Source organism: Mercenaria mercenaria, chromosome 2 (assembly GCF_021730395.1).
Source record: "Mercenaria mercenaria strain notata chromosome 2, MADL_Memer_1, whole genome shotgun sequence".
NCBI classification, from domain to species: Eukaryota; Metazoa; Mollusca; class Bivalvia; order Venerida; family Veneridae; genus Mercenaria; species Mercenaria mercenaria.
In genome coordinates, this window is record NC_069362.1 from 83,911,969 (window position 1) to 84,017,634 (window position 105,666).

Genomic DNA, 105,666 nt, shown 5'->3' on the forward strand with positions numbered 1-105,666 from the left:
TAACAATAACATCTGTTTGTTGACCCTGTTCAGTGTTATTGTAAAGTTCTTGAGTGAAATAAATGAGCTGAGTCTCACAACTGTGACCTGATCTAAAGCCGTGCTGGAACTGGCTAAGTAGCTTATGCTTGTCAAAATAGGTTATAAGATTGGAAACAACAATGTGTTCAACGAGTTTAGAAGCAATGCAAGTTAGGGAAATTGGACGATAGTTACTAGGTTTAGACTTGAGACCTTTTTTGAATACGGGGGCTACGGTGGCTTTTTTCCAATCACTGGTATACTAGGCCAGATTCGAGAGATAACCTGTATATATGGGCAAGTACAGGAGCAATTTCATGATGGAGTTCTTTTAGGATGCGTGGGGATAATTCATCAGGTCCTGAGACTTTATGTGGGGATAGGCCATGGAGCAGTTTTTCCACACCTTCAGTGGTGACCTGAATCTTATTCATCTTGGAGACTGGGGATGGGAGGACGTTGGAACATGTATGCTTCAGACTAAGGGGCTGTGGAGGGGAAAAGACAGATTCAGATTGCTTGTTTAAGATAGTAGCCTTTTGGATGGGGTCTGTGTAGGTAAGACCATCTGATTTGCGGGGGGCGATGCCGACATTTTCTTTTTTGTTGTGCTTGATGAAGCTGTAAAACGTTTTGTTTTTACCAGGTTGTGAATCATGGTCAAATATGGTACTTTCCATATATGACCAGTATTGGGCTCTTATTTGCTTCTGGATAGAAGACTTATGGGATTTGAATCTTTGTTGGCGGGCTGGGGGTGGGGGGGATTTGTGTAGTTTCCGGTAAGTTTATCACGCCTGTGTATAAACCTGATAATTCTCGGGGTTAACCATGGCAAGTCGGCACGGGGTTTAGACATTTTGGATGGAATGTGTTTTGACTGGGATTCATTAAGGCAGTCCTTAAATGAATTCCATGCTACTCCAGGGTCTGAATGTTTTAGGGTGAGAAAGCTAGCACCAAAAGCCTTCATATCAGATTTTAGCCTATCCCATTTAGCCTTCGTGTAGAGTTTTATAGGGCGTCTAGGTTGGGTTGGGTGACCCCTATTAAGATTCAGTTCATGAAAAATTATATCATGATCCGAGGTGGCTAGACTCGGTAGGGATTTAACCAAATGGGCATGGGATGGATGGTTTGTAAAGAAGAGATCAAGGGTGTTGGATAACCTAGTTGGGATCTTAAGTATTTGTTCAAGATTATAATGGGAATATCTTTCAATAAATTCTTCATAAAATGATCTATTTTTACAAGTTTGTTTAGGGGACTCTTTTGACCAGTCAGTGTCGGGGAGGTTGAAGTCTCCAAGTAGCCATACTATGCTGTCCTTGGATATTTTACTAAGGAATAACCAGAGTTGGGACAGGGAGTCGGCGTCTAATTCTTGGGGTTTATAGTAGGCTCCGACAAAGATATCCTTAAGGCCAGTGATGGTAATTTTGGCCCAGGTTATATTGCATGAAGTCTTGAGGTCTGGTTGTTCTTGGCTGATCAGGGAGTTAGATATAGCTATTATTACTCCTCCGCCTTGACCTTCACTCCTGTCATCCCTATATACCTTATAATTAAGATTACCAAGAAATATTTCGGAGGAACTGATGTCTGGCTTAAGCCATGTTTCAGTAAGGCAAATAACATCTGGTTTAATTTGGTCAATGACTAGGTGTAATTCAGGGATTTTGTTTTTAACAGAGCGACAATTAATGTTAAGGACTGTGAGACGTTCAGATGTTTTTAGTTTAGGTTTGGGAGTAACCTTTTTCTTTTTGGGGATTGGGGTAGATGAGGCCTTTGGGGTTTCTGGGGGCTCATGGAGAAAAGAAGAGATATATTTAAGCTGAAACGTACTTTACTGTGGTCGTGATTTAGAGGGGAATAGTAAGAAGTGTCACTGAGAGTATCTAGGGATTCAGTCAGTGAACTTGAGTGGTTAAGACAGCCGCACTGTTGACAGTACCAGCTGAACTTTGAGTCTGAGAGTTTATCGTAAATATGACTGCCAATGCCTTCGCAGTCTGTGTGAAACCAAGTTTCGCAGTTGTCACACAGGGTGCCATTTTGTGACCAGGACACATTTTGGGAACATATCCCGCACGGGTACTGGGCAGGACAGGAAGCGCCTGGCGGGCCTGGGTTTGGTTCAATGTCTGGGGTCTGACATGCCAGAAGACAAAAAAGAAATAATAAGGAGGTCTTACTAGCACTGGGTTTCTCTTTGTGCTTTCTAGATGGAATTACTGTTTTAAGGACGTTGGCAACTGAGATACCAACAATACTGGATTTTGGAGGGAAATGGTCGCACAGTAAATTACTCTGATTTGCTGAGCAGGGAAAAATATAATGTGCAACTATAAAGATGAAAAGGCACAACAATGTCAGCCTTAGTTCCATCCTTGCTGGATTAGTATAATTCTTAACCAACCAGCAATTCTTTGTCCGAATTAGGTAATTATCCGAAAATTGTATAGTTGCAGTACGAGTCAAAAACATCCAATAAGCTGGGAAGATAATAGGAATTATCTACACAGCTGGTTAACTAATGAGTATCTTACCACCACCAGTTATACAAAATAAGGATACTGTTGGAAAGTTTTAAGTAAGTTATTATTTTGTGTATAGTTTACGAAAAAGATGTGAAAAAAATATAATTATATATCTGAGCGCTTTCGGCTTAAAAAATCCCTTTTTCTAGGGTAGCATAAATCAAAACAATATAGTCGTATTTCCGCCTTTATAGTTCGATATATCAATGCTAACTGAACATATTGATCAACAAAATTCCATAAGATCTGGTTAATTGGTAACAGATGCCAGGCATCTGTTTCGGTCATTGGAAGTATTTAAAGAATATTTTCATAAGTACTTCCAATCTTCTAATTTTTAAAGTTTGTAGCTGAGATTAACTTAACAGCTCGTCATAATCTGACTGGTAGTTAATGTAGATGAAACTTAAAGTTCTTTTTTGTATGTTTTCTATCTTTTTAATATTTGATTCCCCATAGAAATGCCATGTTAATGGACAGAAGTTGAAGTTTGAGAGACTAAAAAAATAATATATGTTAAGTTTTCCCAATTTAAATAAATGCCTACACAATTTTAATACGTTTAAAACATTTAGTTGACTGGACGTTTTTTTTTTTACAAATATTTGAAATATGAGTCTCATAATTTAGCATAAAATCAATTGTACATAACATCTGGCAGATTTACTTTATAACCACAGTTTAATTTATTGCAAGACAAATCAAATGTAACATTACATTTTTTAGTATTAGGTCCTATAGCTACTGCTTGAATCGTTTCTGGATTGGCTTGCATTTTATTATCTGAAAACCACTTTATCAAAGATGTACTGTCATGTTCTAAGGTAGACTTAATTGTGTCTAGATAATGATTTTTAAAGGATAAAGTATTATCATCAGCATAGTTGTATCGCTGACTTTCTTGAACAAGATGAAATATGTCATTAATGAAAATGTTAAAAAAACACAGGACTTAATATTGAGCCTTGAGGAGTAAGCCGTTAGGCAAACAATCTAAAGCTTTAGAAAGGTCCATTAAAACTAATACTGTATATGTATTTTCATCTAATGCATGTTTCCAGTCCGCATTTCGTCTAAGTAGGTTTGTCTGACAGCCGTAACCTGATCTAAATGCTGAAAGATATGTACTGAAATGTTGGTAAAAAAACTGGATTTATTGTTTATTTATTGCTCTTTCAGATATTTTAGAGTCAGCAGGGAATATGCTGACAGGGCGATATAATTTTTCTTATCTAAGGTTCTCTGTTTCTTGTGCAAAGGTGTTACTTCCGCTATTTTCAAATTTTCTGGGAAGATTGCTGTTTCAAAAGATTTATTCCCCACAGAGGTAATGTGGCTTGAGACAGTGTGCTTTGATAATTTTAGTAACTTTGGTGAGATACCATCAACACCAGTGGATTTCTTCTTCTTCTTCGTTCGCCCTGCACTATCAGACCAGTAGCCTCGATGAAACTTGTGGTTTTCCGCAGATCCTCAATACAGTTTCTGGTGGATCGTGGTATCTATCGGCCAAGTCGCAGCTCGCTCCGGGTCACGCTTGTTACATTTCTGGAGAATATGCTCCGTATTGTCTGGTCTTCCACATGGACAGGTTGGTGATGTTGCCAGTCTGTACTTTTTGTACATGTGAGCATTGAGCTTGTTGTGTCCAGAGCGAAGTCTGACCAGCATCACATGTTCAGTCCGATCAAGGAGATGAAAAGCATTTTCCTCTATCCTTGGTCTCGTTAGTGCTTTGGCGATGGTGACTTCCTCCTTGTAACTCACAGGTGTTTCCTGTGGGTGCATATAGGATTTCTCTCTTGCCAGATTGGTATAGTATGAAAACTCTTGCTCCCCAATCTTTGATGGCGCACGTGGCTGGTCCATCTGTATAGACATGAGTCTATGTTTCCGGAGGATAGTTTTCATTGATCATAGCTAGTGTGAGGCTTTTTCGAATACCTTCATCCTCTTGTTTCCCGCGGTCAAGATGAGGAACAGCAAGTCTCATAGTCACTGAAGACAGATCATTTCCTAAAGAGTTTATAATGTCTTCTCTACCTAAGGGAGTCGTTGGTGTGTTTAGCTCAGTTTCGAACTCTCGATCGAGTTTCTTTGCCTCGTGAATGAAACTGAGCACTACGCTTCAGCCGATTTTTGGTGTATCCAACTTTGCTTTCATGGGATAGTCTCGTAAAATACCTGCATGTCTCCCGTCTTGCAACGGCTGTATACCTGTTAGCTTCTCCATGAAGGAGATTGGTGTAGACCTTGTAGCACCTGTCATGATCCGCAATGCTTGGTTTTGAACCTTGTCTGGAACCTGTTGGTTAGTTTTGGCAGTACTTAGTGGACCAGGCAGTTGAACTATACTCTAAATGGGGTTTCATTGTTCCCTGATATTCTGTCTCATTTGCTCCCCACGTTGTTCTAGCATCATGGCAAGCTTCATACGGGCATTCCCTTCTGTTTGACTAATGTGGGGTCTCTAGGTTATCCGTTTGTCAAAGGTCACTCCAAGGTATGTTGCCTCGTCTGCTTCAGTCAGCTTTCTTAATGCTAAATTTATCTGTTTGTTTATCTATAAAAGAAGATTCATTTAGATGGAAGCAAAGTTCTGATCGGACATTATTATTTGATTTTATTGATGTTATACTGGGGTGGTTTTCATCAACAAGTATTTTGTTATTTCCAATATTTTCAGCAACATAAGCTAAATTGCTTTGCTTTCTAAACTGTTTCCAGTTTTTAGATGTTTTCTTTTATTATATTTGTTTGATGACATCCTGTTCTTGTAAACTGCATTTTTAATGTTTTGTTCAAAAAAGAAGCTTTTCGTAGTATTACTCTCTTCCTCTTAACAGTAGTAAGCAGGCTTGCAGTTTACAATAATAACAACGAAATCACTGTACATTTTGTTACATCGTTATATGAAGTATCTAATTTTGAAGGATTGGCTGTAAGATACTTTCTTCGTTAACATGCTTTAGACTTCTATAGGAACATAATTTGTATTTTGACTGTTTGGTCTCCTATTTGAATTGGACGCCAATAAAATTATGGCAGCCAAAGTTACATATATAAACCTAAAACTAAAATATTTTTACTGTTTGTCAGTGCATCGGTAAGAGTATGATTGGCTTTGTTTGAAAAACAAGTTGGTTCGGTAACAACGTTCACCAAGTTAAAAATATCACAATTGTTTTCAAAGTCTGACACTTTTCATTAATTGACATGTTGTAGTTAAGATCACATGTTACCTGCATACTATCACATCACAAAATGCTTTATCTAAGATATTATCAAAATGTTCCTGAGGTATCGACTTTGACATAGATGGCGGTTTATATATACCGAAATTAGCGTTTTAGAAACAAGTATTCTTATAATGGATCATAAATGATGATAATGATAACAACACCGTATTTGTACTTCTTATTTGGTCCTATAATTTCCTCGTAATGTTCTAATTTGCAGACACTCCCGACAGTATTGCCACACAAACAGTATTTCTAATTATCTCCCTTTGAAAAAGTTTATTACAATCTCTTTAGCAATGTTACTGTTAACTTCTCCAACACAATTATAACGATAATTCTGTACGGCTAAAAGAACGTTTTAACAACTTCTGATCGAGTCTGTCGTATCCTTTGCGCTAATGGAACAATAGTACTATGAAGTTTTCATGTGTGATGCATTCATAGATGATTCCGAGGTTGACGCATATGGTCTAGAAGCCATGGAGCTTGCATAGCTGTCTACGATGCCACTGGAGTTGGTCAATCAATCAATCAATCAATCAATCAATCAATCAATCAATCAATTTTATTAGCAAATGTTGTCCGAAAGTTTCGTCTGCTACTATTTCCAGCCCGGCGTGTATAAACAAAGGAGCGTGACGACCTACCATTTAGCGCCATACATGCGCTAGAAACAGTTCTATCATATTTGATCTAAATTTTACAATAAAAACTATATTAGAATCGAAATGATTTATAGCAAAATTTATAGCTGCGTCCTCCTGAGGGTAAACATTGAACCAGCATCTCCAGCAGCAAATACGTCACCATTCACATATGCAGACTGCAGTAACAGCAACAGCTTTCGTGACAATAAGTATGTATTGAACACTCATTTTCTTACTTAATATGTGACAATCTCGCTATCAATCATGTGATATAGAGATATTCTACTTTTTGGAACACACAAACCACATCTCTATATTTATGTCAGTAAGGTGAAAGAAGTGATCTATCATCTTCATTATTCTACTCATCAGCAGAATCGAGTCTAATCCTGGACCCGTAAATCACTTGACAAATCCCAATCAAATTTGGTCTTTTGCATTATTTTAAGGTCCTCCCTCAATTTTATTCCAATAAGGGCACTTGGCTCCTTTTACGGGCCACTAGAGATAAACATAGAAAAAACTTTAACAGCTTCTTCTCATGAACCACTTGATGTATATTCATCCAGCATGGTCTGTAGCGTCATTATAAGATCATCTCTCAGTTTTGTTCAAATCAGTACGAGCTTTTAGTACCATCAACCTAACGAAAAATCGATAAATTTGTCTGTATAAACAAAAAATGATGAAATCACTTAAACATAAATAGAGAAGGGCCAACGGTACCCCACAAATTGAAGATTTTTCCGGATCTTCTGAATATTTAAAAAACAACAACAACATTTTAATGTTTGGTTGGTCCTTCTTGTCTTTAAACAGGCTCTACCCAGTTCATACAGACTCTGTAGAAAGCGGGATAAAATTTGACTACTTCAAATATAACAGATAAAATGAGATATTTTCCGCAAATAATAATATAAAAACGGTACCCTTAAAAATGTAGATACCTTTTTCAATATTTTTTGTTATGTGTTATTTGTTTTAAAGTTGGTTTTCTTGGTTCTTTTTGCATTTTAAAGAGTACAATGAGCAATTCTTCAAATATTCCAACTTTTTCCGCGGTTACGCGTAAGTACTCGGAAGTCCTTTTAGGGCCCACTAGAGCTGAAATATCACATTTTTGGATTTTATTGAAAGAAGTATGTGAAGTTTACTTTATACCCCATGAGCTGAATGACCTGTAAATTCCCATAAATTCTCTTGTTATTCATTTCTTGGTTTTCTCAAACGTGCTCTCGTGTCATCAAGGAAAGTATAATCAAAGCTATCTATATAAATCACTAATTATTTCAGTAACACGCAATAAACAGAATTACTATATTAGTGATCTAATTTTGTATTGGTAAAAGAGAAGAAACATACACCTACATTATTGATGATGTTTTTCTCGGAATCTAAAGAAATGCACACGAAGCAAAAGCTTCTAATTTTTAGTAATTAATCAACTTGTTTTTTACGATTGTTTCACATCTGCATCAAAGACTTTATGCTTTTTATTGTGTGTGTTTTGACTCAACGAAATGATGCGTTATTTTTGACTTCTGACGTCAATAATTACTAACAAGTCTGGCGTTTCGTGACTAATCAAAGTGAACGAGGTCTGTATTGAAAAATACAGCATGATTTTATTGGATACTTTATTTAGATGAAATACAAGGAATTAAAATACAAAAAATACATATATGTTAACACAAGAAAATGTTCTTTTATTTGTAATGTAAAGCTAACACACTTTCGTACTGACCAACAGGTGAATGGGTTTCTCTGTCAAATGATGTAATACTGTGACCCAAAAGACATATAGCTTCCGTTAGTTCTTCTGGTCGGCTTTAATACAGGCTTTTAAAACAATATATAATGGTCATATTGAATAATAGTTGTATTAATATATATACTTTAGGCTTGGTTGATGACCGAATCCGACCCTGTATAGCCTGCTGCGAAACAATATTAGATTAATCGAATAAATTGTTGAGAAGGAAACAATAATCAAAGTGAAGGATTGTTAAATACAAGTGTAAAGTATTCAAATTATCTACAAAAATAGCCCTGTCAAACATGAAATCACTGTATGACCTCAGTTTTGTGATTGTATTCCTGTAACCGCACGCATAAAACGTAAGTTGTTGTGGAACATAATTAATTGTATGATCTGTTGTTCTGTAAGGATTTTATGTCCATTTAGATCCAAAGAAGAAGAAAACGAATTCATGATTAATGATGTGTTGTTTTTGGCTAAAATTGATCATCATGTTTTCTAATTATATTCTAATTTTACTGCTATTTTATGTTGTTTTCTTGTTTTTGACTCCACCACTTAATGCGCCTTTCTGTGATACTCGCACGCCAAGCCACAAGGTCACGAAGCAGTTAGCAGGAGGACAGTGAACCAGTTAGTGTGATTCGTTCAAGGACGCACCTTAGTAAAGAACTGCAGTTCTCGCGAGATGTGTGAGATAAGACTACATAAAAGGAGATAAACGGTATAATCCTTATTTAGTGAAGAAAATGAAGACTTAAAACTTCACCCCTTACACATTTTTTTTTATTTCTCGTCCATCGGGATCATGGTTTTGTTTTATTCATTTTTATTTGTTTACGCTGCGCTGCGTAGTTATGACTGTTTCCAGTCTAACTAATCAATCGTAGGCCCAGCGAGATCGGGATCATGGATTCCATTCAGTTTAACTTATATCAGAGTTCCGTGTAAGCCGGTGGTAGGAGACATGAAGACGACACTATCCAGCCACATCTGCTATTATTTTGCGTACTTATTTTCAATTCTTTAAAAGGCTCTTTCTTAAGATTTAAATTGATTTTAATACAGTTGTCTTACCGTGCCACGCAGCGTTTGTAAGAAGTAGACACGGTGTTGTTTCTTTGATTAAGGAATCCATTAAATTTCCCTCTCTTACCTCTATTCATGAACAGACTCATTCAAACCAGTTTGCTATTTTTTTTGCTTGGTTGCATTCTATTTTCTCCAATATATTTTTTTCTAATTTTGCTACCGTTATCCGGTACCTAATTAGTCAATTAATGTGCGTTGACAATCACTATGTCTATTTTGTTTTCTTTCAATGTATCTTACGTGACTTCATCGGCGGCTTGAATTATAACCCTTAGACGTTCGACTGTTGTTGCGCGATGCGGACGTTACGTACTACTTCGTTTGGAAATTGAGTGAACTGTAATAAAAAAAAAAACTAGTCATTAGGTAAAATCCAGATCTTATATGCTATATTTTCTACATGTTTAGATCTACATGAAATCTGGTTAGAAGTTTGACTTTATGAATTCTATAGCATTGTAAAAATGTGATCATCAGATATTAAAATTTAATTATAAGGACAAATTATAGAAAATATCATTGACACTTTAAAAATCATTTTAACAGGCTGTTCTGAAAACATTTTCGTTAGTCTTGAACTTTTTATCCTTGGCTGGATATTGGAATAACTTATCACAAACATTTACCATACAAGAATAACTGACATTATCTTGCATGCATTCAGCTCAATTATGATGTATTTTGGGTTTGAGTAAACAAGTTATGATATAAAACAGAATCAGAATTGATTGAAATCACCTTGATTTTTGTCGACTAAGTAATGTTTGAATGTGAAGAACGGTATTCCGTCTTAGTGACTAGAGAAATCATTGCCCTCTTTAAATATCAGAGGGATATACTTAGATAATTTAGAGAAGTCCGTGTTAAAGTTTTACGCAGACATCACCCTGTATAGATATATCATAGCCGTTGCTTTGTTTTTAGCATCATTTACATACTGTCTCATTCGCAGGTCATATCCTTAGGACACCTGACCACAGTATAAACGGAATTTGCAACAAGACGAATCACAGCCACTTGGGTTCTGCGTACCCCCTCCTCCGCCACTGCCAACTGTAAGTCAATATATTTCAGTATTTTAACACAAACTGATCATATGTGGTTATCATAGAACAGCACGTTTTAAATGAATGTACTTTTAACTATCAATGCTCTAAGTACTAGAAGATGGGAAAGAGAGAAATTGACAATTGAAAACAAAAATCGACTCAGCTCTACAATTAGCACCTACCTATCCATCCCTGGTATCAATCGACGAGTCTGTAACCATTCCGTCAAATGATAACTGACATTAGAATCGATAACTTTCATAAACCGATCAACTTTCCTTCTATGGAACAACTCCGCGCGAAAAGAGCCCCGGTCTATTTATACCATAGGCCGGCGGAGCCGTGTACCAAAATGGATACGCTTTCAACTCCATTGAACCGGATAATTACTACACCTCTTTTTTCATTCTAAGTATTTCTTAGTTCCAGCAGATAAGGCGGCCAACAATGTTATCATCATTTGACGTCTACTTTATATTAATGTTTTACAAAACAAACTAAATAACAGTAAAGTTTATACATAGAGTGCTTCTGATGAATAAAATTTTGTCACTGATCACATCACTTCAAACCATGTATTGGACTCCTAATTCCCGAATAACACTTTACCACATGATTTAATAAAAGACAAACTAACTGCCCTAATTCAAAAGACTTTAGCAGAGACAATGCTACATTTCCCGCTTGCAATTTCGATAAAGCCTTTTTAACTAGCTGCATTATTAAACATTATACAATGTGGACCTGTGACGAAGTTTGTAAAGCCCTTTCCCTTTCCTGTATATACAATATATAAGAGTATTTTTGTGTTTAAAATTACATGCCTTCTGTTGCCTTTGCGTATGTTAGGGTTTCACTTGGCGGGATTTACACTGTCTTGTGACTATGGAACATGGTGGGGGTAAGAGTGAGGTTAGGTGCACCATGAATCGGTTTAAGCTCCCCAGTGGTGGTTTTGCCACTGACAGTTCGGTGCCCCACTCACAGTGTATAGACTCTCTGTACGCCCAAACGGAAGTCGCCAATAACTAGGCGTTCACTTTCGTTTTTCAAATTTTTGGAAGCTGTCGGTAGAGAGTATTTTTATGTTTTTCTTTGGCTCTTTGAAATAAATATTCTTGTTGTATATATTTTTCAATGTATGATAAATGTCTCTGCAACAAACTGCCGTTAAATAGACATTAACACATGAAATTAAAACGTATTTTCACCCAAAACCCAGCAGGTCAAAGCAAAAGACGATACATTCAGGCTAAAAATGCCCATTATTTAGGAACTGCGAGTGAAATACATGTCAGAACCGCTTCCGAATGTTAAATTATAAAACCATGCAAGTGAGTTTATACCTACAAATATGAATTTACAATCCTGAATAGTTTAAATATTGTTTAATTCAACATGCATCTGAATTATGCACTGACCGCCTAGTCGCAAAACTTTCTATAAAACTGTCCCACTTTTCGCCAAGACACTGTACGCCTATTCAATAAATGACGACGTGTTTCGGCTTGTAGGCTCTATACACTGTACTTATTGAATTTATAAATATAAGTTTTGTTTTGTATTTTACTTGCGACAGTGAAACAGTATTTATTGGTCTGTTTCACCAACGATGTCCTTGTGTTGGACAAGAAATATAATCTGTGTACCTGTTTCCGTTAACATACGAGAAAAATATATATTTATTCCGCTCAGCTTGACAGGACACTGTTTTATTTTCCTTTGTATTTTCAGCTCGACTATTCGGGGAATAGCGGTGCTATTCTACTCGCCCCGGTTTCGGTTGAAGTTAAGTTTTTCGGCAACCTTTTTTCTGTCACATCTTTTTCTTGTTTTACTTTTGCTTATACCTTACTGTAACTTCACATAAACATTGTGCAAACAAAGCCTTTTTATGCAGGGACTTCCCATTATACCCAAGGTGAATGTCACTCTGTGTTGTTCTTGAATTTTATTTTTTTTTAGTTTAAGCTCCGCCAACAGACAAACGCGCTGTCTATATGAAAACTTTGTACCACCAAAGTGTCCAAAACGAGTCCGCTCATATATCTTCCAAGACGGTGGTTAGTTATACGTGTAGAACAACTGATGTAAACGTTAGGAGCCAGGTCATTTTCATTTTGATTTGTAGCGATTACTGCAATAATTATTAATGCAAAAAAAAAAAACAAAAAAAACTGGATATTAGCTTCAATCTGCTTGATTTTGACTGATATCAATTGTGACTTGGAGCCGGATGTTAAAATAAACAGAAATTACCAATAACCGCGCCGACGGCAGCTGTTTCTTCTGTGAATGATGATAAAGTTCCCGAGGTAAAGTTCGAACAAGTCTCTGAGATGCCGGAAATGGATCAAACACTGATTTGTGCCACGTAACGATTATATGAATGATGCGTTAGTGATTTATGTGTAAAGAATCTAGTCATTATTACAAAAATAATTTCAAACACTATGCAGGTTAGAGTTTATTAGTACGCATTTACCAAATTGAATTAGTCGCGCGGCAGTGCCGCGCTAGACTAAATTGATTTGATAATTACTTACTAATAAACACTAACCTTTACTAAAAGTGGATTCGAAACTGCAGTAATAACATATAAAATGGTCCGTGGCTGTTACGAAAACGAAAGATATTATAACTATTACTTTTTAACTGTTGGTTATCATAACACAAAGTCAAATTATTGAAATAAATGAATGAAAAGAAGTTCTGAATAGGCGTACAGTTTTTCGACTAAGCGTTCAGTCCGGATTTTAGAAATTGCGATTAGTGGGCCAGTAATGTATCGACTAGCGGGACAGTGTAATCGGCATATATGTCCAGAAAAACACATTTTCCTACAAACGCATTCGTTACCATAGAGCCATGCTAGTATTTATCGATGCGTAAGATATTTATCTACGCAGAAGCAAAGGTTTTAATTCTTTGCAAAAGCTCAAGATATATGCATTTCAAAGAATTGATAGTTTTATTACAAACAACAAATACCCACACGTAATTTGACTTGAAATGAAGTATATTAAGAGTTTTAATAGGCGTGTTTGGTATCTACGTAAACAGTAGCTCTTAAACAATACGTTGATTAAAAGTACACTTACTTTATACGATATTAACGAAATAAACAATGAAAATCCAAGCCATCCGCGACAGCAAAACTTTGTGTTTTGATTTCTGAACGCCTAGTTTTTGGCGACTTCCGGTTGGGCGTACAGAGAGTCTATACACTGTGCCACTGTGTCCCTTTATTTGTTCGTTTTGTCCTTGTGTATTTGCTTTGTGTGAGTGTGTGTGTTGGTTGTGTGCGCGTCCACGTGCTGGGTTTACGTTTGGGAAGGCTCCCTTTTTAGAACGTGGCTTTCCCTGTTGGATATTCATCCTTGTTTTTTGTTTGTTTATGTAACAATTAATGAGGATCTTGTTAGAAGGGTTAGAATCGGCGATAAACAATAGTTGACAAGACGGCAAATCAATAAAACTATTTGTTAAATATTATTATCTTCTATTCAATTAATCTATTTACCAATTGTATCACATATATAGCCTTAAAATCTCTGAAAGATAGAATGCTACTTAAAACTTTTTTGTGATGACAGGTGTTAAATGGGTCAACCGTGTTGTTGTACTTATAAAAAAGACTGACCCGGTTTATAGGTTGGTCAGGGCTACGATATGTATTGTATTTTGCCATCGAATTATTTCCATAAAATGCTTCTTCCCCTTTCGTTTGGATCCGCCCATGTTTACAAACACGTTTGTTTATTTTATGGACTGTATAATTATGCGTTGTCGCTTGTGTTATAAGTCAGAAAATGTAATTTTGCTACTCTTTTTTTGAAATCCTATTTTATCCACTCCCTGCTAGCCTACACCATTTCACCATGGCAACTTGCTTTAGTTTGTGCGTCCCTTCGCCTCCTCCAACCTCGAATTCTTGGTACGCCCGTGGAACACTTATTATTGAAAAGGTTACTTACATGATAATGACAAGTGAATCATGTGTGAAGAAATCCACATACTATTGTTCTACAACGTTATCTATGAATTTCTACTAATAAAAAGACAAAGAATAAAACCAGCTGATAAACGCACATATTCTGCAGTTAAGCAACTGAAATAGTAGTTATGCCCGAGACAATTTATAATCATGGCAATGCAAACACTAGGCTCACTCTCATCAACTGTTTTAGTCAATGTTTTAGTGTAAATTACTATTTTCACCGATATTTTCTGCCTAATTGTTATTTTGAAAAATAGTAACTTAAATGTAGGTATATGTATATTTCTAGACACACGAAAATGCATCTCCACTTTCATTTTCATGAATGATCTAAGCATTCCAATAGTATTTATTTGACATTGATTTTAGAGAAAGTTCTTGACACTCGGTCATTTCTGACCAGTACTCACAGCCTCGATAAAGGATTATGCTATTACCAGTTTTCATACACGCGGCCTCAGGACCAGCTTGCTGACGCTTTTCCAATGAACCATTTATCTCCCATAAATTTAATTTGCATATGCGAACATATTTATCGCGATGTATGTACATTTTTAGTTATGATTAGCGTGCTCAGTATGCGCATTTAATAGATTTATGATTTTAACAATTTAATGCGCATATCATTTATACTTTGCATGCGTATCTGCACGGCCTAGGTTAAATAAAGAATAAATGTATTATTATTTTGTTTTCGATTCATTTTGTTGCTGTTGTTATTATTATTAGTATTATTATTATTAGTAGTAGTATTTTTACATTGTATTATTAAAACTATCACCACCACCATCATCGTCATCATCATCCTCATCATTGCATCATTGATGATGATGATAATGATGATGTTGCCATTGTTATAACAATAATAGTCACTATTGTTTCCGTTGTTCATTGAATGCAACTGAAGAAAAATGCGAAATACATCAAAAGGTAATATACGTGCACTAAAATGCGTCACTTTGAGAAATTGTGCGGACAGTATAACTAAGTCTGATGCTACTGCCTTTCAGTTATAGTTGATGCATTTAAATCTATTAAAAACATATACTTTTTTCTATTTTATCGTTCGTGTGCGGATTTCTTGGGAACTCGACGCTTTTTTTGCGTCTATAAATCGCACGCTTCTTTCCATAGTAAATTAAAAATAATGCTCTATGGAACGCCTTTACTGCCTCTCGATGCCCCAAAAATAAGGATAAAACTTTACATTTGTGCAAACGTTTTTTGTATTGTGTATAGCAGAAACGTCGTTTATTCACGTACAGTCGTCTTTATAAATACATTGTGTGCTCTATAAAATGTTTTATTGTTAATGCATTCAAGTATATCATTAGCACATGGCGATATTTCACGGGCAAGAGAAGTTATATTGTACTCAAGCATACTGACGTTTATGTTCTCGTTCCATCTTGTGTACATTTCGTTATATCATAATAACTGAATATGATATCATGTTGATATAAAATTAACATATGACGTAGTAAATAGTTGCGGTATCATCTGATTATTTATTTGTCAAAACTGTCATTTGCCCTCACACTAATGATCCGGATGGGAATAAGAGGAGTAAATGTCAATGTTTCGGAAATATATTATTCTGTCAAAGTTACATAATAGGCTTGAAACGGTTCCTATAACCTTAAAACTATAAAAACATTCTTTCATTATAAAATATATACATTTTGCTAAGTTGAATGAAACAACGGATGTAAATGTATGTTTATGTGCTTTTAACTCTGTAATTTGCATTGGTAGCAAGTATGTATACATTACATTGTATTTTAAAATAATCAAATATTTCAATTAACGATTCCCGTTTTATTTTACAGTAAATTAACAAAAGGCGCGGTATAAAAATAAAAAAAATAATCAGGGCCTTCGAGTGCTTTGTCGCTTAACTTATTAAATATGTAAGCACTGTGGCAGTTAATGGACTACATGTATACTGGAAGGGGAGACAGCGAAAGGAGATTGCTAAAAATAAGACAAGGCGTTAGTCATTCCCATGAAGCCAAACATACAAAAAATAATTTTCAACGGCAAGTATTTTTGCCAGAGTTGTGACAGATATATGCCTTAAATATTATTGATGTAGCTCAAACTGCGTTGCTATGCTTTCGCTACACATAACGACATTGCCAGTAGTCCCGACCATGTTGAATTAAAAACAACAACAGGCAAGTTATTTATTATTAAACTAGCATAAAACTGATACCAATATCAAAGTAATAAGACGGCATAGAATCCAATACTTACAGGTTGACAGTAAGGAACAAGAAATCTAGTATGAATAGTAACAGAGTATTGAAGATGTTTGTAGCTTTTAATCTTTGAAAATGATGAAATGAAAACAAGAATGTAAACACTGGTTTTAGTTTTTTCTTCAATCTAAATATCATATCAAGTTTGAACACAATAAATAGATCCCGAGTTTGCAGAGGGTCAAAGGACACTGTGATTCATTGGAAATTATGATCACATGTCGTTGGAAATATTTTGATCTGCGTTTGCTGTTTAACTCCATTTCAAAATAAATCGTCTTAAAATAACGACAACATTTTAAATATTTTCTTACACGTATCTGTCACAAAATAACTTTCGACAAAAAGTCAGTGAAACATTTTCTATATACCACGACCACTGAAATACAATGTGCTTTTATCTAAGAAATTGTCAAAATACATAAAAATGTACACGCTTTACAGTATCTTATTGAAAACTTTGAATAATCATGCAGTCCTTTTTCGGGCAGTGCTGTTCCACTTTTGTGTATAACAAGTCTGTCTCACTATGATTTGGTGATGTTCATATAAATAATCGTTGCATAAATCTTTAACACAGTAAGCGAAAAGTGAACACAGCGCAAAATGTTGCTTAAGTTACCACCTTTTTGTGAACAAACCACAAGGTTTCAGTGTGACGTAAGCTAAAAAAAGACACAAAAATATGTCTTGAAATAACGCTTGCTGTAATAATATTATGAAATAAAAGTAAATTATATTCTATTCTATTTGATGAAAAGACTTTATGTCATTCCAAGCTGCACCCCAGTTCTTCCTCAAGTGTTCATACTTTGCCAGTAGAAACATGGACGATTGCACATTTTTAGAAAGATGTTCAGACTCAAGTAAATTATATCCATGTCCGCTTTCCATATTCCGTTGAAAAACACCGGCTTTTAAAGCAGCAAAGCCAGTAATATAAACATCATCTATCCAATAGAATTTCACTTCTCTGGAAGCATGATAAAGTTTCTTAGTGACGTCATATGACATGACGTAAGCAAATCCTTCGCAATATGGCGGATATTTTGAATATGGGTATTCACTTTCTGGCACGAACCATTTGTCATCCTTTGTCCTACGTGGTCCTTGGTTATGGTATATTGAACAATACAGAAAGTCTTCTACATTTCCATCCGGGGACTTTTGTAAAAGGAAACGAACCAAATGATAAATATCAATAAGGGTGTCATCGTCAACCTTGACAACGAACTTAGTATGGTTACAATATTTTTGAACCCAGTGCAATCCCATTACACATTTATACGTCAGATTGCGATACGAGTCTATAAAATTTCCTTGAATAATATCAAGATTTGTTTTACTTTCCAAAACGATTTTATCTTGTAAGTTTTGATCTTCCACTTTTGCAAGAATAAACAACGGCACAATATTAGCACCTGAGTAAAACCTTACTGATCCCCAAGTATCTCTTATCAATTTCCGTTCCTTATATTTTCTAGGATCACTATTTATTAGAACCAAAACTAAAACATTTTTGTTGCACGCATGTTTGTTATTTAGAATAAAGCCATAGTTGTGAAGATTTACAAAAGAGTCTTGTATGTCATTATCATTTGTATCCTTGAAATATTTAAGGTAGCTATCCTTTCCGTACTGGACAGGCGGCTGTAACTTCTTCTCAGATTGTGGTTGTCCTACACTAGTTTTTGCATCTTGTAATTGTTCAATTTGCATAAAGTTTTCTTGTATTTGCTTTTGTTGAAATGGTGCAAATTTTGCTGATATCCGATTCACTGTTGCTAAGCTTTCGTCTTTTGCAAGTTTCTTCAGTGTTTTTAATTTGGCTTGATCAACGTCTTCAATGCTTGATCTTATGTAGAAAATGGTTCGGTTGGTAATCAGGACGATGATGACAACAATAATTAGGACAACGAGCTTAGGTCTATAGGGCATCGTCCGTATCCGCATGTTTCCTGAACAGAGAAACAAAATACATCACATGTCTGTTAACTCGATGCCTGTTTGTAACATCCAGTATATTTACATCTAGAAATTAGAAAATGATTTAAGTAAAGACCATCTCTTTATATTTCAAAAATGTGTTTTAAATAACAATTGATTGAAAATTTACATTGAATTATGGTGACTGCATTGTGAAAAAGTACACTAACTTATATCTACCAACCAGTTCCTAAGACCATCCTAACACCAACCCTGAAAATAGTTCCAGACTTTTCATGAAAAAATATTTCAACGTGCAGATATGCAGTGCTACCAGTTATGCCTTGACAACCATTTAATTGTAAATTCGGTGACTATAACAACATAAACTGAAGTCTACGGTTTAATTAATATATCCGAGAGTATGAATACAAATATTCAAATTGATGGTCACGAGAACAAAACAAGACCTCGTGTCGCTTGAACTCTATCAGTATAATATTTAGCTAGTGACTGCTCCTTATCATCGTATCAAACCATAGTATTGACCTAGAGGTCACGTAGCTAATAACACAGAAAAAGTGGAAACCCACAGGTCGCCCAACATGACAAATATGAAAATGGTGCAGACTTGGCTTGACTAAGCCAGTTCGTGGACGTAAGTGGAAATGCAAGCTACCGTATTATTGATGGGTCCTAGACGAACTTGACAGAAAATGGGCCGTATATATGAACTTGCAACGGTAATATTAATAATTGCCTGTCTGAAATGGCAATCTTTAGCAAGTCATTAAATAGAGATTTGATCAACATTTAACAGATTTAACTAAATTTAAACATCAGTATTTAGTGGAAAACTGGCTACTCCAATTATTGTCGATAAACAAGTCCCTGTTTCGTTCAAATAATTGATATATGTTTGATACCTGTACTTACATAACTATGGTGGCATATTTCTGCTACAAGGTAGCTTTGTAGCTTTCACGATAATATTTTAAACTTTCCAGGAAATGTGTGCAGTTTTTTTAACGCATTTCAGCGATAAATATTTTTTTCTAGATATTTTACTTTTTTCTTGAAAATATTTTAGCGAAATATTTCGCGTTGATACTTCAAACTGCCACGAAATACTTGGTAGCTATCCCGATGATATTCTAAACTTTCCATCAAAGTTCTTCATTATTCTGAAAACATTCTCGCAAAAAGTATTCTATATAGATATGTTTTTATTTCCAGGAAATTAAAGGTCATAGAGGTAAACTTTTCAGAAATGTTCGAAAGATACTTTCTTAAAGTATCGAGATATATCTATCTAGGTAATACATGACAGCTGTGTACGCTTCCGTAAAACGTATCGAGATAATAAAAGTAAGTTATCGCAATAATATTTCCTGGAAAATTTCAGCTATTGAGATAATCTTTTCAGAAAACTTTGCATTATTAAGATATTTTTTTTTAAGTATCACGATAGCTACCTAATTATCTCGTTGCAGAAATATGCCGCCATAAATAACTGATATCAAACGATTGTTACTACATGTAAAATAAACTCATAATCGCTTACTGCAACACTATAATCGATCAAAGTTATTTAACATGAAATGAATTAGAAAAAAAAGCAACCCATTGCCTATTAACGGTTTGACTTTTCGTACCAAATATTCCCAAAATGTAGAAAAAATGCATACATATTTAAATTCCTTCACAGTGATGTTAGACCTTGAATTTAATTTTAACACTTTCTAACTTTTTTTTAAATATGAAAATTTCAGTATCTTTCAGCCTTAACCCTAGTAATTGACATTCCTACCACCATTACTTTTTTTTTCATAAATAGAAATATTGAAATCAATACATTGTTTTTAAAAATGAATATATCTGAAACGGTTTTGTTTCGTCAGTTACCTATTTTTTGATTATTTTTTTTCTCTCGGTCAAAAAGAAGTTGTAAATTTGTCTGATCGGATGTCAGGCAGTCTGTTTAGCACGTTCGCTAAGCCTTTTTTTATATACAGTGGACTTTAGGTGTAACAGATAGGGTGGAAATGTGTGCATCGCCGCTTGGTTTACTTAAATACTTACTGACATATAATGGCTGCAAGACTGACATTCTGAGGTACATTTGTGGTGCATGCTAGTTGTGTTCTCTTTCATAATAATCTCATGAAAACGAAAGCTGTTAGGCCAGGCTTTAGGCAATCTGACTAAAGTACTTGATCTTCTAAACGAAGATCTGAGGGTCATCTTTCTGCATATTTGGATTTCCGATACTGCTATTTTTATTTTCGCAAATCTATTTTTATTTGAACCAATCAGACGACTCGTTTCAATAAGCATTTGGCTGAACTATCACAAAAGCGTCGATGTCAAAGGGTGAGAAAAATATGCAGTCAGTCCGGGGCTCGAACCCGGGACCCCTCGCTTACAGGGCGAGTGCTCTACCGACTGAGTTTACCGGCTGCCTGACACCTAACGTGACCAAGTCCGAACCGTGAAATATGATTCCTCTCAAAAACACGACGGCGCAGTCATGATGTGATCGTCATAAGAATTGTAAATATGAAAACACCCAGGCTAAATATAGATTTTTTAAACTTCTACTTTCACTTTCAAAATGTTGGAAGCAAGGCTCTGATTGGCTAGCGGATGGTAGTCAGAACGAGGCTATCAATAGCACGTCTTCAGATCCAAAGCGTAGCGTTAATTGGAGATGTACATTAGTCAGATAAGGTTTTAGGGACTTTATCATCAGTGTGTACATAATCAATTGCAGGCAGTGTTTAAGGCCATTTGAAAAACATCTCAAAGGCTGAATGATTTGAAAAAAAGAGTACATTTTATTCTTCTTCTTAATAGTAAAACCCTATTGTGTAAGTTCTGTTGTAGTTTTCATCATAAATAATCAAATAAAGACCACAACGACCCAATAAGTGAGTATGTAAGCAATGACAGGTAATGAAAAGAATTAATTTTGAAAGAAATTTCAAAAGCCAAACGGAAGTTGATTAGCAGCAATTGCAGCCACAATCAGTGCTTTGAGTGCTTTGATTTGGTGTATATCATAATTCCACAACATGTTTTCTTTGTCAAAAGTTTTTTTTTTTCGATTTCTGAATCATTCTAAAAATAAAAATGTAGTAATAGGCATATTATATGTATATCTCAGGTAGTTAAATATGCTTGATGACATATTTTTCATTATATTTCAGAATTTTAGGCTGAGAAAATCTTCTTTTGACTTTTCGGATCCTCCTAAACTTATTTCTGAATAATTCTAAAAATAAAAATATAGTAATAGGCATATTATGTGTATATCTCAGGTAGTTAAAATATGCTTGATGACATATTTTTCATTATATTTCAGACATTTTAGGCTGAGAAAAACTTCTTTTGACTTTTCGGATCCTTCTAAACTTATTTTTGAATCATTCTAAAAATAAAAATGTAGTAATAGGCATTTTATATTATATCTCAGATAGTTAAAATATGCTTGATGACATATTTTTCATTATATTTCAGAATTTTAGGCTGAGAAAAACTTCTTTTGACTTTTCGGATCCTCCTAAACTTTACAAAGTTATGCTGTTAGGCGTAAAAAAATTGTTTGTTTCCGGTATCCCGACCTGTCCTAAATTTTTGGCCCGATCCTATATGTTTTTATGGCCTTGGAAAATATTTCTTTCAACTTTTTAACAAAAAGTTGCAAAACTGCACTTTTATGCTTTAAACATGGTCGGTGATGTTAGAAATCAATTTACTGATGCTCTTAAGGCATAACCCCCTTATTTTGTATTCATTTTTGACACAAAAAATAGTTTCCGAAAAGTCTCACTTAATAATAATAAAAAAAAAATCCAAAAAAAAAAAATCCGACCTACCAACCCTTATTTTTTAAGCAAAGTTTTTTTAGGCCTTAACACCAAAATCAAGATGAAAATTTCAATATTGTCTTAACATTAATATTTTGCATATTATATAGCATACTGCAACGTTTGACACGCTATTATAGAAATGTTAAACATTTCTTTTGACATAATGTTAAGGAGGTAGGTTACCTTTATATTTGTATGTGCGAATGTCCAACCGGAAGCTAGCGTGACGATTTACGACGACGTTTACGACAAACTAAATGTATTTGTATATTCATTCTTCTGAAAACAAATCATAGACCTGTCTTCGATCTGACGCTTTTTGGTATAATAATGCAGAAATAATGAATAAATTGCCGCAGAAACGCTTCAAAACAATGTTGCCTTAAAATGACGTCATTGACGTCATGACGTTACGTGTCAGTTACCGCGCAAAATTAATAGCTTTTATCTTGAAAGTACGTAATTCTGTGCATTTTCTTTATTCAAACTATTTTCAAATAACCATTATTTGCTGAAATATTTTTTATGAGTCTTTTGCTCTGAATAATAATCAATATTTTGCTTCTTTTATGTAGTTATATTGAAATGTTATGCGGAATGTAAGAAAATGGATGATGGTAACCAATGTTATTTGGAATATAGTTGGGTGAGAGGTTACTTGTTACGGCCATTTTCAAATAAAAAATCTAGCAGTTTGATTTGTAATACCTATTTTACAGGTTCCGTTGATAATTTGTTACTTATATACTAAAACTAAGATCTAAAATTGTTCAAATTTCAGTAGAAAATTGTGGTTTCTTGAATTGAATTGATGTTACCATGGAAACGAAGCCCGTGACCTATGTATCTAAATGTAAAATTCAAAAGCGTTGACACTAGTCTATTTAAGAAACACAGCTTCGGCTTTTTATTTTCATTTCAACAATATCCATGAGAATAATAGTAGCATGCTGAACGATTTTTCCATGAAAAATGCCAGACGAGGGGTACTGCTGTAAGTATTCTAAGCTTAGAAATTTGTTTGAATAAATGCAGATAACACGAAAATATAACTTACGTTAGAAATAATATGTTTTAAAGCTACATCAACTAGAAAGATAATCTTATTCAATATTATTTTATAAGAAATTATGACAAAAAGCAAGATATAAGCCATTTTAAACATCTCTGTTGCCATGGTTACTTTAAACTTTAAGAAAAATAGGGTACCATGTATAGTGCTTGGTATTTTGCTAATAATATTACCCAAATATTTTATGTTGGTCATTAACAGGATGGCACTGAAGCCGTCGAAAACTCCTATTTTTATACATAGTTGTTTAAAACTGAGAGAAAATGCGTTACCATGGAAACACGAGCCCCGCGACATATACATTTTAAGCTTATATTAGAAAGCTAACGTGCATACTAATAAAATTATAGATTATGCTGACTTCTACGGATATCAATGAAACTAAAATACACTGAAAAGTGTTAAATATCCGTACTTTTCTTCTTCTTTCAATATGAAATACCTTTGGAGGGTCATGTTCTTCAAACCTGGATAAAAATTGAACTTGAAGGGACAGAGACAAACGAAACTGAGATTTTAGCAGTTAAAACTTCATATTACACGAAATACAAAAAGATGCTGCGGTTCAACTAATTTGAATTTACCCTTGTAACAAGGTAACCTACCTCCTTAACTCATTGTTGTGCGCCTACCCTGGAAGATTACCAATGTTGCAGTATAAAAAGAATGTTATAAGGAAGTGAGCCCGTAATGACACTCGGCAACTTCCGTATGATTACACACTATATAATTCGACATTCTTCGGACGTAAATGTATGGTTTTCCGTAGAAATTGTAGAATGCCGAAATTGTATACGGAGAATACATAATTTGACAGTGATAATGAGTTAATTAATTACCTTAACAAGAGTAAGCATTATAACTGATTAAACAAAATACTCAGGCAGTTCTTTTATTTGATTTATATTGACAGATCTTTAAATTGTTTTGTAATTAAATTAATTAAATTATGTATTTTGTTAATTAAAGATGTATTTTTATGAATTAAAACCTAACTTTTAAAATATATGGTAGAAAATGTACAGATATTTTATTGTAAACTTACTTACCATCTGTTTAATTCCGTAGATTTATTCCTACTATTACAACATCAGATCACGAACTTTACTGTCTATCTCATGTATGTTTACTACACAATATAGTATGACACACTTCAGCAGTGATTTCCATCTTATAGTGTCAGAGGTTCTTATCTGTGCAAACCTTATCAACATATAGATAAAGTTTCCGCTTTCTACCTGTGAATGGAAGAAACCATCTTTGTCTATAAATATTCCTGGATCTCACAATCTCTAGTCTAATACATTAAATATGCACGATGTTCATTAAACCGTATGTGGTGATGGATGAATATTTTACGACTCGACGTATATGTATTAATTAAATATATTACATAAGGTGTACACAATTTAGGTCGTCTTTCCTAGAAGATTATTATTTATACTGTGCACTAATACCTCGCGAGCATCATAATAGACATTTTTGAATTAAGACAAAAGGGACTGCGAACACCTAGGACGATGAAAATTTAATGGGGACCATCTCAACATAAATTAATTATATTATATGCGGTCGGAAAACCATGCCCATAATAGTATTAAGGTCTGCCTTATCATGCCAAAACACTGCGGTGAGGGATATAAAATTTGCTTTGTCTGTCAGTCCGTCTGTCGGCCAGAAAAAAAATTGTGTTGCCAAAAGCGGCCGACCCACCGTCGTTACACTTTACTGAAATGTTCCTCAACATTAGAAGGTGTGCATCCGAGACAAAACGGTCATTGTTAGCTCTGCTGTTACTAATCACATTAAAATGGCCATATCACCCTTGGTCGCTCACATGATATTGATTGTTTAGCCCTGAATATATGTCAAGACAAACTGTAACATGGAAACTGACATTTGTAATTAAAAAGAAATTAGATTGACATGGAACAATTTAACATGTGATTTCTAAATACCATAACCATAGTGACCTACATTTTATGCAAAAGTCATCCCGCAGCCCGTCACGCAAATTTATTCAGGACGAAGGTGTAGAATGTGACCAGAAGCTTGATATTAATGTTAAAGTGTTAACAAGTATTTTCTAGGAGTTTACAATGTGACCTACCTTTCAATCCCGGTTGACCTAATTAAGTATCAGACGTTGCTCTCATATAGATAAATATTCTGACAAGGTTTAATAAATTATTGCTGACGTTTTAATGTGACATCAGGTTACCCAGTTTCAACCAGTTTTAACCTTGATAAAGTTTTTATACGCAAAAATATTCTGAAAGGTATTTAGGAAAAGAAACAGATTGAAAAAATGTTACCCTAGGTAACCTGTTTTAGAACTTGATCTAATTTTCCGAGAAAGCATTGAAACATATTTGTTTATAAAAAAAAACAAAGAAAAATATCAAACAGGGAATGCCACGCACCAAAAACGTAGCCTCCTCAAAACGAAACCCCCAGCACGCAGACGCGTGCACCACACACACATACACACACCCAAAGCCAACACATAAGGACAAAACGAACAACACACACACACACACGAAGCCAACAGATAAGACGAAACGAACAAACAAAGGAACACAGTGGGGCGCCGCCTTGGAACGGTCAGTGGCAAAAACACCACTGGGGAGCTTAAACCGGTTTATGGTGCACCTAACCTCACTCTTACCCCCACCATGTTCCAAAGACATGGGACAGTGTAAATAAAAGTAATCCCCTCCAGGTGAATCTCTTACACACGTAATGGAAACAAAAAGGCATGGCATGTAAAACACAAAAATGCTCGTGTATAAATATGTAAAAAAACAAACCTTAAGAACCAAAAACGTATGTACTCAATGCCTTTTCAGAAGACAGAGCAACAAGAGAAACACCCTTAAGGGCCCAAAGACAAATATGAAAACATTTCAGTCCTGGTAGGATTATAAAACTGCTTATCATAGAGTCCTCCCCCTCTTCCGTCAGACGCAATCAAAGAGGGAAGCGCAGTGTCCAACTGTAAACGGGTTGAACACTAAACATGCGGTATGTCTCAAAACAGTTGGGTCGTAACCTCTTTTAATAAAACGTTTGATAATCTTTCCAAATACATTTTGAAAATTACCGTGACCCAAGATCTTACGAAGTGTGTAAACCACATCCCCATAAAAAACGGGTTTAGAAATACCTTCTCACAGAAGTGTCTTTAAATTACTATTGAATTTTAAAACTAAATCAGAATTACGATAATAAAATTTAGCAAAATATTTACGCAATTTGTAATAACGGTAGACTTGCTGAAGAAGTTTACCTGTAATATATTGATTACGTTCATTGAAATGCTTGACATGACTAGACGCTCTGGCAAACCGAATTAATTGAGAAATATATACCCCATAAGATGTAGCCTGAGGTACATCCCCATCCAAATGGGGAAAATTTACAATACTAAAATCAAAATCATCCCTCTTGTCATAAATTTTGGTATGTATAAAATTGTCATAAATAGAGTGATGTAAATCTATAACTTGACCTAATCTTTGACCCCAGATAATGCACTAGGTTTTATAACAGACAAACACTAACTATTTTTCATATAAGTTAATAAGTAGAGTATGGTCTCTAGATGGTAAACAATTTTTTCTTTTTTCTATAATTTGATATTGTGACCTGTTTTTTATTCAAGGTAAACCAATGTTTAGACTTATCTAGACTTCATGAAAACAAATACTGCATGCATATCAAATACAAAACATTGCCTCTATGGTGTTAAGAAGTTTTTTCCAACAATTTAGCCTAGTTACCTAGTTATTGACTCCAGATAACCGACTTTTAAACTGGATTTTATAAAAATCTCCCATGGTGGCATAATTAGCCTGATCTTATCACCGTAAATAAGTACAAATGTTTTAACGAACCGCATATAATATAAAAAATATATGTTGAGAGAGCCCCTTGAAACATCCATCGTCCTAGATGTTGAACACTTCACTTCGTCTTAATTCGCAAATTTCTACGTTCTGTTAAACAGTGCAGGGGCATCTACAGCAAGTGGTTACATGTCTTTTACGAAAAAACAGGTTGAGATATTACTTACAAGTTAACGTCAATATTATTATCCTGCAAACTTTATTTTCATTTTGTCACTAATATATAACTTATTAAACCAATGTATATGTGTTCTATATCCTTGAATACTCAATGAAACATTGAAGTCGTAATAATTAACCACTTCAATGAACGGTTGTAACCAGAGTGTCATGCTCAATGCTTTGTTGTACTTCAACTAAAATTCAAAACACTTTAAAAGTTGTTTAAGTATTAAGTAATAAAGGTGGTCAATAACATTTGAGGAATATTTTTTGGCATTTTTTTAAGGTTTCATAATTTATATTCTGTTAGAGATTTATCTTAGGAACAAAAAGACCCATTACATAAAGGTAGATGCCTACTCGAAATGTATAATTTCATTACTTTTCATGAGTTTTTTGTAATCACTTCCCTTTAAAATAAAAATATTCTAAAGGTGGACTATATTAGATTTTAATATAATTTCAAGTTTTACATTTGCATTTGATTAATATTGGGATACCTCAACTACAAGAAACAAAAGGCAAGTTTTAGAACAGCAAGTAGCCTTTGAATTCATGATCCATTTTTAATCTATCTTGGTTGCGCCACCGATATAAGCTTTGTTTGTTTTGTTTGTTTTGGGTTTAACGCCGTTTTTCAACAGTATTTCAGTTATGTAACGGCGGGCAGTTAACCTAACCAGTGTTCCTGGATTCTGTACCAGTACAAACCTGTTCTCCGCAAGTAACTGCCAACTTCCCCACATGAATTATCAGAGGTGGAGGACGAATGATTTCAGACGCAATGTCTTTTATCAAATCGTCACGGAGAACATACGCCCCGCCCGAGGATCGAACTCGCGACCCCGCGATCCGTAGACCAACGCTCTCCCTACTGAGCTAAGCGGGCGGGCGCCGATATAAGCAAATGAAGGTAAAATAATTTTATAAATTTGCATGTCTAATAAATTATGTCAAAACATACACTTGTTAATGCAAATCTTTGACGAATTTAATGCAATAGTGCTTTTATACATATTATTTCTTAAGCAAAATAGGTTTAGTAAATTTATACTTATGCTAAAAATGCTATAATGGTTGCGCAACCAGATAGGAAAATCAAATTTTAAGGAAACAGTGAAATTCTAACATGTATTAAGAACTCAGTGAACACAAATAAGTGTAAATGATTAGCTATTGGAGTTTTGAACAAATCCTTTAGTTGACTAAAATCTGATTAACCACCTTTAAAGAAAAGGCAATACTACGAAAGATCCGTGGTGACATTTCAACTTCATTATTTTAAGCCTTCTGCTTCATGATTTCACGATTTCCACTTCATGAATTCACGAATTCACGATTTCACGATTTCACGATAAAACTTCACGATTTCGCGATTTCACGATTTCCACTTCACGAATTCACGATTTCACAATTTCCACTTCAAGAATTCACGATTTCCACTTCATGAATTCACGATTTCACGAATTCACGATTTCCACTTCACGAATTCACGATTTCACAATTTCCACTTCATGAATTCACGATTTCACCATTAGACTTCAGGAATTCACTATTTCTTGATTTCACGAGTTCACGAATTCACGATTTCACCATTAAATTTCACGATTTCACGAATTCATGATTTCCACTTCAAGAATTCACGATTTCTCGATTTCACGATTTCATAATTATAGTACAATTTCAACTTTTCGCGATTTTATTAGTCACATGACTAATGCATGACGTAGAAAACCGCGGGTGATGTTCGCTACCTGTAAGATGGCGTGTTATATAATTGTACAACCAGGTTTAGGTACTGAAAGTGAAAACTGGCCGAAAATGCCTCAACTGATGAGGAAATAGACTTACAAACAATACTTTTAGAATGCATGATTGCTTAAAATGTGAAATTGTTCCAGTCCCTTTTTTCAGTTTTAGTAAGCTCCTCATCTTTGTGCTATTGAATGAAATTAAATGAAAAGCGATGCATCTTATTCACATGTAAGCTATTGCCACCTGCTGTGTAAATGGTATGCAAACTGAGTTGATCAAGAGTACGGCCTTACCACGAGGGCCGTTTTAAACGTAAAAAGCGTCTTATACGTTACAGGCGTGGAAAGGATACACATACAAAATATAAATTCAATCCATGCAAGCATTCTCTTTTAAATGAACAGAAACCAATGTGTCTATGGACGGAAAGACGGATTCCAAAATAACGGACTGACGGACGGATAACTGCAAGGCTTAATGCTCCGTCGCCATAAATGGTGTGGGCATAATAAACATACTTATATATTTTGGAACTGTCTAAAACAGTAAAGCTACTTGGGCATCTTATATTGTTCATACATGTTTTAGTGTTGAAAGTACCCAATACTGTGTTGGTACAGGCACCAATATCCCTCCCCAACCTCCACACAGACGTATGCAGGAGTATAGACTCATCCTCTGTAACCCAGACCATTCATTACGTTTACACTTCATTGAATGGAGTGGATTGGCCAAATAGAACAAGTGAAGTCAAGAAATCATGAAATCGTGAAGTTTAATGGTGAAATCGTGAAATCGTGAATTCAAGAAGTGGAAATCGTGAAGTCAAGAAATCGTGAAATCAAAAAATCATGAAATCGTGAATTCGTGAAATCGTGAAGTTTTTTCGTGAAATCGTGAATTCGTGAATTTGTGAAGTGGAAATCGTGAAATCAGGAAGCAGAAATCGTGAAATCGTGAATTCATGAAGTGGAAATCGTGAAGTTTTTTTCACGAAATCGTGAATTCGTGAAGTGGAAATCGTGAAATCAGGAAGCAGAAATCGTGAATTCGTGAATTCATGAAGTGGAAATCGTGAAATCATGAAACAGAAATCGTGAAATAATGAAGTTGAAATGTCACCACGGGTCTTTCGTAGATTTGACAGATTATTGCATCCGCCGGGATATTGTTATTTTTCTATAAAATGCAATGTCCTTCCTTTCTTGATACTGTTAACATTACTTTAACAGAGAAAGGATTATAAATATGTAAAATGCAATATGTATGTTATTTTTCTGACCAGATATAATACCGTACTAACTTTGATGGGTTACATTTACTAGAAAAGTTCAAACAATGGTCTTGAAATGTCACCACGGGTCTTTCGTACAAATCTGAGAGTGGGTATCTCAAGATTTAGATAAGCATCTGCTAGGTGAATTCCCTCTCAAGTTTTAGTTGTTTCGTGGCTGGAGTGGAGTCCTGTGCTCAGAAAAAAAGTAAACAGGACCAAAAAATAGAGGAATACTGTGAATTTATGATAATTTTAATCAGCGTCAGATACGAATTATTTTCGAATGTAAACCAGGTGTAAAATTTTGCAGACAGTTTACTAATTTGAATATAATCTTTTTTCTTATTCTTTATCAGAAACATGACACATTTTGTAGAGCCATCAGTTGTTGTTTTTTTTGCACGTGATGGTACATAGGTTCAAATCATGACTGATTTTTTTTTAAATTTCTAATCTCCTTTTTAACTACGTCTCTGTCAAAGGCTTCCAGCATGATTGTAGCATATCGCTGTTCTTACTTTTCATCGGCCAATAATCCCTTGATGAAGAGCTGTTTCAGAAACCTTGGTGTATAGTATCAACAGGTTTGTTAATTTCTAAACTAATATAAAATTATAAAAAATATGTAAAATAAAAACGGAGACATTACAAAAGGAAAGGCAAAATGTCATATTTGAGGTGACAGACACTGCGTGTTGCCATAATGCTACGGAGGCTTTTCTTAAGTTGTAATCAAGTTGATCGTAAAACCATGTGACGTGACTGTCCCGTTATCGAAATAAAACCACAGAACACAGTATTAATAATTCAGCACGACTCGCTGTCAGTGATTAATGCATGTACACATGTTTAATGCATGCTTCACATGCAAGCTATTCTATATACACATGAAATCTTAAGAAAAGTTAACTCTAGGGACACTGGGGATGGGAAATGTAGCAAACATGCAGTCAGAGAAACAACATTTTGTCCTGTCACATTGCCCTTTTAGACTAATAAGCAATTTTTGGCAAAAAGCGTTGTCTTTTATATTTTGAATTTTCTCTCTTGTTACCAATATGTCATCCTTTTTTAGTTGCAAAGTTGTTTTACATAATTATAAAATGTTTGCCAGTTAAGAAAGAGAAGATAAATTGATAGATATTCAGAAGACATATTATAATTTTTACATTTGCTATCAACTTTCACGTTTCACGAATTTCAAAATTATTGCCTGGATCAATAAGAAATACTTAGTCCGAAGTGGGAAATATTTACTAATAATTCCTGAAATACCTGTGTTATTTTAATGTGCTCTCTTTCATTATTTTATATTTCTTTACACTCCTCTCAGTGGATCTTACTGCGCAAGGAACAATACGACAAAATTAAATTTCGAAGATAAAGTCAAGTAGGAGTTAAACAGGACAGAGTTACTGTTCATACGCTCAACATCTCTTATTATAACATTAGATTATTTAACATTTCACTAAATTTCATCCGGTCGTTTCAAAGTGTGAATACAAATGTTCCGGATAAAGTTATGGTGCTTGTGTTCTGGAATTTATGTGACTGCCATGCATTTTACAATACCCCCGTCTCAACACTTGATTATTGTTTCCGTCCGTCCGTAACATTTTTTGTCCGAAGCGAAAGTATAAATCTGTTGAAGTGATTTTCTTAAAAAAACAACAATTACAGAAGCCATTGAAAGAAATTAAAGTGAACAAGAATCAAATATTTATCCTGCTTTCCTAATTATTGCTCCCTCTTTCTTCCTTTTTTATTTTTGTTTTTGATACTTTTGTCTAGGGTATGACTCGAAAAATGTTAAATGGATTTTGTAAAATTTTCACACAATGATAGTGGCAATCAGGAAAAAGTGCCGTATTTAAGTCATATAGTTCTACATTGCTTATTTTTTGATCATCTCCTTTTTTATGAATTACTCATAACACTTTTGTCTGGAAGATAACTCACGATAACAGAGGAAAAATACGTTATATCCTCATATATCTCAAAATGCTTTGGAGCATTTACAACAGTTTAATGACCGATTAAATCGGTATAAAGACTGTTACACCATAAATAATAATAACTGCAATTAAACAAACAAAAATATGAAAGAACATTCTTCAACATTTGTTTTAAAGTTATATCTGTGTATTCAATATTGTTGAACTGATGAGGAAAAATATCTGAAATTTGTTTTATAATGAAATCAAATGATTTATGTTCTTTATTAAAAAGGGTTTTCACAAGCGTAAAGGAAAACCAAAAGGAGACAGAATGTGTATTGTAAACTTCCTTCGTACTGAACTGGACATTGTTCATTCAGACCATGTGTATCATGTCTGTTTACTGTACAACGTCAAGGAATATAGTATGATATATTTCAGCAGTAACGTACATCTTTATGTATGAGGCTTTTCTCACCAGCATCTAGATAATGTTCCCGCCTCCCACCATTGCCTTAAAGATACCATTAATGTCAGTCCTTATTCCTGGATCTTACAAACGCTAGTCTAAGAAATTAAATATGTATGATGTTAACTAAGCGTATGTGGAATGCTAAGTTAAACGACATGTACCTTTGCCATTGACGGTACATATTAATTAAAAGCATTACTTTAGGAAGAAGTTGGGTCATTAGACCAGTGTTGTGTTGTCTGAATGTGAGAGTGGTGTGACCTATAATAGATATTTTGATGAAGAAATTCCATACTCAGAGCAAACTTTTACCTAGTATATTTTCGGCAGTGTCTAACTGCCTTCTTCAGCACTGACTGACCAGTGTTACGGGGGGAGCTCGGTTGAGCGATGGTCTCCGCTGTATTTTCTCTATAGCCTCTTTGACTTTGCGTTTGATAAATCCACTTTCACTTGTCAGTCAGTGCTGAAGAACGCAGTGAGACACTGCCGAAAATTACACTAGGTAAAAGTTTGCTCTGAGTATGGAATTTCTTCATCAAAATGTTAAATCCAGAGCATGGGATCATCAGTTGTATAATAGATATCTCCCAAACAAACATTATGTATTGCACGTATATAATGTGCAGTCCTTATTCCGTTACACACTGCAGTCATTATACTTCACTTACAAATGAGAAAATAGGTTCAAACATATTACTTACCAGTTTCCACTTAAATTTGATTGATTAATGTTTTAAAACGCTACATTAATGAAAATTATATCATTCAATATCCCCAAGAGCCTTTTTAGAACTGCATAATTGAACACCGAGACCGAATTTCGTGGTCAGCAACATATCCCAGACGTTATGTGTATTATTCCTACATCAACTATATAATTTACGTTGACAGAAAAGGAAAGACACCTCCTTTTGTAGAAAAAGTAGCCATAGCCTGGCTGTAATAATCTATCGAATTGAATGATGTATCATCTCTGACAGTGATTATCTCAAGTTTCAAATAAACACCTCCCGTAACAGTATTGCTTCAAATCCGTGATAGAACTTTGTTCGAAAGTGGCTGTAAAATTGTCTTTTAAAGTCAGTGTCAGAATTTTTATCCCAGCCATTTTTGACACATTATGAATAGTGTATTTACAGCAATGTACTAAGAAAACTGTCGTGATAGATTAATTCATGTGCTTAAAAAAACGTAATAATTAATTATAGCTCAGAACATTGATTATTCAACATGATTTGATGTCAGCGATTAATGCACATATGTGCGCGTTTAATGCATACGTGACATGCAAGCTATTCTAAATACATTTACATTATTTAAATTTATCTTTGATTTATGGAAATAACTGTAAGCACTCGACACTTGGAATGAGAAACGTCGCAATAATACAGCATAAAAAGAGCTTTATGCCCCATCGTCTTCTTCCTTTTAGAAAAGGAGATAAATAAATAATTACGGGATGGACTGGCAGCTCAAATTGAAAGCTGCGTGGTTATAAATTACGACAAGAACAATGGCAAGCATGTCTTTAGTATGATCTCGCAAATCTGAAATGTGATAAAGAGAAGAGTCCGATGGAAAATGACCTAATGTTCAACAAACATATTACTATCATCAATAACTTTTCTAACTCTACACCTATTTTTTTATCTCTGCCAGATTTTGAAAGATTTGAATGAAAATCATTAGATGATTACTTAATACAACGGTTACCAGATTACAATCGGAGTAAACCCATTTAGCCGTCCCGGTTATAATAAGTGTAACCCTTAAATTAAAAATCACATAATCAGTAAAACACACATGAAAGCAGCACACGTTGAACGTATTCAAATTATTATTATAGTTCAAACATATTTTTATCCAATGAAAAGCAAAGGTTTTTCAAAAAAGTAACCAGCTTATTTTCATATTATTGTAGGATTTATGTACCACATGTTTTATGTATTCTATATCAATGCTAAAAGCTATGATTTATTTCATTTAAAGTTAAATCATAATGATGTTTGTATTTCTTAAGAATGACAGTTACCTTTTTTTTATCCTGCAATGTCAGTTATTATCTTGCACGTTTTCTCCCATGTTTATGCATGTATCTTTTTGTTATTTCATATTTCCAAGGAGTACATTGCACTTTAAGTAAATTGTCACCATTTATTAACTTTACTCCATCCATTTATCTGTATTTTGTGTGAATGTTAACTTCCTAAAACTTTTCCTGAAATTTATGGAGGCTGCCATGTTGTTTACTGCAGTGTGTAGAAATACCTCCGTTTTCATATTCTAATGCAGCATATTTGTATCATTTTGTGTAATGTTCATTGATAGGATGTTAGAAACATATTTTAATCATTAACTGTCACTGAAACTTTACATTATTGTTCATTTTTGTGAAAGAAGTGCGTACTATTTGTAAGGTCATTCGCGGTGTAAATTTGGAACTTTCAATCACCGGAATTCTCCATTTTATTGCATCAATTACATTTTATCTACCCAAATGTTACTCATCATTAGATTTAATACCATAAAAGATATATTGTCTTTGTGTATTATTGCTCACATTTTATTGTATGTCGTATTATTCGTAATTTTACTTGGAGACATCTCTCCTAAATTCCTAAACGGGTCAAAGCTTATAAATAGAGCGATCTGCCTCACTTTGAAAGAACAGTTGCGAAGGCGCCATTATTCAAATCATTATTGGTCAAAACAACTAACGTACAATTCCTAAATCCAAATTTTAGTAAGTATTTAGGAATCTTTCCTAAATATCGGTTATCCAATCTTAGGTTCATTGAATTAGTATTATATAAATACAAGTATAGGTATACTTGTATACGAAATAGTTTTTAGTACGAACTTTAGGAAATAAAATCCTAAACTTAGGATTTTATCTTAGTTTTTAGGAATACGGTTTAATATATTTACTTAGGCAACTGTCCCCATGTGAGAGCCGGCGCACTTCATGAATATGATTATTTTTAGGATTTAGGATTACTATTAAGTATTTGTATGTTATATATATATCAGTTATAATGCATTATTGCATTTAATACAGAGTGTTAAAACTGATATCGTTGTCGTCTTCTATATTGAAGTAATACTACTGCTGGTGTATTGAAACTCCAGTAGTCCTGTATATTGTAGTGTATTTCATCAAGGCATCCTGACCCCCCCCCCCCCCCCCCCCCCCCCGGCTGAAGTACGCTACATTATTTCACACCTGAAAAAATGGCCCACTTTATCATGAAGTGGTACAAAATTAAGGAGTATTCATTGTTCCTTCTACTATGGATGGAGGCGGAGCAACTGTCAAAACAGGGACTGCATACTGGTCTAAAAATAAACTATACATAAATGTCGACAGTAGTTATTACTTTGTCTTGTTTTATCTTTAATTAAGTTCTTGAATGTTATAAGTGCTTAAATAGAACTGTTAGATTATTATGAGTTAAACCTACATATTATATTTTCATTGAATAAGAATGTAATATTGTGATCTACAAACTACTCGATAAGTGAGTCATCTGCTATGTATTTATATTACATCCGCATGATTTTGCGTGCAAACAATGTTGGCCACACCTCCCAGGGAAATTCAAATTAAAAATTTCTCTTGACATGCTTTAACTCTTTTCTCAAAGTCACCTTTGCAAAATAAAACAGAATCAGATTTTTGAATAAGATGTTGTAAAAGTCACAATGTACAAATGTGCAAATTTAAAAAATATCTTTGTACTGATTTAAGATAATTTCTAAAAGGGTTCCCTAAGTTTACTTGAGACGGAGATGTTGTTGACTGATGAAAAGGGGCATTTTAACTATAAGTCGGTTATAGATTACTTATTGACATTCTAATGCATTAAGTTTTGCCTTCAATACGTTGCGCTCCGTTTCGGCAAACTTAATTGCATTAGAATGTCAATAAATGATCTATAACCTATACATACTGATTTTTCAACTCCAGTTAAGGCCTAAAAAATGTTTGTTAACGGTATCCCGACCTACCCTAAATTGTTGGCCCTACCCTAAATGTTTTATGACCTTGGAGAATTTATTTCATTTTTTGTGTTACTGCACTTTTTATGCTTTACACATGGTCAGTGATGTTAGAAATCAACTTACTGATGCTGTAAAGGCACAACCCCTTAATTTGTATTCATTTTTTGACACAATTATAATTTGCGATAAGTCCCACATAATAAAAAAATATATAAAAAAAAAATTACCGACCTACCTACCCTAATTTTTTAGCATGTTACTGGAAACAAACAATCTTTTTTAGGCCTAATTGAAATGGAGCGTATCGTGCAAGCTTCGTATCAGGTGTGTGACGTTACCAGTTTCACCGCATTATTGGGTGATGTGGCGTCGATAATTTTCGAATTTATTCAGAGTAAAGTATGTATTATTTTATAAGTAAAAATGAATATGCAACAAAAAGACGATTAACTTTGCATGCAGAAATATGCACTCTTTTTGTCGCGTCACTGACAGTACTATGACGCGCAAAATATCCTCTGCATAACTCGTGCATATTTCTCGATTTAAATCTGAAGATCTACTAATGCACAGTTGCAAAACAGCAACCGATGTCAGGATGAGAGTATAGTCTATCCTTTGAACCGTATAATGTTGTCCGCAACAGTTTTATCCCGCAGATGGCACTACTTGCAGCACAAGGTTGCACTCATTTTTAACGGTCACGACTCAATGTTATCATGGTTATATTTTTAACACAACTAATCATTTAACAATCAATCCAATTTTCATTACAATCTATCAAAATGTGGCAGAGATATTTGAAAAAATCAGGTCAGGAACTAGGAAAATTGTTGAGTGTATTATTACCAATAATGTTCTTTGACTTCTATATTTAACAAATACCGATTTTGTCAGAAAGTAAAAGGCTGTTGTCAGGCCTATTATGGCATATGCAAATTTTATCTGGCAAAGGCATTGAAAATGATGAAGTTTTCAACATGTAGTAGTAAACAACAAATGGGTGGAGAGACGGAGGGCGTATAGAAAGTCGAACAAAAAAAATACTGTAAGACCTTTTCATTTCGCGACAGGAGATAACTTACATCTATTTAATATAACAACAATAAACAGACAGTGGGGGAGCTTTCTTCCTTGGTATTATAGTAAGAGGAATGAAACTCATGTCATACTCATGGCATGTTGGTTTGGAGGAGGACATGTATGAAGTTTAAATCAGTTGTAATGTGTCTGTATTGAAAAACCGTGAACATGGTTCTGTTATGTTTAGTCCTAAAAGTAGAAATGTAATCAAACTTTAAGTGAAATATATAACATTACCAATGAATTGTGAAGAAAAAGACCTGTGTGAAGTTTTATTCAGTTCCAGTATGACGTATGAGATATTATCGTACAATTGTAAATATATTGGTCAAATGTGATAAGGATACCGCTGTCAAAACTGTGAAGTTACTTCAGTTTCACGGAATTTAAGCTTGTAGGACCTGTGTTCAATAAGAAAAACTGCCGTTAAATGGACTGATATAATAATTTCACTAATGTACCAAATCTTAAATAGTTACCTTGCATTATATTTGTCTTGCTGTTATTTATTTAAGTAGGGGTGTACATCCTGGCTCACTTTGAACAGCGACATCTCAACAACATCAACTTTGTTTTCGGTAATTTTCTAATTAATTATTTCTTTTCATCAATAAAACATACTGAACAAATTCTCTCATTAAAAACAGTGTATCGTTGAAGAATATCAATATCTTTCAACGAAAATAATACGTTAAACTGAAGCATATATATTTTAGACTCTTTTGCCATTTATTTCTCTAGAAATCATTAAACAGTCTAGCCTATTTATAGGTGTCTTATGTCTTCTTATTAAAGTTATATCTTTCAAGATAGGGCAACTAAATTCATTTCCGTCGGCGTGTTCCCAAGTTCTTGCATCTAGATGGTTTTGCTACATTATTTTAATGTCAGATCATGAATGATAGCTCTAGACAATAGTTGTTATTTAGTTGTTTATTTCATTTCAATTTTAAGGAGAAGTCACTTAAATAGTTATGATACCATATATTGACGGCATTGAGGTGATTTTGTATGGTCATTCTATTTGCAGTTATTGGTGATTTAAATTCAAGACATCAAAACGTCGACTGGACCGCTAGCGCGTTAAATATCCCCTAAATCGTGTAATGTCGGTATAATAGATTGGATTTCGTATCACAAGAAAGTCTATTCAATGTCACTATGTACGTACTTTCTAGTGATATGAAATCTAATTTACGTATTTGTTTACACTCGTACGGTGATTTATGTTTATTCTTTCAGGACAATTAAATTTATATATTACAGTTGTATTTGCCCTTTAATATATGGCAGCGGTTAATTTTCATTTCAAAGCGCAATTACTAAAATCTGAAAAGTAGATCCCTCGGAAGCACCGAAAACAAGGCAAACAGTGAAAATTGCAGACTCGGTTTGATTGAGTCGGTTCATGAGCAGTAATGGAAAATGCAACACTGCCCACGCCCCCTAGCACCGGCTTAAGCAGTATTCAATCTTCAAATCTAAATGAGTTGAAATCAATGATCCCGAAGGACCAGAAAATATAACAACACTGAGATGAAGTCGGGGCGACTTTTTACGGCCGCCACACAGCACTTAACACTCGCTGTTGTGAAGTAAATAAAACTAAGACTTACCTGTTCAAAATATTCATGTTAATCTTTGTGAGGATTTGTAAAGGATGCTTTCAAAAACAAATAAATGGGTTTTCAATAAATAAGTATACTTAGGACAAATATGGTTTATAACAAGTCATAATGTGTTATTGTTTAATAAATAATGTTTTTAAGGTCTGCTAGATAAGGAATGGTAAGCAATGCAAAGATTTTCGTGATACTTACCTACTTTTAGTCTTTAGGAAATGCGACAAGATTAGTACATGTATCTCTCATTTTTATAGATGGGACGTTGTTAATGTTATTTTTCAACAGAGAAGATCATATTAAAACAATCAGGCAGTGTCAGGAACCTCGGTGCTTTCCTGGATTCGAAAAATGCGATTTGGTGACAGGAGCTTTCAGACAGCAGCTGCGAGATTATGGAATGCCCTCCCATCTGACATAAGTGAGTGCAAGACCTTGCAAAGTTAAAGACGCATTATTTCATACAATTCTTTGGGAACTAATCTCACTGATTACGTGATTAATAATGTAGGTACTTTGCCGACCAATCAATTACTTTAATTAAGAACTCTAGTGTGACAGAATAATGTTAGCGGTGTTTTTTTTCTGTGGGATGTATAATGGATGTTTTCCGGACCATTTAGGTGGGGATTAACCCAATCATCCGGGACGGTTTAATATGCTGTGATGCATTTCGCAGACATCATACCGATTAATTCTGTCTGTTCAAAATGTATGATATCTTCTGTTCTATTCTGCTCTAACCTGTGTCTTTAATAGGTCCGTTAGTGTTTTACGATATTGTATTTTTGTTTCAGGTTTTGATCTGTCTACCTTCAATTTAAAATGCTTGGTATCTTATTACCGTAATATAATTTTAAGTTCTTCTATAATAGTTCAATTACCATTTTTTATTGAACATGTTATAAATGTTTTTATGTAAAGCACTTTTGAACGTATTTTTATATGAAAAGAGTGCTATATAAATGTGGTATATAATGATAATAATAATATAATATATATTGATGTAATGGTGCCGTATTTAAAGGTGCTAATTTACCTCCGATACAAGTAACGATAAAAAAGATCAAAAGATGTCTGAAATATGCAAACGCTAAACATTGTAATCATCTTAAAAGACAATGTGTTTTAAAGATTTTAATATCATTAAAAATGAATAACAGGGACCCCTGTCACCAAATGACCTTGACTCACTTGTCCCTCGCCAATCTGGGTTTGGACTTCGCTTGAGGCGTAGAAATCTTCATGGCAGAAAGCCATCAAATTGCCTTACGGAAGGTCGGTGGTTCTACCCAGTGTCCGCCCATGCCTGAAATAATGCCAAGAGGGGCACCTGGGGACTTCCTTCGGCACAAAATAAAACTGGATATGTCGCCAAATTACCTAGATTGTGTGAGTCTAAGCTAAACAAAATGTAACCAGTGAATACCTACTGTTTATCATATATTTTCAAACATTTTTATTTATCAAACAGCTTTTTTAAGCAAACGTTTCTGTAATAATAAAAAAACACGTACATACACACAATTTGGTGTAACATATCCCTGTAACCATGAACCCAATGTCCATCCTTCATTTCATAAATTTCTACATACTACTTGTTATGAAGATCTTGAATAATTTTCCATGCAATGTCCCAGTTCTTTCTCAAACTTCTATATTTTGCCAACAGGAACATTGAATTGTCTATGTCTTTTCTCAAATGTTCGGACTGCATTAGATTGTATCCGTGATCTTCTGTCATGTCCGTGTGATTTACTTCCGCTTTAGCTGCAAGCATTCCAGTGACATAGACATTATCAACCCAGAAATGTAATACAGATTTTGTTGCACCAAGAAGCTTTGACAAGACGTCATTGGATATAATGAAAGAAAAGTCTTCGCAATGTGGTGGATATTTTTCAAAGGGATATTCGTTCATTGTGACGAATGATTTGTCTCCTGGTGTTCTTACTGGACCATTGTCAAAGAATGTTGAGCAATATAAAAAGTTGTCAGTTTTGATTCGCTGTTGTTTCTGAAGAAAGTCAATCAGGTGGAATGGATCTACCATCGTATCGTCGTTGGTGCTAAGTATGAAGTGTGCGTTATCACAAAATGTCTTTGCCCATGACAAGCCCATGATACTTTTATACGTTTGATTTTTTATGTGTTCAGTGAAACTTCCCTGTATGATGTCCCCGAATTCGGTATTCTCCCTCTTGAGCTCTTTCTCCAAGTTAGAGTTCATACTTGTAATCTGAGGTTTGCCCATAATAAATATTGTAACAATATTTGCACCATTGTGACTTTTCACAGACGACCACGTGTTTCTAATAGCTTTTCGTTCCAGATACCTTTCAGGTTTGCTTTTTACTAATGCTAGAACAAAAACATCTTTTTTACAAATATTTTCATTGTTAATAACGTATGAATATCTCTGGTGGTTAATCAGTGGATTTTGCAGGTCAGAAAGACTTCCTTGCCAAAATGTTTCTATAAATTCTTTGTCGTTATAGTCCTCGGCTTCATATTTAACTTCATTCGATTCTTCAATGTAAACAAGCGATACTGCCATTGTCTTTGTTGCTAACAGAAGGAATATAAGGTTGCTGTACATCTTGTCTTCTAGCCTGTAAAGCAGAATTTAACAAATGTATTTTCTTAAAACTAAACATACTAAACAATGAAAAAAACTTACAATACAATATCATTTACGCGCAGTTTTCATTTATCCATGTACAAACAGAATGGCAACTGGATTTATGATATGCCTACAATGTTTTTGAAATAGTTACAGAAAATAAGCAAATTCCATACCTGCTGAAAAAAATGTCGCTTCTAAAATGAGATTTATATTCTGCCTAATTTCAAGCGTTACAAAGTATTTTCCGAAGTTGTGTGAATAGTGCTTAGTGTTCGTGAAACTAATGATTGCTGGGCTATGACCGAGAGCGGTTTTATACCCCCGGCAAGTAAACTCCTTAAATAATTGATATGTTTATACACTTTAGCAGTGATGAAAACCACAAACAGAGTATTTTTCACAATCCGATGACGTAAACAAAGCTCTTATCCGGGTGTATTCATTAAAAAGTAAATACTGAATTACAGACTTTCGAAAACCTATTGAAAATAGACACGCAATCTGATACTTTAATCGGTCGGTTATAGCTAGTATTAAATCTTATTACTGTTTCCTCCTCGAAAATAAAGTGCCGAACGTACCAAAAGAAGAAAGAAAGAAAACCTGGAGCAAAAATGTTATTTTCATGTAGACTATTTTCAATAAAAGAGATCATTGAACTAACTTGGGTGTCTCCAGCATTAAATACAAGTATGATGCCATATAAAAGTAACAACATTGCTTAAATATTCCAAAAAATCGCGCCATTTGTTTATAACAAACTACAACCATGTAAATACGCTTTTAGCACCGGGCGTACCCGAAATATTATCGATAAGTACCAATAACCAAATCGGAGAATTTTCTTTGTTATACTCAATAAAAAAAAAACATTTTTTTTTTCGAATTTTCGGGCACCTGGCATTTATCAAGACTGGAATTTAGTTCTTTTCACTATTATGTTACATCCATTTTAATGTATACTGTTACAATATATATGAGTATCATCGAACGATGTTGCATTTGTTCCCGAACTAACACTCGTGCATTATACATATTTATTATATACCTATATAAATTCTGTAAAAAATCGGCTTGTATTTCACAATTACATATGAACACAGACAAAAATTCCGGATTGTACCTTTTAAATTCCGTATTGTACCTTCCGTATTGTATGCTGCCGGACTATTTTCATTAATATGCATGATCCGACACATTTCTATAAATAGCGTACATAAAAACTTCACTAAGTTCCATTTAATATCGATAAACATTGAAGATTTCGTTCAAGAACAAAACAAGAATCAAAATGGTAAAGGTATATAATAAAAGGGTCATTATAACAGTAGCTAGATCTGGGACTTTGTATTCGGCTCTCGTGGATTTTTCAAGGTCGGATCACACTCGGCGCTTGCGCGCCTCGTGAGATCCGATCTGGTAAAATCCACTCGAGCCGAATACTGCATCCCAGATCAAGCTACTGTTATAATAACCCTATTTTATTATATACGAGGAGCGTTCAGTAAATAATGATACTCCATGTATAGTTCCGTAACCGATAGTTATTTTCAAATGCGGTTTTCAGGACTTATAAAGCAATTTATTGGAAACAAAATGCCATAAGAATGATAAAAATCGGTAGATTCAAAGTAAAAATATAATCATTTGAGTGAGGTGTACACAGGTATACTGGGCCATTTTATGTCCAAAATATTAAAATTGTAATATGCAATTCCTTTATTTTACTATTCAACAACTAGAACGGTAGTTCAATTTTCAGTTTAAACAGTTAAATCAAATCATCATCTTTACATAAACATTTGAAAACTAAAATAAAAAAGAAGGATAACAGTATTAAATGAAGTGTGTATATTTTTACTCGAAAAATGAAATGTTGAGTACAATATGCCTCTGCAATTTTGTCAGATGTGCTGTTCATCGTTGAAAGAATTCTTGTATTTTAAGTTGATACTAATTTCTTAATTCTCGATTGCGAAACAAGTTCTTACAACTTAGATTAATTGCTCTCGAGACTCATTCCAGATGGAATCAACCTCGAGTTTAGATGTTTTAGTTGTGTTGTAAAATGAAAAACGCAATAAGTGGTTAAAACAAACTCAGACTCATCACAAATTGCTGTACCTCGTAGAAAAACAAGAGCTGTCTGATGACAGCGCGCTCGACTATTCGAAGAATTGATTGAAGAATGGGGTCAAAATATTTCCACGGATATTCAGACAAAAGGAATAAATATATTAGACAAACAATGTTCCTGTATTACTTTGATTTCGATAAGTCTTGCACTAAATGGCAATATATGAGCCAATTTCAAAGTCCAAAAAGGGCCATAATTCAGTCAAAATAGTTATGTACTCTTGCCTACAGATGGAAATCATAATGATAAACAAGTGTTCAAAGTTTAAAAGCCATATGTCAAATAGTTTTGACAAAACATGGACTTGTATGAAAACAGAACCAATTTCAAAATCCAAAAAGGACCATAATTCAGCCAAAATAGATGACAGAGTTATGTTCTCTTTCCTACAGATAGAGACTATTATACTAAACAAGTGATAAAAGTTTCAAGGCCATATGTCAAACACTTTACAAAACATATGAACTGGTACGAAAAACTTAACAAAGATTTCTAAGTCAAAATGGGCCATAATTCAGCCAAAATCCTTGATGGAGTTATGTACTCTTGCCTATAACTGGACATGGTGATGGTAAACAGGTGTTGAAAGTTTCAAAGCTTTATCTCAAAAGACTTTGTCAAAATATGAACTGGTACGAAATATTAACCCAGATTTCTAAGTCAAAAAGGGCCATAATTCAGCAAAAATCCTTGATGGAGTTATGTGCTCTTGCCTATAACTGGACATGGTGATGGTAAACAAGTACTGAAAGTTTCAAAGCTTTATCTCAAAAGACTTTGTCAAAATATGAACTGGTACGAAAAACTTAACCATGATTTCTAAGACAAAAGGGGCCATAATTCAGCCAAAATCCTTGATGGAGTTATGTACTCTTGCCTATAACTGGACATGGTGATGGTAAACAGGTGTTGAAAGTTTCAAAGCTTTATCTCAAAAGACTGTCAAAATATGAACTGGTACGAAATATTAACCCAGATTTCTAAGTCAAAAAGGGCCATAATTCAGCAAAAATCCTTGATGGAGTTATGTGCTCTTGCCTAGAACTGGACATGGTGATGGTAAACAAATATTGAAAGTTTCAAAGCTTTATCTCAAAAGACTTTGTCAAAATATGAACTGGTACGAAAAACTTAACCATGATTTCTAAGTCAAAAGGAGCCATAATTCAGCCAAAATCCTTGACTGAGTTATGTGCTCTTGCCTATAACTGGCCATGATGATGGTAAACAAGTGTTGAAAGTTTCAAAGCTTTATCTCAAAAGACTTTGTCAAAATGTGGACTGGTACGAAAAACTTAACCCAAGGTGTGACGTCGACGCCGACGCCGACGCCGTGGTGAGTAGGATAGCTCTACTTATTCTTCGAATAGTCGAGCTAATGACAGAATTTTGTGATTTTTCAAGTTATTCTATTATTCTGAGACACTGGATGCACAGGACAAACCTAAGTTATATTTATTTTTGCTATGGTCCAGTATACCTGAGTACACCTCACTCAAATGATTATATTTTTACTTTGAATCTACCGAATTTCATCATTCATATGGCATTTTGTTTCCAATACATTGCTCTATAATGTGCTGAAAACCGCATTCAAAAATAACCACCTGTTACGGTACTACACACGGAGTATCATTATTTATTGAACGTCTCATCGTACCTATTTAAATTCTGTCAAAAATACAGCTTGCATTTCACAATGTAATACGAACAGGCTGAAAAAAATCCTTATTGTACCTTCCAAAAATCCCGTATTGTACTTCCGATTTGTATGTTGTCGGACTACTTTCATTGAATATGCATGAGCTGACACAGTTATATAAACAGCGCAAACAAAAACATCACTCAAACAGCAACAAACATTTAAGATTTCGTTCGATAACAAATAAACAAACAAAAAGGTGGAGGTATATAATAAATGGGTCATTACAACAGTAGCTCGATCTGGGATTTTGTATTCGGCTCTAGTGGATTTTGCAAGGACGTATCACACTCGGCGCGTGCGCGCCTCGTGATATCAGATCTGGCAAAATCCACTCGAGCCGACTACAGCATCCTAGATCGAGTTACTGTTGTAAAAACCCTATTATATAAGTCATTATACATGTAATATATGAAAACCTTATCATTTGTGTCAATAATTTGAGACATCAAAATATTAAAACACCCCAAAAATTTATCCAATTAAAGTTCCTCAGATGATAAGTTATTTCACATTTCGTATGAAAACTACATATAACAATTCCCCGACTGATAATGATGCGCAATAAAAAGACTTTTTTTTCAAGTTTAGTAGATGCAGCAAAATAATGAAGATGCATCTATTTGAACACAAGCATGGACTATAATTACTTAAATTCATTAGAACAAGACATTATATTTTATGTTTTTAATTTTGAACAATGTTATAATCGGTAGTTTTTGCTAAATGTATATATGTCGTCTTCAATCCTTTTGACAAACACTTGTTATAAACAGCCGCTCGTATTGTATGTCGAAATTGAAAATGTCCATTAATTAGAAACTACCATTTATGTAAAGACATAAACTATGCTTTTTAATTCACAAACCTCATGATAATATTTTGGACAACAAACACGTTTTTTGATGACGCGGGACTGTATCTGAATAAATAAATGAACTTATTCAAGAATAAATGTAAAACACAATGCCATGGAATGCATTAATTATTTGACACTTAACGGATAAGGAAGTTATCCTAGACGTACAAATATAAACACACACACACATTAAGTTTGCTTTGTTTTCAAAACATTTTTTTTTGAAATTGCCAAAAACTGAGGTTAGTATTTAGTGTCATTTGGAAGCGCGTTTTACTTCTCTCCTTATTCTGCACGCCCGCTTTTACACGTAACCCTATCTTAGCACGTGTACAGATGCTAAAAAACTAAGACGCCACTTTTCACAGAATGGTATTACATAATTACATTTCATGAGTACATATATTTGAGTTCTGAAATTAATTCTTTCACACCTACGGTTACACTCTGCATCTTCTGTACACCTGCCTATAAACAACAGTACTTCTTTAAGACATTCCATTAAAGCTACATTCTGCAAAGTCATCTTATATTCTACGTACTAATTTAAATTCTCCATCTATTTTTCGTAATAATCTAAGTATTTGTCTATCACTAAACTTCTACTGTACTGAAGAAATACAAACAAATTTGCCGCAGAAATGTAGACGGTACCGTTATATTAACAAGTGCAATTCTAAGAGGTACGGTTGTTGCAATCATATATCGGACATGTCTAAAACGCGTAGTATTCAATTTCCGACCTAGATGTTCAAACAAACGTTATTAACCGGCCTACGAACAGGTTTTAATATAATTGGTTTTACATGAAACATGATATTTCTAGCCTACTATGACAATTTGCATATTTAACTTCTTGTTTCGTTTTCATTTTGACTTATGGCGAACCTTACAATGGATATATAACAGGAATTTGTAAATATCTACTTTATACTATATTTTTGATGAAATGTATTTATTACAACAATTTGTAAATATATAAAGTTTCCGTGTAAGATCGATACAATTTGCACCGAGTGAACAAGCAGCAGATGCAATATTTTTACCATTATTATAGTCACAAATGAGAGATTGAGTTTTAACATATAAAAATTTATGTATTTATTCGTTTCTCTCTAGGGTTATGATTAGGTTTGGACTTTCTACTATGCATCATTTCAGCTTAATGTTAGAAAAAATAATATGAGTTAAACTGATCAGCAAGAATCTTTGGTAAAAGAAAAATAAGTATTTTTGGTTAAATCAATTTTTAAATGGATAACGTGCCTTCCATATAGTATCGAAAGGGAAGAAAATATGTAGTATGGTCATTTATGGATGAGAATGATGCTAATACATTAACGAATATAGAACATTTTTGAACGGTACAGTTTACAATTAAGCAAACATTAAACTAACTTGCTCAAGTTAATCTACACTGTAGGGGAAAGATAAGTAAACGGAGTGTTTCAAAGATACATTTTATTTCACTGAAAACTATGAAAATGAGCAGAGAGTGAATAGTACGTGGAAATAGAAGTTAAAACACTAAGTTGATTCTACGTTGGATCGGTAAGTGAACTGGGGATTTTAATGCGTTTAGTACATGTATTTTACGCAGTCCCTTGGTGTACTCTTACACGCATGATAAATTTTGAAAAGAATACATTAAACTGATATAGATTTAACTCAACTGAAAGGTTTGGGAAACCTGATATTAGCCTTTATGTACGTTTAAAGATCCTTTATAAATTAAATTTAGGAAAGTTATTGGACTATTATATTGTTATAACAATAATAACATATTCACAGGTATTTAATGTGTTCAAGGAGCCAATCTAAAATTATCATTGTTTACCACCCGCGATCCATACCATTCAGGGTTATGTAGGACATTAAGAATTTTTATACTATAGCATATAATATCAAACGAATCTTGCATCCTGCACATATTTAATTTTTCCAGCTATTAACCAAAAACAAAACTAATACACCCATCTAAACTGCAGTGTAATCAGTTTGATTTGAAAGTGACAGTTTAAATTAGAATTACAACCACACAAATTAAACGCTCATCTGTAAATGCTTGAAATTAGGCAATCAATACGCAAAAAAAGAGCTATAGTTCTTGAAGTTCTTACTCACCTACTGACAATAGGTGAGAAATGTTTAGATTGTGTAGTATTCCGTGAAAGTGGTTACAAATATAACAATGCCAACATTCCAATTTAAAAGCGCCATAATTCTTTTTCAAAGTGCAGTTCTGAGCCTGTCTACTCATTTTATAATAATAATAACAAATGTTCAATGTTTCAAAGCTTTAAAGCTCTTGAAGTATTCAAGAAAAGTGGACTCATCTATACCAATATTCTATTGATGCAAACAAGATTTATAATACTTTGCATATATATATATATATATATATATTATTTAGGAAAATTGGACCTAAATATAACTTTAGAAATCCCAATTTTCTAAGTATAAAAGGCTATAATTCTGTCAAAATAGAAGTGAGAGTTCTTGGTCTGCTCATAAAATTTAACCAACGCCGACATCGGCGATCAAGTGATGTCAATGCGTCGTAGTTTTTTTTTTTTTTTTTTTAATATACGAAATAAAGATATATTGCTTTCATATTTGTAATAAATTACTTTTAGTAAGGTCAACTTTTGTGAGTAGGGAAAACAAAGACTATTACACCTTAGGCCTGAAAAGGTAGCGAAAATAGCGAAAACAAGAACTCGCGAAATATCCCGATTTACAGTACAAGACCTAAGGTATGTGTCGAACAGATTTTCCAGTGAGGTCAAGGAAATGATGAACAAAACTAAGCATAACAGTGTCACAGGTATACACAGATACAGAGCCTTGATTTAATTTGTAGATTACTATTATCTGAAACGAGTGGAAAGCATCAAAATGTAGAAACCTCTTGTTTGTTTTTCAGATTAATAAAAAATTTGCATTAGGCGACTTCGAAAAATGGGCAGAAAAAAGAAGTCGAAGAGGAAGATTAAGGAATTGACAGGTAAAATCACCAAATCATTTTACCAGGTAATAAAATTATGATTTCTGACCTAATGACTATACTTATCTACAAAGGGCAATAGTTTGCTATATATCTTTAACCGAGTAAGCACGTTATGCAGTAGTTTCAAGATTAGAACATAAATGAGAGAAAATGTAAAATTCGATGTCCTTTCCCTGTATTTTCAATTGTCCCATTTTACCCGCAAGACGTCATATATCTTTTCGCAAAAAAAAATATACTGTTTTATGTTTAGATTTATTTTTGCATTTTAATCAGCGTATATTTTCTTCTTTTTGTAAGACCTGGTATACATTTTTGTCTTGATATTCTTCCACGTTCAAGTGCATTAGTGGGACCATATGGTAATTTCTCTGTTAATTTTTCAATTCCTATCTCTGTTTCCGTAGGTCGGGAAAGAGAACAAAAGAACAGAAATGAATGTGAGGACAGCAGTAATGACACATCATTTCCATCAAGGAATAGATCGGATGCTAGAATGGAACCAGTGGAACAGTGTGCCAGTTACATATCCGAGAGTAAATGCAGGGAAAAAAGAGATTGCATGTTTACACTAGGACCACAAGGTGACGAAGAAGCAACAATCCAGTCAGTCGTTAGTTCACCTTCATCAGACAGACTTTCAACAAGTATACTTATTACATATTGTTGTCATGTAAGACTGATATAAAAGAATCAAAGGATTTGAAATTTAATTTTATATAGAAAGTTTTGATGTCAAATATCTCATTGTTTACTTTTTATAGCGTGACCTATGTTAGGAAAACCCAGTTGTACAATAACATTGTCAAAAATAGATTTTCAAGATTAATAACTAAATAAGCGAAATTCATTAGTAATATTTTATAATTGTTTCAGTGGTGTCTATATTATATACACGTTAAACATCATATTTATTAAAGCTTCTTAACTAGAGGGCGTGGACGGTAGCATGCATTCCCACTACCGTCCATGGACAGGCTCAATCAAACCGAGTCTGCAACATGTTCCTTTATATCGTGCTGAGCGACCTGTAGAGTTTCCATTTTTTCTATTTTATTCGGGATGTCAAAAAATGTTGTTGTTCTTTTTTGCATTTGTATAAGAAAAAATATTATTCAATATGTGTCAGATATAAATCAATTACATCAAAATTAAAACTCAAATCTACATACACATATGTATTATTTTTAGGTACAAGTTCTTCAAGTATCTTTATTAACCAGAACATTAAATGTAAAAACATTATGGTTGGCAGTCAAAACAGTATGACAGATATGAGCAGGCCTACAGATGATGATAGTTCTGATGAAGAAGGTAAATAGGAACAACTTAAACATAAAACTTATATATAGATATTACGGGCTGCGTATGGTTGCGAACTAATAAGATTCGAACGCACGAGACCATGGATGGAGAGGCCGACACACTATCCTCTTCATAATTTTTTACTTGTGTCAGACCAGTAGTTACTTAGGGTGACGACGTATTTCTCAAATATCATAAATCTTGAAATATTTTGATTTATCTCATGTTGTTCTATTTCAATATAAGAGTGAAATATACAGGCAAACCTGTCTGTAAAGACCATCATCGGGCAACGAAAAAGGTCTTTCATCTCAGGTAAATATACACTACGTATAGTGGTATTTAAAGGCAGTTTCTCGGAGGTGGTCTTTTTGCACAAGTTTACATATCTGATAATTTGGATCTGGTGTTCACTCCGTGAAAGATATTTTGATTTTACACTGAAACAAGTATATATCATCTATAGTATAAGCTTTATAGTATTTATGTCTGAATAGAAAATCCTGTTTAATATCATACAAATCTTGAAAATGAAGTTATAAAAAATAAAATAATTTTATTAATCACCATAGTCACGAGCGATTTATTTTCATTTTATCATATATTTCTTATTCAGAGACTTACTCCCCTTCTGGAGCACGACATTCTACAGGACCTTGCTCTGAAAGTAAAGTGATAACGTATGCACACGCATGTACAGGCCAGCATATAAGTGCAGACACAGTCAACATTAATATCAATCCTCCTGAGTCAGAAAAAGAAACATCTACACAAAAGCAATCTGGTTTGTTTTTAGAATCCGTTCAGAATTTTAATCGAGGACACTATATACTAGTTTTAAACAGATTACAAACCTCAATGATTCAAAACTTAGATGCATTATTATTAGTTCAATGGTCAGTTGTGTTTGATTTAGATCCTGAGAGTAGGTCATCAGGGATGCTATCGTTTGCTGAACATTCTGTTTCAAGACAACGATCGTTGCACGTGATAAGTTGGCAAGATAAGGATAAATGCAATTTCAACGAGAACAGTCTTTATTGGATAGGAATGAAAGGTTACTCTGAAAGGCCCGGGACGAGGACAGATGCAGATTTCCGAAAATGGAAGAAACAGGTAAAAGGAAGTTTCACACAGATCCTAGAACAACTGCGGAAATTTGGAGAAAGCTGTACAGAATTTACGGTCGTCTCACTATGGCCAAAACATTACACAGAAGCACAGCATATGCAGTATATCTTAGAGGAAGTTGGTGAGACGTTAGCACCGAAGATTGTTTTAGTTGACGAAAGCTTATCAAAGAAGGTTGAAGCAGATACCGTTTTGAAGAGCACCCTTCTTTATCACGAAGACGACATAACACGAGTTGAAATGTGTCTTCAGGATGTGTGTCGAGCAATAAGAATAGTATGCAAGCCAGTAGTAACAGAAAGTTCATCAAAATTCCAACTTCCCACAAGTGACTTAACAAGTGATACTGATATCACAGATGAAAATGCCCGGTGGCTAAGAGAAGATCTTGACGTTTTATATATCAACAACAAAACAGGAGTAGAATATACTCAAGATGCCCTTGAGACACAAGAAGATACTTTTTTCAAGGGAGGAACACTTCCATGGCCATGGTGGTACCATGTTGGACCTGGTCATGTAGATGTAGAGCGAGATATTACGAAGAATATGATAGATTTTATAGTACAACAGCATGTCGACACATATCGACCAGGATGTGTAACACTATTACATAATCCTGGGTCAGGGGGAACAACTCTGTCGCAAAGAATCGTATGGAGCTTAAGAGAAAAAGTTCCATGCGCACAGGTCAAGCACAGACATGGTTTAACTATCACAGACTTAAAAGAAAAGGTAAAGTTTTTGAGCGATAAAACTCGTCTACCGATTCTTCTACTTGTCATCGGCGAAGACGAACAAATGGTCGACTCCATTCAACGGGTTTTGAGAGACAAGTGCACAGTTATAATTTTCTATGTGAAGCGCAGTCGGGAAAGAATAGAAAAAGATGAAATAGACAGAGAGAAAAGCAGATGCAAGCTGAAATCTTCCGTGTCTTTAAAAGAAGCAAGGCAACTAGGTCTTTTGTACAAAAAGCAATGCACGACAGAAAGCAAAAAGGAAAAGATCAAGGAACTTGTACATCGAGTTGAAAACGGTGAAAAACACACTATGTTCGAATTTGGACTTACGGTGCACAGTTATAAGTACACTGGGATAGAGCCGTACGTCAGAGATTACTTGCTTCTTAGTGAAACGTTACAACCATGGCAGAAAGCTTTAGCTTACTTGTCATTGGTTTACTACTATGGTCAAGCATCTGTCCCATGCAAGTTCCTTGCAGGATTTCTGGGACCAGAGGATGCGGATAAAATCCTTAAGTTTGAAGAATTTCCATATGAAATGCAGGAATTCATGGTGAAAGATGTACAAGAAAGGAAAACCAACATGGTGCGAATTACACATTATTATGTAGCGAAAGAGATACTTGATCAGGTGCTAACTTTCTCTGCAAAGATACAGCGAAGTCCATTTCCACAAATATGCCTAGAAAGCAAAAGACGTCTCGGCAACTTCGCAGTTAATTTCATAAAAGAAGCTGGTGACCTTGTCAAAGAAGAACAGTCTCCAACCATTGTACACATAATGACAAGGACATTTATACTGAGAGACAACAAAGCAGCCGGAGAAAATGAAACACAGACTTCCCACTCGCGCCGTCCAAAGTTTTCTCCTATTTTAGATGATGTTTGCAATCGTCCTCCATACACTGAGCGATTTGATATCTTGAAACAGCTCACAAAGTCGTTTTCAAGCGCTGCACAGTTTAGAGCACATCTTGGCAGACTTTATACAATATGTCGTCCTGAAGAAACGGATAATGCTGAAGAGTGTTTTAAAGGAGCGTTAGATACGATATTTAAAGAATACGAATCCTCGGATGACTTACCACATTACATCAAACTTGATTTGATGCATATATATCACATGTATGGAAACATGATGCTTACTCGAGTAGGCGCTTATACAGGGAAATACCTTGGAGATCGCCCCAAAAAAAAAACACCAGCTGAGGATTTCGAGTCAGCTGCCTACAAATTACTACCAAGTGTAAAACAGGCTTGTTCGCTGTTTGAAAAATGTCGTGACGTTACCCCTATTGGACTCGAGGAAAGCTTTGGGTATATTGGCGAAATCCAAGTCAGACTAATGTTCTGCAGTTTTATACACTATAAGAGTACAGACGGTGTTCATAGATATTCTCATAACAGGCAAACAGAAGTGGCCAATTTTATTAAAGATTGTTACATTACACTGGACGAGCTTTTCCTCCTTTGCTTTAGCAATACTGAGCCAGACAAAATGGACGACGATAGCATTTTTAACTGCCAAAAATGGTATAACGCCCTTTTCAAGAAAATACCAGGAAAGATAGTTCACAAAAGGGAGGAAAGTGTTGCCTCTCGGCGATTGCAAATTGCAAAAATCAAAATGAAGTATTGTACACAAAATGCTTATGGAATTCTTGAACAAGTAACGGATGCAAGTGACATAGATACAATTGTAAATGAATATGAGAAAAACTTCACAGATTATGAAAATGATGCTCCACAGCACAATGTCTCCATTCGAATCATTGATTTAGATCACAGAGAATGGTTATTTGCAATAAGACATCCACGTTTCCGAGAGATGTACAGCATAGAGAGAGTGCTTCAGCGTGTTGAGATTTGGCACGACAAAGTAAAAAGTCCGCATTCAAGATTTTATCTATTTGTGTTGAAGAGTCTACTTGGCTTTGGAAGTTCCAAAACTCCAGGTGATCCTGCAATACTTACGGCAGCCCAGCAGTTGAAAGAAGATGTTCTTCGACAGTCTAAATATGTCACAAAGCCTAGGTATCCAAGAGAATGGCTTGGGATAGACATAGAAAGCATCCGTAGGCTTGCACCAGGGAGAAGGTTCTTTGGAAAAATTGAAGGCAGAGAAGTACATATCCATGGCATCGAACTAGGAAAGCTTGAGACACAGAAAGGAACCATATGTGCTCCTAATAATAAACCTGCAGTTGGTTTCATAGATCTTGACTTAGGTTCAGACAATCGGGTAGAAGTCAAAGTTTTCTTCGTCCCAGCAAGATCTGCAGGAAATCTCAAAGGTACAGCGTACAATAACAAAAGGGTTGAATTTGTTTTAGGGTTCAGTCTTTCGCATGGATACGAAGCATTCAATGTAAAATTACTTGGATATGAAGCTTGTCCTAAATGTATACAAACTGTTGAAAAAAGAAGTTGTGACACAAGTGTTAGATGTCCTAGATGCAAAATTGAATTTAAATGCAAAAGTTCTCCAGCTAGTTTATCTGCTGCTCATAGAAACGGGGAACGCAGTGGTTTAAGATAGAGTCTTACATAAGTTAGGTACTGACAGATATTCAAAGAGATAAAAGTTCATCAGGCCGATTGAATTATGGAATAAAATCTGTAATAAGATCTTTTGAAAGCATAGAATGCAGCCAGACATATTAGCAGAGTTGGTATTATTAAGTCTCTTCATGAGAGTTAACGGATAGGGCAACACCCCTCACGCCCCCTAGGCCCGGCTTAAGCGGAATTCTAGTAAATATATATTGAATGTACTCCATGATCCTAAACGGTCAGAAAAGATAACACCGAAGTTGGACAGAAAATAATCATTTATACGTTTTAAAAGTAGTCCTGGTACTCCCGATATTTGTTTTTCTTTAATATGAGCTATTGTATGGCAAACGCTGTCCATTAGTTCAGTTGTGAGACAGCACCATGCGTCGAAAACGTCGTGTATGAAAACATAAGCAATCTCACTTGAGACCAGCCACTTCACTTAGAATAAACAACCTCACTTGAGACAAGCAGTCTCACTTGATCGTGAAAGAGTTTAGCATAGTTTCGATGAAACTTGCATTCACATTGAATGTTTGAAATTCACAAGTACTTAAACGTACTTTACATTGAAGAAGTGAGTTATTGATGTCGAAAATTGATAACATATTTATAGCGCATTAATGTAGCGTGACGTACCGCGCTTACGTCTCTTCCGACGTAACGTTGTTTTGTAGTTACACATAATGTTTGAGTAAAGGTCGAACCTGGAAACCACAACGCAGTTTGTTTCTTCACTGTACATTCCCACAATGTTAGTGCCGTGAGAAATTCTACAATCGTTACGATGAATCTACAAAAGTTTCCTTCCCTGCTCGAAATCATGGAGGAGAAGGCAAATATCATCAAGAATCTCAACGAGAAGGTTGTAAATCATCCAGATGTTGACAATTTGGAAGTAAAACTGGTAGATAGTAATTAATATTCCATTGACTCACGTTTGAAACTCTAGTGACACTGATAGCGGCAGCGTGATCCGTGATTCGCAGGACGTTAACGGTAGTGCTAGAACTGTATCAGGTGAGAACGTTTCTTACTCTAGTAGATGTATTCATAGAGTACCGTCTGATAATTCGTCATTTCATAGACTAACTAAACTGAGGTTACCGACGTCTGTTTGATTGAAATGTCGCACATTGGCAGTCATTTAGGGACTCGTATGAGGCTGCTGTACATTTGAACCAAACACTGTCTGATGTCCAAAAGTTTAACTACTTACGCTCCTTACTGCAAGACACTGCATCTACCGCCATAACAGGTTTTCCACTGACTAACGCAAATTATCAGAAGGCTATAGATTTGTTACAAGAAAGATTCGCACAATCTCGCAAGATAATAGATACTTACATGCAGTCGCTTCTAGATTTGCCGATTCCAGACAACAGTGTGGCGAGTCTACGTAGATTTCACGACAAAATGTAGAACTATATCCGGGGAATAGCATCTTTAGGTGAGTGTCAAAACTTCTATGGTGATTTACTGGTATTATAATCGGGAAAAAACTTGCAGCCGAATAACGACGGAATTTAGCGCGAGAACACGGAAACGCACGATGGCAACTGCAAGATTTGAGAGCTGCTATCGCAGAAATTAACATTTGAAGCGGGTCAGACAGACGACATTAGAAAACCACACGTGCCGACGGCTTCCTTATTCACCGGAACCGGAAAGAATAAATACACAACAAAGAAACATACGTGCACGACTAACAGTAATAACAGCGAATCAAAGAAACTGTGTCTATTCTGTGGAGATGAACATACGTCGCTTAATTGTAAAAAGGTGAAAACCCTTGAAGAAAGACTTATCATCGTAAAAGTTTATGGATGCAAATGACATAGATACAAATGTTACAAAAAATGCTACAACTGCCTGGGAAACCACCAAGTTTCTGATTGCCGTTCCAGGAACTGCCAGCGAAAGCACCATTCAAGTATTTGTGACCAGCCATCGACTGTGCCGGGTTTGAATCCAAGTGAATCGCCGTTCGTGATTTCTACTTCCGGTCTAACGGGAACGACGGGAACCGCTATTCTTCATTCTACTACACATCAAAGGTCGAACGTTCTGCTCAAGACTGCAGTCGCTCGAGTAAATTCGCAAGATTATACTAGAACCGCTACAAATATATTATTAGATGAAGGCGCGCAGATGTCTTTTATTACAGACGATCTTGCTGAGAAACTGAAATTAAAACACACCGGTTTGGACACTATATCTTTAGCATCCTTTTGTGGTAAATCAGAACAGTGTCGTTACATACCCACGAGCATAGTGTTTCTACACGTCGAACAGGGAGAGACCATACCGCTAGACGTACTTATTGTACCGACCATTGCTGTGCCATTACCAAACTGAATAGATACGCCATAACAACAAACATCGAGAAGGCTTTTTTTAATATTGGTCTTGACGAGAAGGATCGAGATGCGACGCGATTTCTATGACCCAACACAGACAGCGACTTTACAACGTACGGATACCGTGCAGTCCTTTTCGCAGTAACAAGCTCCGTGTGCAAGCAACCAACGATTCAGTCTTAGATTTAGACCGATGTCCTAAGGTACTCGGTATGACATGGGATACAGACAGTGACGTTTTACTGTATCCGGCGAAGAACATCTTAACAACCCAGATTATTACCAAGACAGCTATATTGCAGCAGCATACGTCTCGACTCTACGATCCCTTAGGTCTACTCAGTCCAGCTACTGTCAGAGCAAAGCTACTTCTCTAAGAATTATGGCAACAAAATTATCATTAAAAAATGGACATGCCCATACCTGACGACATCAAGAAAAATGGCGTAGTTTAATTACAGACATGAATTCCGTGACAACCACTACGTTCCCTAGATACTACTTTTAGAGTACACCGCATACATCAAATCATACATGTATTCACATATTCTGCGACGCTTGATTTCGTATGGTGCTACGGCATACATCTGCAGAGACAACCAGTCTACACTGATGATGGCTAAGACCCGTGTTGCTCCGTTGAAAAAGTTAACGTTACCGAGGTTAGAGCTGATGGCAGCAGTGATTGGTTCCCGACTCTGTTAGCACCTGCAGCAGAACACCAGCATTCCGCAAATACACCTATGGTCATACAGCCCGATTGTGCTGTACTAGCTCCAGACGTCCAAGACACTCAAGCGATTTAGTAGGAATCGTGTGACTGAATTCCACGAGCTGACCGAAAACCGGAAATAGAGGTATTGCACGACAAAGGACAATTCCGCAGATTTACTCACCAGAGGAATATCGACGATTCACTTCAAGAACAGTAATCTATGGTCCCACGGACCTAAATGGCTCACCACACCTGACAATTGGCCAGTTTGGCAAGAAAGAGATACTTACGCTATCATTGCAACGATTACAGACCCAGTACCTACTAACCAATCAGAAGATACAGCTTTACCAGTGAACAACAGCAGTTTCGTCAACATGTCAAGATTAAGTTCGTTAGCGAAGTTACAGCTTATGTACTGCGCTTCATAGACAACTGTGAAGGTCATCGGGAGGCGGGAGGTCCACTGAAACAGTAACTACAGATGGACTTCACAGAGCTGAGAAGGTGTGCATACGAAGCTGCCAGATGTCCAGTTATCAAGCAGAAGTGAAAGATATACAGACCAAGAGAAACAAACTCCCACTATGTGGACAACTTATACTATTTAGCGACAATGGACTTCTGAAGTGCCGTGGACGTATCCACAATGAACCACTAGACGAAATGGCCCGTACCTGCTACCAGCTAAGCATCCATTCAATAGCTTGGTTGTCAACGACGCACACTCTAGGTCACTACATGCCGGCGTTAGTTCAACTATCACATTCTTAAGACAGAGGTACTGGATTCCGTCTATCCGTAAAAGTGTGAAAGCCATACTACGTAAATGTACCTGTTGTAAGAAGATTGTTGGTAAACCCTACTCAGCTCCACTACGAAAGGGCAGAGTTTCTGACGTCAAGCCGTTTACTTACACAGGAGAAGATTTCATTGGGGCATTATTGGTTCGAGATAACAACATAAACGTTGTTAAGGCCTAATTATGCTTGTTTACATGCACTACCACGAGAGCCGTTCATCTAGAACTAGCTCCAGATCTATCAGCAGAGTCATTCCCACAAGCATTCCGACGTTTTTGAGGCAGAAAGTCTGTTCCTCACGTCATGATGTCAGACAACGCCAACACCTTCATATCAGCATCCAGACAGGTACAAAATTTGTTCCCGTCCATCACAGTTAGAGAAGAACTCAACGACAGAGGAATCGAGTGGAAGATGATACCGAATCGCGCCCCTTGGTTCGATGGAATGTGGGAACGTCTTTTAGGTATGACGAAAACCACGATAACGTTCCTGTGTCACCTACCAAACGTTACAAACTGTTATTACGGAAATCGAGGCGTTGATTAACGACAGGCCGTTGACGTATGTAACTTCTGGTACATTAGATGAACCGGAAATACTTACACCGTCACACTTACTTTACGGCAGACGAATCACAAAACTACCGTTTGAAGAATATGTTCCTACAAACCCTATAGCGAGTGACCGCCCGTCAGTTTTCAAACGGGCTACGATAAAAACGATGATAATCAACCACTTCCGGGATAGATGACGTCACAAATACTTAACCGCTTTAAGAAAACGTCATCAGACGACAGGCAGAAATGACCAGACGATATATGTTGGAGACGATGTGTTGCTCAATGACGATGTTCCCCGTTTGCTATGGAAAATTGCCGTGGTTGAAGAACTAGTCCCGAGAAAAGATGGACATACTCGAAGTGCTAAAATTCAAACACAAAATGGACTTACAAATCGCGCAGTTGTAAAATTGTATCCTCTAGAAGTGCATTAATTTTCATGAAGTGACTGTGAAAATTCAAAGGAAAATTGATAATTGAATCAGAGACAGTGTTTCATGTAAGATGTGATTTACGTAGGATATTCGTTAAGTAATAATGATTTCTTCAAGGCAAATATGTTATTAACATATTTCATTCTATTCAGATTACTATTCGCGGCCCCGAGTATGTCGGGAATCGATAACACATTTATAGCGCCTTTATGTATCGTGACGTACCGCGCTTACGTTGACGTCACATTTGAGTAAAGAGCGAATCTGGAAACCACAACGCAGTTTTCATCTTCACTTTACATCCCCACAATTGGTTATCCGACAGTTTGTTAAGATTTCCGGCAACACTTTAACTATATGATGCATTAATTTGTCCACTTCCACATGTCTTAAATGTAAACCTTTAATTTTACCTGGAAATAACATTTGTATTTTAGCAAGAAATATTGCAAGATGCAATACCCAAGTTATGTTTATACATAAAACTTAATTTAACTGCTTCATGTTGATATATTATTGTGTCCTTTACATGCAAAGATATTAATGATTTTTACTGGATTCTCTTGTCCGTTTAAAATTGTAAATGTCTAACCGAACATGAATTGTATATTTTATGCATTTTATTGTTAATTTTTGTATTTATTGAAAACTTTATATAAATTATAAATTGCTACTTTCATTTTGTATTGATTCATTAAACTGCCCACTAAGTTTTCTGTTTGGGAACAGTTTATATTTTGAACAAATTATAAAGGAATTCATACCTTATAAAACTTGTCTCCCAGAAAAACTACCATTCTATTAATCATATGACAGGAATCCTCAAATATAGAGAAAACATTACACGGGGAATCGACATTTATTATTTGATGGTATTATTCAAATATGGGAAAATGATTACATGGGCAATTACCATTAATTATGTGATAGGAATATTCAAATATGGGAAAATATTGCAAGGAAAATTACTATTAATCATGCGATAGAAATCCTCAAATATAGAGAAAACATTACAAGGGGAATCGATATTTATTATGTGATCGTATTATTCATATATGGGAAAATCACTACAAGGGAAATTACCATTAATTTTGTCATAGAAATATTCAAATATGGGAATTTTTTACATGGGAAATTACCATTAATCATGTCATAGGAATATTCAAATATGACAAATCAAGTAACATTACTGTGCTGTAGGGAAATAGAAAGTGTCAAGAAAACATTTTGATAATATGAATCGTCCAGAAGATAATAATTTGCCTTGAGGAATGTTCATAAATGTAATGAAATACCAGCTGACTAGATAACGGAAAGAATATAGATATATCTTATTTAGTTTACGAAAGTATCGTAAACAAGATTATCAAGAAATTTATACTGACATGGAATACAATGGCACATTCATAGAAGGTCGGAATTCAAATTTTCAAAAAGCAAATATTTAATGACATTGAATTGTGTGTTATTGTATCACCGTTAGACGCATCCGTAGCGACATCTTAAAGCAACACTTTTATGCGAGACAAATGGCGTCTGCGATGTTATGTATCCCAACCGTCCCATTCAAAAGCTTCAAAGCGTAAAATATAGCGCATAAATTATACATTTTCAACACATCAAATATACATGTAAAGAAAATTGTCTTTTAACATCCGTCAGTACAGATGGCTTAAGATTTTGACATTTCTCTTGTTCATGTTTATGATGAAAATTTATCAAATAAACGACATTTTACAATTTCACCCAGATATTACGCAAATGTGAAGCAACATCATATACTACGGAAGCACTGAAGGGACTTTTTACTTACCAGCCATAGCTTATAGAGTATATTTTGTTTATTAGACTCGAGCCTGTACATATAGTGTATGGTCATATAGTGGGACAGGGTCAGGTAAAACTTTTCGATGCTGAGGTTGAATTTCTATCTGATTTTCAGTTCCAACCGGTAAAAGACAACTTATGCGTTTTTATTGGTATTACTGAATACTACAGAAAATGTCAAATTTTTTCTTTAATTTTTGACCCCTTAACAAGTTTATAAACTAAAAATTCAAAACATATCTGGAGTCATATATGTCAAAAATGATTTGAAAAATTTAAGGCACTAATCTAGATTGAATAAGTTCTTTTGGCACCCATATTGAAGAAAAACACATATAAGTTAGCACTAGATGTTAATGATATTGGTGCTTGTGGGGGCATTGTTACAATGAGATAACTTTGGAATTGATCATCCTGTCTGGTAATTCTCAAACAAGTTTAATAATTATCAAGACAAATTACTGTATTATTAAAAACAAATGTCTTCTTCTAATTTTGGCAATTCAGCACTTTGAAGTATATCTAAGTGCGGCCATATACCCTGTCGTTGTCTGCAGTGACTACAATCCCCTCACTTTCATTAAAATGGGAAAAAATATCAGCGATTGTTGAGTAGAGTCTTTTACTCTAAGAGTACATCTTTGATAATCAACATATCAGGGGCAAAGATAATGATATATCAAGTATAATGAATATATATATATATATAAAGATAATGTTGTATCAAGGATTTCAACCAAGTGCTCTGCATTTTATAAAACTAAATACAAGTACTATTTTGTATTATGTGTTATAATTGTATTCCTAGGTTTAACATGCCACATTTTCAGTTTAAATATAAAAGCCACTGCCATGAAGCTGTCACAGCATAGCAAAACCCGCTCACTATCCTAGTTCAGTGTCACTTAATGTGCTAAGTAACGTATGTTTTGTAATAAGTTTCTTTTCAATTTTGTACGCTGTAGAAAATGACTGATAGGATGCTTTGCAATACTAACGCATGTGTCATACATAAGCCATGAAGACTACTACATGAGATTTGTAACTGAAAATGTGGCATGTTAAACCTAGGTAAGGTATGTTTAATTCATAAACATCCTCTGATTATTTATTCCTGCCGAATGCTGAAAAATATCCAGGCATCGCAATAGTAATTAATCTTCGTTCAAGTATCAAAATACCGGTATTATAATTGTTTCCAGCAGAAATCATCGACAAATGCAAATGCTAACCTGTGCTACCTTTACAATGATATTTAGAGAAGCATCATTGTTTTACAATAGTTTATTGACATCAGATTATACAGTGTAGCATCACGAACTAGTCCAGCAAATATTATAACGGTCTTTCGTATTGTTCAGTAAACATTGTTTATTTTAAAAGCATACAAATATTGCGACAGTTACATTTGTATATATTTGTACTACATAACGCATACAACGTCAATCTGTACATATGAACTTACTTAAGCATCGACAATTAGAGGACTCTATTGAGTCACCAAATCATTCTGAGTAGGAGTTATTCGTTTCTCGATTTATTGCAAAAGAGCGTGTAGTTGATGCGCTTTTTTTTCTAAGCACGTTCTCTTTAACCCCAACTGTCTGTAAAATAATATAGTATGTCATGTAAACAAAGCAATTATGAATCGCAACAGAATTGTTTCGCGAAATCTATTTATTTAAATAATTTTATGAGTTATTAAATTTGCCGAAAATATAGCCCTGGTAGGTGGGGTATTCTAACCCCTAACTTAAGGTAGAAAACGTCAAAATTTAAAATAAACTGTTACTGAAACCCTTTAATTGATTTAGAATAATTACTTAGTAAAAAAGTAATTATTTTAATGTCAACATTTTAGTTTTCATTTGTAAACGATAGCAGTTTCAAAGGAAAGAATTCCGCACTGCGTGTATAATTTTTGTTAAGCGACATCCGGCCTTTAACGGTCCCAAAATAAATTTATTCATGGCTGAATAAGATGAACTTTTGATAGATGTCTGGGTTACGACATTGTAATACAGAAACTGGCCAACCTACCAACATTACTTCTTTTAAGTACAGCTTTTTATTTTGTACTGTTATATGTTCTGACATAAGCTGAAGGAAAAAATCCTTTATGATTTGTTCGAGAGTTCCTTCCTTCCCACCAGTTTGAATCTTCGTAATATGTAACAGTGATCACATCTCCCTTTTTTACTAGCAGTTCATCACATTCTCGAGGCTGAAAGTCGTACAATGCTACTACCCCTTTCTGAAAACAAAGAAACAAACACAAAAAGTGTTGTCATTGTTTTCAATAGTCAGCAAGGCAAGTGTCAAATAGAAACAATGCTACATCAATGTGGTGTTTTCTTTCGATATCAAGGCTAGTATCCATTAAAAATAAAATGCTGTTTTCTTGTGATATCAAGCCTAGTATCCATTCAGAATAAAACCCGACATTAATGCCTTATCTTTTTACGATAACAAGGCTAGTGAAAGTAGGTCACTAGGTCAAGATCAAGGTCAACTTATGTCAAGGTTCATCTTGCCACTCAAAACTATACATGTGGTCCATGTGGTCCAAATTTGAATGATGTAAGTTATGGACATTGATTCTAAGTTTTTCCCTATATAAGTCTATATGAACCATTTGACCTCTGAGGCAGGGCCATATTTGACCCGAGAGGGATAACTTGAACAAACTTGGTAGAGAACCACTAAATAATGCTACATTACAAAATACCAAAGCCATAGACTTTGCGGTTTGGACAAGAAGATTTTCAAAGTTTTTCCCTATATAAGAACATGTAAACCATGTGACCCCCAGGGCGGAGCCATATTTGACCCTAGGGGAATAATTTGAATAATCTTAGTAGAGGATCACTAGATGATGTCATATACACAATATCAAAGCCCTAGGCCCTGTGGTTTTAGACAAGAGGTTTTTCAAAGTTTTTTCCTATATAAGTCTATATATACCATGTGACCCTAGGGGTGGGGCCATATTTGACCCCAGGGAAATAATCTGAACAATCTTTGTCGAGGACCGCTAGATTTTGCTACATACCAAATATCAAAGCCCTAGGCCCTATGGTTTTGGACAAGAAGATCAGAAACCATTTAACTGTTCCTGGCCAATGTGACCTTGACCTAATGACCTCAAAATCAATAGGGGTCATCTGCTGGTCATGGCCAACCTAACTATTAATTTTCCTGACACTAGGCCCAAGCGTTCTTGAGTTATTACCTGGAAACCATTTTACTGTTCCTGGTCACTGTTACCTTGACCTTTGACATACTGACCTCAAAATCAATAGGGGTCACCTGCTGGTCATGACCAACCTCCCTATCAACTTTCGTGACCCTAGGCCTAAGCGTTCTTGAGTTATCATCCGGAATCTGTTTTACTGTTCAGGGTCACTGTGACCTTGACCTTTAACATACTGACCTCAAAATCAATAGGGGTCATCTGCTGGTCATTAGCTGGTCATTACCAACCTCCCTATCAACTTTCATGATCCTAGGCCCAAGTGTTCTTGAGTTATCATCCGTAAACCGTTTTACTATTCAGGGTCACTGTGACATTGACCTTTGACATACAGACCTCAAAATCAATAGGGGTCATCTACTGACGATGACCAACCTTCCTATCAAATTTCATGATCCTAGGCCCAAGCGTTCTTGAGTTAACATCCGGAAACGGATAGGTCTACATTTCGACCGACCGACATCTGCAAAACAATATACCCCTCCTTTTTCAAAGGGGGGGGCATAATTAAAGAAACATAATTACCTGATAGTTTGGTAGTTGTAAGAGGTCTTGTAGTTGCTGCTGAAAGTAAAATTAAAATATGAAGTATTTGTTAAACTTAGTAAAATCATGTGTATGCTCTTACAGTAAATGCTGCAATCATTTATACAGTAATCTCACAATAATCACCTAAATGAAACCAATTTACGACAGAAACGATTAAATTGTAAATCTGGGTCACCAGATTCTATTGCTGGGTTGATTTCCTTACCTGCTTTGCCTGATTTTAGTTTATTTCTTACAAAATCCCGCTGTGAATTTTATTTCTTTTGCCATCCAATGGAAAAATGTACCTCAGAAACAATGTAAGTTCCGAAATAAGAAAACGCGGACAAGGAATTTGTTTACAAACCTCAAAAAGAAAATTCAAGGCTTTGCAATATCATACATCCCCATGTAAATGAGAATTGTCTTGAATGAATAGTATTGCAGATGTCTCAGTTAGAAAGATGATTCACAAGCACCCTACATATTCAGTTTTTTCATATATTTGTGTAAAATCCAGATAAAATGACCATTCTGTAGTTTTATTTGAGGTTTGAGAGATCAATTTATAGACTCGTCCACCGATTAGGCAAATCCGCATGATTTGCTTTGCTTTGTATAAATAAGAACCACTTCCAGTTATAACTATATAGAATAATGTAATGTTTGTGTGGTAGCCTGTCACACAGGTGGCTAGTGTTCAATACTCCGACGACCCTTTTGGTCATTGAAACTTTTTCGGTGTCTTTATATTCATTTCATAATTCTAATGCTATTTTGTAAATATATAATTTCTATCTATTTTGTCGTGTTCAAGTTAATTTCCTTTTAATGTAAACTTCCATACATAATGGTCATTAGCTTTATATTTTGTAAGTTTCGCAGCTGTGTCAGTAGATTCTTGGAGTAATAATCCGCGGTACAGTATTTCTAGCCAAGGATTTGATACAAATATAACTGATTTTAGTTGCACGTGTATCAAACACAAAGTTGTGGTCTGTATTATATTTTAACAGACTTCCATATTTTTCACTTAATCTGTATCTCATTCACATAATGCTATGTTAATATGAAAAGTTTAGAATTAAATACTAAACAAAAGACTCCTTTAGATTTAATGCACATATAAAGCAAGATCTGCTGTGAAACATTGTGCAAGTAAATCGACTTAACGGCCTACTTCAGTACATCATACATACTATACGGAATATTGGCTTCATACGGTTGTCGCAGGGTCATCTGTATGTACATATCCTATATGAATTACTATCATGTATTTTCTTTCCTATATATCATTCCTATAATTCCATTTCATATTCACTATACATCCACATAAACATCATTCAAGTTCTGATATCATGAACTAACATGCAGTTTAACCACAGTGATGGGCCTCATTATGAATGTATTGACATCGCTGCCAATATCAGTCACGTACAACCAGAATATATTTTGAACTGAATACCCGAAATCGTTGTCACTTGTAACTTTATTACATCGGTGTTTGCGCGTGTCTTTCAGGTAAACTATTTACATGTTATGCTGAAATATGACCATTCCTCATATTCGCATTCATTATTTGATTCATATCGTTGTAATTATTCAATTGTTATGAAATGAATGCGCACAACCTATTTCCAATTGGTTTTTGTCCGTTTCGTATTTAATTTTGCGTATCTTGTTTTGTATGTTGGCGGTGTTTCTTTTCTTATTCCCCCGTCCCCTTGCTTTTACGCCCTCTTCTCCTTTATCTATGAATGAGGTTACATACCATCAGTTTTGCCACCGGGCGTACCTTACCGGAGATCGGCTGTGTTTTTTCACACTTGTCTGTGTGTTTTGCCTTGTCTGAGTATGAGCGTGTTTGTTTATCTCTCTCTCTCTCTCTCTCTCTCTCTCTCTCTCTCTCTCTCTCTCTGTGTGTGTGTGTGTGTGTGTGTGTGTGCGTGTGCGTGTGCGTATGCGTGTGTGTATGCGCGCGCGTGTTTGTGTGTGTGTTGGTTTCGTACGCGTCCATGTTTACGCTTGTGTGGTTTGCGCTCTAGGGAGACTGTATTTCTTTAGCGTGGCTTTCCCTGTTAAAGATTCGTCCTTCCCTTTTTATTTCCACAAACACGCCACCCCTCTGGATATACCTTGGCAATTTTGCATTTTTTTAAATTTAATTTTTACATATACAAAGCAATACACACATTTCAATATTCTACATATTTTTCACTGTTGTACAAGACGAAGATTCCAATCTTATTATTTAACAGAAAAGTATTAAAATCGGCATTGCTTATATAGAGTAAAAAAGAAAAATAGTACAAGAATTAGAAAAGGAGAGTAGAAGAGTGGTGGCGTTTAGGTGAATTTCTAATTTGAGCGTTGTTAATGTGTTTCGAAACGAGTATTTATATGTATATATTCCCTGTTAAATATTTATACCGCTCCATTTAGAATTATGCGTAGCTAGTTTATTCTTAGTTTGTGCTATGATTTCGTTGTTTTATTTCTGATAGGAAATTTGCAATATATGGTTTGTGCTTGTTCAGTCTGCATTTATGTAAGAAATGTTTGACCATTATTAGTATGAAATTTGCAATATCTTTTGTTTTCGCTTAACATACTAGACCAAAGGCTATTATTCTGTAGTCAAGTTGTATGTTTATCTTGTTGTCATGTAAGAAACGTGTGACGTCTGACCAGAGTGCTTGACTTACTGGGTATCCCAGAGTTTCAGTGCGCATAATACACAGGTCACAAAGACTTGAATTCTAAATTTTGCATTTATGAAGGAAGTCATTTGTAGGAAGGATGCGTTTTATAGACTTGTATTTGAACGCTCTTAGTTTGGTGTCAATGGTACTCCGTAAGGGGTTCATGCAGATAAAAGGCCATTCTAAGCTTTCATTTACTTTCAGATTTGTTAATTATTTTTGTATTGCGTTTCAAATGTGTCAAGTAGAAAAAATTATTTGGTTTACGTAACTTTATGACCTGTTGAATGAAAGAACTTTTTGTTTGTTCAAGTCTTTTCTTTTGTAATTCTGCCTTCCATTGTCTGGGGATGCTAGAAATAAAAGAGAGATGTTTTAAGTAATCAGTTGTGGGGATACCATACAATCTTTTTACGCCATCCAATGTATGCATTGCCTTATTGTCTACATCATATAGATCTTTCATGTATTTTATGCCTTTAGAATGCCATGTTTTGAAATAGACTGTTTCGTGATTTATTTCTATATGTGAAGTATTCCAGATAATTTGATTGTTTATCCCTGTTACGTCGGTTTCAAAGTTTATTTCTGTCCAACTATATGTAGTTGCAATATCTTTTAAAAGTCTGTTTTGTATCTTTTTATCAAATCATCTTTTGCACAGTTTTCTGCAAATAAAAGAATTTCACCATAAGCCTTAATTTCTTTTAGATAAATGTGTTTCCATATTGCAGCATCATCTTTAAATATTCGTTTTAACCAGCTACATTTGATTGATGCAATGTATGACCTTTAAGCCTCCGTCTTTATAATCTTGTGTAATAACGTTTCTTGCAATTTTCTCAGGTTTTCCATCCCATAGAAATTCATACAATGATTTTTTATTAAGCTTATTGGATGATCATGTGGATTTTCAAGTACGGTAAGTGGAAATATTATTTTGGGGAGTGCGAATATTTTGCTAACCGTTACTTTGCCAATTAACGTTAATTTGTGTTGTTTGTTTTTTTTCCATTTGTTTAATGTCGCAATCATTTCATTAATTTTCGTGTTATATTCGATTCGTGTTTGCAAGTCGTTAGTGAATGTTATACCTAATTGTCAGACGTCCACTTAAATCGTTTCATTTTACAGAATAATTTCTCGTCATTTCGTAGTGATCCAACCCGTTGTAATGTATTTGTGTGTTGTTGTTGTTTTGCATTTAACGTAAAGCATGAAGAATCTCCAAAATAATCTATGACGTTTAAAAGATTATCTAGTGTTTTCTCAGTTCCGATGGTAAAGAAAGTTGCATCATCTGCAAAGACTGATTCTTTAAATGCAGTTCCATTAATTATTATGCCTGTTATATTCTTATGCTTTTTAATGCTATGGAAAGTATCTCGATAGTGATTATAAATAGGTAAGAAAATAAGGGGCACCCTTGACGAACTCCACGTTCTATTTTTTAAAACATCCGTTGTTGGTTATTCAGCTTTGCATATCATTGTAAAATAATTTAATCCACTGCAATAGCGAAGGTCCGAAGTTGAAGAATGTTAGTGAATCAAAGACAAATTTATGACTTATACTATCGAACGCTTTTTCGAAGTCAACAAAGACCAGGTTTACTATTTGCGTTCAAAAAGTTAATGATTTCACTTATAAGCCGTATATTTTCTCCTATGTATCTCCCTTTTAAGACACCTGGTTGTGAACGGTCAATTATGTCATTTAATATGGGTTTTAATCTATTAGCAATTGCTTTAGTTGCTATTTTATAATCAATATTTAGAAGAGATATAGGTCTCCAGTTGTTTAATGAACTTGTATCTTTATCTTTCTTTGGAATTAGATTTATTATCTCTTGTTTTTTGCACTTGTGTCAAGTTGCCGTTTCTATATGGTAAGGTAATTGACGCTATATAAAATTGTTTTATGTCGTTCCAGAAGTTTTTGTAAAATTCCGTTGTCAAAACCATCCGATCCGGGACTTTTATTATTTTGCATTTTTAAAAGCGCATTAGTACATTCAATTTCTGTTAATTCTCCGAACCAGTTTCTCTGAACTAGATTGATCTTTTTTGATTCGTGGTCGAAAAAAATATGCTATGTGTTAACTGACGAGGTATTCTTGTAAATGATTTCATAAAATGATTTAGTTTCGTGTAATATCTTTTTAGGATCCTTAATAGTTTCATTGTCGATAACTAATTTTGAAACGGTCTTTTGATCACTTTTTTCTTTTCTAAGTTAGAAAAATATTTTGTATGTTTTTCCATACCTTCTATGTATTGAGCTTTTGTTCGTATGTAATATCCTTGTGCCTTTTAGAATGTGATGTCTTCTAAAGATTTCTTTTTTTCTATGAGTAATGTTTCTAGAGTTACGTTACTGTCATCATCAACGTTTATCTGGTATTTTAAGTTATCGATTTCTTTAATAAGTTGTTTCTCGGTCCTTAATGTTTCTTTCTTTTTCGCTGAGCAATATTTGATTGTTTCATTTCTGATTGTCTCTTTGATAATTTCCCATAATGCATTTGCATTTGATTCCGCGTTAATCCTAACTATTTCTCTAATGGGTGTTCTTTTTTTTTTTGTTCATATTCATCATCAAACAAAATGGAGTTATTTAGCTTAAAGTAACCTGGTCCCCTACTACGTTTGTTTATGTCTATGTTTATATGTACCATTGAGTGATCCGAGCGTATACCAGTTGTTATGTTACAATTTGTTGTGTGTTTGATAAAACTGGAAGATATCAGGAAGTAGTCAAGCCGACAAAATTTTGTAAATTTCGTGTTAGAATGCCACGTGAATTGTCTCTTTTCAGGAAGTTTTAATCGTCATATGTCTACAAGTTCGTAATTATTGATTGTTGTGTTTAATTTACCTATTTTTTGTGTTTTTCGATATAACTGTTCTTCTTGTCGATTTTTACATCTAAGACAGTATTGAAGTCGCCTCCTACGACCATGGACTTATCATCATTATTTGCAATTAAAGATTCTATATTTTCAGTGAAAGTACTATCGTCTAAGTTGGGACCATATATATTTAGTAGAAGTATCTCAAATTCACATACAGATAATATCAGATATTGCAATCTGCCTTCAAAAAATCCATTGTAACTTTCTACTTTAATATCAATGTTGTTTTTCAATAATATGCATAAACCTTTACTATTAGAACTGTTTCCACTGAAGAACGCTGTATTGCCCCATTCTCGATCCCATCTTATATAATCTTGGTTCTTACAGTGTATTTCTTGTAGCATAATTTGATACTAAATTCACTAGCACGGAACCAGTTGAAAATAAGTATTCGCTTTTTCATATCAGCAATACCTTTAACACTGAATGTGCATATTTTTAATGTCATTGTTATTTTGTGAGCGGAGCGCGCGAGACTTAATCATCGGATATAAATATAAAGTGCCGAGTACAGCAGTATTTAGAGAATTCTCATAAACACCAAAGATTGAAGAACAGAAGTCACATGTTCTATGGTGAAATGACATTTCTGATTCGGCGCATGTGTTCTGCGGAAGAATAGGATTAAAAATATAGGTAAACAAAGATGTATTCAAACAAAAATATTCGACAAATTTATCATAACCTACCGAAGGCTGCAGTTTATGCCAGATGGAGATATATCACTGTTTTGATGAATTATTTGTTCTTGTTTTACTAGTTCATTTAATACGGTATGTTATATTCCTGACGTGTATATTTAACCAAAGCGAACGTAATAGTACCTATAAAACACCTCCTGGGTTCTAAAACAGTAAATGAAATGTATTTGGCCAAAATTTAATAATCTGTCCTATTTTTTTTCTGTTTTTTTTTTTTAGGTGGGGCGGTCATTTGCATTTTCTTTAGCCTTTGAGTACGCATTTTGACAATACAAGAAAAACACAATAGATAGTGGTGAGTTACGTTTTACGAGGACTGCATAACTTATTGTAGCGCAAAATCACCTTGCAATATTAATAAAGCCAGTTACAGGCGTGTTCATTTCCAAACAATTACATAAACAGTGCAGGTAGCTATGCTATGACAAATAATTATCAAGTAAATCAAATGATGAAAACCGCTGATTAATTATGCGCATGGTGAGGTCAACATTAAGAGCATTTAAATTATGACTATATATACATGCATGAAAGAAAGTGTGGTCGCTTGTATAGTGTACATTACAATATTGTATATAATGCCTGTCGGACAAATGTATACATCAGGTGGCGATCATATAACAAATAGTTTATCTTACAATTACCTATGTTTATCATATTTGTAAAAAGTAAATCGAATGATGTAAACTGCTGATTAATTATGTAAATGGTGAGGCCAACAAAAGCTTTGTTGTAAAGTTACTACAAATAGACAAGTACACCCACACACACACATATTTATATATATATATATATATATATATATATATATATATATATATATATATATATATATATATATATATATATATATATATATATACATGCATCAAAAGTGTCCTCGCTTCTATAATATACATTTCAATATTTTATGCACTACTTGCCGGATAAAAGTTTAAATCATTGTTTTCATTTTACCAGGTAAATCACTGTCTATCGTATAAGTGATAACAATATTTTTATTGTCTGCCTGTCTATATTTAAGCAGAAACGAAAATTCCGTGATTTGTGCAATGTACACCGAGCGCAAGAAGTTTGTCACCGCTCGTATTAATCGACATTGACATCTTGGGTAGTATCTGTGATGTTTTGCTCGTCTTTACTGCTTGTCGTTTTTGCAGGCCAAGGCAGGTCAATTCAATCCTGAGATTTTTGCGGGTAAGGTACTCATTTACAAATATTCCGGTACCCTTCAGCCGCTTGACATTTCTCAGTATCTCATCTTTTGCATACCGGGAGTGAAGTTTTACAATTATTATTATTATATTATATTATATTATTATTACCCTGTTATAACTATATTTTGTTTGGCAGTCTGTGCGCTATGTCAATATTGTGTAAGTGAATATTGCATTATTTGTTCCTTCGCACCAGATCTATTACTTTATATGCTGTTTCCGCGGCGTCTCAAAGTAGCTACCTGGTTCACACCTGGTAAACAACAGAGCTACCTCTTTCGGAGGTATACGGTAAATCGCTCTGTCGCAACTTCCGAGCTAGTGCACGTCGCGATAAAAGAACATCAACAAAGGTGAGTGTCATCATGTTTTTTGCATTTGTACAAGCAGTGTATCGAATATCAAAAATCGGGGAATAAAAGGCGATGTAGATATGATTTAACTTTACAGAGAACTTAATGTTTGCTAATTTAGTCTTAATTTGTGGTCGTGGCATGATACCCCACCCAGTCACATTATACTGACACCGGGCTGACCAGTCCTAGCACTATCCTCTTAATGCTGAGCGCCAAGCGAGGAAGCTACTAGTACCATTTTTACGTCTTTGGTAAGAGATGTCAGAATGTCAATTATCAAAACATAATCTCAATAACGCAAACGTTCCTATTCCAAATTAAAATGTATATAGAACTGCCAATCAACTGCAACTTTGAGAAGTAAAGTACAGAATGTAAAAAAATCATATAAAATCTATTGGTGTCGGTGAAACTTAGAAGTTTTACTGTGTAATAGAGAAATATGCTTACCTGGCATATTTTTGCCATATCTTTCAAATATACTGTTTGTGATCGGCTGACGGAAGACGTCCGATAATAATCTATCAACTGGTGTACAGAATCAAACTTTACAATCCACAGAAAATAATAACCAGCTCTATCAACAAGAATATTAAAATGTTTAACGACATCACCAAATCTGAAGAAGAAAACATTTATTTATTATAAAGACTTTTAATACGGCTTATTTTTATTCAATCAAATCAGATAGATAATCGTTCTTTTGCTTTAACAGTGAGCATGAAACTATATTTAACAAGAGCTGTCACTATTAGTGACAAATGCCCCCGAAGAGTTCCCAAGAATTCTACAGTTGTCTGCGTAAAATATGCCAGAATAGTTTAGTATGAATCATTTTGTGACCTTGACTTGTGAGACCTGGGTCATAGGTGCAACACTCCTTCTCTTCTCAATATGTATAACATTTGTGTCAAATCATTTTCAAATACCTTGATAAATGGCAGAGTTATGGACCAGACAAGAAAAAGACCATGTTAACCTTTGACTTCTAAGTGTGACCTTGACCTTCGAGCTAGAGGTCTGGGTCTCGCGCATGACATGTCTTCTCATGGTGAAGATTTATGCCAAGTAATTTGATATTCCCTTCATCTATGGCAGAGTTATTGATCGGACAAGAAACAAACCATGTTAATCTTTAACCTCTTAGTGTGATCTTGACCCTAGAGCTAGGGGTCTAGATCTTGCGCATGACACGTCGTCTCATTATGGTGAACATTTATGCCAAGTAATTTCAAAATCCCTTGATGAATGGCAGATTTATGAACCCGACACCTGTTAACTTTTGACTTCTAAGTGTGACCTTGACCTTGAATCTAGGGGTATGGGTCTTGCGCACGACGCATAATCTCATTATGGTTAACATTTTTGTCAAGTTATTTCAAATACCTTCATGGATGGCAGAGTTATGGACCGAAACAGACCCTGTGAAACTTTGACTTCGAACTGTGACCTTGACCTCGGAGCTAGGGTTCTGGGTCTTGCGCATGACATGTCATCTCATGGTGAAGATTTATGCCAAGTAATTTGAAATTCCCTTCATCTATGACAGAGTTATTGATCGGACAAGAACTTTAACCTCTAAGTGTGATCTTGACCCTAGAGCTAGGGGGTCTAGATCTTGCGCATGACACGTCATCTCATTATGGTGAACATTTATGCCAAGTAATTTCAAAATCCCTTGATGAATGGCAGACTTTTAAGAACCTGACACCTGTTAACGTTTCACTTCTAAGTGTGACCTTGACCTTGAATCTAGGGGTCTGGGTCTTGCGCACGACGCATAATCTCATTATGGTTAACATTTTTGCCAAGTTATTTTAAAATCTCTTCATGGATGGCAGAGTTATGGACCTCACTCGAAACAGATCCTGTTAACCTTTGACCTCTAAGTGTGACCTTGACCTTGGAGCTAGGGTTCTGGGTCTTGCGCATGACACGTCGTCTCATGGTGAATTATGCGAAGTTATTTCAAAATCCCTTTACGGAAGGCTGAGTTACTGCCCGGACAAGGACTTCGGACGCACGCACGCACGTACGGACGGACGGACAATGCGATTTTAATATTCCTATTTTCGGGAGCATAATAAAAAGTTCAGGTAGAAAAATATGATGTGGAAAATTTCGCGGTATACACATACAGAAACTGTGACAATATATCCATATTCAGATTTACAATGTCTTGCAAAACAAAATCTATAGCAACAATTTTATGTTCAACAGAATTAAAACGAATTTAATATATACTTAAAAATCTTTTGTACCTCAACGCTTGCGTTTTTGTTGATATTGCCGAAAAATATTAACCAATTCCCATGCACATTGCACACAATTTTAAATGATTATTCGATTTAGATTGATGTTAAATCTTTAAACATAAACATGCATTTTTGTACTGAAATGTATGTATTAAGAAAATACCTGATACATGATATAAACTCTTGTGAATCACAGAATATAAATAAAACAACATTCATCATTTCTTCTTCATTAAATCCTTTCTGTCCATTCTTTATTCTTATTACCTATAAAATGCACTGTTTTTCGCCCCCCTATATTATTCCTAAGATGAGATTGCATAAAACTAGAGATACTTTTGAGAAAAGCGCATGTCTCCAACAACTGCCTAATCATCTAAATAGTAAGTTAGAGGGCGTGGGCAGTGTTGCATTTTACATTACTGCTCATGAACAGACTCAATCAAACCGAGTCTGCAATTTTCACTGTTTGCCTTGTTCTCGGTGCTTCCGAGGGATCTACTTTCCAGATTTTATTTACTTCACAACAGCGGGTGTTAAGTGCTGTGTGGCGGCCGTAAAAAGTCGCCCCGACTTCATCTCAGTGTTGTTATATTTTCTGGTCCTTCGGGATTATTGATTTCAACTCATTTAGATTTGAAGATTGAATATTGCTTAAGCCGGTGCTAGAGGGCGTGGGCAGTGTTGCATTTTACATTACTGCTTATGAACATACTCAATCAAACCGAGTCTGCAATTTTCACTATTTGCCTTGTTCTCGGTGCTTCCGAGGGATCTACTTTCCAGATTTTATTTACTTCACAACAGCGGGTGTTAAGTGCTGTGTGGCGGCCGTAAAGTCGCCCCGACTTCATCTCAGTGTTGTTATATTTTCTGGTCCTTCGGGATTATTGATTTCAACTCATTTAGATTTGAAGATTGAATATTGCTTAAGCCGGTGCTAGAGGGCGTGGGCAGTGTTGCATTTTACATTACTGCTTATGAACATACTCAATCAAACCGAGTCTGCAATTTTCACTGTTTGCCTTGTTCTCGGTGCTTCCGAGGGATCTACTTTCCAGATTTTATTATATATACTGTTTACTCACTACAAATATACCTTTAAAGAGTAATAAGGCTGACTTTGTGTAATTCAAGGGCCATAATTCTGAAGTGCCTCGGGCGATTTGGCTTATTAATGAACTTAGCCAAAGAGTTATAGTCAAAAATATTTGGTTAACGTTTTGTGAAGATCGGAGAAAACTGTTCGACTAAGAGCACGGACAAGAGTAAAAAGACCGATTTTCGGTAATTCAAGGGCCATAATTCTGAAGTGCCTAGGCCGATTTGACTAGTTATCGAACTTGGCCGAGGACTTATGATCAAACACATTTTGTACAAGTTTGGTAGAGATTGAATTTTTGGCGCATTCATCACCCCAAAAGCAACCCTAAACTACTAATAATTAGTAGTACAGGATTCCTTTTGTGGTGATGAATGCGCACAAAATTTCAGCGTTTTTCTGGTAATTCAAGGGCAATCATTCCGAAATGTCTAAGCCGATTTGGCTAGTTATCGAACGTGGCCGAGGAATTGTGGTCAAACACATTTTGTTCAAGTTTGGTGAAAATTGGATGAGAAATGTTCAACTTAGAGTGCGGACAAGCTTTGTGACAGACACACACACAGACACACACAAAGACAGGAGTAAATCAATATGTCTCCCACACCTCTGTGTGGTGGAAGACATAATAACCATGGTAACAAGAAGATATTTTGTGACTGTTTAACTGAAGGGATTAGAACCATATGTTTATTGTTAAAAGATGTAAAAGACTTTTGAGGTAAAAGCAGTCTTTGTAAGTTAATAACTTCACACTTATAAACGACTGGACTCACCCTCTTCCTGTTGCGACCGATCAAAACAAACTGGCAGGACGAAGGTTAGAAATGGTCTTCAGTTAGTTACTAGTATTTGTGTGTATTTACGTTTTACGATAAGTTGAATCTAAATATGTGTACGTGGTGATATAACGGATGAAACTACGGTGTTCCGTTGGAGCCATCGAAGTTTCGCGTTGTCGTCCTAAGGGCGAAATCGCGAAAACACGATATTTTTACGCGAAAATGCGATACTTTGACGCGAAAACACGATGCTATAACGCGAAAACGCGAAGCAAAAATATCGCGTTTTCGCGCTATTAATATCGTGTTTTCGCGTTTTCGCCCTAGATCTGCCATCGTCTTTTCGTGTTTTCGCCTTCGTGGTAAGTAGGGCGAAAACGCGAAAACACGATATTGATAGCGCGAAAACGCGATATTTTTTGCATCGTGTTTTCGCGATCTTGTATCGTGTTTTCGCGTTTTCGCCCTCTCAATTGCAAAGGCGAAACCGCGAAAACACGATGTCTTAATATCGTAATTTCGCTTTCCTGTTGGACTTGCGCAAACGCTTGAAAGACATTTCGAGAGACCGTAAATTCGACCCCGATACATTTCAGGCCCAACTTACGGTGTTCCTTGGACATTTCGACCCCTCCTTAGACATTTCAACCCCAATCTATGATAAGCATGGCAGGGAAAAATATGTCATTTTTATGGCGGTGTACCTATTAATCCCATTTTCGACACCCATTCTGTGATATGCACGGAGGTTAAAAGGTGTAGCAGTGTAGTTATTGATCCATTTTAGGGTTAATCAATAAAGATAATATGTTTAACATGCTATTCCCCACACTCCCGCCCTCACAATAATCTCTAGCAAGTCACTATGTACCATGATTGTTACTTAGTACATTAGATAGTTGTCAACATATTTCTCAGTTGCTTTACGTTGAAAGAATATGGTGTGCTCGTTGGACAGTCGACTGTGGTGGGTGCCACTGGATCCGCGCGTGCTAAATTAAAAATAGGGTTTATTGGACAGAAATAACTTAGTTTGTAAATGTATGTATTTATAGCCTTGTGTCATTTTTTTTTGGGACAATACATGGTCGCGCTGCAAAACAAACATGCCCGTTTCACTTTTTGTATTACTTTTTCTCAGTCATAATTGTTTACGTGTTTGTTTCTTGTTGCAGAAGTTGCGTTAGATTCTGCTTTAAGCAACTTATGCAGCAGGAATTGGACTTAGTACGAACAGAGTGGAATACACATTAGGCCTAAAAAAATAGTAGGCAGGTCGGAAAAAAAATAATTTTTGGAGTTTTTTTTATTAAAGGAGACTTTTCGGAAAGTATTTTTGTGTCAAAAAATGAATACAATGTACAAATAAGGGGTTGCCTTTAGAGCTTCAGTAAGTTGAGTTTCTAACATCACTGGTCATGTTAAAAGTATAAAGGGTTTTTTTTTTTTTTAACTTTTTTACAAAAACTAAATCTCCAAGGCCATAAAAGCATTTAGGATCGGGCCAAAAATTTAGCGTAGGTCGGCATACCGGAAACAAACAATTTTTTTCCGCTTATATAAGGAGGCAGACACGAGAAGGAACACCTGAACACCTTGAGGAAAGCCAGACGTTTTATATTTGTATCCAAAATTATATGGTAAACTAATTTCAATTATGGTCTTGCCACAATAAACATTGTACTGGGTAAAATGGGAAACATACGCACATTTTGAGTATTTACTAGTATCCTGCTCTTGTAATTGTGGTGTAAAAATGTGTACACGTGTCAACACAGTGCAGGAATAGGTCAAATTAGCTTAACAGCTATTACAAGAAAGATAGATTTTTTGTGCAATTACCCAACAAATGTTGCGTACATACAATAAGTGGAGCAAATGAAGTGAATGAACTGGAGAATAGACGTAACTTCATATCTTAATAAATTTGATAAAAAAAATAATGCAAAACAGTCAGTATCTAAATAAACCAAAAGTGGGGTTCGTTGTTCTATAAATACAACACATCAGATGGGATTCAATCCCACGATTGTCAGTTTTTTTGGTCTTTTACATTACAAACCGTGCTAAAATGACTCACAAGATAAATTTGATTAAAATTCATTTGCATAAGGGTATGTTATTCTGTACAACCATCTATAACTTGAAAGGATTGAGGGTCAAAAGGGTCAAAACTGAACCAGCGAGCAACTATTCCGTGTTCGCCCGAAGTTGGTTGCCTTTCATAAAGAATTTCCCCAGAGTTCGTAACGTATTATATTCTACTTCGTACATCCGCATGGAAACTGAAATACGTGGTAAAATAAAGTGAAATTGCAGGAATGTCGTGTCCGTTCAAATTGAACACTGACATTACGTCATGTGCGCAGAATTATAACACAGCGGAGTAAATTTAAATTATGCGACGTGATGTAATGTATTGAAAAAGCTATTTACAGGTGTATAGGGGTATATGAAGAATGTCTACATTTGTTGGCGATTTCACGAAATGATTATCTTATTTTATGCACGACTTGTATATAGTTTTGTATGTTTCCTGTTAAATAAACATATACATGATCTAAATTGTATTTCCTGGAGTGCTCGCCAGTAACATTCGTACACTCTCATTGTATTCATAAAAACTAGTTACATAAACTAGTGAAATTTTAAAAGAAGTTATTCCTATTCATAGGCATATAAGCCGGCATATTATATTTCGTCTTTTACCTTCTAGCTGTCTATCTTACAACAAGAGAGGATGGCCGGATTGACGAACTACCCGTACATTTCAAAATAAATGTTCACTTATATAGAGGATATTATATAAGTCTCTTTTCATATTGAATTTATTAAACGAGTTCAATAAAATATCAAATGCTGCCCCGCTTTTTGTTGTTTTATTCGACTAGTTTAACACATACAATGTGGAAAGACATAAATGTAATATCCTTTTTATCACATGTAAATTGTCGTTTTTTTTTCTCTCTGCTGTAATCAAACTTTCTCCTTTCTGTACCTATAATACTTTATTGCACTAGTGTATTATTAAATTTATTTATTATATACGTTAATACAAAGAGTGACAAAAAACCCGCTTAAAACGGTCATTACGGCCTCTATTGACGAAGCCATAATGACGCAGTGCGCCTCATGCGACATAATCATAATGGCCCCGGGGAACCGGAATGTCATCGCGTTCTAACGTTGACGTCATGTAACGACGTCATTATGGCGGGCGAAAGGGTGCTGAATAATTTTCAGGTAGATTATCAAATACTGATGCCACTGTTGATGAAGAAATCCAAATGATGCTTAGGCCCCGTAAGTTTGTAGAAAAAATATGTAAAATGAAAATACCAAGATGAATATGAGGCGAAGATATATAATAAAAAGGTCATTAAACGCCTGGTTGTACCTTCTAGCCATGATGGCCCACCTAATTTTATAATGGCCCACGGGCAATTATGACACTAGGTGTGCCATTATGGCAAGAAGGCACAACCAAGCCGTATATTATCCTCTTAGTAATAACTTTGTTTCATTCCCGCGACATCAAACATTTGATAAAAATATATGTGCAAGTGTAAATATGTATGTGAATGCTTATATGAACGTGCGCGCGTGTATAAAACTCGTCTATATAAACATGAATGCGTATGTATACGTGTATCCGAATAATTGCAAGTGTACGTATAAATTTTCGCTTGCTTGCATATTTGTAAATATACAAGCACCTAGAATCAAGCGTGTACGCATTAACTTATACACTTAGAATGGTAAATATAACGGTGCACGTGTATATACTAGCACCCAAAATTAAGCAGGCGCACGCGTTAAATTATACGTGTACGTATATATTTACGCGTACACTTGAAAATGTATAAGTACACGCGTATATTTAAGTGCAGCTGTAATGTGCATGCACGCTTAAATATATACGTCCACGCAGGCCCGTAGGAAGCATTTACAGATTGGGGAGTTGAGGTGCACACATTATAAAAATCAGCCGACCCAGATCCAAGGAATACAGTATTCAGGGTTGTCAATACGTTTTTGTTGAACAGGCTGAAATAGAAAAGTAGGTGACTAGGTAGAGGGGTCCGGAAAATTTTGAAATTCAGCACTTCATTTCCTGCATTCTGGGGCATTTTGGGAGCATTTAAGAATACTTTTACCACTGCAATTTTATAATACAATATACCCCGTATTTTGACATTTTCAAATGAATACAGTTTAATGAGTATAGTATAAAACCCCTCACCCTTTTCTAGGGCTTGGGTCCGACAAAGAAACGCTTTACTAAGGCATTTTTTATCATTTTTACATGGTCTATTTTGATTTGACACTAATAAGGTTAACAATATAGTTATTAAACTGCATGTCTGGTGACAGGTCATAGCTAAAATGGACTCGCTGTCAAAAAATAATTAATTGCTAAGATAATTACCATAATCAGTCAAATTATTGGGCCCCCGCCCCGTTCCTACGGCCCTGCCACGTGTATATTCTAAAGATGTGGATGCCACCGTACATGGACATACACGCGTACATTTATACGTGCATGCATTCTGACAAGTGCATGTATTTTTACACAAACAGGTCCATATAAGTGCGCACCTACATATTTACGCGTACACGTATAAAAATTTCACGAAGACGTATATATTTACGAGTGCACGTATAAATATAGACACGTGCAAGTCCATTTAATCGTAGCCTACACCTATATATTTACGCGTGCATGTATAAAATATACATGCGGACGTATATATTTACGCGTGCACGCATGTTTTATACGCGCACGTATGATTTGAAATATGCGCGAACGCAAAACAAACTTTCGACCCAAATTTTATATATCATATATAACTTTTATGTATATTTTACACGGACGAAGGTATTACTGTGCCTCGTATACGACTTTTAATTATCGAAACCTGAACGATTCAGCCAAAAAAACACAAAGAAAATGTTTTAATTGTTTAACTGGACAAGGAACCGACACTTGTATGAGAGTCTATAAAAATTATGTGGGATTATACGTTATATTTTACTTGAAAAACCTATAATGAAAAGTCAGGAACTTTAGTATGGCGGAATATTCAAATAATGATATCTAAACGGTTTTATGTTAATATTTCAATTGTTTGTATACTTAATTGTATTAAAATATAAACTGCAATAATTCCAAAATAACTCCGAACCGGCGCCAAAACATTAATATATACAAGAGTTCAATATACTACTAGGCACGTGTAAATACCTCAAACGTCGTCTGCTGAAGCCAGGTATCATACAATGCATACTAAATATAGGTAAAAATGTCATTACGAAATAACGAAAACTCGTCCAAATTATTATTATTTTTTATGTTCTGTTGTTGTTGTTTTTTTTTTTTTTTTTTGTTATTTTTTTATGTGTAAATTTAAAGACATTGAACAATGAAACTAAAATAAATGCAAGTGCCGGCAGATCTCTTGCTGAATCAAGAGATTTTCCACCGGTTGGGAGTTGGTTGCACTGGAAATATATCATCTAGAAGTGCCACAAATTAAGGCCATGACTTCGGGGAAAATCAGTTAACCGTAAAATTTCAACTATATACACAATCAGGCTAGGAAGGCCGATGTGCCATGCCTATTTCCAAATGCTTAAATGCCGTGCGCATGAGATGAAATGTCTTACGCTCGAGATAATACGTCGTCGGTTCGTAATAAGATGACGTGCGCTCGAGATAAGATGTCGTGCGCACGAGATAAAATATCTTGCGCTCGGGATAGGATGTCGTGCACACGAGATAAGAAGTCGTGCTCACGAGATAAGATGTCGTGCACACGAGATAAGATGTCGTGACCACGGGATAAGATGTCGTGACCACGAGATAAGATGTCTTGCGCTCGAGATAAGGTGTCGTGCGCACAAGATAATTTAGTCTTAAACAAAATAAATGCATGATCCAAAAATGCACCAGAAGCCACCATTTTGTATCCTTATTTCATTTTTTTTTCAGGAGAGGAGTTAGGATACCCCTTCCCGTAATACCCGACTCTATGCACATTGCCGATGATAAGCTGGTGCCCCTAATCAAATATTTCTGGATACGAACCTGGAAAGCATCCTATGAAATGAGTTTTCTTGCACGCTTGCGTTTCCCAGCACGTGTTGTTCTTTTACATGTCTTTTTTTCTTCAAAGGTCTGCGTATTGACACATATATTTTCCTACAGGACTCTCCACATACCCAAATGGTACGCATAAACATTTCTAAAGTTGGGATGTTTTAAAACATTGACTAATAAAAATATTACTTATGTAACAATGTTCACTGAGTGTGTATTAGTCCATAGAAATCCTAATAATATTGGTGGGTTCGCTCATTTGAACTTGCATTTGAATCACATTTTAACATGTAAAAAATCTTTTTCGCGAAACAAAGCGTTCGGAATCTTTACAATAAACAACAATCAACAAACTTTGAAAGTAAAGTAACAGTAGGCAGTACCGTGCGGACATTTCGACGTTCAAATGTAGAATTGCTGCTGAATTATTAAAACCATGTAAAACAAAAATGTCTAATCGTAGCGGGTAATGTACAAAATTAAAAATAAGTTTGACTTGCTGTAATAAAAGTGTCAATAACGTAAAATATAACAGATTTTTATACGCCCGAATTATGTTATGGTCCCGGTGTCCGTCTGTCCGTCCGTCCGTTAGCAATTTCGTGTCTGCTCTGTAACTCTTGAACCCCTTGAAGGATTTCAAAGAAACTTGACACTTATGTTCACCACACTGAGACGACGTGCAGAGCGCATGTTTTGGATGTCTCATTTCAAGGGCAAGGTCAAACTTAGGGGTCAAATGTCATATGAGTGTGTTTCGTGCCCGCTATGTAACTCTTGAACTGCTTGAAGGATTTCGAAGAAACTTGGCACAAATGTTCACCACACTTAGACGAGATGCAGAGCGCTTGTTTCGGATGACTAGCTTCAAGGTCAAGGTCACACTTAGGAGTGAAAGGTCAAATATGACTTTGCTGTGTCCGCTCTGTACCTCTTGAACTGATTGAAGGATTTTAAAGAGGGCATGTCTTGGATGACTCGCTTCAAGGTCAAGGGAACACTTAGGGGTCAAAGGTCATATATGACTTTGCTTTGTGTATATTGCTATGCATTGCAGTGCTCTTGTTTTTATTTGGCAGATACCTTTTTTTTCTCTTACAATAATTTTTAGTCACTTAATTTTAAAACAATACGATTTTACAACGATACTCTGGCATTGTCTTGTAATTGAAAATGTGTCTCAAAATTCAAGTTTCACTGCACTTATGATTGATTAGCAATGGATTTAACTAGCTAGGACTACGCCAATAAAAGTGAATAAAACAACAACCAAGTAAATAATGAATAAAATGACTTGAATACATGTTTATCTTAAAATCACGTTCACATTCCTTTCGGTCACTTTTTTTTTCGAAAAGGCCGACAAGAGGGATACCAAATGTTCACGGATGTTTTACCAATAAACCATGAACAATAAAACAATTAGTCCTATTTCAGAGGTGTTTTCACTGGAAAACATACAATATACAAAGATATATACACACTTTTATCAATTTTTCAGAACGTTTGGATACTCGCTGATTATATACACACCAACACATTTAAAATTTTAAAATGATGTTTGTTTTTTTAACTTTCCTTATATGAAACTTCTTTGGTCCAAACCTTTAAATAATGCTCAACAGAATTTTATTAAAGACTTGTACATGGTATATAATCATACACATGATAAACAACATCTGCCCCAATCTGAAATTGCTTCTTTTAGCTCCCGCTAGTTTTCACAGGATATTTTTTTCATTTCAAAGACAAACTATCGCAGATTCCATTTGTAGTAAATGACATACAAACATACATATATATAGACAGACAGACAGACTGACAGACAAAACGACAGACAAAACGACACATAATATATAGATAAAATATAGAGAGAGCATTTTATGACACTGGGCTTATTCTCAGCTGAACTGATCACGAAACTCAAGCCGACGTGCTTTGCAAATAAAGTATTAATGCGATTTGGGTGATTATTCTATTTCTACCACTGGTGTGAAAATGTAAAAGAAACAAGTTTTATTTCGCATAATAGCAAAATATTCAATATTTCTATGTTGTTGTAAATCTGAATGCAAGCATTTTTCTGACTATATATAGCGCCGTATGGAAACTATAACTGACTCCCGGCATGCAGTTTCTATCTTTTTCTGACCTTGTAGCTATTTGTTAAAGTGTGCCATTGTGTTTCTCGCCAATCCAAATGTCAAATGTTAGTTGTTGTTTTTGTTTGTTTTCTTTTTGGTGGGGGTGGGGGAGGGGGAGGGGGTGGAAAGGGGCATAACTTGAGATTTTCATGATGACATCTTAAAGTTGAAAATTTGTTATTCTATCAGTATGTTATCATTTTCTAAGTGCAGATGCCGTTCTATACACTTAGTGCGTGTTTTTCAACTAAAGCATCGCCTAGATTCACACAGTATTTATATATATTTACTTACAAAAACGAGGAATACATTTAGAGACATTTCCCTGCTCTAAATAGAATACTTGTAAACTGGTACGTAAGTATATCCTTCAGACTGCCTTCTAATTATAAAACAGATTTCATGTAAAAACACATTTATAAAGTCATAGCAAGTTCTACCTTATCTGACTGATGAAAAGGTAGAAAGGCGAGCAGGCAAATACACGGATAATATTGAGTAACAGTTGTCTTAATATTCAAAAACATTTAAACCTATATCACCTTCTGTCAGGATTTCATCATTCTATTACATGTTATACATATTATCTTTATTAATTAACTCTAAAATGGATTAATAACTACATTGCTACATTTTTAACATCCATGCATATCACAGAATGGATGTCGAAAAAGTGATGACATTGGGGTTGAAAAGTCCAAGGAGGGGTCGAAATGTCCATAGAGTTGGGGTTGACATGTATCGGGGCGAATTTACGGTCTCTCGAAATGTCTTGCAAGCGTTTGCGCAAGTCCAACAGGAAGGCGAAATTACGATATTAAAACATTGTGTTTTCGCGGTTTCGCCTTTGCAGTTGAGGGACGAAAACACGATACAAGATCGCGAAAACACGATGCAAAAAATATCGCGTTTTCGCGTTTTCGCCCTACTTACCACGAAGGCGAAACCACGAAAAGACGATGGCAGATCGAGGGCGAAAACACGATATTAACAGCACGAAAACACGATATTTTTTGCTTCGTGTTTTCGCGTTACAGCATCGTGTTTTCGCGTCAAAGTATCGCGTTTTCGCGTAAAAATATCGTGTTTTCGCGATTTCGCCCTTAGGACGACAACGCGAAACTGCGATGGCCCCAACGGAACATCGTATGAAACAGACAAATAATGTTTACAAAATGCTATCAAAATGTTGACTGATTACACTCATTGCATGGAAATTCACTCGACCAAGACAAGAAACTGGTGAATAACACGTCTAATTGAATATTCTTTGTTGTTTTCTGAATAAATATATATGTAAATAAGATGCTGCATAGCTGTTGCGTTTTTAAAAGAAATTACTCTGTTGACGGTAAAAAACATTCACTGTATGCCGACTTGCCAATTTTGATATCTGATCTGAACTCTTATTTGCGACTGACACTGTATTCCATTTTGCGACTTAAGTATGCGATTTATGTCCTCTAAGGGCGTAAATTAGGTGACAAGAAAATTATTACCCAGTTGTTATATGTTGACGATTACGTTGATGTATTCCTCACCTCCTCCGTAGTAGAACAGCTTATAAATACGCAGCAATAAATATTGACTAAACAGTTCACTACGAAAAACACTTTTACCACTATATATAGTATATTATACTGACCAGTTGGTATTTTGAAAGGACAAACTGTCAATATTGTGCAAACAGTCACCTCTCAAGAAAGGCCATTGTTCTCAGCCTGTAAGAAACCTACATTGAGATAATAGAGCATGGATACTTTAAAATGCAACTCTACTTGGTTCAAAGGCCAGTTTTTGCCTTATTCTTAGGTGAACTTTGTAAAAAGTTTGACTGTAATTATGCATATCAAAAATTAAACACAAAAATACTTAACTTAAAAAAAATCAAGGTATAAAACTAAAAATATAAGACACTGTCTTTCGATTTTTGTTCCAGAGGTACGTACTGTGTAATAAGTTTGGTGTACTGTTGATTACGGAAAGAGGAATGGGTATAGCCATGCCTATATTTAGATGTCAGAACCTTGTACCTGTAAGAAGTTGCAGAGTGAATCACAAACAATACATAGGAACAACCACATATTTACAACACAATACACAACATACAACAATCCTTAACTGCTTTTACAGAAATAGTAGTATAAACTTACGTTTAAAAATTAGCATCAATTAACTTTAAATGCATTCAAGGATCAAAATGTTGTAACTCCATAAAGCTAAACAATTGTCAAATGTTTATTATTCCAATTTCATAGAATAAAATGTCAAATAAGGAAGGACTCCTATAACTAATCATTTGAAATTAAAAACCATCTTCGCTGAACGTCCATGAATGATTTTTTTTCATTTTCAACTGAAAAACAGATTTTATGAAAAATGTCGAATAAGTAGGCACTTGGTTATTCACGAGCGAATTGAAAACTGGCTCTCCTGAATTTTTCGAAGACTCATCTATATATGGAAAGTTTTGGATATTGATATGTAAGAACACATTGAATGTTAAATTGAATGCTTTTTATTCCTTTATGCCTGAATAAAAAAGGTTTTCTGAAACTTGTCGCGAATTGGCAACTGGCTTTCCGGGTCATTACGACGACTCCTACATACATTTAAATGGTTAGATATCTTAGAACCAACGGTTATATTGAACAATTTTATCATGTTCGACTGAAAAACAGATTTTTTTGAAAAAGAACGTCGAATAATCAACTGCCTACAGATAATTATTCGCAAATGAACTGGAAGCTGGCTTTCTTGAATGTTTTCCAAGACTGACCTATATATTGAAAGTGTTTTATATTGATATATTAGGCGAGAGCAAATTAAGTATTAAATGATTTGATCCCTTTAAAACAGGTTCGTTCCTTTTTTCTTTTTCAAAATTTGAATAATAAACTACCTTCCAGTAGTCAGTTCGATATTCGTGCGAAATGAAAACTAAAAATTCTATACCTCCAATTTGATAAGGTTTGCTTGACTGTGTTTTAAGTTGAGTTTAAAATGTGATCGAACTCTCTGATAAACTTTGAATAACCAACTTGCAACTAGTATTTAGTAGGTTATTCAAATGTTCAACTACCAACTGCCTACCAACTTTACTGTCATTAGAAACCTTTCAGCCTATAAAAATAGTTATGTGAAGTCATCTCAAAACAAGACTGACCAATAGCTAGTACTTTCCAGACCAAAGCACTTTTGCGCGGTAATTAACACGTATTGCCATAACGTCGATAATGTCATATGAATGCTCGTTCCCGTCACAATTTATATCAATTGTTTAAATATGATTATAGAAAATGTTATTTCTTTATTTGCCGCGCTTTAACATACGACGTCGCGCTTGTGACGTCTACGTCATATCCGTTGTTGTTATATGATTCTAAGATACGTTACAACGGTAGAACCTTGACACAGCGTTGTAGTTCTTTACATCTCCTATGCGATATGAATGCCGTGAAAAAAACATGAATCTACAGAAATTACAAACACAGAGAGAGGGCCACCGACGTTTCGTTGACAGATATCTAAAAAAACGAGCAGGCGAAGGAGAATTCGTCATTACTGGAGTTTAACGCTATTCTAGAGTCAGTTGAAGCAAAGGTGTGAATACTAGAGACACTTAACGAGAAAATACTTTCAAACAGATTCGTATAATTCTACTCAGTTTTACAGACTACCTAAAATTTCCCTGCCCACATTCAATGGCGTTATTTTAACATGGCAATCATTCTGGGATTCTTATGAGTCTACCATACATATGACCAATAACCTTACCGATGTGCAAAAGTTTAATTACTTGAAATCCCAACTAGAAGGAAAAGCTGCACAAGTGATTGAAGAATTCGGTATGACAAATGTAAACTATATCCGGGCTCTTGATCTACTCAAAGAGAGATTCGGACTACAACATAAGATGATGCACGTAGCCATGCAAGCATTGTTGAAATTACCTGCCCCGTCAAATAGAGTTACTAGTTTGAGAAACTTTTACGATAAAATGGAGACATTCATACGTAATTTAGAAGCCATGGGACAGTGTCAAGAAAGTTATAGTGGGACACTTCCAGTTTAGCGGTCCCCGGTTGGAAATACGTCATGACGCCACGTTACTTTGGGGGCTGCCGCCCCCACACCCCTGCTTTTTCCATTAGTGCTACTGGCCCCATACCAACGCTATGTTATTTTAACAAGAATTTAAACACAACCCTCCTAAAATAAATAGTCAAAGTCAGTGGGGACCGCTAAAATGGAAACTACCCATGTGGAAAATAACTGGCGACTAGCAGATCTACGAGGGTCCATCAGTCGAGAAATCTGTAACATGGAGGCTGGTACGGTGAGAAGTGAACCGGATGTCAACGATTGCGAGGCTCCAGCAGCATTTTTCATGGGAGGGAAATCTAAGTGAAAATCGCAACATTTCACGCAATCATCATCCGTAAGTTTTAATCTTAAAAATGACATAAAGTGCGCATTCTGTGAACAAGGATACAAATCTGTTGAATGTAAAACTCACTGTGATACTAATTCAAGACTTGACAACGTGCAAAAGAAACGCTTGTGTTTTAATAGTCTAAGAAAACATCCCGTCGCTAAATGTGATTCGAGCAAAAGATGCCAAATTTGTAACCGGAAACACCATACGGCAATTTGTAGCAGACGACAAACAGCTCAGCAGCCGAATTCATCCCTAACAGAAAATACGCAGACACCGGAAACTGGAGTATTTCATTCATCAGCAGGTCTACACGACAAAGGAGTCTTGTTGAAAACAGCCAAGCAACCGTTTCGTCAACTAATATACAGTTAGATACCAACATACTGTTCGATGAAGGCTCACATAAATCCTTTATTACGGAAAGCTTTGCACGAGAACTTGAACTCACCAGAGACGGCACAGAGACAATCTAATGACAAGATAATGCAAGTAGGCACGGCAACAGTTTACCTACTAACAGACAAATATCAGAAAATGCCTGTCAAAGCCCTGATTGTACCTACGATATCAATGCCAATCAACAATAGAATACAGAATACAGCTACTAAGTAACCATGCCTAAGAGGCTTAAAACTAGCTCACCCGGTGACAGAAGACAGTAACTTCACCATTTCTATGCTTATCGGTGCAGACCTTTATTGGGACATAGTAGAAGACCGTTTAGTAAGTGGCGAGGGACCTACAGCCGTCAAGTTGAAGATAGGTAACTTGTTATCCAGACCTGTCCCAGCTGAGAGCGCGCACAGTACGGATTACGTCTGCAATGTAATTACGTCGCACTTTTGACCAGACATGCTTGAACGATTTTGGAGCCTAGAAAGTATGGGTACCACGCAGACTACTGAAGACAGCGACAAAACAGATTACTTTAAAAACTATCAGCAATCCTGCATATAATTCAAAGATAGCAGATATTCGGCTAAGTTACCATGGAAACTAGAACATCCGCCGTTGCCAACTAACTATGAGGTAACTAAGAAGAGGACAGAAAACACCATAAGAAGACTATAAAAGGGACCCGTATTTACTACAAAAGTACGATAAAATGATTTCCGAGCAGAAACGCAGAGGTTTTATAGAAAAAGTCATTACTGATACCCCACCCACCGGACAAGTCCATTATATACCCCACCACCCAGTCAAAAAGGAATTTGCAACTACAACAATTCGAATCGTGTACGATTGTAGCTGTCGACAGTCACCCACCTAACTTATCTGGTTTAAATGATTGTCTGGAGTCGACCCCGTCGATACTTAACGACCTTTCCAACATACTAGTCAGATTTCGTCTCCACAGATACGCTGCTGCAGCAGACATAGAAAAAGCTTTTCTACACGTAGGATTGGACGAGAGAGACAGAGATGCTACTATGGTCTAGTGACATTCGAACAGTCCACTATATATTTACCGTTTTAAGGCAGTTTTGTTTGGAGCAACATGTTCTCCTTTCTTGCTTAGTGTCACCATTTTGAATCACCTAGAACTCAACAAACACGTGCAGGCAGCGGAAATCATCCAGAGATATTTATACATCGACAACGTCCTGTCAAGTTCAAAACTTAGTCGTCCGCGTGAACATACTTCAAAGAAGCTAGATGTCTGATGAGTAAAGCCGGTGTGAATCTAAGGTCATGGACATTGAACTGTGAAAAAATTGTGATTGTTAGTGGCAGACGACGGAGTACTTGACAACTACGTCATCGTCAAGGTACTTGAAATGCAATGGAACCCAAATACAGATGAACTGTCATTTACCAATAGAAGTATTCCAAGCTTAAATGTAATTACCAAGAGAACAATTCTCAAACTTTCTTAACAGGTATACGACCCTCTCGGTTTACTTAGCCCAGTCACGGTTTGAGCTAAGATCTTATTTCAAGAGCTCTGGCAATGTAAATACAACTTGGACATATTACTACTGCAAGTTATAAGAGACACCTGTACAAGAGTTTTTGGCAATCCGTATCGAGCACTAGACCCACCGCCACTCCCCGAAGATCCAACTAGAAGAAGCCCCGCCGTTCAGTGTTACAGGTGTGGATTTTACTGGTGTGCTTTACGTCAGGAACGTAACCGGAAGTGAGTCCAAATGTTACATCTGCTTATTCACACGCGCAACTACAAGGGCCGTTCACTTGGAAGTAGTTCCAGATTTATCACGAGTTCATTCCTACAAGCATTCAGGTTTAGCAGCCAAAAAGCCTTGCCGAAACTTATGATCTTGGACAACGCCACAACTTACTTGTCAGCATCCAATCAACTTAAGAAACTTTTCCAGTCAACTTCTCTACAAGAGAACAAAGGGAAGAGAGTGGAAATTTATACCCAAGCGGGTCCCGTGGTACGGCGGATTTTGGGAACGGTTAATAGATCTTACCAAGACGACTTTGAAGAAAATTCTCGGAAGAGTTTTGTAACTTTGGAATCTTTACGTACAACTGTGACTGAAATCGAGGCAATTTTGAATGATAGACCTATTACGTACATTTCCTCAAACTTAGAAGAGCGCGCCCGCTTAGCTCGGTAGGGAGAGCGTTGGTCAACGGATCTCGGGGTCGCGAGTTCGATCCTCGGGCGGGGCGTATGTTCTCCGTGACTATTTGATAAACGACATTGTGTCTGAAATCATTAGTCCTCCACCTCTGATTCATGGGGGGAAGTTGGCAGTTACTTGCGGAGAACAGGTTTGTACTGGTATAGAATCCAGGAATACTGGTCAGGTTAACTGCCCGCCATTACATGACTGAAATACTGTTGAAAAACGGCGTTAAACCCAAAACAAACAAACAAACAAAATCAAACTTAGAAGACACGGAACCATTAACTCCGGCTCATCTTTTTTACGGACGTAAAATGACGTCACTTCCGTATTATGACATTGATACGGAAAACGGCCTGGTGTCTATTCGGAGTGGCCAGTCTATAATTACCCGGAGAGCGACGACCCAAGCGGATATCATTTCTGGAAACGCTGGAGGACTGAGTATTTAACCTCTTTCCGAGAATTGAATACCACAAAACTACGGGATCAAACGAACGATCTATACGGGCCGGAGATGTGGTAAAAGTTAGCGATGAAGGACCAAGGTTACACTGGAAACTTGCAGTAGTCCAGGAACTGATTACTGGAAATGATGGTTTAGTTCGTGCCGCGAAAATAAAGACTTAAATGGGCTTACGACGAGATCAGTAGTGAAACTGTATCCGTTAGTGACAGTGAATTTCAGTACCTTTAAAAATCAGTTTGTTTGAATTACAGACTTTAAGTAATTACAAGTGATACTTATAATAGAGACTGTGAAAATTGTTTTTCATGAGAGACTACTATTCATAACAGTAAAGTTTGATGCAGAGACTGTTCACATTATATTTTCGTGCGGATACATTGTAAACGATTAAAAGTACACTATAAACGATTACAAGAAATAGTAATGATTGATCAGGAGATCAGAGATTAAGTGAATACTTAGATTACGCCTACTACGTTTTGAGAAAGAGTATTTCTTATTTAAAATGAATAATCTTCATTTTACTGAGTGTGTAATACTTGTACGGACTAAACATACTTTTGAGTTAATTTCTGACAAGTGTGATTCAGATATTTAAGCATTCATGTTTCTTCTTTTTAAGTACTTTTTTTATTGATAATACTTTTTGCGGCCCCAAGAATGTAGAAAATGTTATTACGTTATTTGCCGCGCTTAAATGACATCTACGTCATATCCGTTGTTGTTATAAGATTCTAAGATACGTTACAACGAAAAAAGGTAGAACCTGGGCGCAGGTTGTAGTTTATTACATTTCCTATGCGATAAGTATTTCACCATTTATCATTAGGACGGAAACAAATGAGCCGCACATGAGAAAGCCAACATAGTGGTTTTGCGACCAGCATGGATCCAGACCAGCCTGCGCATCCGCGCAGTCTGGTCAGGATCCATTCTGTTCGCTTTCAAAGCCTATTGTAATTAGAGAAACTGTTAGCGAACAGCATGGACCCTAACCAGACTGCGCGGATGCGCAGGCTGGTCTGGATGCATGCTGGTGGCAAACCCACTATGTTGGTTTTCTCATGTCGCGGCTCAAATGTCAACGAAATACCATTCTGTAAATTATCTTTTTTAACCACAGGAGGAGAATGTATGTATTCAGATCAGTTACGCAAACAGTGAAGCTATATTATGTTTTCATGATGCACTAATAAGTGCTAACACATGACTTACCACAACATGTTTCACGATACATTGAAATGAATAAATATACACTCCTTGTTAATTTGTCAGATATGGTTTCTGGTTGTAATTTGTTATTCAGAATACATTTTTATGAAATGGGCAGTACTTCCTTGGCACTTTATACATATTGTTTGATATTCTTAACATTTCCATTCACCTATATTTATAAAATGAAGTTGCAACATCAATTATTTACGCTTTTCCCTATCGATCTGTTGCTATATCTAAATTATTCTTTATAAATGTAGCCATTAATAATGGCGTTGTACATGGAACATGGAATATAAACAATTTGCTATTTGATTTAGTCCAAAGATCTGTACCAGAATGATATCTACTCATAATATCTAAACTTTCATCGATGTGGTATTTAATAGCAAATGATTTAAATAACATATTGAAAAAATACCATCATATTTTAACATATACAAAAAGTTGTTTAACATTAGTGATACTTATATAGCTCCTTTTATAATTGTAAGTTCTAAGCAATGATTATCATATCAAAACTCTAAATTTAGATTATGAAGAGATTCTGGGATTTAAGACAAATACAAAATTTAAATGGAGATCTTATTACCTAACTTTAGCAACCTGTAAATCGCAGTTTTGATATAACATGTTTTATTACATACTCGTTTCTATAACACGTTAAGTTGCAATGGAACCGGAAACGTCGATATTTTTCAATACACTGACGCCTGAATTTTATATCGTGTGCGTGACGTTTTGAAGTGTGTCATTGCATTAGTTCTTTTATTCTATTTTATTTTGTGATGGCTTTTTGTGATTGCATTGTGCAGTGTCTGTCGTAAATGAAGATTTTTTTCCTTTCGATTTGCGAAATTTCATTTTTTTATTTTTAATGTCTGATCTGGCCAATGACAATGGCATCAGATTAAGCAACACAAACAAGAAAAATAGGTTTCACTAGAAAAAAAGAAACAGGAAAGAAATTGAAGAGCAGAAAAGTGTGTCGGACACCACTTTGAAAATTAAATATTAGAACAGAGAGGTGGCTGATTGCACAACATTGACCATTTGTCCTTCCAAAATACCAGTTGATCAGTATATGACTTATAAAGTGGTAAAGGTGTTTATAGTAGTAAACTGTTTAGTCAGTATTCATTGCTGAGTATTCAGAAGCTGTTCTCCTAAGGAGGCGGTTAAGAAAACAACAACAATTTAGAAACAATACCCTCTAAGTAAATACACCTTCGTAATCGTCAACATATAACACTTGGGTTATAATTTTTTTGTTCCTTTTAAACTGTGAGCTTCACGCCACTAGGCGAGATAAAATGTTGAATTTATTTGTTTTGTGGGGTTTAACGTCGCACCGACACAATAATAGGTCACATGACGACTTTCCAGCTCTGATAGTGGAGGAATACCCCAGGTGCCCTTTCATGTATTATTTCATCACGAGCTGGTACCTGAACCACTGACCTTCCGTAAGTCAGCTGGATGGCTATCTCACGTGAGGAATTCAACGCCCCAAGTGAGGCTCGAACCCATACCGATAAGAGGCAAGTGATTTGAAGTCAGCGATCTTAACCACTCGGCCACGGAGGCCCGTGGGATAAAATGATATTTATTGTGATTCATTCATTGTACATCTTAGTCCTTCCTCATCAATAACTTGAAAGTACCATATAGAACCCACATTTCTGATTAGACATTTATCAGAATAATGGTCTTGATAACTTCTGAGCTAAGTTTGAAACTCAGTCATTTCGGATGAACAACAACGTAAATCTGAATCTAAGCACAACCTTGTGTATACAATACATTTCATTCCATATACCGAAACTTAGAGGTCAGTTTCATATATGGGTCATGGTTATCACTAAATACAACAATAAAATTCCTGCTCACACTATAAAGACAATGTTTTTTCTCAAACATTCATGAAACATCATGAGAATGTCTGTTTACCTAGGGTCTACAACAGATCGTTATATCATCTCCTGTTCTATCAGTACTACGTACACTGCTTTGTTTGGCGCGGAGTTTCCTTTTGCTGCATTTGCAGCAACTTTCGTTCGTGCTTGTTTAGTTCTGTATTGTCAATCTTATTCATGCTATGCATGAACAAATTCATAATATTTACATTACATTTATACGTGTAGATACGTATGTGATACAAATGCTATAAGTTTTGCATCGGGAAATATGCACTCGTTCTTTAGCGGAAGAATATTACGTACCTAAAGTCACGCAATATTTCCCGATGCAAAGCTAATAACCTATAATTCTTGAACAACGACTATGCCGCAAACAACCTAACATATCCATTATCGGATACTTGTTAATAACCAGCATTATTACATACCCATTTACAAACCCCGATAAGTTACAGTGGAATCTGAAACGTCAATATATTTCCAAAATTCTGGAAGTCGGGCAAATGTTAGCAGGACACGTGTTTTTGCATGGCACAAAAAATTTAAGGGTTTGGCGAATGATTCAAAGAGAGGGCAACATTTTATTAATATCATATGACAGCGTGTTTGATATGGATATTGTCAAAACGAGGGCAGAATGCCACCCGAGGCGAAAGCCGAGTGATGGCATTCTCTTTCAAGGGTTTATAATATCAATGTCACACACGCTGCCATATAATATTTATTTTATTTTATCGAACAAAACTAAGCGCATAAAAAAGTTTAAAAACATGTCTTTAATTCATTTAATTCGACAGTTTTATTTTTTTAACATCCTCGTGAACAAGTTCGACAATAAAAGTAAACAAAATGTAAAATTGAATAGTGAAGTCACTACTATGTGTGTACTATAATTATGTGTACAAGGCAGGCAATCATTTAATGATTTGGCTAAAAAGTTGAAGCAATTATTTGCCCCTATATAACATTCAAAATATCAGCGCGGTCATATGACCTGACAGTCACTTTCGCTTGGTCACGTGTCAAAAGGGTTGAAAATGTTTTTAATAGTCAAAATATCTCTTTCTCTGGTATTGGGATTTTATCATTGCAGCCAAAATCGAGGCATAATGAAATACTTTAATACTTTCCGCGCCGCAAATTTATCTGACGTCGCCATTTCTGAAATGGCGAGCGACCATTACTTTCAACATTACGTCACTACTTTAATAAAAGTGATGTCAGACTTGAAACGCTACATAATTACACACCACACGTTGCTGTTAATGATGATATAAAGGAAGCCGTTTCCTTTTGTAGGAGGAAAATTGAGAGTGCGCCGACTAGCACTGACTGCCTTCCATAATTTAAAAAAATACTCAAATAATATGACAGATTTTAAAATTTTAAACTCTAAAGTCCTTGTGAGTATACATTGAAATAACATCAGTTAAAATAACTATTTGATGCGTCGCTTTTTTCCGAAATAATAAAAAAAAAGTTCGCGATATTTTGGGACAACCCTCGTATAAGCGTAGTACTGTATGTAATAAAAAGATAATTAGATATGCATTGAGAAATGTGCACTCGTTCTTCACGGAATGATATTGCGTTCCTAAAGTCGCGCAATATTTCCGCTGCAGATCTCATGCATATATCTCGGTAAAAATCAAATAACCTATAATTATTGCAAATCTTATTAAATTAGTATCTAATGTGCACTGAATTTAAACGTATATGAGCAGCGTGAGGCCGATAGTTTTCGTGTGAGTTGGTATGCCCGATATATATATCAGGCACACTTCCGGCCATATCAGGCACAATACTGGCTGCGCGAAAGTCCAGACTTTATACTTCCACTGACACGATGTCAAATATATATATAAATCAACCTTTATTTTACAAATGAAAGCATGGTAAATTAAGATAATTTCGCTAGCTTCCTCTTCCAGCGTGGTTGAATAATGCAGACACAAGAAACCAAGACACTAGAATGCATGAATGTATGAAAAAATGTTCGAAAGGAAATAACGTCAGCGTCATCAGACAACGTTGACGTTCCTGCGCATTACATGAACATTTAATGACGCTTTGCATTAAATCATTTTGATCTTGTTTTCACATTATCAGTAGAGTTAAACATATGCAATGAAAAGGTTATAAAACAGGGCTGGTGTGCTTTAAGGCAATATTGGAATACTAGCCCGGTATAAGCCATCGGGCCAATACCTCACCTAGTGTGCCAATATTGCCTTAAGGCATACCAGCCCTGTATAATAACCGCTAATTATCTAGCATTCAAGTAAAACGTACCGGGTATATGTAATAGAATTATTTTAGAACACCTACAGAAAATGCCCGCAAAGCTTTTTGTGCGAAACGAATGATAAAATTAAAATGTTCTGAGTCAAATGTTTTGTTTTCTAAATCAGCATGAGTTGACGTTTCGAAAAAAGTTTTTAAAACAATTAACCTCTTCCTGGCATTAGATACAGAATAGTTTACAAGAATCATAGTTCTAGCTGCAATACATGCAGTAACAACTTTCCGGCTGAAATAAACATGCCATGAGCGCAAAGGACACGTGTAGCTTTACTGACAGGCTCGTTACCTCTTCTGCTGCCGGATAGGACTAAAATCGTTAGCCACAGCGGTGTTTAATACAGAGAGACTTATCGAGAATCAGTAAATATTTAAAGGCACTTGCTACAGTTTTTCCGGACGGGTCGATATTTACCCCAACACCGTGCCAATTTGGTTTCTATTAAGCTCACTTCAGTCTTAGTGCGGTCTTCTGCGCATGCCCGGATGTGATTATCTAATGTCGCGTGCGGCAAAACTTCGCGAATTACCGGTATTATATGTTCGCATGCATTTAATGTACAAAATGTATAATATACTGACTAAAGGTTAGGGTAAGTATCACCATGATTACAAAATATATATATTTAAAGTACTTTTAGTTCAAATTGCTTCAATCCTACATATACTGGAGTCTGTTATTTATACCAACGCTCCAACTCTGCATTGAGTCACAGCTGTTTCTTATACCGTACCGTACCGTACCGTACATTCGTAAACTTTAGGTTTTGTTAAAAAAAAGGCGGAAACTTTCATCGTTCTATGCCATCAAAATGCTTCAGAAACACCTTAAAATCCGATTATTAAGAAATCTGCCGTTTGATAATTTTATATATATATTTCTAAGTCATTTGCTCAAACACTGAAAGAGTATTTCGTGCCAACCTGCGTTGTATAAATGCCCGCCACACCCCACCTCGTTGTAATTTGATTTAAGCGAAATCTAATATGGTGACCTATCAGTTTTCTTTTTGTTTTAGATTAGGTAGACATAACCAAAGGTATGTGCAGAGTTTGATTAAATTATATTATGCGAAAATAGATAAAATAGCAGAAGTACCAACTTAAAACTGACAAAAATATGCAAAAATAGCTCTTGGGTCTGCTGAACAAGTATTCCTTTCTTTACAAAATCATGTTCTTTTGATTTCTCTTAGCGTGTTTCAAATAGATATATTGTCTTCCGTTATAAAAATGCTTAGATAATCAAATTTATGCTGATTATTATACTTTACTGAAATATATTTTAGGATTACAGAAATATTGAAAAATGTTTAAAATAGCACCATATCTAGGGGCAAATTAAACTGAAACAAAGCTGGTGACCTAGTATTTTTATTTCATTTTTCAATACATCATAATATGATCTTTTAATACAAAACATTTCATCAAAATCTATTATTGAGAAAAAAAATACGAAACTGTAGCGAGCGTCCTTAACATTTCGAACTTACAGAATGTAGAACTAAATACGGACTTTGTATTTAAACAGAGATATAAACATGTTTAATAAAGCAAATATTTAGCTTATAACTTACTTGACCGACAGTACAAAGCGTGCCACCCGAAAGTCGTCTTTTCGAACAAGAAATGCCCCAGTGGGATTTATATATGTGCCATTTGGCCACGATCCCAACAGTACGTCTTCTGCAATAGCATAACTCAGTTCGCCTTTGAACCACCTAAAGTATGTAATATCATGAACAATTACAACAGAATGTGAGCATTTATGATATAAGAATAAATAATCTTGTCATGTGATATATGTACCTTATTGCATATGTTACTAAATATAGTACCAAATTTGCATTGAATTTAAACGTATCTGAGCAATGTGAGGACAATTTTAGCGTTTGTGTGAGCTGTTGTGCCTGATATCGATATCAGGCACACTTCTGGGTGTGAAAAAAAACATATCAATCACACTTCTGGCTGTTCTAAACATCAAGATTTTATACGTCCACTGGCAGAATGTCAAGTATATATAAACTAACATTTATTTTACAAAAGAATACATGGTATGAATACATAATTTCGCTAGCTTCTTCTTCTATCGTAGTTGAATAAGGCTGAAACAAGAAACTACGGCACTAAAATGCATGAATTTAAAACAAATGTTTGAAAGGAAATGACGTCAGTGTCACCAGAAACGTTGAAGTTCCTGCGCATTACATAAACATTCAAAGACGCTGTGCAACATGAAATTATTTTAATGTCGTTTTCACTTTAATGGTATAGTGGAACATATGCAATATAAAGGTTATAAAACAGGGCTGGTGTGCCTTAAGGCGATATTGGCATACTAGATCGATATTTGCCCTCGGGCCAATACCTCAGCCAGTATGCCAATATCGCCTTAAGGCACACCAGCCCGGTATAATAACCTCTAAATATTAACTACATGAAGAACCTGACCATCTGATACAAAGTAATTTCAACCCTTTCTCGGATGCAGCTATATTAATGCTTATACTGCCAGTTGGTTGTGATTTGTAACTTATTGTCATCACAATGTTTCAGTTATCACAGTCTTACTTTGTACTTTTTACAAACATATATTTGAAAATACTTGAATGACATGTAATATCTCAGAGCACTTAATTTACAATATGTATGGATAAAAATGCTTATTCCTCAACTTCACTTTTCTGTAAAGTCAGCTGGCAGTAATATTTTCAAAAGAGACTTGTTTTATTACCCCCACTTTGAGCCTCATTTGTATAAAAACAATGGTTTGAAAATAATGCTTGCTCTAAGAAATTAGCAAGACCTAAAGAAATACTTTCTTTAGAACTTTTGTACAACATAATAACTAGTACATACTTATCAACTTTTTTAACTATACGCTTGTCTTTTGTTGTTGTTATTTCTGCTATGTACTGACCAGTTTCAATTAAAAGTTAACACAATATTTAATTATTTATATGATTTAATAAGACATGATAACAATAACAATCGGGTGAAAACTGTTACACCATAACAATTACAAAATCAAAAGTCAAATATTACTAAAGGAGTCATGTAATTCCCAACAATACAAACTCATTTCTTACTCCTTTTGCTTGAAATGAAACATCTGTCAAAACTGTTATTAAAGTGTAAATTTCAAATCAAGCGTTACCTTATTTTTACTCACTCTAACGTTCCATTAATTGTAATTGTTTAAAACATTTAACTAAGGTAGAGTTAGAAAGGTATATTTAGATAGAGCATAAATGTCGACCATTTTGAAAACCATTTGGGTAATACCGCAGTTACCATGTACAAAATGTATATGCCAATAAAATTGAAACACACTTTATCAGGTCGTGACATTTCAAAAGAATGAAAATGTGTTAAAATTGGTTAAAAAGTGCTTTTATGCTATTTTAACCCTTGTAGATTGTTTTTTGACCTTTTGACCTTGCATATGACCTTAACAAACACTTCTGGGTTCAGGTCAAGTGCTCATGTTTTTAAGAATTGTTTTTCATGAATTTTAAGCACACACTTCTTTTAAGATATACATATTTTAGGTACTGCATGTATATTCCTTTCTATTTACATACAAACTTTTATTTTCATATGTAAATACTATTAGTTCCTTCTAATTACCGTGTGATATTTATCTGAAAGTATATTACTGAATTAATTTGTTCTAGCTGTCTCTTGTATTTTGCACGGACGCAAAGCTGCAGAAGCCCGGAGAATTATAAAATTATTTTACGAATGAATGACAAGCCTAAATTCCTAAACTGACCTACGTTGTTCACTTTAGGCGGACCATGCAAAACGAGATATGTTCGAAATTTTCCTAAGAATCGGCACTAATTTTCTTCTTATTATCTCCATTTTTGTTTTGGTTTCTAATACATTATTTCCCACATTGGGACAAGCACATGCATCAGGGAGCATCATTCGGTTTTACCGATGGAAGTGTCTAGTCGTCCAGTAACCGGACGCCTAGCCTGCGTTCTAGCCGTCCTGTAATAAATTTCCTTATGAATAAATAACTATACCTGTTATTTACCAAAGATATCAATTCAAATCTGCAAACAAATTTTGTGTGAATACATAATAAAGATTTACATTTATTTGTCTCGAATAAATCACTGCATTATTCAGTCGATAAAACGAAAGTTTGCGGATATCAATCATGGCGAATTCACCATGACGTCACTCATTATTTAAAGTCTGTTTAATATCTGGTTGCGGGACAAAACAATGTTTTTATGGGATCAGAATTTAAATTCTAATAACCTTTTCACTGGATTTTCAAAATTACAACAGTTTTAAAACACTTAAAAAATTTCATATTTTAGTATACAAATATTTTTTTAATGAATAACTGTTTTAAATGACATATAATTTCGGCAGTGTGATGTTCTAAACTTTTAGAAAAACAGTAGATATGTTCATAACTAATCCATTTTATTTCGAAATAATAGTCAAAATTAATTAATGAATTGCTTGTTTTATAAGCTTTCCATTCATAAACAAGAGCTGTCCATAAGACAGCGCGCTCCACTATTAGGCGATTTGACAGTAAAATGAATATATGTCTCAATAAGAGAACTCTACTATAAAAGGAAGATACACCAAGGGGCATAATTCTGTCAAGAACACAAATTAGAGTTATTGGGATTATTACAGCACATGCAGATGATGATGGTAAAGACATATTTTGAGTTTCACCTCATTATCTTATATAGTACCAAAGTGAAACGTTATGTCCAGAAAACGAAATTTGTCAAAAAAATTAAGTACGAAAGGGGCAAAATTTGGTCAAAAATACAAATCAGAGTTATGGGGATTGTTACCACACATGCAGATGATGATGATAAAGATACATTTTAAGTTTCAAGTCTTTATCTTATATTGTACTAAAGTTATATCCAGAAAGCAAAGATTTCCAAAACACTTTAAGTATGAAAGGGGCATAATTCTGTCAAAAATACAATTAGAGTTACGGGGATTGTAAACACACATGCAGATGATGATTAAAAAGAATTTTTTTTTAGTTTCAAGTCATTATCTTTTAAAGCACCAAAGATATGTCTATAAACGAAGCTTTCAAAAAAAAAATTGTGACCTTGACCTTGTGTATAATGGGCCCAGCCCCTGCACATACTTTGTTTTTATGCTGGACAATGTTTATGTGAACTTAAGTAAGATATAAGCAATAGTAACAAAGATATGACAGTAAAACAAAGGTAGCCGAAAAACTTTAACCAAGAAGCTCACGCCGACGCCGCAACGGGGCGAGAAGAATACCCCCCCTATTCTCCACATAGTGGAGCTAAAAAATGTGTTTTTAGAATTAAAGTTAAGGTCGTTAGAATCTAGAAAACATCACTTTTTGCAAAATAACATGGACATTCGGCGATCACTGTTTTATCATTTCTAAAAATAGAATATCAATCTTTTCGAGACTTTGGTATGTATTCTCACAATATTTTGTTTACAGAGGGGTATTGATATCTTAGGTAAATAACAGTTAAAACTATATAAAATCATTACTTATTCATTAAGAAATCAATTACTGGATGGCTGGAAAATCTTTTAGAGACGTTCGATGATCCCATGCAGTTTTATTTCTCGGGGGAAGGTTGGGGGTGGTTAGATAAAGGGTCAAGGTCACTGTGGCATTGAACAGTAAAATTTCCCGAGAACGGTTATGCTAAGAGTCTTTAAACTTGGTGGATATACATCTCGTGAGCTTAATTATGACTACCTGATGAAACTTATTTATGTGTTTATAGATCACATGTCAAGATTACTTTGACAATGAATAGCAAAATTCTTTCCGACCAATCACTAGAAAACAGTTAGTCCCAGAGTACCCTTGACATTTGTAGAGGCCGCCACAACTGTAAAAGGGATGCATGTGCAAACAAACTTATTCAGACACAGACAACTGTTAGAATGTAATATACATGTTTGTTGTGACTTATATTTTTTTTCAATACTGATAAGGTGTGTGTTTATGAAAAATGTTTTCTAAAACAACTTAAATCTGCATTTATGTATTTTGCATTTCAAAAATACTACTGATTTTTAATATCTTTTACATGCTTTTTATATGGGGACCTTGTAAAGATGCTACAAATCTAGTCTGTTGGAGATCCATCCAGTGACTCATGAAAAGAAGTTGTTTAAAGGTTATTC

General features: G+C 35.2%; 4 protein-coding genes across 7 annotated transcripts; 1 reads left to right on the forward strand and 3 right to left on the reverse strand.

Annotated features, from left to right (window-relative positions):
• Nucleotides 1-16,718: 16,718 nt before the first annotated feature.
• Nucleotides 16,719-35,255, reverse strand: LOC123564443 (beta-1,3-galactosyltransferase 1-like). 4 transcript variants are annotated; one of them, XM_053537073.1, is made up of 4 exons: nt 35,030-35,255; nt 24,534-24,722; nt 18,771-18,813; nt 16,719-18,572 (listed from the first exon to the last, which is right to left on the reverse strand). In XM_053537073.1, exon 4 carries the CDS (start codon nt 18,565-18,567, stop codon nt 17,356-17,358), a length of 1,212 nt encoding a protein of 403 aa, XP_053393048.1. In that variant the 5' UTR covers nt 18,568-18,572; nt 18,771-18,813; nt 24,534-24,722; nt 35,030-35,255; the 3' UTR covers nt 16,719-17,355. The 4 variants fall into 4 exon arrangements, with proteins under 4 accessions (XP_053393048.1, XP_053393046.1, XP_053393047.1 ...); XM_053537071.1 differs by lacking the exon at nt 18,771-18,813; XM_053537072.1 differs by lacking the exon at nt 18,771-18,813 and having other exon boundaries at nt 16,719-18,645.
• Nucleotides 35,256-41,130: 5,875 nt separating this feature from the next.
• LOC128546012 (beta-1,3-galactosyltransferase 5-like) lies at nt 41,131-42,896 on the reverse strand. Its single transcript, XM_053523772.1, has 2 exons — nt 42,504-42,896; nt 41,131-42,316 (listed from the first exon to the last, which is right to left on the reverse strand). The coding sequence occupies exon 2, from the start codon at nt 42,301-42,303 to the stop codon at nt 41,299-41,301; it is 1,005 nt and encodes a 334-aa protein (XP_053379747.1). The 5' UTR covers nt 42,304-42,316; nt 42,504-42,896; the 3' UTR covers nt 41,131-41,298.
• A 4,898-nt stretch (nt 42,897-47,794) lies between these two features.
• Nucleotides 47,795-61,364, forward strand: LOC123564445 (sterile alpha motif domain-containing protein 9-like). The gene is made up of 5 exons (XM_045358049.2): nt 47,795-47,943; nt 49,955-50,035; nt 50,446-50,685; nt 51,230-51,352; nt 51,960-61,364. The coding sequence occupies exons 2-5, from the start codon at nt 49,990-49,992 to the stop codon at nt 55,757-55,759; spliced, it is 4,209 nt and encodes a 1,402-aa protein (XP_045213984.2). The 5' UTR covers nt 47,795-47,943; nt 49,955-49,989; the 3' UTR covers nt 55,760-61,364.
• Nucleotides 61,365-63,071: 1,707 nt separating this feature from the next.
• LOC123564446 (growth factor receptor-bound protein 2-like) lies at nt 63,072-102,074 on the reverse strand. The gene is made up of 6 exons (XM_053526959.1): nt 102,055-102,074; nt 101,058-101,201; nt 74,603-74,771; nt 66,257-66,295; nt 64,519-64,732; nt 63,072-64,082 (listed from the first exon to the last, which is right to left on the reverse strand). The coding sequence occupies exons 1-5, from the start codon at nt 102,072-102,074 to the stop codon at nt 64,547-64,549; spliced, it is 558 nt and encodes a 185-aa protein (XP_053382934.1). The 3' UTR covers nt 63,072-64,082; nt 64,519-64,546.
• Between the last annotated feature and the right edge of the window lie 3,592 nt (nt 102,075-105,666).

Coding starts and splice junctions, on each gene's coding strand:
- LOC128546012 (XM_053523772.1), bottom strand. CDS start 42,303: ATGTACAGCAACCTTATATTCCTTCTGTTAGCAACAAAGACAATGGCA.
- LOC123564445 (XM_045358049.2), top strand. CDS start 49,990: ATGGGCAGAAAAAAGAAGTCGAAGAGGAAGATTAAGGAATTGACAG. Junction 50,686..51,229: donor ATCAGACAGACTTTCAACAA/GTATACTTATTA, acceptor TATTATTTTTAG/GTACAAGTTCTTCAAGTATC. Junction 51,353..51,959: donor TGATAGTTCTGATGAAGAAG/GTAAATAGGAAC, acceptor TTTCTTATTCAG/AGACTTACTCCCCTTCTGGA.
- LOC123564446 (XM_053526959.1), bottom strand. CDS start 102,074: ATGTTTGTAAAAAGTACAAA. Junction 101,202..102,054: donor ATGTTTGTAAAAAGTACAAA/GTAAGACTGTGA, acceptor TACATACTTTAG/GTGGTTCAAAGGCGAACTGA. Junction 66,296..74,602: donor ATATGGCAAAAATATGCCAG/GTAAGCATATTT, acceptor TTTTACTTTCAG/CAGCAACTACAAGACCTCTT.